General features: G+C 43.0%; 3 protein-coding genes across 6 annotated transcripts; 2 read left to right on the forward strand and 1 right to left on the reverse strand.

Annotated features, from left to right (window-relative positions):
- The first annotated feature begins 1585 nt into the window (after positions 1-1585).
- On the forward strand, positions 1586-59345 carry CSNK2A1 (casein kinase 2 alpha 1). Of its 2 annotated transcripts, XM_070381522.1 has the most exons (13): positions 1586-1729; positions 34187-34398; positions 36656-36767; positions 40908-41009; positions 41524-41574; positions 42759-42818; positions 44281-44364; positions 48965-49075; positions 49813-49914; positions 53667-53767; positions 54505-54653; positions 55849-55935; positions 57956-59345. In XM_070381522.1, the coding sequence occupies exons 2-13, from the start codon at positions 34298-34300 to the stop codon at positions 58069-58071; spliced, it is 1176 nt and encodes a 391-aa protein (XP_070237623.1). In that variant the 5' UTR covers positions 1586-1729; positions 34187-34297; the 3' UTR covers positions 58072-59345. The 2 variants fall into 2 exon arrangements, with proteins under 2 accessions (XP_070237623.1, XP_070237624.1); XM_070381523.1 differs by lacking the exon at positions 34187-34398 and having other exon boundaries at positions 1594-1729.
- Positions 59346-75088: 15743 nt separating this feature from the next.
- TBC1D20 (TBC1 domain family member 20) lies at positions 75089-94129 on the forward strand. Of its 2 annotated transcripts, none has more exons than XM_070381526.1 (8): positions 75089-75309; positions 83082-83267; positions 85421-85501; positions 89076-89262; positions 89421-89522; positions 90452-90593; positions 91399-91586; positions 91846-94129. In XM_070381526.1, exons 1-8 carry the CDS (start codon positions 75240-75242, stop codon positions 92099-92101), a joined length of 1212 nt encoding a protein of 403 aa, XP_070237627.1. In that variant the 5' UTR covers positions 75089-75239; the 3' UTR covers positions 92102-94129. The 2 variants fall into 2 exon arrangements, with proteins under 2 accessions (XP_070237627.1, XP_070237628.1); XM_070381527.1 differs by lacking the exon at positions 75089-75309 and adding an exon at positions 75561-75763.
- A 4790-nt stretch (positions 94130-98919) lies between these two features.
- On the reverse strand, positions 98920-116094 carry RBCK1 (RANBP2-type and C3HC4-type zinc finger containing 1). 2 transcript variants are annotated; one of them, XM_070381525.1, is made up of 13 exons: positions 116044-116094; positions 115369-115601; positions 113819-113963; positions 107214-107307; positions 106912-107110; positions 105641-105762; positions 105379-105552; positions 104050-104210; positions 102930-103041; positions 102101-102280; positions 101242-101421; positions 100749-100892; positions 98920-99591 (listed from the first exon to the last, which is right to left on the reverse strand). In XM_070381525.1, the coding sequence occupies exons 2-13, from the start codon at positions 115388-115390 to the stop codon at positions 99511-99513; spliced, it is 1614 nt and encodes a 537-aa protein (XP_070237626.1). In that variant the 5' UTR covers positions 115391-115601; positions 116044-116094; the 3' UTR covers positions 98920-99510. The 2 variants fall into 2 exon arrangements, with proteins under 2 accessions (XP_070237626.1, XP_005887988.1); XM_005887926.2 differs by lacking the exon at positions 116044-116094 and having other exon boundaries at positions 101242-101340; positions 115369-115988.
- Positions 116095-121369: the final 5275 nt, after the last annotated feature.

Raw genomic sequence — 121369 nt, forward strand, 5'->3', positions numbered from 1 at the left:
GGACTTTCAGTCCACTGAGGTCAAATGCCACAGACCTCTCTGACAGACAGAAAAGGCCCAGAAAAGGTCACAGCCACCTCCCTGAGGCCACCACTGTATGTCTGAAGCTGCCACCACTCCATCCCTGGAGGGGAGGAGACTGTCTCTTTGACAGTAGAGGTGCCAGTCAGCTGAAGAGCTGTGAAAGGAGAACTGGAGAAGGTGGGGAGGCCCATCCCCTGGGTCAAGCAGCTATTCTGAGGCAGCTCAGGGATAAAAACAGGTACCAAAATAACCCAGCCTTCTCACCCTTGTTCCAGACCTCACACCTCTGCTCCACCAAAGGTGAGGCAAACACTTGAATTCCTCTCAGTAACACACACACCAGCTTTCAGCAGGGCCTGCAGGGAACAGAACAGGGTGACCATCAGACTCAGCCCTGTCCACTGGAAGGTCACAGTCTGATGGAAGAAGCAGGCCACAGACGGTGAAGGACAGGGAGGCCTGGTGGGCTGCAGTCCATAGGGTCGCAAAGAGTCGGACACAACTTAGCAACTGAACAACAAAGGGAGGGAAGAACCCCAGAGGAAATGATCCTTGGATTGGTTCAATGGACATACCGAAGTTAGCCGGTCAAGGAGGTGGTAGTACCAGAAGTAATTGCCAGTGCAAAGGGAGGGAGGCAACACAGAAGAAATCCAGGAACAGTCTGCAGTTTTAGTGAGTGGGAGCCTCAGGAAATTCTTAAGAGAGCAGCAGAAGTGGCTTGGGGCGGTGGGGGGAGAAAGGATGGCGGTAGTGTCCAAATTATGCAGGAACTCCGATGTTAAGAGAAGAGCTTGGGCTCTTTTTTGGTGCACAAAGGAAAGTCTTGGGAGATGTTCAACCAAGAGGACGTCATAATCAGTTCTGCACAATAGAAAGTGTCCTACACCTGCCTTGGGGCGGTTGCCCGGTAAAGTGGGGTGGAGAGGCAGATCGAAGAGAGAAAATATTTTATTCTGGCTAGGGCAGCTCTGGCTAGGACTCCTGTAAGAGCAGGAACTGGGTCTAAGTCTCCAGAGGGCTAGTACCGTCACTTCTCGACTCCTGCGCCACCCCACTCCTGGGGTCCAACTTTCGTTCACTTGTCCCGGAACTCGAAGTGTGAGCAGAAAAAAATGTGCTGCTGGAACCCCGAGCCTAGACGAGGGACCAGTGTAGGAGACTTCAACTCCCAAAATGCTTCGCTCTCCAGCTCTGCAGGTCGCGCATGCTTCTTTTCACGAAAGGCGGACCGGCTTGCAGACTGTAGGACTTGCCAACTGGATGAAATGCAGGAAACCTAGGGACCGCCATCTTACCTGAGGTCAAACCAATTGTACACTTAGGGGGAGGTTAGTGTTCTCTCTCTCATCAGCTCGTACAGTACTGCAATAAAGTTCGCTTAATTATTGCAAGTCTCCTTATTATGATTTACGATAAGAATGCCTTCCATTTTGCGCCGCAGTTCAGAACTGAACCCCTGGGGATTCAATGAGACATCCCAGCATGGCCGCACTCTGCGAGACTCCGCTGGGGGAGGAGTCGGAAGCGGTCCCTCCCCGCCTCCCGGTCGGAGGGGGGTTTCCGCTTCCGGCAGCGAAGGCTGCAGCCTCGCTCTGGTCCCTGCGGCTGGCGGCCGAGCCGTGTGTCTCCTCCTCCGCCGCCGCCATATTGTCTGTGTGAGGAGAGGGGAGAGCGGCCGCCGCCGCTGCCGCTTCCACCCCAGGTACCGTGGGAGCTGCCGGGCGAGGTCGTTGTGGGGTGCGGGTGGGCCCAGACGGGGCAGCGGGGCGCGGCCGCCTCTCACGCCTCCAGCAGACTCCGGAGCGGCCCTTCGCCTTCCCCTGCCCCCCACCCTCCCCCCCTCACCATCCGAGGCCCCTGCAGCTCATCGGAGAGGCCTGGGGCCACTCCCCAGGGCGGGGAGGGAAGCTTTGGGGGCAGAGGTTGATGTGAGGATGGGAGCTGGCTCTCGAGTCTAGCTTATGGCTGGGGAGAGGGTTGGACTGGGGCGGGGACTAGGGGGCAACTTGGAGAAGGGGGTCGCCAGAGGGGGAAGGGAGCTTGAGGGGTGGGGCCGCAGTGGGGGATGCTGGGGGAGGGTGTCTAGGGGACTGATGCCCTCAGTGTAGGCTCGGGTGGACCTTCCTGTGGAGCAGAGCTGCTGGAGTGGGGGCCTCCTAAGGTCCCTCTGGGCGAGGCAGGGCTTCCCACCTGCACACTGGGGTGCAAGGTGGAGGCGACCCGGGGCGAGGTCATTGAAGATAAAGGGGAAGGGTACCTAGAAGTGGGGCAGAACGGGTGGAGTTGGAGTTAAGGGTTAGTTGGGAGCTTGGGTGGAAGACGAGAGGTACATAGAATGAAAGATTGGCTGAGTTTACATGTTAGTTTGTGACCTTCTGAAGAGTAGGACTTTTATTTTTGTTTTTCGATTGTGTTTTTGTTTTTGCAGCATTGGAACATTTCTTGCCTTGGCAGGTGAAGGGTGGAGCTTATGTAGTTTGTTTTTGGGAAGCAAAGTCGAGGTCAGGAGAAGTTGCTTCTTGGCTCTTGCTATTGTGAGAAGCAAAGAGTTCTGGCAAGGAGGTGGCAAATTAATTGGGGAGGCCTGATTACCTTTTCAACTGCTAAATTCTATGAGAAGTGGGCGTGCAGAGAGGAAATGGAAAGAAAGCTAGAAAGGGAAGATTTTTCTAAGAGTCGGAAGAGTCCATTCCATCTAAGGAGTGGCAGTACATCTCTGGATTCCCAATTAGAAGTGCCACTGCTGTTTCCCTGTGTGACCTAACTTCTCTAAATCTCTGTTTTTCTGTCTGTAAAATGGGGATGATAATATTTCTTAGAGGATAAGTTTGTGGTGAGTGAATAAGATAATTTGTGTCAGGTGCTTACTACGGTGCCTGGCAGGTCATGAGTGCTCGATAGACCTTACGTGTCGCTTTTCTTAAAGGGCCTACTTGGTATATTTGAGGTTCCTCCAATCTAGGTAAAGTGTGTGGTCAATAATCTGACAGTAGGCAAGGCTTCAGAATATTATATTTGTAGCTGTTGTAGTGTTTTGTTCTAAGTCACTTGGCTTAACTGTCTAGGTGGACCTTGAGCTGAAACACCAGGACCAATGCTAGTTCTCCCTCGTGGTTTTTTAAAAGTTCACCTGCAGTTTTACCTAGACAGGTTTGTCCTTCTGTGACTTTGAAATACTTGACTTTCGTTTGCTGTTGGAGGAGGGGGTGTGCCTTGAAGAATGAAAATATTTCAGGTTTGCTTAGATAAGTTTATCAACTGATTACAAAATTAGGTCACCCCGGGGTAACTTTTTTTAAAAAGCAAAACCCAAATATGTCTAGTTATATCCTTTTATATGGAATACAGTAGAGAAGAGAAGCACACGTTTAAGGGAGAGCAAAGGGTGAGTTTCTACCTAGTGTGTTAATTGCATAACTGTTTAGGGATGAAACAAGTATATTTTTAATCTCTTTTGCTTAGCCAGTCTCTTCCAGGATGAGTCCTTGGTTTTACTGTTGTCTCTGTCTCTGAACATATACCTTTACTTCACACACTGTTGGAGAAAGAAATTTTCTTTGGGAACTGAGTTTAAAGCTTTACTTAGGGTTTGGAGTTGTAGTGGGCAGAATGACCACCACTACCACCCTTAAGATGTCCAAACTCTTAATTCCCGGATCTGTAAATATGTTACATGGCAAAAGGCCTTTGCAGATGCTATTAGGGTTAAACATCTTACAACAGGGAGATTATCCTGGATTTGTGGGTAGGCCCAATCTAATCACATGCGCCCTTAAAAGCAGAGAACTTTCTCCAGCTGGGAGTCAAGAGAGATGGGGCAGAAGGGGAAATCAGAGAGAATTGAATCATGAGAGGGACTCCATTTGCAGTTGCTAGAGGGAGTTACATGGAAAGCATGAGAAGGAATGCAGGGAGCCTCTAGTAACAAAGACCAGCCCCGGCTGATAGCCAAGAAGGAAATGGAGACCACAGTCCTACAACCACAAGGAACTGAAGTTGGCCAACAACCTGAATGAGCTTGAAAGTGGATTCTTCCCAATTTCCAACAAGGATAACACCTTGATTTTGACCATATGAAACCCTGAGCAGAAGACCTAGCCAAGCCCACCTAACTTCTGACCTACAGAAACTATGAGATAATAAATTTCTGTTGGTTTAAGCCACCATGTTTGTGGTTTTGTTACGGCAGCAGTAGAACACTAGTATACATTTTTGTACCAGAAATAGGGTACTTTTACCTAAAAACGTTGGAAGTGGCAGTAGAAGAGGCCAGCAGTGTTTTGAGGAGCGTGAGATAGAAAAGGCCTAGAAACAGATTATTAGAGTAATGACTCAAGTGGAAGTGAGGTATACATTGGAAACTGGAGAAAAGAGGATCTTATTACATAGTGGCAAATGAACTTAGAATTGTGTTCTGAGGTCATGTGGAAAAGAAAACTTACAAGTGATGAACTTGGATGTTTAGCTGAGGAGATTTCCAAGCGAAGTATTGGTTTATTTGTAGATGTAGGTCTAATGGTGAGCTCCTGTGAAATTCACGTGAAGCCCTCTAAGTTCTTGAGCATTTTGTTACTAACAGAATGTCCGCTTGATTGAAAAACATAGAGTAGGAAATTAAAGGGGGGCTCTCAACCACTCCCCTCCCCCAGATTTTTTTTAACTAGTAAGAAGCAGGCTGGTAAAACTAGAGATATGAACGTGTTTCTTTTCTTTTAAAAAAGGGTGACTTAGAGGCTGGAACCAAGAGCCCAAAGAGGTAGAACTGAAGGTTACAGAAGAGATTTCCCTGGGTTTGAAATGTAATGGAGTTTGCCCACATTTTGGAACTGCTTTGGACCGATGGATCCACTTTCCCTTATGTTTTGCCTGCTTTCTTTAATAGTTATATTCCCTGTTTGAACTGGAATGTTTTTGACTATTGCCTTATGCTTGTCTCACCATTACAGATTGGGAGCAGATAACTAGTTGTCTTTTTTGGTGTTTTTTTTAGAAATTGTGCTCCAGGGTGTTGCACTTAATGTTTTATACCCAGAGCTTCATCCATACCTGCTTTACATGGTGAGATTTGGGAGTTTTGAATTGATGAACTTTAGATGAAATTTATGGACTTTGAGTTGATGCTTTAATGAAATGAGACCTTATGATGAATTGGATGGTTTTTGCATTTGGGAGAGGTATGAGTCTTTGGAGGCCATTAGGGTGGACTCTATTCCAAAGATCCTCTGGAATCTGAGTTTGTTACTGTTTTGTGGCAAAAGGGACTTTTCGGATATAACTGTGGTTTAAGAATTCTAACAAAATGGTTATCCTGGATTTTCTGGGTAGGTAGGTCCAATCTGTTCACATGAAAGCAGACAGCTTTGTCCAGCTAGAGTTAGATTTGAAGCATGAGAGGGACTCAACCTGCCATTCCTGGAGGGGGCCACGTAGTAAGCACAAGAAGGAATGCCATCAACACCAGCTGACAACCAGCAAGGAAATAGGGACCTTAGTCCTGTGCTCAAAAGGAACCTCTTTCAGCCAGCAGTCTGAATGAGCTTGAAAGCAGATTCCCTACCCCAGAATTTCCACCAAGGAACATAGCCCTACAGACACCATGATTTTTGGCCTTGCAGGACCCTAAATAGAGAATCCAGCCAACCCTACTTCACTTCTAGTCTATAGAAACTGTGAGATAATAAATTGTGTTGTTTTATGACGCTTACTCCTTGGAAGGAAAGTTATGACAACTTAGCATATTCAAAAGCAGAGACATTACTTTGCCAACAAAGGTCCGTCTAGTCAAGGCTATGGTTTTTCCAGTGGTCATGTATGGATGTGAGAGTTGGACTGTGAAGAAAGCTGAGCAGCGAAGAATTGATGCTTTTGAACTGTGGTGTTGAAGAAGACTCTTCAGAGTCCCTTGGACTGCAATGAGAGCCAACCAGTCTATTCTAAAGGAGATCAGTCCTGGGTGTTCATTGGAAGGACTGATGCTAAAGCTGAAACTCCAATACTTTGGAGTTGACTCATTGGAAAAGACTGATGCTGGGAGGAATTGGGGGCAGGAGGAGAAGGGGACAACAGAGGGTGACATGGCTGGGTGGCATCACCAACTCGATGGACATGAGTTTGAGTGAACTCCGGGAGTTGGTGATGCACAGGGAGGCCTGGGGTGCTGTGATTCATGGGGTCACAAAGAGTTGGACACGACTGAGCGACTGAACTGAACTGATGTTTGTGGTAGTTTGTTGCAGTGACAATAGGAAACTAATTAGGAATTTTGAAAGAAAACTAATTAGAGGGGTTTTGCTTACTTTATTTAAGAATCTTTCAGGGATTATTTTCTGGAGAACAAAGACAGCAGAGATTATTCTGTAAAGTGGAGATTTGGTCCTGGAAGACCTCACAGAATAATGGTGTTAAGTGGAACCTAGGCTTCTTCCTGGAGAAGGCAATGGCACCCCACTCCAGTACTCTTGCCTGGAAAATCCCATGGATGGAGGAGCCTGGTGGGCTACAGTCCATGGGGTCACTAAGAGTTGGACACGACTGAGCGACTTCACTTTCACTTTTCACTTTCCTGCATTGGAGAAGGAAATGGCAACCCACTCCAGTGTTCTTGCCTGGAGAATCCCAGGGACGGGGGAGCCTTGTGGGCTGCTGTCTATGGGGTCGCACAGAGTCGGACACGACTGAGGCAGCTTAGCAGCAGCAGGCTTCTTCCTCGATGTGTAAGCATCTTTACACATCCTTACACACTTCCTAGATGTCATGTGTCATTAGATGAAGTTTGAAGGGGCTAGATGAACAGCTTGGTAAAACATAGATTCTAGAGTTCTAGGCCATTTTGGTAGAATTTCTATAAATTGATGATTCTTCCATGCCTATAATAAGCATCCTGGATAATTCCTTCATCTTTATTAGCTGAATAAAGCATCGAGTTTATTTGACAATCCTTTAAAGACTTTCTGTTTTTTTCGAAGAGCTGAAAATGGGTGATTATTTTTTAGGAATTGATAACCACCTATGTACAGTAATCTGTTCTTTCACACTTCCTACCCCAACCCGAAATTGTTACAAGGTCTTTTCTCCCTGTCATTGCCCCCCCCCTTTTTTTTTGGCTGAGCTGGACTTTTGTTGCTGCATGGACTTTCTCTAGTTGCAATACACAGGCTTTTCATTGAGGTAGCTTCTCCTGTAGCAGAGGACAGGCTCTAGGGCACAGGCTAGGTTGCCCCACAGCATGTGGAAACTTCCTGGACCAGGGATCGAACCCGTGTCCGCTGCATTGGCAGACAGATTCTCAACCATTGGACCACCAGGGAAGTCCAGTCATTGTCACTGGCCACTTGGGGTTAAGAATAAGATTTGGGGACTTGCCTGGTTGTACAGTATATAGGAATATGCCTGCCAGTAAAGGGGACACGGGTTCCATCCCTGGTCTAGATAGATTCCACATGCCACAGAGCAACTAAGTCTATGCACCATGACTGCTGAGCCTGCATGCTGCAACTACTGGAGTGAGTGCGCCTAGATCCTCTGCTCCCCAACGAGAAAAGACCGCAATGAATAGCCTGCTCTCACGTCTACTAGAGGAAGCCCATGCACAGCAGTGAAGACCTGTAGCAGCCATAAATAAGACTTGGGTATGTGTGTATAACTAAATCACCTTGCTGTACACCTGCAACTACTGTAACACCGTAAATCAACTATTAATTTCTAAAAAAGCCAAAACAGTTTAAAAAAAATACGATTTTGGAATCATAATTGCAGAAAAGACTTCTGACTTTTAAGAAAGGCTTTATTGTTGTTTATCCGTATGTTACTGATTAGATACATAAAATGTGGACTCTCAACTTTAGTGAAGGGAACTTCAGAGGATGGAGGAAATAAGACAGTTTCTCTTTGAGTTAGTTACCTGAATAGAAACATGATTACAAAATTAGAGCATTTCAGGATATGAAGGACTTTTGTGATTATCTGTGTGACTTTTAGGTTTAGAGTAAAGGAAATTGGGCCACCTGAAGGTTAAGTGACTAAACCAAGCATCTCAGTCCTTCAGCTGGCCTAGAATCCTGGTCCAGGCAGTGGGGATTTGTGGCTTTAAGAATATATTCTCTGTGTACCTCCATCCTGTCCTTTTTCTATATTTTACCTTACATAGGTTATCTCTCTCTGCCTCATTTTCTTCATGCAGTCATTGTGAGGATTGATTGAGGTAACACATAACACATTTAGCATGGCACCTAACACAGTAAGTGCCCAAAAGATGTTAACTGTTATGTTTATGATAATTGTTTTGACAATTGTTTGACATCTTTTGCATAAATATTACAGTACAATTTGTACAAGTTCAGAAACAATTACGTGATTTGGCATTGGATTAGGTAAGGACTTACTGTTTTAAGTAATGCTTGTGATCCTTAATTTAAAATGAGAATTGGATTTGATCCTTGGTCTGTCACAATTAATTCGTTGGGTGACCTGGACCAAGTTTGTTTCATAAGAATGTTAGTGTCTTCATACACCCAAATTTCTTTGAACTCCTAAAATGGATAATTTAAAATGGTACTGTATCATTTAGTTGTTCCTTAATAGAGATCTAAGCCATCTAGCTTTTCAAAGGAAACAATTCCTCTAGAATTATTAAGAAAAAGGAACTGCTGTCATCGTAACAAATATTTACATTGGGTTATAGGCAATTGGTAGTTTCTCCAAGGCAGAGTTCAGCTGACCTACTTGTTGACCAAACTTTTTCTCCTTCACATTATAGAAATCAAGTATTATCTTTTTAAAAGTTTAAGGTGAGAGAATTAATAGTATCATACTAGGAGTGACTTTTCACTGGTTTCTACAAGCATGTGTCTTTCAGCCTTAGACATAAGAAATGTACTTAGCAACAGTTACTATGGTGGGCAAGCTTTTATTACATTAGTGATGATAGTGTTTTCTTGCATAGAAAGTATGTGTTACCTGAAGTGAGGGTTTTAGGGTTAAATACCGGGGTATACTTAGAATACTGTTTTATAATTTTATATGTGTCATGTCTTAAATGCCTTTATATTGGCCATTTTTTTCTTTTCACACTTTCTGGTCTTGTGGATTTTTTGACAGATTTTTATTAGCTGAAACTTTTTAATCTACTTGGAAAAGTGAACACTTGCAATTTTTTGAAGTTATGACTAATGCCCTAGTGGGCATTTCTCAATTTAGCTACCTCATTAATGTTCTATAGTTTTTAAGAAAGCAACCTTGTTAAAATGAATGGATAAATTATTTTCCTAAAAATTTAATCATGTCATATCAGAAAGTACAAAATAGCCGTTTGACCTTATTGGATTTATAACCGGTGAAACGATGTTAATTCTTTCAACAAGCCGTGAGTGCCTGGTGTATTTCAGGTAGGTGCTGTGCCTACCTGATCTCTAGATGGTCCTTGACCTCAAACTTAAAATTGAGTGTCATTTTGTCGTAACTTGGCAGCTTTCTGCACTTGATCTTAGCCAAAAGGCAGAGAAGCCATAGCAGCAGCTTTCTGGAGTGTTTTCTTATGAAAACTCATATTGGCTTTGTATTTAGGTATAGTTTCTGAAACAGCTGCAGAAATTTGGTGGGCAGTGGATTCAGGATTTCTGATTCTTAATGAAATTCTTTAAGATTACTGGGGCTCAGCCATAAAAAGGAACACATTTGAGTCAGTTCTGATGAGGTGGATAAACCTAGAACCTATTATACAGAGCGAAGTGAGTCAGAAAGAGAAAGATAAGTATCATATTCTAATGCACATATATGGAGTCTAGAAAAATGGTACTGAAGAATTTATTTACAGGGCAGCAGTGGAGAAACAGACATAGAGAATAGACTTCTGGACATGGGGAGAGGGGAGGAGAGGGTGAGATATATGGAAAGAATAATATGGAAACTTAACATTACCATATGTAAAATAGATAGCTAACAGGAGTTTGCTGTATGGCTCAGGAAACTCAAACAGGGTATCTGTGTCAACCTGGAGGGGTGGGATGGGGAGGGAGGTTCAGGAGGGGGAGGGGTATATGTATACCTGTGTCTGATTCATGTTGAGATTTGACAGAAAACAACAAAATTCTGTAAAGAGATTGTCCTTCAATAAAAAAAGAAAAAAAGATTACTGGGGGAACTAAGGGAGGGAGCCAGCAGGAGAGTTGGAAAAAGCTTCAGCTTTGGAATGAGACCAAGTTTGGGTTTAGTGACCAAGTTTACTTAACTGTTAAGCCTGGATTTTGTCATCTCTGCAATTGGGATAGCAACTACCTTGGGCAACTTATTTATTAGCCTTTTGTTCCTTCATCTATAAAATGGGCATCAGTACTTACCTCAGAATATTCTTGTGAGGATTAATAACTAAAGCACCAGCTGGTTATCATAGCCCAGTTGGTAAAGAATCCAGCGTGCAATGCAGGAGACCCTGTTTTGATTCCTGGGTCTGGAAGATCTGCTGAAGAAAGGATGGGCTACCCACTCCAGTATTTTTGGCTTCCCTGTGGCTCAAGCTGGTAAAGAATCTGCCTGCAATGCAGGAGACCTGAGTTCGATCCCTGGGTTGGGAAGATCCCCTGGAGAAGGGAATGGCTACCCACTCCAGTATTCTGCCCTGGAGAATTTAGGTCACAAAGAGTCGGACACAACTGAGCGACTTTCACTTCACAACTGAAAATTAAAGGAGATAATTTATAAAATGCCAGGTACCTTTTCCTTCCCTGTCAGTGACAACTGTGTGTTCATTGCCAGTGCCTATACTCTTGATTCTCATTTTCTGCTGCCAGGAGTCCTTATTTTTCAGTGAGGCCTTTCAACCTGTACTTCCTGTTTCCGACGTGGCCTGTTGGATGGGTGAGGTACTGAATTGCTGCTTAGGGGTGGGTCAGTATGTAACTCATGCCCAGTGTAGATTGCCTCAGTTACTCATCTACAGTGAACACGGTCAGGGTGTTATCCAGTCTTGGTGAATCCAGGGTTCTGTTGCTTCTAGATAGAAAAGTGACTTTCCATCTCAGACTTGGGGAAAGTTCAAAGTTTACTCACCTATGGACTTGTGAACCTGAGATCAGAGATCTTATTCCTGATGGTTCTTTGATCACAGTTTGGGAATTAACTTGTGTATTGTGTGTTGGGCATATGTTTGGAGGAGAACTTTTTCCTGCATTAACATCTTCTCTGTGTCTTGCTCACTCAGGTAATCCACTAACTTGCTTTCTTTGCTCTGTGTTCTTAAATCATACACACACACCTTTAGGCATAGCAGAAACCTGTCTTCATCAGTACTTACAGTCCTCTGTATATTCATGACTCTGTATAGAATGAATACAAATAGCCATCTGCCTTGGGAGTTGTCCCATCTTTTCAAATCTGATTTTTTATACCACTGTGACATTGTGGCCCGTTCAGGTAAGAGAATAACAAAGACTCCAGATTGTCGAAACTCAAATCTCTCACCCCTCACCTTGCCTCCAAATTTAAAGAAATCCATTTCATTTTAATATTACAAATGATAGGTTGTTGTTGAATCAGTGTGAAGAATTGGGGAAATAGTGTTAAATTAGTAAAACTAATTTCCTGTTTAGGCTTTGAAACATATTTGACTTGGGTTCAAATCTGGCCTCAGTTACTTAGTAGTCCTGTGATATTTGACAGGTTATTTATCCTCTGAATCCGTGTTTATTTCTAAAATGGGAATCTACATCTAATACCATGTCTGGCTTATAAGAGACACTCAAATGATAGTTATTACGTACATATATGGGTTATACTTTAGATTACTGTAGGTCACAACAAATCTTTTGGTTCCAGAGGGTGGTGGCAAGTGGAATAGAGTAGCAGATTGTGACTTTATTTCACTGTGTTGCCTGGTAAAAAGACGCAGGTAATAGCTTCTTTGCCCACCATTTATTGTATTTTATATTACTGGAAACAGTATTGTACTTCATGCTTATGTCAAGTGTTTGAGGTAGAACTGTGTTAATTCAGATCAAACTGCTTGGGGATGTTTGATTTAGGTATTATTAAAGTGTGGTTGACTTATAATGTTTCAGATATACAGCAGAATGATTCAGAAATATTTGTATGTGCTAGAGTAGTATAGTGTTAGTCGCTCAGTCATGTCCGATTCTGCGATCTCATGGACTGTAGCCCGCCATATTCCTCTGCCCATTCTCCAGGGATTCTCCAGGCCAGAATACTGGAGTGGGTAGCCTTTCCCTTCCCCAGGAGATCTTCCCAACCCAGGGATCAAACCCAGGTCTCCCACATTGCAGGCAGATTCTTTACCAGCTGAGCCACAGGAAAGCCCAAGAACACTGGCATGGGTAGCCCATCCCTTCTCCAGTGGATCTTTCCGACCAAGGAATCAAACTGAGGTCTCCTGCATTACAGGCAGATACTTTACCAACTGAGCTATCAGGGAAGCCCTTGTTAGGATTATATCAGGTGTTATTGTGAAATTTATATTCCAAATTCAGACCCTTAACAGATCTAAAAAAATTTACAGTTAGCTTTGAACCAGGTAGTTTTCTTGCTTTTCAGTGTGCTCTTGGGATCTTGGAATTTGAGGGTTGGAGTGGGTATGGTGAACTGTCAAGGAGCTAAATTGTTAACTTTTTTACCTCTATATTTTTCCCCAGTTGAAAAAATAAAACACCATTACTATGGCATTAGTTTGACAGATGAGGGAGAATCATTTTAAAATAGAGGAAAGAAGATCGCTTCATTTAATCTTCATTTATTTCCCCCATTGACCTGTTTTCTTTTGGCTTATTCTTTCAAGCCATAGGGTTAGGAGGTTTAGGTTGTGTTTATTGTTTTGGTTTTCTTGTGCCAGTGACCTCCGAATGGATGACCTCCCAGAAGAAATGGTAGTATATTCGTGAACTGCACTTGAAAGCTGCGAAAGATGAATTGTGTATCTCTTAAAGGAGCACTATGAAAATAGTTTTCTCAGCCAACTGCGTGGATTTTGACAATTCAGCTCATGATCTCTTTAGTTAATCAGAATTTTTCAGCCAATGGACTATGTCAGGGAGAGTAACAGATATGCTGAGATTCTGGTCCCCTCAGACTTCAGGCCATTTGGGCAGAGTACAGGGCCTCCAAACCAGTGACCTTAAGTCCAAAAGTCTTGATCATTTATCCATTATTACAAATACTATTTTCTCCTTGTGTTTTGAGTTTTTAAAAGGCTACGTGTAAGCACTAGTTGAGAAAGTTCAGTAATTGAGTGTCTTAACAGTTTTAAGGTTCGAGGGGATGCCGATCTGAAAATAGTCTTGATTTTAAGTTTAGAAAAGACCATTTTAAAGTGTATCTTTCTGATCCTCAAGCAGTTTCCTTTCCACATGTAATTCAGGGGTTATACTTTAAAATGTGGGACCGAACGATTAGAGTTTGGGCACTTGTGAAGAAATTTGAGTTCTTAAATTTGTTTAAGCAATAATGTGAAGCAAAACAAGTTCCCTTGTATAAAATTGGTGTCCTCATCTGACTCTGAATGCCACTGTATCTTTTCTGGGAACTGACACTTTGTTAATCATTCATCAGGCATGGGTCTCCTGCTTTAACATAAATTGAAACCGAGGATACATTGTCTTCCCCTCTTCCTTTCGGAAATAATGGGATATACTTAAAATTTTTAATTGTTTAATATTTATGTAAATTATGAAGTTAGCTCCCCCGCCCCTTTTTGACCATGCTGTGCAGCCTGCAGCCTCTTCCCAACCAGGGATCAAACCTGTACCCTCTGCAGTAGAAGCATGGAGTCCTAACCACTGGACCACCAGGGAGTTCCCATCAAGTTAACTTTTAAAAATTGATATTTTGCAGTGTTAAAAATACACCTCTCCTTTTGTCTAACTTAGCAATTCTTAATTCTGCTGGGGTTTACAGATTTATCTGAGCCTGTAGTGAAAGCTACAGATCTTTATTTCAAAAAATGTACTGTACATGCTACTTTGTATTACTTTAGGGAACTCATGGACTTCCAATCTCATTGATGAATTCCAGTTTGAAATAATTTGTTTACTCCAAATAACAGTTTCCCCTTTTATTATTTTTAATACAGTAACATTTGTATGATTTATCGTTTTTCACAATTTTTTAAATTGAAATATAGTTAATGTACAGTGTTGTGCCAATCTCTGCTGCACAGCAGAGTGACTCAGTTTTACATATGTGTGCATTCTTTTTTTTTTTAAATATTCTTTTCCATTATGGTTTATCCCAGGAGATTGGATATGGTTGCCTGTGCTATATAGTAGGATCTTGTTTATGCATTCTAAATGTTGTAGGTTGCATCTACCAACCCCAGATTCCCAGCCCACCCCTCTTCTTTCCCCCCTCCTCCTTGGCAACCACAAGTCTGATCTCTGTGTCTATGAGGCTTTCTCTGTTTTGTAGATAGGTTCAGTTGTGCCATATTTTGGGTTCCACATACAGCTGATGTCATACGATATTTGTTTTTCTGACTTACTTCATGTAGTTTTAATAATCTTGCATCCATGTGGCTGCATATGTCATTTTTATGGCTGAATAGTATTCCATTGTGTATACACTACATCTTCTTTATCCCTTCATCTGTTGATCAACATTTAGGTGGTTTCCATGTTTTGGCTATTGTGAATAGTGCTGCTATGAATGTAGGGTTGCATATATCTTTTTGAATTACAGTTTTGTCCAGGTATATGCCAAGGAGTAGGATTGCTAGATCATTCTATTTTTAGTTCTCTGAGAAACCTCCATACAGTTTTCCATAATAACTGTATCAAACTTACCTTTGATACTTATGTTTCCACCTATAGGGTAGGAGAGTTCTCTTTTCTTCACACCCTCTCCAGCATTTGTTATTTGTAGACTTTTTAATGATGGCCATTCTGACTAGTGTGAGGTGGTACCTCATTGTAGTTTTGATTTGCATTTCTCTAGTAATTAATGATGTTGAGCATCTTTTCATGTATCTACTGGCCATCTGTAGGGCTTCCCAGATGGTACTAGTGGTAAAGAACCCACCTGCTAATGCAGGAGACATAGAGATGTAAGTGTGATCCCTGGGTTGAGAAAATTCCTTGGAGGAGGGCATGACAACCCACTCCAGTATTCTTTTCTGGAGAATCCCATGGACAGAGGATCCTGGTGGATTACAGTCCATAGGGTCGCAAAGAGTCAGACACAACTAAAGCAACTTAGCATGCACGTACGCTCTAGCCATTAGTATGTCTTCTTTGGAGAAATGTCTGTTAAGGTCTGTTTGTTTTTGCTGTTGTTGAGTTGTATGAACTGTTTGTATATTTTGGAGATTAAGCCCATGTCAATTTGCAAATATTTGCAGATATTTTCTCCCATTCCTTAAATTGTCTTTTCATGTTTTGTTTTGGTTTGGTTTTTCAGTTTCTTTAGTTGTTGTTTTCCTTTGCTGTGCAAAGTCATGTGTTTGATTAGATCCCATTTTTGTTTTTATTTCTTTTGCCTTGGGAGACTGACCTAAGAAAATACTGGTACAATTTATGTCAGAGTATATTTTGCCTTTATTTTCTTCTAGGAGTTTTATAGAGTTGTGTCCTATGTTTAAGTCTATAAAGCATTTTGAATTTATTTTTGTGCATAGTGTGAGGGTGTGGTCTAACTTCATTGATTTACTTTCCCAGCACCATTTGCTGAGAAAGAATATTTTATATTCTTGCCAGCTTTGTCAAGGATTAATTGCCTCTAGGTGTGTGGCTTTATCTCTGGGCCCTATTCTGTTACATTGATCCATATGGCTGGTTTTGTATCAGTACCACACTGTTTTGATTATTGTAGCTTTGTAGTATTGTCTGCTTTCCTGTGGCTCAGACTGCGAAGAATCTGCCTACAGAGCAGGAGACCCGAGTTCAGTCTCTGGGTTGGGAAGATCCCCTAGAGAAGGGAATGGCAAGCCACTCCAGCATTCTTGCCTGGAGAATCCAATGAACAGAGGCAGGCTACAGTCCATGAGGTCACAAAGAGCTGGACACAACTGAGCGACTAACACATACACACATATATACATACATAGTATTGTCTGCGGTCTGGGAGAATTATACCTCTTGCTTTGTTTTTTATTGCTTAGGTGTCACAGTATCCAACAAATGTTTTCTGCATGGTATTCTGTGTGTCAGCTTCAGTGGTAGACTCCTGAGGATGCAAAGGCAATATTCTCTGCCTTTGAAGCTTTGTTTGGCTAGGGCGACAGATGTGTAAACAGTACAGTGACAGTGCTAAATGGAAGAGATACGCAATATATGCTGTTGGAGTAGAGGGAGGAGGGTCTTGATCACTGAAAATTTTCTATAAATTTAGTCAGTTCTATATTTTCTAATTGGCTGAAAACATACTGCGAACTACTCCATGATTTTTGTTTTTTAAGCTCTAATTGAACTAGTAATGGAAACTAAATCAAGGAGCAAATGGTCTTAAATTGAGAGCTTAAATGGGCTTATTACTGTTGCATCTGATTATGCTGAACATTTTCTTTGCCTGTTTTTCCCTAGTTATCTTTTTTAAATAGTTTTATTTATATATTTATAAATTTATATGTTTAGTGAAGGTCAGGGATTGCTAACTGAAATACCTGCAGGAGTCAGGCCAGTAAGATAAATGTGTAGAATTGTCCAGGTTTACCTATGGCATCTTTGACTGCATAATCAGTCAGCAGATCCAAAGTGATGTGGTCAGTGCCGGAATGCAGAATCATTGTTAGCAAAAAGACAGACCTACCTATCTTTTCTCATTTCTTCTTATAAGAAACTGAACATTAATTTGGTTTTTAGTGTTGGCAATCAAATCACACTTAAAAATACTAATTATTTATCATGAAAATCTTTAACACATAATTCAATTTAATAGCTGATTGACTTTTTAAAAACACTGTGGAAAATTTGCATAGAATGTTCATAGCAGCATTAGTCATAATGTCCGTAAAGTGAAAACAAATGTCCATCAACTGATGAATGGATGAACAAAATGTGGTATATTCTTACAGTGGATTCAGCTGTAAAAAGGGATGAACTATTATAAAGCTACATCATGAATGAACCTTGAAAACATGCTAAATGGAAGAAGCCAGACACTTAGAGTTATGTATTGTGTGATTCTGCTTTTATGAAATGTCCAGAATAGGCAAATCTATAAAGACAGAAAGCGGATGAATAGTTGTTAAGACGTGGAGGGGGGAGTGGAGAGTTATTAGGAGTGACTACTGTGGGATGTTTGTTTTCTTTGGAAGTGAAGGTAATCATATGGTAGTGATGGTTGCATGTTAAAAACATTAGAAAAACCACTGAATTGTGCACTTTAAAATGATAGATGTGATGTTGTGTGGATTTTATCTCAGCTTTAAAAACTGGATGAAAAGAGACTGCATGAGCTAAATAGAGTATATATGTTTGCTGTAAAGCAGAATGAATAGGTTTTGAATCTAGACAGAATATTTTAAAGTCACTTGCCCTCTGTGACATTGTAAAAGTTGTTCAGATTCACCTGTTGTAACATGGGAAAGGTATTACATAGGTCTGGGCTTCCCTGGTGGCCCAGCTGGTAAAGAATCTGTCTGCAGTGCAGGAGACCTGGGTTCGATCCCTGGGTTGGGAAGAACTCCTGGAGGAGGGAATGGCTACCCACTGCAGTATCCTTGCCTGGAGAATTCCATGGACAGGAGCTTAGTAGGCTACAGCCCATGGGGTCACAAAGAGTTGGACACGACTGAGTGACTTTCACTTTCACTGGGCTTGTTATGTTCAGAAGTGATCATTTTAAATCCCAAGAAACAGTATAGGTATAGACATTCACATTTCTTTAGATTTGGAAGCTGGATAGATGATGTTTGCTGTCCTGTTTCCAACCTATTTGTTTTTGGCAAGTCTCCGAAGAATTGATGCTTTTGAACTGTAGTGTTGGAGAAGACTCTTGAGAGTCCCTTGGACTGCAAGGAGATCCATCCAGTCCATTCTAAAGGAGATCAGTCCTGGGTGTTCTTTGGAAGGAATGTTGCTAAAGCTGAAACTCCAGTACTTGGCCACCTCATGCGAAAGAGTTGACTCATTGGAAAAGACTCTGATGCTGGGAAGGATTGGGGGCAGGAGGAGAAGGGGACGACAGAGGATCAGATGGCTGGGTGGCATCACCAACTCGATGGACGTGAGTTTGAGTGAACTCCGTGAGTTGGTGATGGACAGGGAGGCCTGGCGTGCTGCAATTCATGGGGTCACAAAGAGTCAGACACAACTGAGCGACTGAACTGAACTGAATTGAGGACAACCCACCCTATTTTTTATTGATTATTGATCATCTGCAAGAAGTATGATTGTCTCCTAGGTAACCTGCCTCCATGATAATAAAGGAGGGAGAGGGAGAGACTGTTACTCCTTATATCCTGCAGTTTCCTCAGTGGAATCAGATAGGTTAAATGACAGTCCCAGAGCCATATTTGGTCTTCATGGCTCAAGTGTTCCTGTTCTTTCTACCACCTCATGAGGCCTTAAAATTCAAGGTTCATGTTTTTCAGTAACAGAGCACTATATTGTTTCTGTAGTTCTATCAAGGATGCTCATCACATGGGTAAATTACATGGCCTCATAAAAGCTCATGGCTCTAAAGAAGCATCTCCCACACATATTGACTAAATTCATATCTCATTGGGAAGTGATAGTATGACTGTTTTACTTCTGGTGTTAGTGATGTGTGTGATAAAATTTACATGTAAGACCGAAGAGCAACTTTAAAATCAGCTACAGATCAAATACCCACTGTACAGCCAAACTGCTTTTCTCATTGTTGAAGAGGAGCGGATCCATATGCAGACAGGTTTGATTTTTGCCAGTATATTGTCTGTTGCTGTCTTAATATCAGTTCATCAAATATTCATGAAACATATTCAGCATGGCTTAGGCACAGTGATAAAAAGTGTTATAGAAATATTAAGCTAACTGCATAGCTTAGGATGGAAAGGAGGAGAAGGCAATGGCAACCCACTCCAGTACTCTTGCCTGGAAAATCCCATGGACGGAGGGGCCTGGTGGGCTGCAGTCCATGGGGTCGCTAGGAGTCGGACACGACTGAGCGACTTCACTTTATTTTTTCACTTTCATGCTTTGGAGAAAGAAATGGCAGCCCACTCCAGTGTTCTTGCCTGGAGAATCCCAGGGACGGGAGAGCCTGGTGGGCTGCCGTCTATGGGGTCGCACAGAGTCGGACATGACTGAGGCGACTTAGCAGCAGCAGCAGCAGCAGGATGGAAAGGAGGTTGAAAAGTGATAGCCAATTATCATAGTGATTGAAATGGAAATGGCTAGATATTCAGGATTTTCATTTCTTCTTGTATCAGCTTTGCTAAGTCTTTTTCCTTTCAATATTTCAAATTTGTCCCTCATGTTATCCTATGTTTTAGGATACGGCATATGATAGAATTTTCCCCCTTTTTTAAATTTTATTTTTTTAATTAATATACAGTAAAACTGATTTCCTTTCTGTGTGTTAGTCACTCAGTCGTGTCCAACTCTGCAACTCCATGGGCTGTAGCCTGCCAGGCTCCTCTGTCCATGGAATTCTCCAGGCAAGAATACTGTAGTGGGTGGCCATTCCCTTCTCCAGGAATCTTCCCAACCCAAGGAGCAAACCCAGTCTCCTGCCTTGCAGGCAGATTCTTTACTGTGTGAGCCACCAGGGAAGTAGCCACCATCACAACCAAGACATAGAACAATTCTATCACCTCCCAATATTACCCAGCCTCCCACCCCTATTCTCTGGCAACCACTCTTCTATTCTCAGTTATTATAGTTTTATCTTTTTGAGAATGTTACATAAATTGAATCAGGCAATATATAATATTTTGAAAACTGGCTTATTTATTGCTTTTGAGATTCATTGAAATTATGTATACCAGTGGTCAGTTCCTTTTTATCGTTAAGTAGAATGGCACTGTATGGATGGACAACAGTTTGCTTATCCATTTAAGATTTTTTTGGTGATTATTAGTTGAGCTGCTGTAAATGCACTTGTATAGGCTTTATGAACATGGTAGGGTTGCCAGGTTATATGAAAATTTGTAACTTTCTAAGAAACTGCCAAACTGTTTCCAGAAGGGCTTTGCTATACTAGTTTGCATTCCCACTAGCAGTGTAAGAGAGTGTTCAATTGTTCCATATCTCTCTAGCACGTAGTATTGTCTGTATTTAACTTTTAATTGGAAATAATTTTAAACTTACAAGAGTTGCAAAGATAGAATCCTCACATACCCTTCACCCAACTTCCCCTAAAGTTAACATATCACATAACCATGACACTTTATTGAACTAAGAAATTAGCACTGATACACTGTTAATTAGCACTGTTAATTAAATTGTGGGCTGTATTTCGATTTTTACCAGTTATGTCCTTTTCTTATATTTTCCCTGACTCAATCCTAGAATCAGCCATTTCTCTGAAGAGCCCTCATTCCTTTTTATTGGAGAAAGGTATTGAGAAACCAAGGTTTGGACGCTACTGATTCCTGTTGCTATTCATTAGCACAGCTTCTAGGTGCTCTCATTGGACGGAGTTAGGAATTTGCAACCAGTAATGTCCACTCTTTGTCGTGGACAGTTCTGTGGGTTTTGAGAATACTTAGAGTAGCAAATTAATAGTAAACAGAACAGTAGCATTTCCATGTGTCAGTCATTCTTGTTCTGTCTTTTTCGGTACGTCTTACTGGAAACATAAAATATCTAGCTTTTTGGATCTGGCTCCTTAACAAATACATATTTATTCATCCATGTTGTACAAATAAATAACTTATTTTCCATTGTGTAATTATACATATACCATTTGTTTATCCATTCACCTAGACATCTTGGTTGTTTCCCCTTTTTTTTTTTTGGCAATCATGAATAAAGCTTCTGTCTACATTTGTATGCCGGTTTTTGTGTGAACATACATTCACTAGAGTAAATACCTGGGGGGGAGTGCTGAGTTTATGGTAAGTGTTTATGTAACATTGTAATCAGTGACCAAATTTTTCCAAGGTTCCTGTACCATGTTATAGTCTCATCAGAAGTCAGTCAGTTTCTGTTGTTCTAATTTAGTTTCTGTTACATCCTCACCAGCTTTTGGTGCTGTCTTTTTTTTTTTTTATTTGGCTATTTTAATATATAGTGTATCTCACTTCTTTGTGTGGTTGCACTGGCTTTTCATTGCTACACGCGGGCTTTCTCTAGTTGTGTCAGGTGGGGGCTGCTCCTTATTGCCGTGCATAGGCTTCTCATTGCACGGGCTGCTCTTGTTGCAGCGCACAGGCTCCAGGTGCATGGGCTTCAATAGTTGCAGCACGCGAGCTCAGTAGTGGCATTTGGGCTTAGGTGTTCCACAGCATGTGGGATTTTCCCGGAGCAGAGATCGAACCCGTGTCCCCTGCATTGGCAGGTGGATTCTTAACCATCAGGGAAGCCCTGAAATGGGCTCTTTTTAAAATATTCTGTTCCCTGCAGATAGTCTGAAGTTTATTTCATTTCTGTAAGGGTGGTCAACGTAGTTGTTTCCTTGAGTTTGAGATCAGAAGTCTGTAGGGTTTTTTTTTGTTGTTGTTAAATGTTCTTTTTCTGCTAGTTCTTACTCTGTTACAAGCTGGATGTTGTATTTGAAAAATTATTTATTTATAAGATTCATTTGAAGCCCATAGCAAGGTTGTTTTCTCCACAGAGAACTTGCTCGTGTCAGGTTATCTGTGGACACAGGTGATCTAGAGGTCACCTTAAAACAGGCTTCACTGAAGATACTCCCTCTGTAGTAGGACTGTAACTCTTCCCTGAATCTTTTACTTTCTGTTCACTTCCACCCTAAGATTGTGACTCTGAAGTCTCAGCTTATTGTGACAAATCGCCTTTCTCCTCCCTCCTTCCCTCCTCCCTTCCATTTATTTACCTGTTTACTAATTATGAATAAATTTTTAATAATAAATATGTATTCATTATTTATTATGACTCCTTACCTTGTCAGAACCCTGGGGCTTTGCTTTCTGTCAGAACAACGTTCTAATTTTAGGGGATCAAACAAAGACCCTTTGTGCTTCCTTGTTTGCTTTCTTCTCTGAGTTCTCATTTTCTCTTCACTTTTGGCTGTATGCTTGTTTGTCAGATGTAAAGAACAGACTTGTGGACTCGGGGAAAGAAGGAGTGGAATGAATTGTGAGAATAGCATGGAAACACGCACATTACCCTATGTAAAATAGATAACAAGTGGGAATTTGCTGTTTGACACAGGGAGCTCAACCCAGTGCTCTATGACAACCTTGAAGATGGAATGGGGAGGGAGATGAGGGCGTTGTTCAGGAGGGAGGGGATACATGTATACCTATGGCTGATTCATGATGATGTATGGCAGAAACCAACACATTATTATAAAGCAATTATTCTCTAATTAAAAAAAAAAATTTTTTTAAGTGAGACAGATGAGCAGAGGAAGAGGGAAGTGGCGGGGAGGGGGGGTGTTAAAGCCATTATCTTCGTTCCTCAGTAGGAAACTTCACCTAGTCTGCCATTACTGAAAACAGGAGTTACCTGCAAAAACCTTGATTTCTTATTTTTAAAACTGAGAAGGAATCACACTTTTAAGGATCATCTACATACTCTAGCTACTTGCCCTTTCTAGGCATTTTCCTTTGTGACCTCGGCATCTCTACAGTAGAACTGATTTGTTTGAGGAGTAGAAAAGGAAAGAATGAGATCTCGAGTGCAGTGGTTGTGAATTAATCATTATTTCAGGACAGAGGAGAGAGGCACACACAGTAGCAGTGGAGTAGAGTGCACTAAATCAGATATTAAAAGATTGTTGATCTGATATGCTTCTTATAGAGGACTACAGGGTATGCCAGCTTTTGGTCATTTGTCTTTAAAATTCCTAACTTGCTTAAAGAAGGGCTTTGTGATTTCTTGTTTTGGTGTTTTTCACCTGATAATTCCTGTGCATCCTTCAAAACTGAGTATAGGTGTTATTTCTTCCTTGACTGCCTTTCCCAAACATTGAGGTACTCCACAGATATTTATTGAATGCACGGTAATGGGTTGGTGGGTGACTTGACTTCCCTTCAATTCCTGCAAGAGTACCCTGACTTTATTCTTTCAAGTACTGATTGCTTGTGATTGTAATGGTCTGTTCTCTTTGTTGGAGGGCAGAGTTACTTTCTCTTTATTCTCTAGGGCCTAGAGAAAAGATCCCTTCCTGGCAATCAAGCATGTTTCCTGGTACATAGTAAGTATTAGATAAATGCTTAATGAGTGAACATCTGCTCTTGATGTGAAAGGAGTAGATAATTAGAAATTAAAAGCAACTGTGGACATTTGAAACAAGTAATTTTGTGTAGTGTTAACTACTTAGGCTCTTTTGGTATTCATTTGGCCTTCTAAACAGTGCTGCTTTGAAAGAGGAAAGGACAAGTTTGTATGACTAAATGTTTGCTTTTGCTTGTACAACAAGGCAAAAACATATACATAGTTTGTTCCACAAATCCTCTCACTAATTTATGCTGCTTGGTTGCTGAGAAGAGGTCATTGTCTGCCACTGCTTCAAAGGTGTTTTTTCCTCATACAACTGCTTTTCCTCTAAACGAGAAGACCTAAATCATGTAGTCAATGCAGTATAAGCACATTTCTCATTCTTTACAGTAGAATTCATCTTTGTCCTGTCTGGATGATTATGAGCTGTTGTTTGTTCACCATGGTTGATAGAGGGATGGAAGGGGTAATTTTAATTTTTTTTAAGATGGAGACCATCAGTAAATTTTAGGCTTAAAAGACCTAGAACTGTTTCACGGCTTGGAAATTGTTGAAAGTTTCAGAATAATCTTTTCCAGTTCTCATACTAGAAAATTGATCCATAAAAATATATTTAACACAAATAACTGATTAGACTTATGCAGTTTTCTGATTTTGGACCATTTACTAAGCCTATAATTTTCTTTTTTAGTTACCAGATTGAAAAACGGAAATCAAATGGAGTAGAAGAGATTAGAGGGAGAGACTGGCTGAAGAGGGCAAAAGGAATTATTATTGAAATTAATTAGTTCTGTTACATTTATGTCAATAAACTTATGATTTTGACAGTATATATTTTAGCCTGATGATTTAATAAGTTTTCCTTGCATTTTATTAAAGAATAGGTCAATCAGAGCCATGTAATTGGCTTTGGTTGCAGTTGTAGTCTGACTTTAGTTGGGAAACTTTTGTTAACAAGATAACTTTTCATAGTTGATTAATTGGCTTTTATTAGGCTAAACTTAACGGACAAAACTTAGCCATGTCTTCATTTAGTCTGAGGGCTTTTGAAATAGAAGTGATCTGAAATTGTTAACCACAAAAGTTGCATCTATTATGCATTACATGGGGACAGGAAAGACTAAGTAAGGTCATTTAAAATAGAAATTAAAAGAAAAGGTGATGCTTGTTCTATAAGTTATATATTTTTTAAGGTACACTTGATTGTGAATGGTAGATAGGAGAATTGACCTTCAGAACTCAAGCAGTTTCCCTGACTTTTCAGATAAGCCATTGTAAAAATTGCTAAACTAGATTTCTTAGTATTCTCTTAATTCTAATTGTTGTGTGAAAAAAAGACAAATTTTAACTGTGGCCCTGTTATTTGATAGAAAAAGCTGTATTGGGAAGGGGGAGAGAGTGGAAGGAAGAATTACTCAAGAGCCCTTGAGTTAATCTTTTAGTTTTCCTAGCTCTGTACCAGATGACCTGAAGTGTTTAGGGGTACACTGCCTTTTGGAGGCAACTTCATTTATGTTTCAGTTTTTGGATAAAAAACCAACATTGATTTAATTGATGAATAATATTTACTGAACATCGTACAAAATGCAATGCCTTGGGCTGGGTACTGTAATGTAAAAAGATGGATTAGATAGTGAATCTTGACTTCAAGGAGTTAAAGGCATAATAAGGAAATTAAAGTTTGAAGACTACCATGTGATGTAGGAAGTGGTAGGTTCGATAGGAATGTAAAGACACCTTGAAGGCCAGTCATCTGGGATTTGAATCCCAGCTCCATCTCTACTGGATGGTCTTGGTAAAGCTGCTGAATTTACTTAGGCTGTTTTCTTACCTGTAGATTAGGAAAAGAAATGCTGCCACATAGAATACTAGGGGAGAGGTGGGGGGTAGATATTTTAAAGCTGGAAAACTTTTAGCTCCAGACTTGTAATACCTAATTGCCTGTTCAGTTCTCTTTTTAACATGTCAAAGAACCATTCTAACCTTACGTTCAAAAGCTGACTTGTGAGCTGTCTTCCAGAATGTTTTCTATCTCCCTGAACGGCATCAACAGTCTCTTTAGCCAGACATCTGAAAGTCACTTCCACTCCTTACACCATTAATCCAGTCCACCCAGAGCTGTTGATTTTACACGATAAATTTTGTTCATCTTAATTAGTTCTTTTATCTCCATTGCTACCACCATAGATCAGGCTTTCATCATCTCTGTCACATAGGCTACTGTTGATAACTTTCCTGTTTCCCCAAATGTATTCTCTCTGCCTGTCTCACACCAGCCAGAATAAACTTACTCAAAATGTACATACAGGTCACTTGTCTGTGTAAAACTCTTCAATGAATTTCCATTGTCCTTAATCTATAGGTAAAATCTTAAAGGCATGTTCATCTCACCCTTTTCTGCCTTGCTCATTATTATATTCCCACAGCCTAGCACAGTACTTCTTCATAGAAGATGCTCATATAGTTAAAGGGATGAACAAAGGAAGGAATGTCTGAAAGAACCAAATCTGTAGTTGAGAGATTTAGCTCATCCCTGTATTTCCTTCTTGTTAGGCTGCATGTAAATGTAGTTCAGTTGCTAAGTCGTGTCCAATTCTTTGCAACCTCATGAACTGGAGCATGCCAGGCATCCCTGTCCTTCACTGTCTCCTAGAGTTTGCTCATACTCATGTCCATAGAGTTAGTGATGCCATCCAACCATCTTATCCTTTGTTGCCTCTTCTCCTTTTGCCCTCAATTTTTCCCAGTATCAAGGTCTTTTCAATGAGTCCCAGCATCAGGTGGTCAAGGTATTGGAGCTTCAGCATCAGTCCTCCCAGTGAATAATCAAGAGTTGATGTCCTTTAGGATTGACTGGTGGTTTTGTTTGTTTGTTTTAACCCTAAATTAGTTATTTTTATTTATTTTATTTTTGGCTCTGCTGGATCTGTGGTATGGCACACAGGGTTAGTTCCCCACAGAATGTGGGATCTTCCCAGACCAGGGATGGAACCTACATCCACTGCATTGGAAGGCAAATTCTTAACTCCTGTATCACCAGGGAAGTCTTAGGATTGACTGGTTGGATCTCCTTGCTGTACAGGGGACTCTCAGGAGTCTTCTCCACCACCACAGTTCAAAAGCATCAGTTCTTCAGCGCTCATGCTTCTCTGTGGCCCAACTCTCACATCCATACATGACTACGGGAAAAACCATAGCGTTGACTAGACAGACCTTTGTCAGCAAAGTGATATCTCTGCTTTTTGCTATCTAGGTTTGTCAGAGCTTTTCTTCCAGGGAACAAGGGTCTTTTAATTTCATGACTGCAGTCACCATCCCAAGTGATTTTGGAGCCCAAGAAAATAAAATCTGTAAACAGTTCCTAGTTGTTCCCCATCTATTTGCTGTAAAGCGTTAGGACTAGATGCCATAATCTTAGTTTTTTGTATGTTAAGCCAGCTTTTTCACTCTCTTCTTTCACCTTCATTAAGAGGCTATTTAGTTCTTCTTCACTTTCTGCCATTAGAGTGATATTTTCTGCATATCTGAGGATGCTATTTCTCCTGGCAGTTTTGATTCCAGCTTGGAATTAATTGAGCCCAGCATTTTGCATGATGTACTCTGCATAGAAATTAAATAAGCAGTGTGACAGTATACAGTCTTGACATACTCCTTTCCCAGTTTTCAACCAGTCCGTGGTTCCATGTCTGGTTCTAACCATTGCTTCCTGACCTACATACAGGTTTCTCAGGAGACAAGTAAGGTGGTCTGGTATTCCCATCTCTTGAAGAATTTTTCACACAATCAAAGGCCTTATCGTAGTCAATGAAGCAGAAGTAGATGTTTATCTGGAATTCCCTTGCTTTTTCTGTGATCCAACAGATATTGGCAGTTTGATCTCTTGTTTCTCTGCCCTTTCTAAATCTAGGTTCTACATCTGGAAGTTTTCGGTTCATGTACTGCTGAAGCCTAGCGTGAAGGATTTTGACCATTACCTTACTAGCATGTGAAATGACCACAGTTGTACAGTAGTTTGAACATTCTTTGGCATTGCCTTTTTTTGGGATTGGAATAAACACTAACCGTTTGCAGTCCTGTGGCCACTACTGAGTTTTCCAAGTTTGCTGACATATAGAGTGCAGTTCTTTAACAGTATAATCTTTTAGGGTTTGAAATAGCTCAGCTGGAATTCCATCACTTCCACTAGCTTTATTCATAATAATGCTTTTTAAGGCTCACTTGACTTCACTCTCCAAGATGCTCGGTTCTGATGAGTGACCACATCATTGTGGTTATCCAGGTCATTAAGACCTTTTTTGTGTAGTTCTTCTGTGTATTTTTGCATGAAATGTTCCCTTGGTATCTCTAAGTTTCTTGAAGAGATCTCTAGTCTTTCCCATTCTGTGTTTTCCTCTAATTCTTTGCACTGTTCACTTAAGAAGGCTCTCTTATCTCTCCTTGCTCTTCTTTGAAACTCTGCATTCAGTTGAATTTATCTTTCCATTTCTCCTTTGCCTTTCACTTCTTTTCTCAGCTATTTGTAAGGCCTCCTCAGACAACCATTTTGCCTTTTTACCTTTCTTTTTCTTTGGGATGGTTTTGGCCACCACCCCCTGTATAGTAATATGGATCTCTGTCCATAGGTCTCCAGGCACTCTGTCTACCAGTTCTAATCTCTTGAATCTGTTCATCCCCTCCACTGTATAATCATAAGAGATTTGACTTAAGTCATAGCTGAATGACTTAGTGGTTTTCCCTGCTTTCTTGAATTTACACCTGAATTTTGCGATAAGGAGTTCATGATATGAGCTACGTCAGCTCCAGGTCTTGTTTTGCTGACTGTATAGAGCATGTGAATATCCATACATATTTATAGAGATGCAAGTGAAGTAGTATTTCTGAGTTAGAATAATTTTTATCATCTTTTTTCCATCTTCACATCCCCTCTTTACTCCGTTCCATCACCCTCCCTCACCCCTCCTTGTACCATTTTACTTATCTGAAGTTGCTGGGCTATGTAGTTCAGAAATATACACATGCACACACACCCATTTTCTTCTCCCCACATAATTAACGAAGGCCAGCTATTTGAAATTCATGTGAATGACTCTTATTCTAAGCAGATGACTTGGTATGCATGACAATAAAGTAAAGTACTGCTTTGAGTTGCTGCAAAACAACCATTTGTCCTCCCAGTGGAGGATCAAATCCCCCTGTTCATAAATTAGGTCCCTGTTGATGAGGCACAAAGCTGCAAATGTCAGTTAAGCAGGTATTTGAGGATCTCAGGAGTTTCGTTAGTGAATAGTCTTGCTCTGCTCTTCTCAGAGAATACCAAGGCTGTATGAGAGCCGAAGACTTGGTGGTTAGAGTGTGATTGATATTTGGTCTATTAAAGGAGTTCGGGAATATTTTCCACTTGAGTCAGATGATTTCCATGGAGAAATGAGTCTCATTTTGTAATGGCGTGTCCACCCATAAGTTGGCTCTCAGAGGCTGGGAGTTAACCTCAACTCCTATAATTTTTGTGAATGAAGTGAAGAAAACTAAAATTGAAGAGCACAGCCTTTAAAGGCCAGGCTTCTGCTTATTAGTTTTCACAACAATGGTATAGTAAGCATTTAATGTTAATTTACATTGTATTTGGTGTTTCTGAGCCCTTTTTAGAAGAATATCTCACTTGAGTAAGTGCAATTAGACAAGTTTTATAAGTGATGAATCAAAGCTGGAAGAAGCCCAGTAGAGGTCCTGCAGTCAATTAGGGATTTGAACCTAGGACTTGACTGCTCATTTCATCACCCTATTGCATCTAATCCCAGTTATTAAATTTGTGCTGATTTTGTAAACTTGTTAAGTTCATAGGGGAAGAGCTTTGAGACCCACAGTTAAAGGTCGTGTTATAGGTATAGAATATCAACAGAAAGAATAAATTTTAAAGCAGTATAGAAACTGAAGAGGAAGATACTGTTGCAGAGAAGAAGGTAAGAATTTAAAAGTATCTAATATCATTATAATTTATAAATTCCCAGGACAGTATTTCTTCTGGCTTAATGCTGTTGTCTCTACTGTTTTGGCTGTTTGTGCATACACACACCTTTACTCATCTCCCTAGTGTCTTTTGCTGTTTTTAGTGAAGGGATAATAATCACCAAGAAACCAACAGCCCTAAAGCACAAATGACCTTGTTTCTTTGGGAAAAAGGAAAGTTAAAAGTGTCTGCTTTCTGGTTTTTTGCTTGTTTGGGGTATATGTGTCTGTTTATAATTAATCGATATTAGATAAAGATAAATTAGGTTATTATCACTCAGGTTGTTTTATAAAACCAAAGAAATAATTTGGAAATATTTTAAAGGCAGTTTTGGTCCACTTCTTAATAACTATCTGAACCATGTTGTTGTAATTTCTGGCCATATAAATTGTATACTTAAGGGACAGCAGAGGTCAGCAGAGGTGGTTATATTGGGTTTTATGAATGGGGGAATCCATAAGTAGACAAATGGATCTTTTGGCCTCAGGTATTGTGAGGGGAGTGGGAGTATCACTGTTTGCTACACTTCTGGAGTATATCGTTAACCCTTGCTCTGGTCTCTTATGCTCTTCCTCTAAAGCCTTAAGCCACTGAAACTAGGTATAAGGAGACAACACTGGTTTCTCTTTTGGTGTAATAGCTAAGCTCCAACTTAAATACAAAGTGGAGAGAACGTGCAGATTGCTGTAAATGAGTTCTCAAGTAGGCAGAATTCTACACACTTTATTAACTTACTGAATCATCACCACAAACCTGAGAGGTAAATAGTTATCTCTTGATGTGTAGTCTGGTTGAACATTGTCAGCTCCTTCTAACTGTGTGTCCTTTGGCAAGTTACTTTAATCTTTTCTTCACTATTTTCCTCATCCTGTAAATTGGAAATAATAGTAACCTTTCCTTACCATTTCCTCATGTGGTAAGGATTATGAAATATTCACACAAAGCACATAATGAATGCCTGTAGATGTTAGTTTTTGTTATCTAACTAGTTTATGATTACTTGGCAAAAACAAGTTACTGTCACAAGAAACAGAAGTTCGGTTTCTGGTCCTTATTCTGCTATTAAGTAGCTATGTGATTGTAGGCAAATTTTCCTCTGAGGTAAATGAGCCTCAGCTTTCTAATACTCGTTTTTTAAAAACTTTTTATTTGGAAGTAACTTCAAATTTACATGAGACCAAAATAAAAATAGTACGGATAGGACATCAAAAGCACAGACAAGACAGAAGAGACAGATTAGACTTCATCAAAATTTGAAAGTTTTGTGCATCAAAGAATACAATCAGCAGCTTACAAACACAAACCGCAGGGCTTCTTTGATGGCTCAGTGGTAAAGAACCCACCTGCAACCCAGGAGATGCAGGTTCGATCCGTGGTCTGGGAAGATCCCACTTGCCACGGAGCTACTAAGCCCATAAGCCACAACCACTGAGCCTGTGCTCTAGAGCCGATGCTCCGCAACAGGAGAAGCCACTGCACTGAGAAACCCGTGGACTGAACTAGAGAGTAGCCCCTGCTCTCCGCAACTAGAGAAAAGCCCACACAGCAACCGGGACCATCACGGCCAAAAAACAAGTAAATAAAATTATTTTTTTTAAAAAGAGACAAATCACAGAACGTGAGAAAATATTTGCAAATAATATATCTGATAAGGGATTAATGTCCAAAATATATAAGGAACTTCTGCAGCTTCAGTTCAGTTCAGTCGCTCAGTCATGTCCGACTCTTTACGACCCCATGAATCGCAGCACGCCAGGCCTCCCTGTCTATCACCAACTCCCGGAGTTCACTCAGACTCACATCCATCGAGTCAGTGATGCCATCGAGCCACCTCATCCTCTGTCGTCCCCTTCTCCTCCTGCCCCCAATCCCTCCCAGCATCAGAGTCTTCTCCAATGAGTCAGCTCTTCACATGAGGTGGCCAAAGTACTGGAGTTTCAGCTTTAGCATCATTCCTTCCAAAGAAATCCCAGGGCTGATCTCCTTCAGAATGGACTGGTTGGATCTCCTTGGAGTCCAAGGGACTCTCAAGAGTCTTCTCCAACACCACAGTTCAAAAGCATCAATTCTTCGGCACTCAGCTTTCTTCACAGTCCAACTCTCACATCCATACATGACCACAGGAAAAACCATAGCCTTGACTAGACGGACCTTTGTTGGCAAAGTAATGTCTCTGCTTTTCAATATGCTATCTAGGTTGGTCATAACTTTTCTTCCAGGGAGTAAGCATCTTTTAATTTCATGGCTGCAGTCACCATCTGCAGCTTAACCCCCCCCCCCAACCGCCAAAGAAAAAACAGTTAAAATACTTGCATAGTCATCTCTGAATAAGATAAATGGCCGATAAACACTTGAAAAAGTGCTCAGTATCACTAATCGTTAGGAAAGTACCAGTCAAAATTACAATGAGATACTACTTTATACCTGTTAAGATGGCTGCTATTTTTTTTAAAAAGCTATTACTTGGAGAGGATGTGGAGAAATTGGAATCTTTGTGCATTGCTGTTGGGAATATAAAATGATGCAGCCACTGTGGAAAAGAGTGTGCTGGTTCCTCAAGAAATTAAAGGTAGCGTTGCCATATGATCCACAATTCCACCCGGAAGAATTGAAAGCAGAAACTCCAGAAGATATTTGTACATCACTTTTTCTAGCAGCATTATTCACAATAGCCTAAAGGTAGAAACAACTCAGGTGTCTATTGATGAATCAATGGATAGACAAAAATATACGTACAATGGAGATATTCAGCCTTAAAGAGGAAGGAAATTCTGGCATATGCTACAACATGGATGAACTTGCTAAATGAAAAAAATGAGCCAAATGTAAAAGGACAAGTAGTCTACAATTCCAGTTGTATAAGTTACCTAGAGTAGTCAGACTGAGAATAGAATGGTGGTTATTAGGAGCGCGGGGACGAGGGAGTCGGTGTTTAATGAGTATGGAATTTCAGTTTGGCATGGTGAAAATTTCTGAGGATGGATGGATGTGATGATTGGACAAGAATTTGAAAGTACTTAATGCCTTTTAACTGTATGCTTAAAAATGTTTAAGTTGGTAAATTTTATATATATTTTACAATAGTTTTAAAAATAACGTTTCAGCAAAATAAAAATAGTACAAAGAACATGTTACCCCATTTGCTTTATCATGTGTAAGTATACTCTTGTACATACCTACTGTCTAAATTCCAGTTTTGTCATTTGACCTGATAGTATTGTTTTTTATAGCATTTCTCCCCCTCTAGTACAGGACACAGTCTAGTCTAGGGTAGGACATTGTATATAGTTGCCATGTCTCTTTCAGTTCAGTTCAGTTCAATTCAATCTCTCAGTCGTGTCCGACTATTTGTGATCCCATGAATCGCCATGAATCGCAGCACGCCAGGCCTCACCAACTCCTGGAGTTCACTCAAACTCACGTACATTGAGTCAGTGAGTCCAGCCATCTCATCCTCTCTCTTCCCCTTCTCCTCCTGCCCCCAATCCCTCCCAGCATCAGAGTCTTTTCCAGTGAGTCAACTCTTCACATGAGGTGGCCAAAGTACTGGAGCTTCAGCCCCAGCATCATTCCTTCCAAAGAACACCCAGGACCGATCTCCTTTAGAATGGATTGGTTGGATCTCCTTGCAGTCCAAGGGACTCTCAAGAGTCTTCTCCAACACCACAGTTCAAAAGCATCAATTCGACACTCAGCTTTCTTCACAGTCCAACTCTCACATCCATACATGACCACAGGAAAAACCATAGCCTTGACTAGACGGACCTTTGTTGGCAAAGTAATGTCTCTGCTTTTCAATATGCTATCTAGGTTCCTTTATCTTTTATAATATTTACATTTTTGGAGAGCACAGTATATTATTCCCCACTCCTGACTATTTTCTTAATAGAAGCTTCCTCATTTTCTGTTTGTGTTTTCCTTGTAATTAGATTGAGGTTACACAGTCTAGGCCAAAATATGCACGGCCTAGAGACTCATTACATTTTTTAAAAATATGATTGTGTTTATTCAGATTTATGCATTGGACAGTGTCCCATCAAACAAACAGAGGGGAGTTCCCTCAATACATTTGTAGTTAAATGCAGAGTTAAGGGAATCAAGAAACACTATAGGACTCTTAGAGAATGGAGAGAACTGGATTGGAGTGGTTGGTGATGAAGGAGACTTCATTTTTTACTGGTTTGGTAGAAAGCACGTTTCTGAAATTTTACCAGCTTTTCCTGGGTATAAAATTTTGCATTAGTTCAGCCAATATATATTACCAATTTGTATTAAGCTTGCTCATATATTAAATAAATCAGGAGAAAATTAATGTTTTTTTAATGAAGTGTATTTCTCAAATGATGATCACCAGCCTATCGATTATTACATAAGGTTCCCCAAATAATAAAATAACATTGAACTTTGATGTATGAGAGCAAGTGTTTATTCCCTTCCTGGTTTCATCAAATATTAGAGTAAGACTAAGGTTTATACTCAACTTTGCCACCATTCTAGAGCCGTTTAGCACCCCTCTTTGAGCTGTAGAAAACTGCTGAAAGCTTTTTGTAGAATGTGTAAATAGTAGCAATGGTGATGGGTGTAACCTCAATGCCATTCTTCGCTTTCAGACTGCAAGAGCATCCAAGCTTTTGATGAGGAGGTAACAGGCTACTTTGTAGGATAGGATCAGGGCCAGTATAGGCTTAGATATGTTTCTTAGAGTTCTGTTGTTTTACTTTTTCCCCATGTTTTAGGAAATACTGATTGGCACAGTTGGGATACATTCATTGGTTAACCAGTAGAGAGTCTGAGGTATACTTGAGACCATTACTGTAAGATGACTTTTTTTCTTCCCATATGCTTTTCAAAAATGGTTCCTTGGCATTTATGTGTTTTGTTTCTGCAGTTTTGAAGAAAACAGGTCTGAAACAAGGTCTTACTCCCCAGCTGCCTCTCAACACAGTGACTACCAGCTCTCCAGATACCAAGTCCAGCTTTGTCCGCCAACCTGTCTGACATGTCGGGACCCGTGCCAAGCAGAGCCAGAGTTTACACAGATGTTAATACACACAGACCCCGAGAGTACTGGGATTACGAGTCACATGTGGTGGAATGGGGGTAATAATTTCCATTCACTTCACTGTACTCATCCAAAGGGCTGACTGTGGTGAATTTGTTGAGTAATTTACGTCAGAAATTCCCTGACTGCATTTATAAACCTCAAGATTGAACCCAGTTTTTGGTTTCTTCTGCAATAAAGAAACAGGTTATTGGCTTTGGCAAATTAACAGTTTTGATGGGTTATTATTTAAAAATCATTTCAATCTTTTATTATTTTTTTCTCTGATATATATATAAAGCTGGTAACAAAGTTACCTATTAGCTTGCTCAGCTAAAGGCTTTGCAGTTAGATGAGAATTAATACTTGAGAGAGTTTGAAAATACTAGACTCTTACATAAAAGAATTTTTGAGGTCAGAGAATGTTGTCCCATGATGATACTGATGGATAAAACAGTTCTCCAGAAAGGTGTCCTCTTTCTGATGAGAAGCAAAATTAAAATCTTAAAACATTTGCCCTTATCATGAGACTAGCCATGTGTAACATGGAATTCAGCCCCTTTTCCATTCTGAACAGTTTCAGTCTGCCTGAACAGCTATATTTGCCCTTCTAATCCTCTGTGCAGTCTCATCTGGATTTTTGCATATCTTGTCCCAGCAGAGTATGTATTTACTAAAACTGATCGGGTTGTATGTTTTGTGATAAAATTATTTTGATATTCAAATACAAAAGATAGCAATTTGAAAACTCAGTAAAGCTGCAGCTCCTATATGTTATATTTTATATTTGTCCACATGTGATTTTCATAGCATGTGAGTGTTTACAGACAGTCTTCAAAAATTATCATAGGTCATTAAAATTATCATTTTAATCCTGATGATGAATATGATGATGGCCATAATTCTTAACAGTAGGTATATTGCCTCTGCACAAGGAAGCACAGTGTGCTTCAAAGATGCCATCAAGAACTGTGGTACAGTGCCAATAAGTGTTACTGATAATCTTAATTTTCCTTTATATCACATGCTTTGGACTCTAGGAATATCTGAGTTTTACTGCAGAAATTTTAGTCACTGTCTTCAAATTAAGTGCATTGTGCTTAGTTCTGCTTAAATGACACTAAACAACCCTTTGAGTTTTTGGCTTAGTGCTGTTTGCTTGGTTGCATTGATCTAGGGCCCTCCCACAGGAAAAGAACTCAACCAGAACTAAGCTTCCTTCCTTAGACCTGTAATGATTATTATATTGTCCATTGTCCGTAGTACCTTTTGCCTTCTCTGTTCATTCCTTTCTTTATAGTTGCTTGAGGAAAATGAACGGTGGATTTTTTACATGTTGGATTTTCAAGGGTCCGCAGCAGGAGTAAATAGCATTTAGGCCTTATTGAAAAGGCTGTCATTCTTTAGAGCAAACTCCTCTAAGTTGTAAGCAGAGACAAAGAAAAAGTGTTGGCATTTTCCCTTATTCCTTTTCACCTCAGATGTTGCTTTGTGGTCTTGGAATGTGGGTGAAGGTAGCGGGAGGAGCACCAGACTCTGACTCGTGTTCTGTAATGTGGTTTGCAAACTCCAGTACATGCACTGTCCTCAGAGCCTTGGAGAACAAGTTGGCGGTCAGACCTATATGTTTGAAAGCCGCTTATCTGCAAAGAGACCCATTAAAAATCAGCAACTCCCAAAGTGTGGCTGAACTTACAGCACATGTTGACTTCTTGCTAGATGCCACCAGTGGGCAAGGCTGTGGGGGGCAGGAATATAATAAAAATTATTTTCCAAGGGGAAAGCTGTCTGTTGTTGGAGATAAACATACATAACAAACCCCAATACGAGCTATCTATGTGTGGTATGTCAGTAGAAATATAAACAGCTTGGGATTTGAAAGAATAACTGAAAGACTTTAATTTTTTAATTCTGGGATTTGGAAGACATTTTTAATTGGCCAACGTACAAAATACAAAGAAACAATTAAGGAATTATTTGAAATAGTCTTATTTCTTTTACTCTACTGGGTATAGTTTTGTATGGACTTCTCTGGTGGCTCAGATGATAAAGAATCTGCCTGCAACGTGGGAGGCTGGGGTTTGATCCCTGGGTGGAGAAGATCCCCTGGAGAAGGGAAGGGCTACCCACTTCAGTATTCTTGTCTGGGAAATCCCATGGAAAGAGGAGCCTATAATCCATGCAGCTGTAATCCATGGGGTCGAAAAGAGTCGTACTCAACTGAGCGACTGACACTTGACAGTTTTGTAAATTGAATTAGTACTTGATAATTTGAACTTTGTAAATCACTGTAACTTTGATTCTTTTTGTTCCCAGAAATCAAGATGACTACCAGCTGGTTAGAAAATTAGGTCGGGGTAAATACAGTGAAGTATTTGAAGCCATCAACATCACAAATAATGAAAAAGTTGTTGTTAAAATTCTCAAGGTAAGTACAAAAAGATTGTAATTCAGAGGTTTTAAGTAGCATTTGAAGGTATTTTTCTAGTGCTTTTAATGCCTTTATTTTACTGTTCCTTTGAAGTTGATAGAAGAGATTATCTTCATTTGACAAATCAGGAAACTGAAGCAAGAGCAGTTTTTTGACTCAAGTCAGATAGAAGAACACTCTACAGGCCACATTGGCCTGTGGGCTACTGGCGTGCAGATTGCTTTAGTTATAACTGTGCTGTGCACTGCCACATACCAGGAACTCAGCATACAGTCCCTTACCACAGAAGCTCCTCCATAATTGACACGAGAAGCAGAGGGCCCCAGACGTTCTCACATGCCAGGAACCCAGCATACAGTCCCTTACCACAGAAGCGCCTCCATAATTGACACGAGAAGCAGAGGGCCCCAGACGTTCTCAATTTATAGCACCCATATTGCTTCAGTAACTTTGATGATGCCCCTAAGCCAAATGAAACAGGTTTGTTTCTTAAGTGAAGTTCAAATAACTAAAAATAGTATTTCTGTTTCAACTTGGCAGCCTTTTAAAAAACTATACATAAGAAGTTAAAGAGAAAAGTAATTTTGTTGTATTCTTCTGTCACCATAATTAATTACTATTGGGATATGTATACCTATTCGTTGCTACACAGCTTCTCATATGGTGGAATCACACTGGACATCGGTAGCCTCATTTCCTGTTCCACACTGGTTTTTGCATAATACTTTTTGTCACAGCAGCTGCTGAAAACCCAGCTTCACAAAGATATGCCATCAAAGAGAATGTAGTGCAGTGTAATTTTGAAGCTGAACTACCTCAAGCTGTGGTAGTGTGCTCAGTGACTGGCAGACCACAAGTAGTAACTGGTGCTTCCCTCAAAAATTAAAAAGCCCACAGAGCACCTATGAATTTTCTGGGGTGTTTTGGTATACCTTTCTGGAACCAGAGAGTTTAAGTATTTATATCTTATTGTGTGTACAAAGAGAACTAGGCTGAAATCCGGACTTCTAGATTCTAATCCCACTTTAAAAGTGATTAGCCACGGTACTTGTTTTTTTAAGACATGTTTATCTGTGAAAATGAGATAGTCTGGCTTTACCTGTTTTTCTCAGAGTTATTAGGATCAAGCACAAAATTGTATATAGATATATACTTTGGAGACCGAAGTTTTATGTAATTATAAAATTATATTCCTACAGAAAAGTATATGATAGACTGAGGTGATAGATCATTTAGAGTCATATGAAAGGCACAAATAGTGAGTCTTACGGTGTAGAAGACAGCGGTGGTGCTTGGGAAAAGGTCTCTGAAACTGTTTTCAGGGCCTGAGTGAGGAAGATTTGGATTGGTGTGCATGGGAGGGTGGGAGGGAAGCATAATCTAGAATGCACAAGATAAGAGAGGAAGAAATAAGTGAGAGAAATGTTTCATATGGAAGTTTACATAGGAAGTAAACTTGGAAAGGGAGAATAGTGATGACCTGGAAAAGATAACCTCTGCATTCCCTTCCAGCCTAAAAATTACAATTTTTGTCTCTTCTAGGTTGTTGGGAGCCATTAATGGCCTTTAGTGATGGGTGGTTTGGAAAGATTTTTGTATTTAAATCTCCTTCCATTTATTAAGACAAAATTTGCATTGATCACATTAAATTAGGGTTTAAGTGACTTGCCTGGTTTGTCACAAACTAGCTTTTGTAAGTTTATAGATTTTAAAGGATTCTATAGGAAAAACGTTTGTAAACCAGGAGCTATTTGCCATCAACCAGCAGTAGGGATATAGCAAGTAGTAGAAAACAGAAAAATTAATGGATTAGTGTCTGGAGAGAGGGATTCCCTGGTGGCTCAGATGGTACACATTCTGCCTGCAATGCAGCAGACCCGGATTCAGTCCCTGAGTCAGGAAGATCCCCTGGAGAAGGGAATGGCAACCCACTCTATAGTTTTCTTGCCTGGAAAATGCCATGGATGGAGGAGCCTGGCAGGCTACACTCTATGGGGTTGCAAAGAGTCAGATACAACTGAGCAACTAACACTTTGACTTTCCTGGAGAGGAGAAACATCTCCTAGATACTCTAGCAGATGAGAAAGATATAGTTGAAGCAAAAAGAAAACTTAAAATTAGCTAAGCTTCCCACCCAGTGTACTGAATTCTAATAGAAGCAAGGCTGAGGCCATGGATTGAATTAAAAATGGAATTCACGGTTAGTCTAATAAAATAGCTTTCATTTATTGAATGCCCACTTTGCATTGGACTTTTTTCTTTACTTTTTGTCCACCCAAGGTCCTCATTGGTGTGCATGGACTTTGTCTAATTATGGCAACCGGGGTTACTCTCTAGTTGTGGTGCAATGGCTTATCTTGCTGCAGAGCACGGGCTCTAGGGCACACGGGCTTCAGGAGTTGTGACATGCATGCTCAGTAGCTCTGCAGCATGTGGAATCTCCCCAGGCAAGGGATTGAACCTGTGTCCCCTGCATTGGCAGGCGACTTCTCTGCCATTGAACTACCAGAGAAGTCCCCGAATTGGGCCCTTTTCTAGCTGTGGTATTGACATCACAATTCTGCAAGACTGGTGTAAAGTTCAGAAATACTTAAGTATCTTTCCCAAAGCTGCACAGCTACAAAGCCAGGTTTTGAGGACAGTCTGTTTCTAAAACTTTCTCCTTTCTGCTGTACCATGTGATTAGGACTCAAGGTTTAAAAAGTCTGCAGTATTGTTTAGTAGTCCCTAGACCTAAATCAGTCAACCTGGGAAATGTCTAAAAATAGCTCTCCAGCTCTGTTCTCAAGATTCTGATTAAGTGGGTCTGTACAGTTTGTATGTTAAAAACTCCAGGTTGATCATCAAAGTTTAGTAACCAGTAGTCTTGTTAAAGAAGAGATATTACATGTTTACAATAATTTCTAAGAAGTGTATACTGTGTGTCAGTAGTCTTAGGTGACCAAAACTGATGGGAAAGACTCACATGGTCCATTGTGGCAGACACAGGTCACACTGAGCATTTGAAATATGGCTGATCCAAATTGAGATATGCTGTAAGGATAAAATACAGCAATTTTAAAGGCTTAGTACCAAAAAAGAATATAAAATGGTTCATTAGTAATTTTTTATATTGATTTAAATATTGAAATAAGATTTTGGATATTTTTTTTGTTAGCCCTAAAATATTAAATGTGGGTGCTAGAATATTTTAAATACACATGTGGGAAAATCCCTAGCAGTCCAGTGGTTCAGACTTTGTCCTTTCACTGCCATGACCTCTGAGTTCATTCCCTGGTCAGGAAACTAAGATCCTACAAGTCTCATGGCATGGCCAAAATAGATTGAAAAATAAAAATAAAATACACATGTGGCTTGCATTGTATTTCTTTGGACCAGTACTGTTTTAACTGTTTAGAAAAAAGGCTTTGTAGAGGAGGTGCATTTGGACCACAGCCCTTCTCAGAAAAATGAAAGCAATTTCTGTACTAAAACAGATGTGGAAATGATGGGTGAAGACAAAGAAATATGAAAGATACATTGATTATAAAGCTAAACAGATATTATGTCTCAGCCATATTCTGAGATCTTTTTAGATGTCTCATTTGAGTCTTGCAATAATTTTATAAGTATTCTTATTGATTGTTTTACCTGTAATTGAAAGGTTTAGAAAGGTTATATAACTTGCTCATAAGCACACAGCTAGCAAGTAATGAAAGTAGGAGTCACATTAGGCAATCTGACTCCCAGGCCCACATTTAACCGAAAAGGTTATACTACACAAAGATAGTTTGACCATCTTTGCTACTGGTCCTGATTTCCTTCATTTCTGTAGGGTGTTTAATAAGACTTAAGAGGAAGGAATGGAAAGAGCCCTGTGTTTCATTCTAATGTTAACACATAAAGAATGATCATCAGAATTAAATGCTAATTCTGCAGAGTTCAGGTGTTTGGAGTACAAATCTTTATTTTCTTTCAATTCAGTATTGCTAAGTAGCTGCAGAGTACCTGGCACAGGACTAGGAGAGGGGGATTCAGAGGTGAGTCTGAGACATTTCCTTCCTTCAAGGAGTTCATAAGCAAGCCATTTGTGTATTATACTACCCGTTGAAATATCCTGAAATAATTGTTTTTAATGATGTACTTTTACCCTTTCAGCCAGTAAAGAAGAAGAAAATCAAGCGTGAAATAAAGATTTTGGAGAATTTGCGAGGCGGTCCCAACATCATCACACTGGCAGACATTGTAAAAGACCCTGTGGTGAGTATAGTAGGCACTAGTAAGGCCCACAAGGGCTGAGGTGGTGTTTGACCTTGAGCACAGCTGGCCTCTTTCTGTTCTTCCCTCTGCCATTAAGTCCTGCTTTAAAAGTGCTTAATCAGTTATACCATTTGACTAGTTTGGGTCTTTCTTTCAAAGAGACCTCCACCCACAGACTATTTCTTATTCTTCTAGGCTAAGAGACTGATAGCACTGGAAACTGAAATGTGTTAATCCATTTTGCAAACTCAGGTCCGATGCCGATGGGCGATGGGCGCATTGTCGGGCTGCCTAGAGCCTGGTGAGACTTCAGCTCCATATCTTCTGTTTGAAATCCATCCCCAAAGTGACCTAAGTGTGGTGATAATCAGAGTGGGGAGGGCTTGTAGCAATAGAGGGTTTCCTACTACTGAGGCGAGGACTGCCAAATTCACCACGTAGTGTCCACAACCATTGTGCCCACTAAAGCTGCCAGGTCTATTGCTAATGTGTGTTTTCTTTTTCTTTCCCCTAGTCACGAACTCCCGCCTTGGTTTTTGAACACGTAAACAACACAGACTTCAAGGTATAATGTATAACCAACCATTTCAAGCTGGGTTTTAGGCCACATAAAAAACCTTTTAGGGATGTTACTGTTAGAAGAGCATCCTTCTAACTTACTTTAAAAGAGCTTTTCATCCTGATACTATTAATTTAAAGATAGACATACTCTTGTACAGTGCCCACTTTGCACATCTTGTATTTTGCTCTTTTATTTGTTTAATGCTCTTTAATGACCAGTGTGTAGGTTTGTCACCATTTGACAGTTTACCATTCATTTGACAGGTCCCACTGATGTCAAACTTAATGAAAGCAACAGCTCATGTTTAATCAGGATCTGGCCTTACAGCATTTTGCTTTAAAAATGACAAAGTTCCAGAAGGAATATATTGTATATATGAAAGCCAGGACTGCTTGCTTATAGCTTAGAATTCCTCAGAAACTTTAGGCTCTTGATCTTAAAAAGAGATGGATGGGAAAGAAAGGGTGGTAGTAAATTCTGCTAAAACACAAACTCCTGCAATAGGTATCTCTGACTTTTAGCCAGTTTCAAATAATTCTCAATTCCAGTACAGTAGAAGAATGTGGGCACTCTCTTGGATTTTAACTTGCAGAAATATTTGATTTGCCTTTGCACAAGTCCAGTATCAAGAATGTTGGATGTCAATAAATGATTGAATTCTTATGCTGAGAGGACAAAAACAAGGAAGAAAAGTTTACTTTCAAATTGGGACAGAAATATTCTGTTAAATTGTCCTGATGTGTTTGGCAACAAGCCATCTGCGTACCCACTGGTGATCTGCAGTGGCTATGACTGTGTAGACCAAAGGTGGGTTAATTCCCTACTAAGGAGGTTATGTATTTGCCCACATTCCTTTTATGAGAAGATCTGGAAGTAAATGAAAAACAAAACTAAGCTGAAAATGTGTATCAGCGCATGTTGCAAATATCAATTGGTATGCTTCCAAAAGTAGATTATAGTTTGAACAATATGAGCTTAAGTAGTTCTTCACTTTTACATATAGAGTTGAAACCCCAAAGTATATCTTTAAAGTTAATGTTATGTTGGAGAAGTAGAGACTGGTAAACAAGTCTTAGAACAGTGGTACATGAGCCAAGTCTTGATTTGAATTACTACAAATGAGGATGAGAAGTTGCCTTCCTTTCAGTACTATTTCATGGCTCAAATGTTGCATTTGTCTTTAACAGCAATTGTACCAGACGTTAACAGACTATGATATTCGATTTTACATGTATGAGATTCTAAAGGTAAGGAATTCTTGAATATTAAATATCTTTGGATTGATCTCCCCTTTGTTAAATAATCCAGATGACTGTAGAAAAGCCAGTGGGTTGACTTTGTAAAATATGTTGGGATGGGGGAGTCTGTTTCTGTAACTACTTAATAAACTAATAGCATCAGAACTCACGCTGACTGAAAGATAGGGTCTAGTAGGAATATAATTTATAATGCTTTGGAAAGGGTATTTAGAAGAGAGATTAAAAGACTCCTTAACAAATATTTGTAATCTCTATCAAAAATAATTCCTGATGTACTGGCTTCTGGTATACTTTATTTCACTTAAAATTGGTCAAATAAAACAGTAAACTTTGACTTAACCCTTAAAGAGCCATTGTCCTAAGGATTGTGTGAATCTCTGCTTAGAAGTTGCTGATTTAGAATGAGCTTTGATTTCTAAAGTGGGATCACCAAATATGTTGCTTCCAGTACTCAAAAGATCAGCTTTATAGGTAAGAAAATTGCTAAGAGTTGACTAGTGCCTTACTAAATGAGGGTTGACGTAAAGCCTACATTTGAACTATAGAAGTACCCCAGAGAAACTATGTCAGCAGAAGTATTTTATCTTTCATTGGCTCATGCAGTCTTGTGCCACACAGGACTTCACAAAGTTAAGGATATGCTTGTCTAACCCTTGGTATCATAGGAACCCAAATTGCCCTTGAGAAAGGACAAAAACTTGGCCAGTGACTTCAGCTGGCTTAAAGGCCTGGATTAGCAAACTCCAGAAGTTATGCCACTCACTAGCTTGAAGTTGGACTTGGTTTTCAAATCGTATTTGGTGTCATAAATCAGGAGTTTGCAAACTTCTTTACAAGGCCAAATGGTTTAAAAATTTTTGGCTTTGTGGGTCACAGGGTCTTGGTCACACTACTCAGCTCTGCTGCTGTAGCATGAAAGCAGCCACAGGCAACATGCAAGCAAATAGTTATGGCCATTAAACAATAAAACCATTTATAAAAACCTTCCAATAAAACATTCACAAAAATAAACAGCAGGTCATATTTGGCCCATGGGAGCGTCGTGGTTTGCCGACCTCTGTTGTAGACTCTTAATGCCAGAGATTTACTATTCTTTGAATAAGAGGTTTGTAGTACAGGTCAGGTTTCTTCCTTTGAGGGGCTCATATTTATTAAAATAATCCAGGCTCTCGGTAAGAGGGAGAAATTAGAAGTGATGTAGTTGGTATACACTTTGAGTCTTTAACAAAAAAGATGTTGAAATACCTCTGCAGAAACAGGTCTTTGGAATTTAAGAGTCTGTGGGTTTGCACAAGTCTCTGAAAAATACCTGTGGAACTGATTGTCCTAACCTTGACTCTCAGGAGTGTTGTGAGGCTTGAAGGAAAGCTGAAAGAGAAAGTAAAAGACTTCAACTAAAAAATCTCTTATACAAGCTAACTCTTCCCTTTTTTACATGTTCCTCCCACAGGCCCTTGATTACTGCCATAGCATGGGGATTATGCACAGAGATGTCAAGCCCCATAATGTCATGATTGATCATGAGCACAGAAAGGTAAAGTGATAGAAGGCCAAGTCTTCTTTATCAGCACAAGAGAGTTAGCAGCCCATTTTTCAACATTTTATCCCTAGCATCTGTCATAGTCTGTGGTACCTATTAGGCACTTGATAAATGTTTGACAACTGAATGAATGAACAAATCAGTGTGGAATCTAAAATACGGCACAAATGAACTTGTCTGTGAAACAGACTCACAGCCTGGATGCCAGAGTGAAGTTGGGTGGGGAGGGGTGGGCTGGGAGTATGGAATTAGCAGATGCAAAACTATTATATATAGAATGGATGAGCAACAGGGCCCTATTTTAGAGCACAGGGAACTATATTCAATATCCTGTGATAAACCATATGGAGAAGAATATGGAAAAGAATGTATATAAATGTATAACTGAATCACTTTTCTGTACAGCAGAAATTAACACAACATTGTAAATCAACTAGAATAAAACAAATTTTTTAAAAATCACAATGTTTAAAACTTCATTCATATTCCTATCAAAAATAAAAGAGATTAGTGTTGTGGGTAAAACATTAGTTTGAGTTTTAGTCTTATTTATTGAAAAACTACTCTGTTGGGAAATGGTGTTTCTCATCTGCCTCTTTTTTTCTTATAGGGGTATACAAGTAATATTTGTTGTATGTGCCACTAGGCTATTAGGAGGATTAGGTGTGTACAGTTGTAAAATGGATGAAATATTCAGAAACTGCTGATGCAGGTGTCATGAGTATTAGTTGCAGTATAACATTTCTGTTTTTTAAGGTGACCCAAGCCCACCTTTTGTATGCAGTGATGGCTCTCTGTTGCAGGCTTTGGAGATAATAGGTGATTTATTCATTCAGTTAATATCCTGTTACACATTTACACACTGTGTGTAATGGGTACTATTCTAGAGGTTGGGGTGTATGTGTAAAACAAAAAATTCTTGTCCATAGAAGCTTGCGTTTGAGGGAGACTGGTGGGATACAGAGTTAAAAGTGGTATGGAAGAAAAATAAAACAGGAATGGGGAGTGTCAGAGGGTGTTGCAATTTTAAACAGGCTGACAAGGAAAAGATTTTGTTAGGAAGGTGACATTTTGTAGAACACTTGAAGGGAATTAGCTGTGCAGTTTTGAGAAGAGGGTATAGCAGACGCTAAAACCCTGAGACAAGAATGTGCCTGGCATATTGAAACAGAACAAGGGTAGAGCTGGGGTAGAATGAACTCGGGGAAGAGAAGAAGGAAATGAGATTGAGAGAGATAAATAGAACCATATCTTGTAAAACCTTGAAGATCACTGTCAGACCTTTTCTCTGAAGATACAGAGGTTTTTGCAGGGTTTGAGCAGAGGGTTGATAAGTTCTCCGTTCTGTATTTAAAAGTTCACTGCACATCTATTAGTACAAAGGATTCCAAATATAGACAGGAATGCAGAGTAACTCAATCTCTCATACATTGCCGGTGGGGATGTTAGGTGGCACACTCATTTTGGAGAATGTCAGTCTGTATTGTTTTATAGTTTGTCAGTTTCTTTAAAAGCTAAACATACGCTTACCAGACAACCCAGTAGTGACATTTATCCCAGAAAAACAGACTGAGATCTATACAGAAACTTTCAGTTGGGTAAATGATTCATTAAACTCTGATGTATCTATACCATTGTAGTATTATTACTGATTAGTAAGAACTCTTGGATAAGTCTCATGCTGAGTGAAAAAAGCAATCTCAAAAATTTAAACTGATGGTTCCATTTCTATAATTCTCACGATGACAGAGTTAGAGAACGGAAGGGTTGCCAGGGGTTAGAAAGCAAGAGGAAGGAGTAGCATAAAGGATAACTGTTGTGATGCTCTTTTTATAATCATGGACTAGATAGGAATCTAGCTGTATGAATCTGCATATGTGATAAAATTGTGTGGAACTATACACACGTGTAAAACTGTTGAAAAGAAAGGTCTCTGAATTGTGTCAGTTTCCTGGCTTTAATATTATACTGTAGTGACGTAAGATGTTACCATCGGGGAAACTGGTTGAAGGGTACACAGAACATCTCCAGATTCCTATGAATTTATAACCATTTTAAAATATTTTTTAAGAGGATCATTTTGGTTCCTGTGTGGAGAATCGAGGGTAAAAGTGAAAGGTAGACCAGTTAAGAAAAGCAGCTATTGCAGTGAATCAGAGATTGGTGAAAGCATGGACCAGGGCGGTAGCAGTGGATGTGATGATAGGCTCAAAATCTGATAGAGCCATCAGGATATATTGACAGATTAGATGTGGGATAGAAGGGAGAGAAGAGTCCAGGGTGAAAAGTTTTTAACCTGAATGACAGGATAAATGGAATTACATTTAAGGTAACAGGAGGAGGGGAGGATTCCATGGGAAAACAGGTTTTGCAGTGAATAATCAGAGTTTTAGTTCTGAGATGTCTTTCAGATGATCAAAGAGAGATGGCTGTTGAGAGGTGTGGGCTAAATATAGGTGGGAATATCAGAGATGGTGTGTGTGAAGCCACAGACCAGAAATAGTCACCTGGGAATACTTCCTGATAAGACAGGAAGCTCAGGAATAGCTCTGATATTAAGATGTTGAAGAGAAAGACTATAAAAAAGCTACATTTTCATATTTTTTGTTATATTTCCCTTTGTTTACTAAAAGAAGACACTGAACCTAATAAACTGAAGTTTTGGAGACAGTGCTGGAACAGTCAGGCGTTACTCAGGCCCTTCTGCTCACACTACAAGTTATGGTCGTGCTTTGCATGAAGGTCAAGTAAGGTGGCCTCTTGTCCTTGCTACTATTGGGGTGGCCAAAAAGTTTGTTTATTTCTCCATACGATGACTGTAGTAGCACTTAGCTGTCTTTAACTTCATTGGAAATAATTTTGTTGGATTATATTATTATCAGTGTGCATTTTTTTAAAAAACTTAGCCAAATTGCTGAATTTTTGTGAAGCCATTTTAATGTTGAAGATGGAAGAAAAAAAGCGACATTTTCAGCATATAATGTTTTATTGTTTCAAGAGAGGTGAAAATGCAACTGAAATGCAAAAAAAGATTTGTGCAGTGTGTGGAGAAGGTACTGTGACTGATTGTGTCAGAAGTGGTTTGCAAACTTTTGTACTGGAGACTTCCCACTGGATGATGCTGTTTGGTCAGGTAGACCAATTGAAGTTAATAGCGATCAAATCGAGACATTGATTGAAAAAAATCAATGTTATATACCACGCAAGAGATAGTCAACATACTCAAAATATCCAGATCAAGCGTTGAAAATCCTTTGCACCAGCTTGGTTATGTTAACCACTTTGATGTTTGGGTTCCACATAAGTTAAGTGTTAAAAAACCTTCTTGACCGTATTTCCGCATGTGATTCTCTATACTTAAACGTAACAAAATTGTTCACTTTTAAAACGAATTGTGATGGATGATGAAAGTGGATACTGTACAGTAATGTGGAATGGAAGAGATCTTGGGACAAGTGAAATGAACCACCCATCAACCACCCCAAAAGCCGATCTTCATCCAAAGCTGGTGATGTTGTATGTGTGGTGGGGTTGAAAGAGAGTCCTCTATAGTGAGTTCCTTCTGGAAAACTAAACGATGAATCCCAACAAGTACAGCTCCCGGTTGGACCAACTGAAAGCAGCGCTCCAGAGTTAGTCAACAGAAAATGGGGATAATCCTCCACCAGGATAACACAAGACCGGATGTTTCTTTGATGACCAGGCAAAAACTGTTTAACACCTTGGCTGAAAAGTTCTGATTCATCTGCCAAATTCACCAGACATTGTACCTTTGGATGTCTGTTTATTTTGATCTTTATGAAATTATCTTAGTGGAAAAAACTTCAGTTTCCTGTAAGACTGTAAAGGCACCTGGAACAGTTCTTTACTCAGAAAGAAAAAGTGTTGGGAAAATGGAATTGTGAAATTGCCTGGAAAATGGCAGGATGTAGTAGAACAAAACAGTAATACGTTGTTCAATAAAGATCTTGGTGAAAATGAAAAATGTGTCTTTTATTTTTACTTAAAAAACAGAAGGAACTTTTTGACCAACCCAATACTATTTTGGTAAGAGCTGTATTTTTATTTTTCTCCTGTGTACTGAGCATTGCATTGAATTCTAAAAATTAGCAAAGGTGAATAAAACAGTCCCTATTCTCAAGGACCTTACAGTCCATATTTTGTAAAAAAAAAAAAAAAGTAGAAAGCAAATATTCAGTAAAGAGTTGTAGGTTCTATTAAAGAAATTTATCTAAGGTTGGTGGGTGAGGCAGTTCAAAGACAGTAGTTGCTTCTATTTACATAATTAGAAAAGATTTCGTTGAAGGAGTTAACTCAGAAGAGATGTTCACCAGAATAGGAGTCAAGATTGAGTAGTAGAGACATTTTAGTCAAGAGGAGGAGTATAAATTTGGAGAAACACAAAATAATTGTATGTTAAAAAGAGTAGTTTTGGGAATTCTTAACTGCCAAGGGCCCAGGTTCAATCCCTGGTTGGGGAACTAAAAGTCCCACAGACCACACAATGTGGCCAAAAAAAAAAAAAAAAGTACTCTAATGGCATTGTGGAGGGTATCTTGAAAGACACATTTATTATCTTTTTTTCTCCCTTCAGCTACGGCTAATAGACTGGGGTTTGGCTGAGTTTTACCATCCTGGCCAAGAATATAATGTCCGAGTTGCTTCCCGATATTTCAAAGGTCCTGAGCTACTTGTAGACTATCAGGTGAGAAGAGAAGGGCAGATAAAATTTTTGTCCTATGTTTGTTTTGCATGTAATTTTCTAAGTGTTATTTTGCGTTTTGAATGGGCCATTTTTGCACATCCGTGACTGTCCCTTTTATAGGAGTGTCAGATATGAATCTCTTCAGTTCGTCTACCACAACTTTTGTGTATATTGTCAAAATGTCTGTAGAATATAAATAAATCTGCATTTGATCCTAACTGAAGAGAAAGACACTTCTAATCAGAAATTCCAGAGCTTGTTTTAGAATTGAAAGAAGTTCAGGCTCTGTCCTAGAAATTTATTTTCTGGTATAGCACTGAATTCAAAGAATTTTTATACATAAAAATATTCTTTAGAGCATTATTTATAATGGTGAAAAACACTGTCCTACTATAGGGTACACTAAAGATTAAATTCTGAAACAGTCATGCTATAAAATATGGTACACATTAAAAGGTTTCCATAAACTTTTTGTTTATGGGTGTTCTTATGTAAGTGAAGAAAGTATCTCAAAATAGTATGTACGGGTTTCAGATGAGAGGGTTAGGGAGTATAAGTGGAAATGCATAGAAGAAAAGACTGAAAAGAAATATATAAAGATACTGGTATTTGGAGCTTAAAGTCAATGGAGTAGGATTTATTTGTTTTTCTATTTTTAAAAAATAGCTTTTTAAATTTGAAGTGACAAGATTCATCTTGTCATTTCACATGTGATGACAACATTTTCTTTAATGCAGATGTACGATTATAGTTTGGATATGTGGAGCTTGGGTTGTATGCTGGCAAGTATGATCTTCCGGAAGGAGCCATTTTTCCACGGACATGACAATTATGATCAGGTAATATATGTTGTTCCTATTGAGAAATTTATTGATGTACCCTAGCAATGGCCAGATCTGCTTACTCCTTAGAAACTGCAGTGGATCTTGCTAAAATACAAATGCCTAACCCCTACCTGAGAGCTATTTAGAATCTCTGAGTGTAAGCCCCCAGAATAATTTTCAATTAATGGCTTGTTCAGTTAATGATTCTAGGGCCTTGTGGGAGGTACCGTTGCCTTGTTTGAGCACAGTGATTTAATTTTGAGATAATGTAAATTGTTGTGAAAGTCACTCAGTTGTGTCCGACTCTTTGTGACCACCTGGACTATACAGTCCATGCAATTCTCCAGGCCAGAATACTGCAGCAGGTAGTCTTTCCCTTCTCCAGGGGATCTTCCCAACCCAGGTCTTCCACGTTGCAGGCGGATTCTTTACCAGCTGAGCCACCAGGGAAGCAAATTCACGTGAAGATACCATAATTAATACAGAGAGATATAGTATCTTTTACCCAATTTCCCCCAAATAGAACTTTTTGCCAGCTATGTACAGGATCACAACCAGGATATTAATATCAGTACAACCAGAATACCAGAACATCTCTGTCACCTCAGGAATCCTTTATATGCCCTTTTGTAGTCCACACCAGCTTCCCCCTGGCCTTCACGCTACTATGTTGTATCTCATTTCTGCAGTTTTATCATTCCAAGAATGTTATGTAAATATGACTTTATGAAGTCATATTTACCTATGACTAACATATTACAACTCATATGAAAATGACTACTCTTCATATGAGTTGAAGAATATCAGGTAAATTCAGTTAAAAATCAGCAGCTTTTTGTTAGATGTCACGCAGGTTTGAGGAATATAGGAAAAAAATAGCCCTCTGCCCTGCATAAGGTTTTTCACAGTCTTACCTAGTAAGAGAACCAAATGTATAAGAAAATAAGTCATGGTCATAAATGTCGGTAAAAGTGTAGATAAGATATAGAAAGGCAGTTATAATGCGAGTGAGTGGTCTGATGAAGTGGAGAACTTTCCAAAGGAAGTAATATCTTCAGCTAGGCTGTTGCAGTGTGGGGCGGAGGGGTGGGGGATGAGATTTCAGAGGGAAGTTCAGTTTAGTTTAGTCACTCAGTCGTGTCCGACTCTTTGCCACCCCATGAATTGCAGCACGCCAGGCCTCCCTGTCCATCACCAACTCCCGGACTCCACCCAAACCCATGTCCATTGAGTCGGTGATGCCATCCAACCATCTCATCCTCTGTCGTCCGCTTCTCCTCCTGCCCTCAATCTTTCCCAGCATCAGAATCTTATCCAGTGAGTCAGCTCTTCGCATCAGGTGGCCAAAGTATTGAGTTTCAGCTTCAACATCAGTCCTTCCAATGAACACCCAGGACTGATCTCCTTTAGGATGGACTGGTTGGATCTCCTTGGAGTCCAAGGGACTCTCAAGAGTCTTCTCCAACACCACAGTTCAAAAGCATCAATTCTTCTGCGCTCAGCTTTCTTTATAGTCCAACTCTCACATCCATACATGACTACTGGAAAAACCATAGCCTTGACTAGATGGACCTTTGTTGGCAGAGTAATGTCTTTGCTTTTTAATATGCTGTCTAGGTTGGTCACAACTTTCCTTCCAAGGAGTAAGCGTCTTTCAATTTCATGGCTGCAGTCACCATCTGCAGTGATATTGGAGCCCAGAAAAATAAAGTCAGCCACTGTTTCCACTGTTTCCCCATCTATTTGCCATGAAGTGATGGGACCAGATGCCATGATCTTAATTTTCTGAATGTTGAGCTTTAAGCCAACTTTTTCACTCTCTTCTTTTACTTTCATCAAGAGGCTCTTTAGTTCTTCTTCACTTTCTGCCATAAGGGTGGTGTCATCTGCATATCTGAGTTTATGGATATTTTTCCTGGCAATCTTGATTCCAGCTTGTGCTTCCTCCAGCCCAGCATTTCTCATGATGTACTCTGCATATAAGTTAAATAAGTAGGGTGACAATATACAGCCTTGACATAACTCCTTTTCCTATTTGGAACCAGTCTGTTCCATGTCCAGTTCTAACTGTTGCTTCCTGGCCTGCATACAGATTTCTCAAGAGGCAGGTCAGGTGGTCTGGTATTCCCATCTCTTTCAGAATTTTCCACAGTTTATTATGATCCACACAGTCAAAGGCTTTGGCATAGTCGATAAAGCAGAAATAGATGTTTTTCTGGAACTCTCTTGCTTTTTTGATGATCCAGCAGATGTTGGCAATTTGATCTCTGGTTCCTCTGCCTTTTCTAAATTCAGCTTGAACATCTGGAAGTTCACGGTTCACGTATTGCTGAAGCCTGGCTTGGAGAATTTTAAGCATTACTTTACTAGCGTGTGAGATGAGTGCAATTGTGTGGTAGTTTGAGCATTCTTTGGCATTGCCTTTCTTTGGGATTGGAATGAAAATTGACCTTTTCCAGTCCTGTGGCCACTGCTGAGTTTTCCAAAGTTGCTGGCATATTGAGTGCAGCACTTTCACAGCATCATCTTTCAGGATTTGAAAGAGCTCAACTGGAATTCCATCACCTCCACTAGCTTTGTTCATAGTGATGCTTTCTAAGGCCCACTTGACTTCACATTCCAGGATGTCTGGCTCTAGGTGAGTGATCACACCATTGTGATTATCTGGGTCTTGAAAATCTTTTCTGTATAATTCTTCTGTGTATTCTTGCCACCTCTTCTTAATATCTTCTGCTTCTGTTAGGTCCCTACTATTTCTGTCCTTTATTAAGCCCATCTTTACATAAAATTTATGTTCCCTTGGTATCTCTAATTTTCTTGAAGAGATCTCTAGTCTTTGCCATTGTATTGTTTTCATCTGTTTCTTTGCACTGATCTCTGAGGAAGGCTTTCTTATCTCTCCTTGCTATTCTTTGGAACTCTGTGTTCAAATGGGTATATCTTTCCTTTTTCCCTTTGCTTTTCGCTTCCCTTTTTTTCACAGCTATTTGTAAGGCCTCCTCAGACAGCCATTTTGCTTTTTTGCATTTCTTTTTCTTGGGGACTGTCTTAATTCCTGTCTCCTGTACAGTGTCACGAACCTCATTCCATAGTTCATCAGGCACTCTGTCTATCAGATCTAGTCCCTTAAATCTATTTCTCACTTCCACTGTGTAGTCATAAGGGATTTGATTTAGGTTATACCTGAATGGTCTAGTGGTTTTCTCCACTTTCTTCAATTTAAGTCTGAACTTGGCAATAAGGAGTTCATGATCTGAGCCACAGTCAGCTCCTGGTCTTGTTTTTGCTAACTGTTTAGAGCTTCTCCATCTTTGGCGGCAAATATAATCAGTTTGATTTTGGTGTTGACCATCTGGTGATGTTCTTGTGTAGAGTCTTCTCTTGTGTTGTTGGAAGAGGGTGTTTGCTATGACCAGTGCATTCTCTTGGCAGCACTCTGTTAGCCTTTGCCCTGCTTCATTCTGTACTCCAAGGCCAAATTTGCCTATTACTCCAGGTGTTTCTTGACTTCCTACTTTTGCATTCCAGAGGGAAGGAACCAGGTTATAAAACCGTTTGTTTTTTCTTATTGATATGTTCACACTGGTAGTAATTAGGGAATGTTGTATGGAAATCCATTCATGCTATGCAAAGAGATTTGAAGTAAATGGGTGTAGCGTTCGTACCTGTAGCCATGATGGTCCCATATTGTTAACTTGATCATGGTTAATTGTTGATTTAATCATGTAATAGCTTTTGGTATGGGTTTTGTCTTCTTTCAATCCTAGTTGGTGAGGATAGCCAAGGTTCTGGGGACAGAAGATTTATACGACTATATTGACAAATACAACATTGAATTAGATCCACGTTTCAATGATATCTTGGGCAGGTAAGTCATAAAACAAAATACGTATCTGCACCATAAGCACTTTGGGTGTAAAATGATACTTTGGATTCCCAAAATAGTTAATGTTCTCTTTGCCTGCATAGTGTCTGTGGTCCACTACTGCAGGATGCTGCATAGGCAAGCCTGTGATGAAAGCTTTGGATTTGAATGGCCATTTTCCCAGATTCACTAATAGGAGTCTGAGTGTGGAGGTTGTAGGCAGAGAATCCCTGACCTTGTAGTCTAATAGAAGGGTTGTAGTTGAGTCAGAAATCAAAATCTAGATTTATCTTGCTTTTGTAGATGACAAAACCCCATCTAAGAGAAAAAAGTAATCATAAAAAGTGCATGTTTCAGACTAATTTACAGACAATAGACTCTAAAAGTAGTGACTAGACCCAATACTAATTCATTCACCACTTAATGGGAAGAGGTAGGCTTTCTTGTTACAAAGGCTTTTGGGGGCCAAGCAGTAGAGATGCCAGGAATATGGGTGGGAGTTGGGAGGAGGCTAACCAGCCCAGCCTTCTGTAACCTGAATTATGTTTGTTTCACAAAATTGTTGGGATCCAGATTTCACTTCTGCAACACTGCCATTTCCAGTCTCTCCAGTTAGCTCTTGAGTTTTGACCTCTCTTTATGATTGGCTGGAATGCTAGACACTAAGGAAAATGTAGGACTGAAATGTTGGGCTTCTCTCCCCCTGGGTCCATTTCTCATTCTCCCTTTTGGCTCTGCAGACATTCCCGTAAGCGATGGGAACGCTTTGTCCACAGTGAAAACCAGCACCTTGTCAGTCCTGAGGCCTTGGATTTCCTGGACAAGCTGCTGCGATACGACCACCAATCACGGCTCACTGCAAGAGAGGCCATGGAGCACCCTTATTTCTGTGAGTCCAGCTGTTTAGTCCACAGAGCTTTGCAGGCCTGCCCAGCAGACTGTACAGAGCAAGGGAGAATATATGCTGTGAAGAAAGCTCTGGACCCACAGAACACAATTGGAATCCCAGCCTCCCTTACTTAGCTTGCTGCAAAGTTACTTCTCCCACAGTGAGCCTTGGTCTCTTCAGTGTGGATAGTGATGGCAGTTGTCTTGCAGAATTGTTGAGAGGATTCTTGTCTAACAGAGTACCTGACACATGATCATCCCTAAATAAACTTCTTTTCTTACTGTGTGGGTGACAGTTCTCATGGCTAGTTTGGAGTGGTTGGATTAGAACATACAGCCTTATGTCTGTCCTATTAATCATTCATTGGAGAGAGCCAGAGAGGCTTAAAAATCTAATTATATGAACACCTTGATCTAGGTTTGTGAATATAGCTAACTACTGTCTTGAGTGAAAATGCCACTTAGCTAGCTCCACTGCATCCTCACTGTGATGTTAGCTTTAGTATCGGGTTGTTCCTTGGGGAGTGGTGGGATGATATTTTAGTGAATCAATTATATTATTGCTCAGTCTCCTGTACTTGAAGCAGACTGACAGGCTGTTTGAGATGGAGAGTGAAGTCTGTGGTCATAGTAGTAATTTGATCAAACCTGTGGTTTTGGCCCATTTGGCACCATGCTTGACCAGCTGCAGTAAAACTCATTTCATTCTCATAATATAATACTGATAGGTAGGGTAGATTGTATTGTCTTGTTAAACTATAACAGGATTGTTTTTGTTTTAAATTAGCTGTACTGGGATTTCCCTGGCAATCCAGTGGTTAAGACTCTGTACTTCCACCACAGGGGGCATAGGTTCAATCCTTGGTTGGGGAACTAAGATCTCACATGCCATGCAGCATGGCCAAAAGTAAATACATTTTTGTTGTTGTTGTTTAGAAATTAGCTCTACTATGCTTACTTCATTTTCCTACCGTTTAATAGTTGGCCTTTGTCACAGTTTTAAGCAAAAATAGTTCTATTTTATATTACTTGTTGATTTCATAGTGAAGGTAGTTGACACCTCAATTCTGTTATTAGGGGAATAATACAGAATCTAAATAAAATGTGAAGAATCAGGATGGCTGCTATAAGACCCTAGACCATTAGTTCAGTTCTTCAAGCATAACAGAACCTAACATTTTTGTCTCTTTTTCTAGACACTGTTGTGAAGGACCAGGCTCGAATGGGCTCATCTAGCATGCCAGGGGGCAGTACGCCAGTCAGCAGCGCCAATATGATGTCAGGTCAGTGTCATTGGTAAATTTCTTTTTTTTTTTTTTTTTTTAAATGTATATATAGAAGTCAGTTGTCATTCTTAATTTTGCTCCTTCTTTGTGGCCTGATTTCTGTGGCTCTCCTCTATAATGATGACTTGTGTGGCTCTCTCCACCAGGTTTCAGGATGCTTTTGAAACCTGTTTTCCCTTAGTAGTTAGAGCAGGGGTCCCCCAACCCCTGGGCCACAGAACAGTACCTCCTGTCAAATCAGCAGTGGCATTAGGTTAGAAATAAAGCACACGATAAATGTAATGTGTTTGAATCATCGCAAAACCATTCTCCACAACCCCAGTCCGTGGAAAAATTAGCTTCCTTGAAATCAGTTCCGGGTGCCAGAAAGGTTGGGCATCACTGAGTTAGAGTATCAACAGTCTCTTTGAGGCCAGAATCACAAAAGTTGTTTGGGACTTGAAAGTCTCAACAAGCCATTAAGAATGAAAAGAGATTCTTTCATCTAACAAGTTAGAGTGGCAGTAGGTGATGTGGTCCTCATCACATGAGAAAATGAGGGAGAGTAGAGATGGGGTTTGTACATGGGCACAGATGTGTATAAGCATGGCTCTTTTTTCCAGAGCAGCTACAGGGTACCTAGTAAATTACAGTGGTTTGTGTGCAATTACTTTTTATTGTTGTTGAGTCATTACAATTTAGAGTGAGTTTTTACCGGGGAGAAACCACAGTTACCCAAAAGAAACCATAGGCCTATCCCCTAAGAATTATATACATGGGCAGCATCCACGTGGGTGCTCTTGTGAGAATACTTTTGTGAGAGTACCTACTCCAACACCCTCAACAAATTGCTGTTGTCTCAATTTTTTTTTTTTTTTTTTTAGGAACTAGCTGCCTTCTAGAGTTCAACCTCTGGGTATCATGCAAGTGTGCAAAATGATACATACACAAGGTTACTCATTCTAGCCATATTTGTAATCAGAGACCATTAAAAACAGCTCCTTGTAGAATAAGGAATTGATAAGATGAATTATGGGGCATCCTTTCAGCAGAGTACTGTATACTCAGAAAAGCTTGAGTGTTTCTGTTCTTTTGTAGCCTCAACTCAAAGGTAGTAATGTGAGGTGAAAAGAAGCAAGATGCAGAACCATGCTCAAGACTAGAAATGGGCAAAAACATAGAATCAAGTTCTTATATGTGATTCTTATATGCATGTTTTTATAAAATTCAAGTATACCCATAAAATATTTCTGAAAGGATACACTGCCAAAAATAGTGCTGTAAGTTGGCCAAGTTATAGGATAAGGGAGAATTCTCACTGTATCCTCTTTGCAGTTATTTGAGTCATGGTACCATATTACCTATTCAGGAAATACATGTAATATTTTGAAAATTTAAAGAACTAGCTGACTGAAGGCAATGTAACAGGTAATATGATCAAGAAAGTAAATGGAAATAAATCCTAAAACACTGTTTTAACTTAGAGATGAGAGATGATCCTCTGCACCGGCTGACTCTAGGCACAGTGGCCACGAGCACATGAACTTTGACTCCAGCCTTCTGCTGTTCCATTTGTAGTGACTAGCCACATGTGGTTATTTAAATCCACTGAAGTCAAATAAAATTGTAAAATCAGTTGCTTAGTTTAGTTACACATTGCAAATGCTCAGTAGTCACATGTGGCTAGTGACTGTCATGTTAATACAGGTTACAGAGCAGGTTTGGTTGGACAGTGTTATCTTAGACAGTCTTGGGTTGGAATCCAAGCATACGTAGCTGTACATGCTTAGCTGTGCACCTTGGACAAACTGCTCAGACTCTCCAAACTTAGATTTCCGTCTCTGTCTTCTAAATTTATTGGAACTTAAATTTTAATTTGTGAGGATTTAATTTGAAATTAATTTGTAAAAATTAAGATGAGGCCTTCAATAAAGAGAGTATTTATTATGTCACTTTTGAGATAGGTGCTTTGAAAAACTGGTGACTTAAGAGTTCCGTGATTGGTGCTTCTAGCTCACTGTCAGCTGTTTTCTTTCAGGGATTTCTTCAGTGCCAACCCCTTCACCCCTTGGACCTCTGGCGGGCTCACCAGTGATTGCTGCTGCCAACCCCCTTGGGATGCCTGTTCCAGCTGCCGCCGGCGCTCAGCAGTAATGGCCCCTTCTGTCTCCTGATGCCTGAGCAGAGGTTGGGGAGTCCACTCTCTCCCTTGATGCAGCTTGCGCCTGGTGGGGAGGGGTGAAATACTTCAGAAGCACCGTGTCTGAACCGTTGCTTGTGGATTTATAGTAGTTCAGTCATAAAAAAAAAAATTATAATAGGCTGATTTTCTTTTTTTTTCTTTTTTCTTTCTTTCTTTTTTTTTTTTAACTCGAACTTTTCATAACTCAGGGGATTCCCTGAAAAATTATCTGCAGGTGGACTATTTCATGGACAAATTTTTTTTCTCCCCTTCCAAATTCAGTTTCTCATCACTAAAGATCAAAGATAAACCAGCCTCAATTCCAGCTGCTGTGTTTGGGTGGAGATTTCTTCCCATGCTCACCATTGCTCCCCTACCATCCCACACTCTGGGGGGGTTGTACTTCACGCTCTTCTCCAGAGATTACAAAAATGTAGCTTCTTCAAGGGAGGTGGGAAGGAAGGAGGAAGGGAGGACCCAACCTATAAGAGCAGTACACTGTTAGTCACTTACATCACTTTACTCCAAAAGTGCTTCAGTGGGGTTATCCTGGTGAATCTAGTGGAAATATGTCTTAGTTACATTGAGATGCTGAAAATCTACCCAAAATGCAGACAGGTCCTGAAAACTTCTGTGCAGTTTGAATCATGTCTTATTGACCTAACCTAAATCCAGCTCATTTATAATTTAGTTTCAGTTTAGTTTAAAACTTTAATATCATCCCTCCCAGATTCCTTACCTTGGTCCTCTGCCTTTCATCTCCCAACATGCTCTATAGCTGGTAGGAGGGGGAAGGTAAAATCTTTTTCAGTTTTCTTTGACTTGGCCCTTTTGAATTCAGTTAGTTATTGGGCATAACTTATTGCTTTTTACAAAAGGAAAAAAAAAACATTGTCTATGTAGGTTTCATGCTAGCAACTCTTTAAGAGCTAATGAGAGATGTGGCCACTGAAGTTTATTTTCAGCTTTCTACCTTCATTTCCTCCTACCTTCCCCTTCCCTCATATGCCATCCAATGAGAAGACCTGCCCCTCAGGTTTATAAACGTATCTGAGTGGTAGGAGCAGAGCCACTATCTCCAGTGAAACTGAAATGGTAGACCTGTAATTGTGGGAAAACTAAACTCTCTTGTTACAGCCCTGCCACCCCTTGCTGTGTGTATATATATAATACTTTGTCCTTCATATGTGAAAGATCCAGTGTTGGAATTCTTTGGTGTAAATAAACGTTTGGTTTTATTTATCAAGGTTAGATTTAAGTTCCCTGTGTAAAGGTCTCGCTGGGTGGGTGTCTCACGTTCACATCTGAAGGGCCTGCAGCCCTGTACCATGGAGGCTTCCCAAGGCCCCCATTTTTATACACCCCTCGTTCAACCCATGGTACCGGGCAGGGCAGAGAGGCCTTAAAAAAGCACCACAAGCCAAAGTGTCTCTGGGGATTAAGGATCCTTTGCCATAAAATCATTTTGTGTCTCAGCAGTGCAGGGATTGGGGATGGGAGAAGTCGCCAGTTTTTGTGTGTGTGTTTGTGTGTAAAGTGGATTTTCCACTGTAATCCAACCACCTAAGTTTATCAGGTGCTTCACTGAGGAAGCCTAGTTTTTTAAGCACAATAGCAAAATCATCAGCTCTGTATTTTCTCCTGTTATTCCATTACAGTAGCTGCTTGTGGGGACTAGGAAAAATTCTTCCAACATATTTTAAGACCTGAAGTCTTAGTTCCCCATTCTCCTACCTTTATAGATTTACAAGTCTTTCTCACCCGGGCGGCAGAGATAAACATAATTGTTTGAGGAGTTGAATTTAATGAACTTATCTAACTTTGTAACCCATCTTGGCTTTAGTAACTTTATCAAGGTGGTGGCTTTAGTGACTATAATGGTAAACTTTAGAGAAAGCTAAAGCCTTCTTTTATAATGTTTCTCCACCATAGGGAAAACATTCTGACTGTGTGGCAGGGTGATTTTCTTCTTTGTGGCCACGTACAGTGGATATTTATTGTTCTTGATCCTTTTTTGCCCTAGAATGCTGTAGGGGGTTACCATGTTGAATCTGTGCAGAAGCTCAAAGTGCCGAATGTGCCAGAGATGCAGTCTGTGATTTCATTTGCACTGGATTATGATTTGAACAGGACTAATGAATTCTTTCTTCTGAGGTGGGGAGGAGGGTTGTAAATCAAGATTTTACATCACGTCCTTGTAGCTCAGAGAACAACCTAGGTGTAGCTGAGGCTGATGTGGGAAGCTGCAAATAGCTGGACCTCCTAACATGCATCAGACCTTGAAGGAAGCTGAAGGTGAATGCAGAGGACTCTGAAATGCTACGCAGGAGCCTTTTAAAAGAAATAGAAGTTTTTAAAATGCTACTTAAGGAGTCACTGCAGAAGCATGAAAAATTTAAAAAAGACCCAATTGGGTGGGTGGGAGGGACAAGGGTTTACAGAGTAACAACTTATGTGTTGTTGTAAATTACCTCATCTGTATACCTTGTATTGGGACACTTCATTTCTCAGCACTACCTGTTTGCATTGATTAGATGGCAGGATCTGGAATGCCAATCTCAGACAGTTGTGTTGGCAGTTACTCTGAAAGTTTTTTTTTTTTTTTAAGTATTTTTTTTAACATTGTTTGAAGTGCCCCTCCCCCCACTTTTAAGTTTGAAGTCATAAGTTCCCCCTCCCCACCTTGATGATTTATTGGTTGTAATTGTATTGTTATTGGTATAACGAAAACATAAATTGTGCTGGGAAGAAGTTGTGCCATGAAGGTCTTTAATTTTTTTTTTTTTTAAATAAAAAACATTTAAACAAATGAAATGTCCCTGCAGCCTGAGCAGTATGCTTCTCCTGCCGACACCGTGTGTTATAAATGCCTTAGTTCTCATGTGCTTTGAATTTAATACTGGGTTGATGGCAGTGTGAAGCGGGATGGATTAAGGTTGGTGGAGGAGCACTGAAGTCTAGGAATTTTTAACATGGAGATAATAATGAAGAAAGCATGATGTTGCTAAACAGGATTGGTTTCATTCCTGCCCTTGTTACATACTTGGCTACTGGGCAAGTTACTTCTGGATCTGTTTCATCATCCATAAAATGGAGCCACTGCTTCTTTGGATTGAATGAGAGTAAATGTCAAGTGTCTGCCACCTGTTAAACCTAACTCCCCTGGCCCCTTGTATAGAGTATTAGTCCTTGGCCCTGACTTTGCAAGTAATTCACAGTATGACCTCTCTCTCCTCTGGCTCTCTCGGGACCTCTGTGTATTCAGTCAGGGGGAGACTGGATGAGATTTCTTCTGAGCTTCTTTTCAGCTCTGACACTGAGTTTAGAAAGTTTGAGTTGGTGCATAAAGGCCCGTAGAGACAGTGTGTTAGCAGAAAAGACCAGTGTTAGTTAATGGCAGTAAGCCCTGTGGAAGATCAGTCTTGGAGATACCTCCCAGTGGGAGGCAATTTGCAGTCTTGGGGCCTGGAATGAGCTTATGGTGAGCTTATGAGAACATACTTGGCAGCTTAAATAGAAACTATGAAAAGGCCAGTAAAAGAAGTGAAACAGAGTTGGTTTTTGTTGTTCATTTGGTAAGTCGTGTCCGACTCTTTGTGACCCCATGGACTGCATGCAGCACACTAGGCGTCCGTGTCCCTTGCCATCTCTTGGAGTTTGCCCAAGTTCATGTCCATTGAATTGGTGATGCCATCCAACCATCTCACTCTCTGTCGCCCCCTTTTTCTGCCCTCAGTCTTTCTCAGCATCAGGGTCTTTTCCACCGTGTCGGCTCTTTGCATCAGGTGACCAAAGTAGTGGAGCTTCAGCATCAGTCCTTCCAATAAGTATTCAGCGTTGATTTTCCTTTGGATTAACTGGTTTGATCTCCTTGCTGTCCAGGAGACTCTCTTAAGAGTCTTCTCCAGCACCACGATTTGAAAGCATCAGTTCATTGGTGCGCTGCCTTCTTTATGGTCCAGCTGTGACATCTGTACATGACTACTGGAAAGACCATAGCCTTGGCTATATGAACCTTTGTCAGTAAAGTGATGTCTTTGCTTTTAATACACTGTCTAGGTGTGTCATAGCTTTCCTGCCAAGAAGCAAGCGTCTTCTAACTTCATGGCTGCAATCACCATCCAGGTGATTTTAGACGTCACTGCTTCCACCTTTTCCCCTTATATTTGCCATGAAGTGATGGAACCAGATGCTGTGATCTTAGTTTAATACTGAGTTTTGAGCCAGCTTTTCACCCTCCTCTCTCACCCTCATCAAGAGGCTCTTTATAGTTCCTCTTTGCTTTCTGCAATTAAAGTGTTATCATCTGCATATCTGAGATTTGATACTTCTCCTGGCAATCTTGAGTCCAGCTTGTAACTCATCCAGCCTGGCATTTTGCATGATGTGCTCTGCATCATAAGGTAAATAAACAAGGTGACAATAAACAGCTGTGCCGTACTCCTTTCTCAATTTTGAACCAGTGAGCTGTTCCATATAAAGTTCTAACTGTTGATTCTTGACCTGCGTACAGGTTTCTTAGGAGACAGACAAGATGGTCTGGTATTCCCATCTCTTGAAGAGTTTTCCACAGTTTGTTATGATCCACATAGTTGCTTACTGATGTCAAATGAGTATATTCTACAACATTATGTACTTGAATTGCCATTTATTCTTTCTCATTTAAAGAAATAAAGTTGAAATCAGGAGATGCTGTTATCCCAGATTCCTAGTTTTCTTTAAATGTTCAGTGCATCCATATATTATTAATATTGGGAGTTGAGAAACATGGTTTAGATAAAAGGAGCCATTGCATATCATGTATCTGAAATGCCTAGGTTAAACAGATGTTAATTTCTGACATTATCTCTTTCTTATTTTATCCATGAGACAGATAGGAAGATTAAATTGTTAGAGTGGGCCTATTAGAGACAGAGGAATATACTTTGTAAAATTAGAACTTCAGGGTGTGGCTAATGACTGTAATCCTAACATAGTAGAGAATATTGTGGATTGGTTGACAGATTTCAAATTTTTTTTATTTCCTCTCAGTCTTTAAATTTCATCATGTTTCACCTGTTGTCAAGTGTGTTACAAGTATCTCTTGAAAAAATACCTAGTTCTGTCACCATTCCCACTAGCAATTTCTCCCCTGAGTTTAGAATTGGGTTTGAGTAATTGTTTCATCTTTTCAGCCCTTGCCTACTTCTCTGCTGGTAATTTCACCCTCCCTTGTGCTTCAGGTTTGAGAACTGTGGCTGATCGTTAGTGGTGTGCATGCTAGGGAGGCTTCCTTCCTGGGACTTTTTCCTGCTTGACAAATGTTCACCAGATGTCTTTGAAGTAAAGCAGTCCCCAGTTCTGTCTTCAAAGAAATGGGTCTAAAAACTGTAATCTCCACCATATTTAAAGTCACCTTTGTCTGCTTCCCCCACTGCCATCTCTACCCCTGTGCCCTTTTTCCTAGTAATACCTGAACTTGTTATTTTTGTCTCTCTCCCAACCTGCATGTAAACTCCCTGATGACCTTGTATGTTTTACTAATCTGTGAATCCGTGCATCCTCATTATGAGGCTGTAGTAATATCCCTCAGAATTGAAGATCAGTGGAGTGTCACAGGGAAAATGCTTGGCACCGTGTGTGTGTATACTTAGTGCTGTCCAACTCTTTGTGACCCCATGGACTGTATAGCCTGCAAGGCTCCTTTGTCCATAGAATTTTCCAGGCAAGAATGCTGGATTGGGTTGCTGTTTTCTTCTCCAGGGGATCTTCCTGACCTAGGGATTGAACTTGCATCTCTTGCATTGGCAGTCTCCTGCATTGACAGGCAGATTCTTCACCACTAGCACCCCCTGGGAAGCCCTACCAGGTTCCTAGTAGGTGCTCAATAAATAGTAATTCCATCCTACACTCTCAGTTCACCTTCCTCCTCCCTCACATACAATAAGTTAATTGGGAGTATTGTTGAATAAGATCTTAAGATCAGAAGAACCTTGTTCTTAGGTTTGCAGCTGTAATTATAAGCTATAGGCCAGACTGGATTAACATGACAAAATTTTTATTTAATGTTTGCTTCTTTATTTAGTAATATAATGAGCCTTTGGTGAAATCTTAAGTGGCTGAAGGCTGAGCAATGATCCTGACCAATTTAGAAGACTTAGATGCCACAATATCCCTGCTTTCCACCATTTGTATATAATAATGTGAAATTCAGGCTGTTCTCCAAGTAGAACAGACATACAGAGGGTGTCACAGGGTAGTCTGATTCTGGAGTCACACTTAATGTAGACAAGTGCTTTCTAGATTTTATAACCTTACTATGATTCTGTGGTAAATTTTAACTACTGCAAAGAAGTAACTTAGTTGGACTTCACATGCTCTGGTTCTGCTGAGAGTTAAGTACTACACTACACAAGAGTATAGTTTTAGATCAGTAGTTTAACTTCTTGAATCCTCAGAGATGACTTAAATTATCATTGTAAAACTTTTTAGATGTACCAAGTTGTAAAGAAGGTGTAACATACCCATGAACGCACCCAAGTCTGTATTACCAATACGAATGAAGCCCCTTTGCCCCTCTTCTCTTCCTCCCTGCCCCAGAGGTTCTAATATTGTTTTCATATGTAAAATTGGAGTCTTAGTATCTATTTTGGAAAATGGTTATTCAGGTTAGATACACATGCTTGCTACAGTGTCTGGCACATAGTAAAGTTAGGCTGAAGATTCATTTCCACTCTGAATTGTGTGTAATTGTGTAGGTCATGTGCATGTGCAGAAAAAGATGCCGCATAAGCTGTGCAGTGCTGTAGACTTGTGCATTTATTTCTATAATTTTACAGCAGATGGCTGTAAGTATCTGGTTGCAGAAGGAAAAACACCCACGCGCCAAATACGACAGGATTTCAACAGATGCAGGTTGTTTCTATATTGCATGAAGGCCAGCATTGGCCTGTTCTCACCCCCATCACTCTTTCCCTCTAAGATCCTACCACTCTTGTCTCTGAATTTTTCTCTACTGAAAGCCAAATATTTTTGCACTACAGCAAATTACAGTCTGGATTTGTCTCCCTGTGGTCATAATCACCAGGGATTCTTAGTGACCTCGATGTAAGAAGCTCTTCCCCAGACACCTCCAGATGGATGACTACAGAATGGCCAATCCCTTTCTTAGAGAAGTTCTTGAGGGGATTGGGTATTTCTGAATCAGCTTCAGTCTTGCATCACCTGCTTTGACAGAATTTTCTTGGCTCCTCTAATGATAAAAAAGGAAAAGTAGCAGCAGCTGGCAAGTGGTCTCCTGATTTCACCCTATGAGTCAGTCTCAGCTATAGATAAACATTTGTAGACTTATCTAGAAAGGTAGCACTTTGTTTCTCTGTTGAACAGTTTTTGAGAATTCTATGGTAAACTTCATGTGAAGAAACCTAAATTCTCATAGCTGTTTATTCATTCTGTTCCTTGCTTACCCACTCAACTTCATCCCCTCAGCCCAGAATCAGGGTTACTTATCTACTTATCTTGACTGGTCTTTGCAGAATTCATTTTTTAAATAAAATATGTCCCTCAATAAACATGTGCTGATGTCCATGAGCCTGGTCCCATGCTAAACACTGGAGATTGGGAGAGATGAGATGCACAACCATGGGGAAATGTGTTATTGTCAAATAGAAAAGCAGAAAACAAATTGTTCCCTAGAGGGGAAAAAAATCATACTGCTAGTCAGCATAGTGGATTGCTCTAAAGATAGATACCTACCTCTAAATATGTGAGGGTGCTGATATAACTTAATTTACTTTAAAATAAATAGCCAGTTTCAAAGAAAGAAATGGGAATTTCAAGATAGCAGAAAGGAAGACAGAATTCATCCTGAAGGTAAGTGGGTGTTGAAGTCACATTGGGCCCCAGGACATGTGACTTGGCTACAGGTGGGCCTCAGAGGCTAGGGGATAGAGTTTGGATGCCCCAAGGGAGAGAGAAGACAACCTCAGTGTCTTTGAAAATAAAAACAAAGAATCCTCTGGCACTTGAAAAGGCTGCCTCCGGGAAAAGAGTTTAGAAGAAAACGAAGTTCAGCTGTAGTTGTTTCTGAAGGGTGAGTTTGTGATACGATGTAGAAAAACTCCTTAGGAAGAAAGAAGTCCAGAACTCTCGGAGAGGAGAGAATGATCAAGAAAGCCTTTGCATAAGAGGGGATACTTGGAGCTGAGTTGAGAGAGGCCCTGCCTTAGTGAGTTCGAGCTGCCAGGGCCCACACTTGGCATCAGAATTCATGTGTCTTGTTTGGTTCTGCTTCCCAGAGTGCCTTTGTATAGCTGTGGTTCCAGGATTGCTGTCCAGGTTTCTAACCAGTCATTAAAGATAAATTTTCTCTTGCTTTTTTTTTGCTCTCTGGTCCTTTCATTATCCTCACACAGATCTCTAGGTCAGCTATAGTTCAACTGATCTAAAGTGGGTTCAGCCAAGCAGCTCAGCTTCAGGTTGAGGATTGATGGGACTGGACTGAGCTCCTGTGTTTGGTTTCAGGCTCCATGTAGTTCCTTCTGGGTCCCATGCAGAAGTGGCAGCAGCTACCCAGGGGATGTTCTTATGGTAGATGGCTTGGGGCACAAGAGGCCAAAGGACAGACACCAAGCCACAGAGAGATCCAAGAAGCTCTAAGAACATGAAACAAATTTATACACACAAAACTAGGCATACCATATTCAAAATGCTAAAAGGACTTCCCTGGTGGTCCAGTGGTTAAGAATCAGCCTGCCAATGGCAGAGGACACAGGTTTGATGCCTGATCTGGGAACTAAGATTCCACATGCCAACTAAGCTGGTGTGCCACAACTATTGAAGTCTGCATGCTCTAGAGCCCTTGCTCTGCAACAAGAGAAACCACGGCACTGAGAAGCCCATGCACCGCAGCTAGAGATTAGCTCCCCACTGGCCACAACAAGAGAAAGCCTACCTACAGCAATGAAGAGGCAGTGCAGCCAAAAATAAAATATTCTTTAAATTTTGTTTTAAATATTAAGAAAAAATCTTAAAGGCAGCCCAGAGGGCAAAAAAAAAATGGGACATGGCATGTAAAGGAAGCTTAAGAATTATCGGAAACCATACAAGCTAGAAGACAATGGAGTGACTTTAGTACTGAAAGAAAAAACTGTCAATCTAGAATCCTATGCCCACTGAAAATATCTTTCAAAATGAGGGGGGAAATAAAGCCTTTTCTCAGACAAAGAAAAACTGAGGAAATATGTTACTGGAAGAAATATTAAAGGAAGTTCTTCAGACAGAAGGAATAGGATACCAGACAGAAACTTGGACCTACACAATGAAAGAGTACTGTAAATGGAATAGATGAAAGTAAATTTTTAAAAGATTTAATTGCCTTAAATCTAAAGTAGGAGGTCAGCAAACTTTCTGTAAAGGAGCAAATAAATAACTTAGGTTTTGCTGATTACATGATCCCTATTGCAACCACTCTGCTGTGGCATGAAAGCAGTCTTAGACAGTAAAACTTTATTTATGGATTTAGATTTGCATTTCATATAAGTTTTATGTGCCACAAATTATCCTTTTTTTTTCTTTTGCCAATATAAAATTGTAAAAGCCATTCTTAGCTCATGGACTGTACAAAATCAGTCAGTGAGCTGGTTTTGGCATGTATGAGTTACCCTTTGCTAACCCCTAATCTAAAGCAAAAATAACAATGAATTGTGTATTTATAGCATGTTAAAGTTTTTAAATGTGAATAAATGAACCGCAATATATGATGAACTACTAAGCAATATAAAGTAATAAATGATATATGCAACAACATGGATCAATCTTAGAATATTATGCTGAGTGAATACTAGACCAAAAAGACTACATACTATATAGTTCCATCCATATAATATTCCAGAAAACGCCAAGCTAATTTAGTGACAGAATGTGCTTAAGCAGTTGTCTGCAAGTGTAGGTTGAGGCAGGGTTGGGGTAGAAGGGAGAGGAAGGAATTTAATAAGCAAAGCAAAGCATATGATAGCAGCATGAAGAACAAAAGGGAGGAAATGGGAATCTTCTGTTGTGAGGTCTTTATACTTTCCATTAAAGTGGGATATTATTTGAAGGCAAATTGGGTAATTAAAGATATGTATTGTAAATCCTATGGCAATCATAAAGTAATCTCCACCTCTTTCCCACTCTCAGCACCAGGGTTTGGGGACTTTCTTGGAAATGCAGAAACAAAGACAATTCAGCTGTATTTCACAGAGTCAGATGTAGGAAGTATGTGAAATCTGGAGCTGCCAGAGTCATGTTATGAACCCAGGGCCTGTGGAAGAATGCAATCAACATGAAGAGATGGGCAGCTGAGAGATAGGAGATGTAGAAGCACAACAACTTTTCATTTACTGTGAACTATTGTATCTTTTTGCCTGAGCTTTTTTTTTGGAGGGGGGGGGCAGTGAAATTGTCCATCCCTTGCTCTGTAAGAAAATACCACAAATTGATAAAAGGCCTACAGAAAAATATCCCCTGCTTTGAATGTCTCTAGGGAAGGCCTGCATTTTCTTTTAAATGACTTGCTTGATTACCCAGGTCAATCTTTCAGTTGACTACCGGATCAACTGATCTGAGACCTTCATTACCTCTGCAGAATGCCTTCGTCTTTGCCATATAACATCACTGAATCATGAGACTGAGATCCTATTGTGGTCACAAGTCCTGCCTACACTCAAAGGGAGGGAATTAATCAGGCATGTACACCACAGAGTGGGGATCTTGGGGACCATCTTATAATCCTGCCTACCACACAGACCTAACGGATGCTCCTGTGCCCTTTACTCAATTAGGAGTCTCTTGGTTTCTGGGATTTTCTGTGTTCTCCCGGATTTCTAGGTTGCCCTCTTCTGACCTCTATTCACTTGGCTTTTCAATTGCCTGGTTACTTGTCTCTTTCCCATTAGAAGTTGAACTCAACTCATTCTATGGCCTAGCACTGGGTTCATCCATAAACGTGATTCTTATTGGAGATAAAGATTAAATTAGATGACATCAAAGAACTTATTCAATGCTAAAAAAAAAAAAAAAAAATCTTTAATTCACCCTGCTGACTCCATCCAGTCCAAACTCTGAATATGGTTGAAGAGATTCTGTCTGGCTTGTCCCTGCACACTTCTCTGCCCTCACTAGTGTCAAAGTTCATTTTGTCTTTCCTGCTGTGCTGTAAGAAAACTAAACCTCTTGTAGTTTCTAGACTACAATTTGCTTCCTCATAGCTTCAAGATAATGCCTGTGCTATTTTCTCCAACTAGAATGCTCTTCCCTACATCAACTGACTTACTGCTACCCTTCACTCTATATAAGTTTAGAAATCACTACCCCAGGAAACTTCCCTTCATCACCCTCTTCTGCCCTTGTGTGTGGTTGATCCCCTTCTTTGGGCTTGCATAACCCTCTAAGTTTCTCCCTTTCCTAAAACTTGTCACACCTTGATAAATCCATCTCCCTTACTAATCTGAGCTTCCTAGAGCACAGAGTAAAGCTTCATTATTTTGACTCCTAGCATGAGCCGGGGGAGGATCATGAATGTTTGTTGGGCAAACAGTAATCTCCATGTTTGTTACTGGGGGTCTTCCAAGATATTGTTTCCCAGGGTCAGTGGCAGACCAACCCAGTGGGTTCTACACCCCGGCCACAGGACAGTGGGCATGACCAGTGTTCAGATCATAGGCTAGTTTCTATTGACTCAGGAAGGTTTCTTAAAAATTTTCACTTGCCACCTAAATCTCTAAACAAGAGTGGACATGGGAAATTATGAGGCAAAATCACTAGCATCTTGGCTCACCCTCTCATTTAGAACTCCATGGTGATGAACTGCAACTGTAAGTGCTGCTCAGAGCCCATTTTTCCCACATCTCCACCAGCGTTTGACAAATTTTTGCCAGTCAGAGGAGCAAATTATATTTAATCATTTCTTTTTTGTATCTATTATTTACTGCTCTCTGTCAACCTGCTAGGGCAGGGGCTGTCATAAACGAAGACTCAGTAGATACTGATTGAATGAGTGGAAGAATGAAAAAAAAAAAAATTCCCTGGCAGTCCATTGGTTAGGACTCCATGATTTCACCGCTGAGGGCCTAGAGTTCAGTCCCTGCTCGGGAAATTAAGATTCTGCTAGCTTCATGGAGCTGCAAAAAAAAAAAAAAAGTGCTGTTCAGAAGATGGGGTACCAGTCTGGGACAGACAGTACTTGGTCCTCTCCCCCTTTTCCTCGTGAGCCAGCCACTTCGTTGTTTTACAGAGGATGTGAGCTGGCCCAAACCTCACAATAACCACACACTATTTAGCCCTAGCTTATTTAACTTCTATGCAGAGTAGTACATCATGAGAAACGCTGGGCTGGAAGAAGCAAAAGCTGGAATCAAGATTGCCGGGAGAAATATCAATAACCTCAGATATGCAGATGACACCACCCTTATGGCAGAAAGTGAAGAGGAACTAAAAAGCCTCTTGATGAAAGCAAAAGTGGAGAGTGAAAAAGTTGGCTTAAAGCTCAACATTCAGAAACGAAGATCATGGCATCTAGTCCCATCACTTCATGGGAAATAGATGGGGAAACAGTGGAAACAGTGTCAGACTTTATTTTTCTGGGCTCCAAAATCACTGCAGATGGTGATTGCAGCCATGAAATTAAAAGACGCTTACTCCTTGGAAGGAAAGTTATGACCAACCTAGATAGCATATTGAAAAGCAGAGACATTACTTTGCCCACAAAGGTCCGTCTAGTCAAGGCTATGGTTTTTCCTGTGGTCATGTATGGATGTGAGAGTTGGACTGTGAAGAAAGCTGAGCACCGAAGTATTGATGCTTTTGAACTGTGGTGTTGGAGAAGACTCTTGAGAGTCCCTTGGACTCCAAGGAGATCCAACCAGTCCATTCTGAAGGAGATCTGCCCTGGGATTTCTTTGGAAGGAATGATGCTAAAGCTGAAACTCCAGTACTTTGGCCACCTCATGCGAAGAGTTGACTCATTGGAAAAGACTCTGATGCTGGGAGGGATTGGGGGCAGGAGGAGAAGGGGACGACAGAGGATGAGATGGCTGGATGGCATCACTGACTCGATGGACGTGAGTCTGAGTGAACTCCGGGTGTTGGTGATGGACAGGGAGGCCTCGCGTGCTGTGATTCATGGGGTCGCAAAGAATCGGACATGACTGAGCGACTGAACTGAACTGATTGAGCCCTAGAGTTGTGATGGTGGAGAGGGGAGCCAGTAACGTCTCACCACTATTGCAAGCAAGAATCCAGCTGGCTCACTGGCCAGCACAGTAACTGAGAAGGGAAGAAATACCCCAAATTGCTCTAGCATGTTACTCCCAAATTGGGTTGACCTGATTTTTTCTTCAAAGCAATAAACATCTTTTAATCTCAACTATGATTTAAAGATCAGAAATGTTTTAAACTCTCACTGTTAATATTTTTGTGGTACTTTAAAAAGAAAAGTGAATTATTACATTTATAAATGCAGTTTCAAATGTTCAAAGGCAATTAATTGATGAAGTTTTATTAATGGTACCATTACCAAACCAAGCTTGGTTCTGCTGGCCCTTGCACAATAAAGCCAACCTACTGACCCAGGGTTGTGGCGAAGAAAAGTGCAGCATTTATTGCAGGGTGTCAACACAGAGTCCACACAGCTGGTGCTTAAAAGACCCAGGTTCCCTGATGGCTTTCAGGGAAAGGTTTTTAAAGACTTGCTGAGGGAAAGGGGTTGTATGGTATGCAATCAGCTCTTGGACATTTTTCTTATTGGTTGGTGGTGAAGTAATCAGGAGTCAACATCACCAACCTTCCGGTTTCAACTGGACTGGGGTCTGCATGCTTGTGGGCAGTATATAGTTAACTTTTTTCTCCTGGTGGGGGTTTCAGGATCTGCAAAACAAGTCAAAGGATATGGTTCCCAGTATATCTACAGCCCTTGAGGAGGAACTAAGGGGCCTTGGCTAAACTATTATTTTTGTCTTGTTTGACTGTTTTCCTTCCTTTCCTTTCCTTCCTTCTGTATTTTTTTCCCCTCACTTCTCTAATTAAATTTATTCTTTGGAACTTGAGGAAGGCCTAGGAAGCTACAGTTTTTCTACAACAAGACACACACAGAGTACATGGAGGAGGGGTGCAGGGAAGGGCAGCGCAGAGGAGGGGGGCGGGTCTATCCTCCGAGGGCTCCATAGGGTTTTACAGTACCAAAGAAGCGATTGATAAACTTACTAGATTAATGAATGGAATTGTAAAATGTCAGTTGAAATCAAGGAAAAGCAAGGTTTGAGGATTTCTAATTTTAGTAAATTGAATATTAGTTTAAAAAAATCAGATTAACTTCAGTCTTTCAGTTCAGTTCAGTTCACTTCAGTTGCTCAGTCATGTCTGACTCTTTGCAACCCCATGAATCACAGCACGCCAGGCCTCCCTGTCCATCACCAACTCCCGGAGTTCACTCAAACTCATGCGCATCGAGTCAGTGATGTCATCCAGCCATCTCATCCTCTGTCATCCCCTTCTCCTCCTGTCTCCAATTCCTCCCAGCATCAGGGTCTTTTCCAATGAGTTAACTCTTCACATGAGGTGGCCAAAGTATTGGAGTTTCAGCTTCAGCATCAGTCCTTCCAATGAACACCCAGGACTGGTCTCCTTTAGGATGGACTGGTTGGATCTCCTTGGAGTCCAAGGGACTCTCAAGAGTCTTCTCCAACACCACAGTTCAAAAGCATCAATTCTTCGGCGCTCAGCTTTCTTCACAGTCCAACTCTCACATCCATACATGACCACAGGAAAAACCATAGCCTTGACTAGACGGACCTTTGTTGGCAAAGTAATATCTCTGCTTTTCAATATGCTATCTAGGTTGGTCATAACTTTCCTTCCAAGGAGTAAGCGTCTTTTAATTTCATGGCTGCAGTGATTTTGGAGCCCAGAAAAATAAAGTCTGACACTGTTTCCACTGTTTCCCCATCTATTTCCCATGAAGTGATGGGACCAGATGCCATGATCTTCGTTTCTGAATGTTGAGCTTTAAGCCAACTTTTTCACTCTCCACTTTTGCTTTCATCAAGAGGCTTTTTAGTTCCTCTTCACTTTCTGCCATAAGGGTGGTGTCATCTGCATATCTGAGGTTATTGATATTTCTCCCGGCAATCTTGCTTCCAGCTTGTGCTTCTTCCAGCCCAGCGTTTCTTATGATGTACTCTGCATATAAGTTAAATAAGCAGGGTGACAACATACAGCCTTGACGTACTCCTTTTCCTATTTGGAACCAGTCTGTTGTTCCATGTCCAGTTCTAACTGTTGCTTCCTGACCTGCATATAGGTTTCTCAAGAGGCAGGTCAGGTGGTCTGGTATTCCCATCTATCAGAATTTTCCACAGTTTATTGTGATCCACACAATCAAAGCCTTTGGCATAGTCAATAAAGCAGAAATAGGTGTTTTTCTGGAACTCTCTTGTTTTTCCATGATCCAGCAAATGTTGGCAATTTGGTCTCTGGTTCCTCTGCCTTTTCTAAAACCAGCTTGAACATCTGGAAGTTCGCAGTTCACGTATTGCTGAAGCCTGGCTTGGAGAATTTTGAGCATTACTTTACTAGCGTGTGAGATGAGTGCAATTGTGCGGTAGTTTGCGCATTCTTTGGCATTGCCTTTCTCTGGGATTGGAATGAAAACTGACCTTTTCCAGTCTTGTGGCCACTGCTGAGTATTTAAAAATTTCTGGCATATTGAGTGCAGCACTTTCACAGCATCTTTCAGGATTTGGAATAGCTCAACTGGAATTCCATCACCTCCACTAGCTTTGTTCATAGTGATACTTTCTAAGGCCCACTTGACTTCACATTCCAGGATGTCTGGCTATAGGTGAGTGATCCCACCATCGTGATTATCTTGGTCGTGAAGCTCTTTTTTGTACAGTTCCTCTGTGTATTCTTGCCACCTCTTCCTAATATCTTCTGCTTCTGTTAGGTCCATACCATTCCTGTCCTTTATCAAGCCCATTTTTGCAGGAAATGTTCCTTGGTATCAATAATTTTCTTGAAGAGATCTCTAGTCTTTCCCATTCTGTTGTTTTCCTCTATTTCTTTGCATTGATCTCTGAGGGAGGCTTTATCTCTCCTTGCTCTTCTTTGGAACTCTGCATTCAGATGCTTATATCTTTCCTTTTCTCCTTTGCTTTTTGCTTCTCTTCTTTTCACAGCTATTTGTAAGGCCTCCTCAGACAGCCATTTTGCTTTTTTACATTTCTTTTCCATGGGGAAAAACTTCAGTCTTTACTGCTCCTGAAACCTACTCAGAGGACCTTTTTAAAAAGGACTTAAAATATGATTGGTGGACCGTGATGCTGGATTGCACAGGATGGACATGACACCCAGGGATCCAACCCGGCTCCTACGTCTCCTGCATTGGCAGGCAGGTTCTTTTACCACTAGCGCCACCAGTGAAAGAAAGTAAAGTGAAGTCGCTGAAAGAAAGTAAAGTGAAGTCGCTCAGTCGTGTCCGAATCTTTGCGACCCCTTGTACTGTAGCCCACCAGGCTCCTCCGTCCATGGGATTCTCCAGGCAAGAATACTGGAGTGGGTTGCTATTTCCTTCTCCAGGGGATCTTCCCGACCCAGGGATCCAACCCAAGTCTCCTGCATTGCGGGTAGCACTTTAACCTCTGAGCCACCAGGGAAGAGACTAGTGCCACCAGTAGTCTCTATGTTCTTGATGGTGTTTTAAACACTTTCCCAAGAACTATTCTGAGTGCAGTACTTCTATAATCATCCATATCATTTTACAGATAAAGAAAACCGAAAGAAATGATAAAAATCTGCTCCTGAACACATCGCTTCAAGACTGCTACGCTCTATAAGTTCAGTTGGAACAAACTCTCCGGGGCAGAGTCCCCGCACTCTTCTCTCGCCGTTCAGGGCGCCTGCGCACCAGCGCGGGTGACAGCCGCGGCTCCGCCGCCGCCCGCGCGGCGTAGCGGGTGGTCACGTGACGGCGCGGGGCGGGGCGGCGCGGGGAGGCCTGCGCGCCGCGGGCTGACCAAGCCGAGTTCGCTCCACGGAGCAGGCGCTGGAACCTGCGGCCGAAGCCGCGTCTTCTGTCGGCTCCGCCACCATCCGGGGCTCGGGCTCGAGCCCGGGCCCCCGGGACATGGCCCTCCGGAGTGCCCGGGGTGACGGCCCCACCTCCGGCCGCTGGGACGGCGGCGCGGAAAAGGGAGGTACGGAAGCCGGCCAGGGCGCCGAGGAGCGGCCTGCGAGGACGGCCTGAGGGATAGGGGCGGCCCGGGGGGCAGGGGGCAGCTGCCGGAGGCGGGGGCCGCAGGCAGGGGGGCCCGGGACGACCGCGCGGGGTGTGCCCAGGGCCGCCGGCCAGGGTCGGGACAGCGAAAAAGGAAGAGACTGAAGGCCTGGGTCACGTCTGAAGGGGAAGAGAGCCTGCAGTTTGGGCGGAGGGGGCGGTCAGCGGATGCTGAGGGAACCGGAGGAACACTGGCGGCAGACCCGAGCCCCCTAGTGGGAAGGACGGCGGGGGCCCCACGTCCCATCTCTTCCTTGAGACCCGAGGCCAAGCTTCGCTCCCGGCCGAGACTGTCCGGCCACGTCCGCAGGCTCCCGGGGCCGCCTCCCTAGTGGTCAGGCCAGTTTTCCAAACTTCATTCATCGGTCGTCGAGGTCTGGATTGACGCGCTGGACACGTATTTCTTTTAATTACCGTGAAATTAACCCTTTAAAGTGTACAGTTCTGTGATTGTTAGTAATTTTTGCAAGGTGGGGCAACCATCGCACTGTCTCTAATTCCACAGCATTTTTAATGCCAGAAAGAGAGACCATCCCTCTGCAGGCCCCATTCTCCACAGCTCCTGGCAACTGCCAATCTATTCTCTGTCCCCGTCCTATTCCGCCTATTTTAATATTATTGAATTGTGTAAAAAGAAAGTTATTTTTTATACTGCCTTAAACTCATTTCCATGAAACAGTTTCATCGTGCACTATGTTTTCAAATATGTTTTATCTACTGGTAAATACATGACAGTTAAAATTATTAACGTTTACTCTGTACCAGGTGAAATAATCTCTTTGCCCTCTGGGAAAGAGTAAGGTAACTTTCCCAGTTTTCCATCCTCTGATGGATGATTCGCATAGCAGACCCAACCACCAGTGCAACCCAAGTTTTGTTTCTCTGAGTTCATTTTGTTATTGCCTTTTTCTCCTCTTCTAATCCTCTATGGAAATGAAGCTCACGCCTCATATTACTCCTCTGGGCCCTTTGGCCTTGTAACCCTCTCCTGGTGTTTGTATGACATCTGTTCTCATGGCATAATGGTCATTGCCCCAAGTGGTATGTGGGTCTTGTGACCTGTTGGAGTGCAACTGTGCCTAGGTTGCGAGACTTTATCCTCTAGTGTCCTGAATTTTGCTTCTCTGGATAAATGGAGGAATTTAGAAATGAGAGGAGTTTTATTTATTTTTTTTTTGGTGTTTTGATTTTCTTGTTTTGATTTTCATCATATTGGAAAATTGGAGAGGTTACTAATACTGTTAACTCTCCTTTGTAGACGTTATGATGGGATTGGTTTACTCTGTTTTTCTCCATTTGGGGGAGTGGGTAGAGCAGTCATTCTTCATATGTACTTGTCTTTATTTTTCAGGTAGTTGCTGAATCAACGCTAATTTGGGTACTGTTTGTTGAAACTAATTGGGACCTCCAAAAACAGTTTCTTTTTTGTTTATTTTTGATGGGAACCTTATTCAGAATAGGGCTTTCCTGGTGGCTCAAATGGTAAAAAAATACACTTGTAATGCGGGAGACTCAAGTTGGATCCCTAGGTTGGGAAGATCCCCTGGAGAAGGGGATGGCAACCCACTCCAGTATTCTTGCCTGGAGAATTCCATGGACAGAAGACCCTGGAGGGTCTGTGGGGTTACAAAGAGTTGGACATGACTGAGCAACTAACACTTAAACTTTATCAGAATAAGGTTAGGTTTTCCTCTCCCACTGTAATTCTCTCTTTTTGTTAGCATAAAATTTTAAGTTAATTTCTAGCATCAACATTAGGAGTTCAAGGAGTGGAGCTGGGCGTGTCTGTCTATCTGGGAGGCTCTCTATCTGACTAGCTCTTCCATCGTTTTGATTAAGCCCTAAGGGAGCTTCCCTGGTGGCTCAGTGGTATAGAATATATACCTGGAATGCCAGAGACAAGGTTCGATCCCTGGGTGGGGAAGATTCCCTGGAGAAAGAAATGTCAACCGACTCCAGTATTCTTGCCTGGGAAATCCCACGGACCGTGGAGCCTAGGGAGCTACAGTCCACAGGTCGCGGAAGACTCAGACATGACTGAAGCAACTAAACAACAGCAACAATGCATTGCTAATTTTAACTTCTGTTTAAAGTCTGTAAAGCTTTCTTGATATGCAAGCTTAAACCAAATAATCAGTATGGAATTTCATTCTTGCACATAAGATGCATATTAAGTGTGTAGCTCATTTACCTGATCTAAATCACTGATACGTATTTTGCTGGCGTGGAAAAACTTTTGGAGGAAGCGTAGCTAGTGCTCATTTTTTGCCATTGTCCTTAACTGTATATTGTTTCCCAAGCCAGATGCTTTTGAAGATACGTGTTGCTCTGAGGAAACAGAAATCTTTACTTGAGTTCCATAGCCAGAGTAGGGAGAGATTTGAGACAATAACAGACTCAGTCATCCTTATCAGAATTGTTAAGAACTTCTTTTTCAGTGCCCCTTACTTAAATGATCATTTTAATGGAGAGCTGGTCAGGTAGTGCCAATATCATTCCTTTTTCCTCAGTTGAATGAATTACTTTTCAGACAGCAGGGATTTATTTATAGCAGTGTCTTATATATTTTGCAGCCAGTTGTAGGATAGTCATTTCATTCTGTTGTGGTTGTGAAAGCCAAGACCTTTTACTATAAAGGAGTTTGGAAGATACCAGCTTTGGAATATATAGTACATCTCATATAAGCAGAGCAAAACTGGAGATGAAAGGATTCAAGGGGATTTAAATTACATGTATACAATCAGCAGATGAAATGTAGGCTTTTATCCCAAAGCCAAATAAAGCATTCTCAAGTCCAGAAATGTGTCCTACCCCAAAATCCATATGTAAAATTTATCTTAAAATAGATAGTTAGACATTGGGTTTCCCAGGTGGCACAGTTGGTGAAGAATCCACCTGCCAATGTAGGAGACACAGGAGATTCAGATTCAGTCCCTGGATTGGGAAGATCCCCTGGAGGAAGAAAGTTATTTTAACCTTTTTCCATGCTTTTTCTTCTTCTGCAGCAAAGAGGGTATGTGTAGATTAATTGGTTAAGACTCCGCTTAACTTTTTCTCCCTCATTGTGTAGTCTCACAGTTGACCTTACCACTATGTAATTTATACTTCTCCAGATCATTTAAGTTTTTTTCTGTTTTCTCCTACCTTTTTAATGTCACAATCAAAACCTGTACATTAAGTGCAATGAAATATTTGTTTGTGTGTGTGGCACACACAGGAGTGCCTTCTTCATCTTCCACTAACATTTGATCACTTAAATATGGGATTGAGAAAGGTGATGTTGGGGTCTGAACAGACAACAGCTAAAATCTGCAGTTGAGCAGCTTTCTACCCTGGGAATCACCAGTAGATTTAGAAAAAGGCCAAAGTGCCTATAAATCTATTTAGAGTTATATAATGAGTATTGTCTTTTATTTTTTTAATTTTAAATTTTATTTATTTATTTGACAGCCTCACGTCTTAATTGCAGCACAAGTTCTTCATTGTGGCATGCAGGCTTCTCTGGTTGCCCACACAGGCTTAGTTGCCCCATGACATGTGGGATCATAGTTCCCTGACCAGGGGTCAAACCCGTGTCCCCTCATTGGAAGATGGATTCTTAGCCACTGGACCACCAGGGAAGTCCCTATAATGAGGATATTCTTAATATTAATAGTAATATGGGGAAATAATGCCATTTACTAAAAGCCAGTTTTTCCAGAGGAACAGTAGCAAAGTTAAATTATTTATTCTATTCTGCCCATGTGTATTGAATTTCCACAGGGCATCAGGATCAGGATGACAGCAGTAAATTTTGAAATGCAGGATTTAAATAGAATCCAAACAGAGTTTTGAGAGAAATAAGTATTGGAGCAATGATTTGGGTTCAGAAATAGTTAAAATTGACGGTGAAGAACCTGCCTGCAATGCAGGAGATGCAGGTTTGATCCCTAGTCAGGAAGATCAGAGAAGGGACTGGCTACCCACTCCAGTATTCTTGCCTGGAGAATCCCATGGGCAGAGGGACCTGTTGGGCTACAATCCATGGGGTTGCAAAAAGTTGGACACAACTGAACGACTAACACACACTGCAAATCCACTTGATTGCAAACAGTGTTAACTCCCCTAAGACCTAAGCAGTGGTTTTCCTTTCCCCCTGGAGAAGGAAATGGCAATTCACTGCTGTATTCTTGCTTGGAAAATCCTGTGAACAGAGGAGGCTGGCAGGCTACAGCCCGTGGGGTTGTGAAGACTTGAACACAACTGAGAGACTGACAGTTTCGGTTTTCCTTTCCTCCAGATTGCTGAATAAATAGCTTAAGTGGAAAGATGGGCAAGGTGGATATATGTCAAAAAAATGTTGAGGGAAAATTTCCAAACTCTTACCAAATAGATTAATAAGGTTTCTAAATATCAGATACCTCAAAAAATATTTAGTATTACCATTTAAGTGTTCTTAATTTGTGATGTGTAGAAAGTACAAAGTACAAGAACACTCTAAGTTTTAAAAAACTTTTTTAATCTTATTTTCTTCTTTGCTAGAAATTCAATTCCTGCTCGTATTTTGTCTCAGCCTGTGTTGTTATATGGACTTCCCAGGTGGCTCAGCAGTAAAGAATCTACCTGCAATGCAGGGAATCCCAGTTCAATTCCTGGGTCGAGGAGATCCCCTAGAGAAGGGATAGGCTATCCACTCCAGTATTCATGATCTTCCCTGGTGGCTCAGACGGTAAAGAAACCGCCTGCAATGCGGGAGACCTGAATTCGATCCCTGGGTTAGGAAGATCCCCTGGAGGAGGGCGTGGCAACCCACTGCAGTATTCCTGCCTGGAGAATCCCCACGGACTGAGGAGCCTGGCAAGCTACAGTCTGTAGGGTCACAAAGAGTCGGACACTACTGAGGGACTAAGCACAACACAGCACAGCCTGGTGCTTTACTATGAGTAGTTGCTCATTAAATGACAGGTTGATAAATGAATGGATACATTAATGCACAGGTAGGTGCATGGATGGATGGTATGACATGTCCAAGCCAAGAGCTTGAAGCACCTTGTAAGTAAATAAACATTTTATTATAGTTGGTGCTGTGCTGATTGATTGGGAATTGGGACTTGGTTTTTCCTGATTTCTAGATAGAGTAACCATTGAATTTAGCATCAACCTGGAACATTTCTGGGAGTGCAGATGGGAGGAGGGGTTTGCTATGAACAATTAGTTATGCCGGAACTATAGATGTAAACTAGAAATCTCTCAGACTGCCTGGAGCAGATTCACCTACTAGGTCACCAGGGAAAACAACAGTCTAGCCAGGAGAACAGGTTTACCTGGGTGAAAAAGCATCCTGTCCTATCTGCATCTCCAATTGCATGGAACTTCAAAACAGTCGGTGCCTGAGTTTATAAAGTTTATGTCACAGCTCATAGATAGGTAACCAGGGTTACTGGATTAATGAAAGGTTACACCTTTCATTTGTGTTAACAATATGCAGCTTTGTCGTGGAAACAGTTTGTATACTGTTGCCTCAGAATAGAACATAACTGAGGAAAGCTGCTTAGTGTCTGTCCTAAAAACCTCACTTACATTCTGATGTTAGTCCTTTCTAAGGCCTGACCTACCTTCCAGTGTTATCTTCTACTTTATATTAACATTAATGCCCTGCCCCTCGTATATGCTACATAAATACTTCCTAATGACTTCATTTACTGTTAAGTGAAAGGGCTTGTGTTTCTGTCTCCAAGCCTTTCTGGTCATCTCCTCGCCTCTCTGAATCCTCCCCTTTCTTTTTAAATTTCACTTTTCCATAATGCTTTCTCAGATTTGCCTGACCCACAGCTGTCTGAGCTGTTGGTGTCTGCACATACCTTTTTTCGGACGATTACAGTGCACTGCTATGTGACATCTCTTCAGTGGGTTGAAGAGTTTTAACTTTTCTTGTGTTTGCTGTTCCTAGAAGTAAACATTCTGCATGAAAATTCTGAGAGCCTGTTACCCCATTATTTTAAACAGAGCCAATTATAATATGATGCACATTAACCACAAACTCTCAGTCTCCTAAAAAAGTAATTTAAACACAGCAAAATGCCTGTGTATAAATAACAAACTACCACATGAGGATGTAAGATGCGTAATACATTCCTTTTTTATTACCAGTGATTAGTGTGGCTCTTGAGACCCAGTAGCATGCCCCTTTTACCACTAGCCACACTGGAGTCCCAAGTATGCCCTTTGACATTCTGCTTTTGAAAATACCTCCATGGGATTCTGATGTTTTCCAATTGTATTAGCATGTAACCAGAGGCTTTTTTCACATGTGGTTTTGTTTAAAAATGTAATACTGAATTTTGGTGACATGCATGTACATTTTTCCTCAGTAAATAACAGAGAAAATGTATTATATTAAGAGAGATGTGGTCATGTATGGATGTGAGAGTTGAACCATAGAGAAGACTGAGTACTGAAGAATTGATGCTTTCTCTAATGGTGCTAGAGAAGACTCTTGAGCTCCCAGGTACAGCAAGGAGATCAAACCAGTCAATCCAAAGGAAAATCAACCCTGCATACTCATTGGAAGTACTGATGCTGAAGCTGAAGCTCCAATACTTTGGCCACCTGATGCAAACAGCTGACTCATTGGAAAAGACTCTGCTGTTGGGAAAGTTTGAAGGCAAAAGAAGAGGGCGGCAGAGGATGAGATGGTTGGATTGCATCATTGATTCAATGGATATGAACTTAGGCAAACTCTAGGAGATAGTGAGGAACAGGGAGGCCTGGCGTGTTGCAGTCCATAGGGTCGCAGAGTTGACTTAACAACAATGCTCTGTGAAGTTTAGCATTAATGAAGCACAGCATTCTTTAGGAAAACATCAGATCAGATCAGTCGATCAGTCGTGTCTGACTCTTTGTGACCCCATGAATCGCAGCATGCCAGGCCTCCCTGTCCATCACCAACTCCCGGAGTTCACTCAGACTCACGTCCATCAAGTCAGTGATGCCATCCAGCCATCTCATCCTCTGTCGTCCCCTTCTCCTCCTGCCCCCAGTCTCTCCCAGCATCAGGGTCTTTTCCAATGAGTTAACTCTTCGCATGAGGTGGCCAAAGTACTGGAGTTTCAGCTTTAGCATCATTCCTTCCAAAGAAATCCCAGGGCTGATCTCCTTCAGAATGGACTGGTTGGATCTCCTTGGAGTCCAGGGGTCTCAAGAGTCTTCTCCAACACCACAGTAGGAAAACATAAATGGTGGCTATTAGATATGCCTAAATGTACTGAGCATTTACTATAATTCCTTTTTCTTTGTTACTTATATGGTATGTCTCCTTAGTGTTTCACACACTATATATACTAATCAGTGTGTGTGTGTACATACTAAGTTGCTTCAGTCGTGTCTTTGAGATCCTGTGGACTGTAGCCCTCTAGACTGTGAACTGTAGGCTCTGTCCATGGGATTTTTCAGAAAAGAGTGCTAGAGTGGGTTGCCATTTCCTTCTGCAGGGGATCTTCCCAACCCACAGATCAAACCCATGTCTCCTACGTCTCTTGCTTTGGCAAGCAGGTTCTTTACCACTGGCACCACTTGGGAACCCCGTGCTCATCAGTAAATTGATTTTAAATATACCTACCTTACTTCAGACCAAGTTAAGGAGATTGAGCCCTGAACAGAAAATGTACACACGGTAAATATGTGCCTAATGCCCTTTTCCATTCTGTTTTGCAGACTTTAATGCCAAAAGGAAAAAGAAAGTGGCAGAGATCTACCAGGCTCTGAACAGTGAGCCCACTGATGTGGCTGCCCTTAGACGCATGGCTATCAGTGAAGGAGGGCTCCTGACTGATGAGATCAGGCGGAAAGTGTGGCCCAAGCTCCTCAATGTCAACACCAATGATCCACCTCCTATATCAGGTAGTTAGGGGAAGAAGTGCTGTGATGGGAGTTTGTCTAGGAGGCAGGGAAAAAAGAATTTCAGGGTCTTTAATTTTTATGCTGATTTCAAACCAAGAGTAGACATGTAAACACCTGAAACGTTTTAGGATATGCTTGGGCCTACTGTGAAAATAAGACCAAACTGCGAAATAAAATTTCAATTAAAAATGGAATGAGCTTTTATTAGGTAAGGAGGGAGCGATTATTGGCTAGTTAGGGGAGTTTATTAAAAATACATATTCTGGGAATTCCCTGATGGTAAAGTGGTTAGGACTCCATGCTTTCACTGCCAAGGGCCGAGGTTCCATTCCTGATCCAGGAACTAATATCCCGCAAGCCACACAGTGCAGCCACAACACAAAATGCATGTTCCAGTTTATATTCACCTAGAAGTAAGTTTGCAGGAATCTATTTTAGCAAGAATCCTACATAATTTTGATACAGATGGACATTTGAGAAACATGGGGTTCTACAGAGATATAATGCCTCTTATAGTCCTTAAAAACAACAACAAAAAAGACTTTTTATAGGGAAATACTAAGACTATTTTGAATTCTAAAATTCTGTAATTCTGTGAAAAGCTGTTACAGTCAGCCCTCCAAGTTCAAGGATTCAACCAGCCATGTATCAGAAGTACTCTGGAAGGACTTTGCAGAGGTCCTGTGGTTAAGACTCCACACACCCAGTGCCAGCAGCATGGGTTCAGTCCCTGGTCAGGAAACTAGGATCCTACATTCCACCTGGCACATATATTCTGGCAGGCGGGAACCTCCAGAAATTTCCAAAAAGCAAAACTTGAATTTGTTGTGCTCTGGCAGCTATTTACATAGCATTTACATTCTATCAGGTTTGAAAGTAATCTAGAGGTGATTGAAGTATACTAGAGGATGTGCAAATGTTAAACTGTTTAATATTTGGGACTTGAGCATCAGTGGATTTTGCTATCCTTGGGGGTCCTGGAACCAATCCCCCTCAAATACCAAGGGACAACTAACTGTACTTAACTTTATCTACAAGGCCTATGTAGTGAAAAAAAGAATTTTTTAGACTGCAGTGCAGAATACAAAAGAAAGTACAGAAAACAGTGAATCCACTTTGTCATTCGTTGAGTCTACATTTATTGCTTTCCTACTATGTTTGGCAAAAGTCCAGGTGTTGGGGATTCTTTCTTTCATTTGGCGATGTAAGGAGCAGGACACGACTTAGTGACTGAGCATGCACACACAGTTGTGCTCCTAATGTGCGCTAGGTACCAGAGATGATTAAAACAGCCACTGCCAATAAAAAGTTTACAGTGTCATGGTGTGGCCAAGTAGATGTTTTAAGTTGCCACTTGTTATTGTCTTTGGAACTGGGCGGCCTCAGAGCAGTGATCTTTTGTTGGAAGGAATAGGCATTGCCATATTCACACTCTAAATCCTGAGATGGTGTTCTGTCAAATTCCAAATTTCTCATATCTTTTTAAGATGAAGTCTGTATTCTACAGGCTCCTCTGGTAAGTTTTGATTTCCATTATGAAGGAGATGTATACTTGTTATATATATAACAGCTGGAGTCTGCCTCCTTGCTTTCAGTTGGGCTTAGCAACTGAACACAAGTACTATCTCCTGTTACCAGTGTCTTAGTTTTAGAATTTCAGGGCTAAGAGAGCTTAGGTTCTTCTCCATGTACATTTATCTTAATACTCCTTTCTGAACCGCTCAATCTTCCTACACTTTATAGATGTTAGAGTTTTTCCAGCGGTCTGTGGTTTCCACATTCATGATCTTACTTGATGCTTAACAGTAATCTGAGAGGTACACATGGAAGGGAATAATCCCCATTTTACAGATGTGAACTTTGAAATTCAGAGTGATTCCCAGTAACGCATAATGGGTGCTGGCCTCCTAACTTTTCCGCTGCTCTTGGATAGTGTATCTTCCCTCCTCTCATGGTCATCATGACTTGCATAAAACAGCATGTTTGGAACTAAACCAGGGATTCCTCTCCAAATGTTGTATCTTGAGTCATGTCCACTTCAGGAAAAAGCCTTGAGTATGTCTTCCAGGCCTTTTGTGTCATGCCAGGATGTCTTGCTCCTGCTGTTGGTTCCCAGACATTCCTACAATAACATGTTTCTTCTCCTCCAATAGGGAAAAACCTACGACAGATGAGCAAGGACTACCAACAAGTGCTCCTGGACGTCCGGCGGTCTTTACGGCGGTTCCCGCCTGGTGAGACACACTGGTGGTCTTTGGGGCGGGAGGGGGAGGTTTGGTAGGTTTGGCTTCAGTCCGTTTGCAGATACATTACTCTGTTGGGCTTGCTTGTCCCGAGACCTTTACATCCTAGCACAGAACATGGCCACATCCAGGACCCTTCCTCCTTAGGGATCCGTCATGCTCCCAGTCTGCTGAGTCATTCTCTCATTGACTCAGTCCATTCAGAACCCCCACTGTGAAGGCCTGCTGCTGCTGCTGCTAAGTCACTTCAGTCGTGTCTGACTGTCTGCGACCCCATAGGCGGCAGCCCACCAGGCTCTGCCGTCCCTGGGATTCTCCAGGCAAGAACACTGAGCCCAAAATAATTTCTCTTGGCTTAGAGGTGGTAAATGAGAGAAGAGGGTTTTCCCCCTGCCCGTTAGAGCTACAGAAGAGACTTTATAGGGATTTCTAGAGCTATCAGTCTGACTTTAAAGAGCAGATTGGTTTGGAAGTGGTCACTAACAGGAACTGTTAATACCTTCATTTATAAGTAGCGGTATGTTGCCTGTGGGCTTCCCTGGTGGCTCAGTGGTAAAGAATCCCCCTGCCATTGCAAGAGACTCAGGTTCAGTAGATCCAGAAGATCCCTTAGAGGAGGAAATGGTAGCCCACTCCAGTATTCTTGCCTGGGAAATCCCATGGAGAGAGGAGCCTGGAGGGCTACAGGCCATGGAGTCACAAAAGAGTTGGGCATGACTTAGAGACTAAACAACAACAGACAATCTTGCATATACATATACCGGGGCCTTGGACTAGAATGAAGGCCAATCACCACATTTTTAAAGAGTCTGTTACTAAAATTGTCTGTCCATTCCCAGAAATACTAAGAATGACAATTGTCTCCACTTTCACAATGAAGGGAACTGGGTAGCAGACCTCATCTGTTTCCCTTCCTTTCGCAACTCCACCTCTAAGTCCTTGAATTGAAGAGAGGAGAGTTGCTAGAGGGAACAAGAGTCTCAAAACCCATTGCCTCACTCTTCTGAGCCCATGCTCTGGCATTGGATTTTGTCTGTTAGAGGGCATCCCTCCTGTTTACAATCATGGTTCCCAGAAAGGCTCTTGTAATTCTTGTGTAGCCAGTAGCTTGCCATCTGGGTTTTGATAAACACACATACCTGTGATCCAGTCCCCTTTTCCTGTTCCTCTGGTCTTGAGGAGACTACATAGGACAGACGCATCTCACATTTTTCTCTGGGTGTAACCTGTTTTCCTTCTGAGCCCTTTATCCCTCTTCCGTTTATGTGATACCAGTCCAGGATATTCTTCTTCCAGACAGAACTGTCCATGTGGTTTCATATTCTTTTTACATTCATGTTCTTCTGAACTTAGCTGACCACTTTTATACTGAAAATTTAAAGAAGGCTTACTTTTTTCTCTCACTGCTTCGTTACTTTACCTGACCACAGTACTTGGTTTACTCCCATTTTCTTCTTTATCTTCTACCGTATGTTTTTAGAGAAGGGATGGGTAAAAGTGCATGAGAGATGAGCGTCACTGTCGCCTAAAAACCTGTATTTAAGTTCAGTCTGGGCCCTTGCATTAGCTGTTTTCTCTCACAAGATCTGCTTTTGACTGGAAAACCTAATGGTGTAGGAAAGCTGTGTTGTGTGCCATCCTCCTAAAACAGGTCATGAGGCCAAGGGTTGACTTTTTTTTTTTTTTTTTAATTGGAGGCTAATTACTTTACAATATTGTATTGGTTTTGCCATACATCAACATGAATCCGCCATGGGTGCACACGTGTGTCAAGGGTTGACATTTTTATAGTAAGAGCCAGAAGAGCTGAGGGACCACGCTGACCGCTGCCAGACTAGGTGCCTGCACTGAAAGAGCTCCTGAGACCAGCTCCTCTGTTTCCACCTGCATCTTTGGGTCAAGATTAGTACTTCCTATGATATTTAGTTTGATTCTGAGGGGAGCACACATCTCATACATTTTTTGTTTTGGCACCACCCTTATGGCAGAAAGTGAAGAGGAACTAAAAAGCCTCTTGATGAAAGTGAAAGTGGAGAGTAAAAAAGTTGGCTTAAAGCTCAACATTCAGAAAACGAAGATCATGGCATCCGGTCCCATCACTTCATGGGAAATAGATGCAGAAATAGTGGAAACAGCGTCAGACTTTATTTTTTCGGGCTCCAAAATCACTGCAGATGGTGACTGCAGCCGTGAAATTAAAAGACGCTTACTCCTAGGAAGGAAAGTTATGACCAACCTAGATAGCATATTCAAAAGCAGAGACATTACCTTGCCAACAAAGGTTCGTCTAGTCAAGGCTATGGTTTTTCCTGTGGTCATGTATGGATGTGAGAGTTGGACTGTGAAGAAGGCTGAGCACCGAAGAATTGGTGCTTTTGAACTGTGGTGTTGGAGAAGACTCTTGAGAGTCCCTTGGACTGCAAGGAGATCCAGCCAGTCCATTCTGAAGGAAATCAGCCCTGGGATTTCTTTGGAAGGAATGATGCTGAAGCTGAAACTCCAGTACTTTGGCCACCTCATGCGAAGAGTTGACTCATTGGAAAAGACCCTGATGCTGGGAGGGATTGGGGGCAGGAGGAGAAGGGGACGACAGAGGATGAGATGGCTGGATGGCATCACTGACTCGATGGACGTGAGTCTGGGTGAACTCCAGGAGTTGGTGATGGACAGGGAGGCCTGGCATGCTGCGATTCATGGGGTCGCAAAGAGTTGGACATGACTGAGCGACTGAACTGAACTGAACTGAACACCTACAAAAAGGCTGCAAAAATAGGACACAGAATTCCCCAGGTAGCTTTTTCCCAGATTTCTTTATACATCAACCTTTGACTAGATTTGCTTTAGTTTTGTTTTCTCTCTCTCCTTCACCATACATACACACATTTTTTTCCTCTGAGCTATTAAGAATAAATTACATATATGGTACCCCCTTATCCCTAAATATTTCACTGTGTGTTTTTTAAAAACACAATTCTTTTTTACATAGTCACACTTAAAATCAGTAACAAAAAATACTACTGTCTAATCTACAGATTTTATTCAGATATTGCCATTTATTCCAATAATGTTCCTTATAGAGAAAAGTGCATTTTCCATTCATTCTTCATATCTCTTCAGCTTCCTTTAGTCTGGACTTGTTCTTTTGTATTTTATGACAGGCCTGTTACTTTATAACAGGCCTCAGTTTTTATTTTCTCCTTGCAAGATTCAGGTGATGCACTCTTGATAGGAATTCCACTGAAGCAATATTGAGTTCTTTTCCCCCCAGCACATCAAGAGGCACATGCTGTCCAGTGGTTCCCCTGCTGGCATCACTCCCTGTGCTGACTTGGTTAAGATGGTGTTGTTGGCTGGGTTCCCCAACTGGAAGGTTTCCAAGTCTGTGGTTCTTTCCTACATGGCCAGGTGGCTATCAACAGTATATGGATCATGAATGTGTTGCCAAGTTGTTTTACTTTATTAAACAGTTTGTCTGCATATCCACAGCTTACCGTCTTCCTTACCTCCATGTTACTAGACTGCTTGCCTTGTTCAAGTGCGTCTCCCCCCCACTACCCTCTCCCAGGCATGCCAGAAGAACAGAGAGAAGGGCTGCAGGAAGAGCTGATCGACATCATCCTCCTCATCCTGGAGCGCAACCCGCAGCTGCACTACTACCAGGGCTACCACGACATCGTGGTCACGTTTCTGCTGGTGCTCGGCGAGAGGCTGGCAACATCCCTAGTAGAGAAGCTGTCTACCCACCATCTCAGGTACCTGCGCAAAAGGGCAGAAGACAGTTCCCCCCCAGCGATAACTCCTCAGCCCGCTTTCTAGTTGGTGTTTTCAGTGGGTTGAACCCCAATCCCAACTGCCCCCCAACCCTGATCCAAATGTTTGGTCTGACCAAGCTCATTGAAATGTCTTCTAGGGATTTCATGGACCCAACAATGGACAACACCAAGCATATATTAAACTATCTGATGCCCATCATTGACCAGGTGAATCCAGAACTCCATGACTTCATGCAGAGGTATATATGTGTCTACATTTACGTGTACACGTGCACGCGCACACACAGACACCCCTCTTCAGCTTGCTGCTTTGTTTATTCCTCACAAGTCTAGCTCAGTTGCATCATCATCTTATGTTGATTAGTGTTAGGTTCTTCTGAGTTGTCCTTTCCAGTCACCAGCAATCTAGATAATTCAGTTCTGTGCACAGTCTTAGAACACTTTTGTGTGCTGTGCTCTTCCAGGAATGCAGGAGATGTCACAGCCCATGCCCTTAAAGAGTTTACATTTAGTGGAGAGAGGTGGGCGAGCTAAGCATACCAACTTTGAGGTTATTGCTACAACGGAAGTACAGAGTCCTATAGGACCCTACCCCATCTGTAGCTTGTTTTATTTACCATACACCAAGGAAAAGAAATATTTCTTTGCAATTCTTGTATGATTTTTCTCTTCTGTTTAGTTGGAAGTGTGTCCTTGGCCAATACCTGCCTCTCTTAAAAAAAAAAAAAAAAAAACACCTGTGTCTTAAGGTATTTCAGTCATCTCATGTTAACTATACAATTAATACAGTTATGTTTTCAAGCCTAAGAATAGTTGCCTGTGCCCCCCAAAAGGGTGTGACTTTCCCAGAAGGAAAATGGTGTAGTTCTCTGAAAACAGCCGATTCTTGTTCCTGGAGTTGACATTTCTTGGCCATGATGAGAGCACCCAAGGAGATAAGGCCAACCAGGACCCTACTGTGGTATTAGTGCCATGATGTGGAGTATGTTGCAAGGACTTTCTGTAATATTTTGTGAGGAGAAGATACTGAATTTATCAGCAGCTGAATTTTCCAGAAAGCATGTTCCCCAGTTACTTTCTTCATACAGCACTGAGGACAAAGAAGGCCCAGGGAGAGGGACAGGATGACTCAGCAGGGAACCTAACATCTGGACTCCCTTGCTCCTAGTGCCGAGGTGGGGACCATCTTTGCGCTCAGCTGGCTTATCACCTGGTTCGGGCACGTCCTGTCTGACTTCAGGCACGTCGTGCGGTTATACGACTTCTTCCTGGCCTGCCACCCGCTGATGCCCATTTACTTTGCAGCTGTGGTAGGTACAGACCATGAGCCAGCAGTTTGGCGTGTGTCTCCCAGTCCAGCTTGATCATCTTCCCTAAAAGGAAACCTGGTGATTATGGAAAGATACAAAAGACCGCACTTCCTGGGCTGGTGTCCTGGACACTGTTCTTGGAATGTTACTGGGAGAGTCATGGGAGTCAAAAATATTATGTATAAAAATAAGTTTGGGAAATGCTGGTTAAACAAAGTTGTTAGTTTTTTTTTACTGTTCGATTCTTCTGAACCTTTAAAATGCTCATGTGCATTGTGAATTATCAGGGTTTGTGTTGACAGCTCCTGGAGCTAGTGCAAATGGCCAAGTGGGTTTAAGAAGAGGCATGATATTATGATGGAAAGTTGAAATGGCTTTTAGTCAGGGATGAGGGCTTCCAGTTATTAGAGGGGCCTGAACTATCAGACGTGAGGGTGGAGGGGGTGTTCTTCATTGTGTTTTAAAGGGAGCAAGACCATTCTTTCTACTGTTTTGAACCATTTCTTCTGTGCTAGAGCTGTAGGTATCTCCAGTAATCTCTCCTTTCCTTCCTCCTAAAAAACCTCCTTCCTTTGTCAGCCTTTCCTGTCATGGTGTGGAAGTTTGCCTCTAGCAGGAAGTGCTAGCCCATTGGGAAAAGCACTCAGATAAGTATAGCATCACTTCCCAGATAGTACAGGAATTTGCTGAACATTTTGGGTGAGCCCTGTTTGGTACCAATTTATATTACCTCTAAGGAGAATGAAATGAAGTGGCCAAGCTGCTGTATGTTCTGGTCTCTGACGCAAGGCCTTGCTCCCCACAGATCGTGTTGTATCGAGAGCAGGAAGTCCTGGATTGTGACTGCGACATGGCCTCGGTCCACCACCTGTTGTCCCAGATCCCTCAGGACCTGCCCTATGAGACACTGATCAGTAGAGCAGGAGACCTCTTTGTTCAGTTTCCCCCGTCCGAACTTGCTCGAGAGGCAGCTGCCCAGCCGCAAGCCGAGAAGTGAGTGGTGCTGAGGCACTGGTTGTGCAGGGGTGTTTGTTAGCAAAAGTGATGGAAGATTGTGTCTGGTAGGGACAGGGCTGGGAGTGGTTTTTCCAGAGATCCGCTTATGCCAACAGAATCCCCACTTGGGACTTCATGGGTCTTGATCAAGAAGAGTTTTCTGAGCAGTGGGTGGCTCTGCCCTCAGACTATTTAGTCCATTTTTTTCCCCCTTCTTCTTTCATCCCATTCCCTTCTGTCTCCTTCCCCTCTGCAGAACGGCTGCCTCTACGTTCAAAGACTTTGAGCTGGCGTCAGCACAGCAGAGGCCTGACATGGTACTGCGGCAGCGGTTTCGGGGACTTCTGCGGCCTGATGAGCGAACAAAAGATGTCCTGACCAAACCAAGGACCAACCGCTTTGTGAAGCTGGCGGTGATGGGGCTGACAGTGGCGCTTGGAGCGGCCGCCCTAGCCGTGGTGAAAAGTGCCTTGGAGTGGGCCCCAAAGTTTCAGCTGCAGCTGTTTCCCTAAATGCCAGAGAAGATACTTCCTCTTACATGACGTCACAGTCTCACCCTTCCATGGACAGATGGGAGGGGGTGGAATTTCCTTTATTAAAAGGGTTTCAGTCAAGGGTTTTCTATTCCTGCACCCTTTCCCTCCTGTCCATGGATGCCTTTGCTTCAGAGGCCAATAGCAGAGCCTGCGTGACGCTGGGCACTCGGGGGCCTGAGCACAGAACTCTTCTCCCTTGTGGCCTGAGTGAGCTCCCCGCTGTCTCCTCTTTTGCTGAAGGAAATGGGTCTCTGCAGCTCCTGGGTGCCGTTGGAACCCTCTGGGCCTGGTCACTGGGGAGTGTCTTGGCTGCTCATAGTAAGTAAACTGGACCACTGAATGCCCTCCTGGCGGCTCCTCCAGTCTGTCTGCTTCAGCTTAACAAAGAAGGATGTAGCTGCTGCTTTAGTCAGACCTTGAAATGAAGGGGAAGGGGCAGAGGAGGCTGGCCTGGGAGCAAGATTGGCCCCTTTTAAGAATAGCTCCAAGCTGGTCAGAAATCTTAGAGAAACATGTGAACTAGGTTAGTAGGTAAATCCTACCTATTTTCAGCCTAGAAATCACTTGGGCATTGCCAGTCAGACAGGAAGGAATGTTAAGTATTAGGACCCCTCACATAGGCCGGTTTTTGCCTGCCCCCCCCTTTTTTTTCTTGTTACTCTTCCACAAGGCACATAGTGGTTATAAAAATGTACATTTACTACTATTTTTAGAATTACACACATCCAATATGTAAAGTACCATCACTTTTAAAATAATAGTTCCTTCATGGAAAAAAAAATAGTTCTCATCCGAACGATGAGCTTCTAAAACCCTGAGGTTTCCTTTCTACTTAAGCGTTTAACATTTCACTTCCGCCAGAGTTGCTGTTTGTAAACAGCCCCACACTTTCACAGTGCCCACTTCCTGTCTAGCTTCCCTAGCTTCCCTTCCTTCCTTCATGTTTTCCTTCAGTCCCCCTTCTACCCCCAGATCAGCATCCAGTCATCACCTTGGCTTTGTTTTTTGCATTTGACCTATCTCTTCAGCTGCTGGTCTCTCCTTTCTGGTTGGAAATGTCACTGGGAACTTGTCAGCACCCAGAAAGGGACGAACTGCAGCCTGAAGCATGTGGTGGGAGCCTAGGACAGCCAGCCCCGCTGCTCCAGGCTTCCTAGGGACTCTCCAGGCCTTAGGGAACACGATGCATATTCAGTTCTTCTGATACAGCTTTTCGTGTAAGCAAACCTAGGTTTGTTTTAGATTAACTGTGGCTTGGAAAAAAGTGCCTTTTGCTGCTTTGAAGAACTGGGGTGTATGGTAAGAAGCAGCCATGTACTTTTCTTTTCCTGGTCTGTCTGGGGCACTGTTCTCTCTTGGCAAGTATTTTCTTAAACGTGCCAGAAGCACTTCCTCCCACCACACCAGACCTCCACATCCTCCCCATGTTCTCACGGTGTGCAGAGTGGTTAGGAGAGGCATCTACTTACATGAGTTACACTAAGCACTTTACAACCAAAAACAACAGATCGTTCTCCATAGCAGGAGTCCCATCTGGGGTTAGCATGATATGGATGGGTTAATCTAGAAAGAGGTAGATTTATCAAGACAGCGGGAATTTTTCCAAGATCTAGATGATGTGACAGGTGTTCCCAGTCTTCTATAGCAGGTTTGTCTTATCACCTTTGCAAGTGGACAGCATCGGCCCCTCCTGCCACAAACTCTCGGGTCTGTCTGTAAATACTGAAGGGAAGTGATGGGGAAGAGGTAGCGGGGAGGTGCATGTGATCAGAGTCCCAAGGCCACGGTTTTTTGGATTCCAGGAAAGCAGGTGGCATTTGCTTCTGTTGTGGCCTAGAAAGGAGAAAGTTCTTAGGATTTATAGCTTTGCTGACATGAGGATTAGCCCCTGCCAATGAGAAGAAAGTGTTTTTACCTTCAGGTGGTTTACTATTCTGTAAAGAATATGTGTAAATATTTTGTACAGAGCCCTGTATGAAATAAACAGCCGTATGTGGTTACTGACCCCTCTTGTCATTCTTCGTTGTTGGAGCGGCTCTGGGTTTGGACATCTGGATGCTCCGTCCTTCCACCCCTGACCTGGAGCTGTGCCTTAGGCCGTGGACTCTTGGTTGGCTTTGACTTACCTGGAGAACTTGAAACAGTTTCTCTTTCACCTGAGGCAAGAACTCACTTGTCTGGGTTTACTGTTTCCTTAGCCCCAGAGGGAGACGAGGGGCTGAAGGCTGAGCAGGCATCACTTGGCTCTCTGACTGTGTCCTGCCACCATAGGCCAGCTACCCATGCTGTCCTTTGATTTGACTCATGGAGGATACAGGGCTGGCCAGGACACCGCCCTGCCTCTGGGAGCTCCCCAGAGAGCTGCATTGAAGGAGCAATGCATTTTCAGTGGCAGTTTCATAGTTGATTAAATGTAAAGAGAAATTTGATAAATGGAAAACTGAAGGAAAGGTATGTGTGGTGAAATAAATATTTGGGTTTTGTCACCAGTTCCCCTAAAAGCCTTAGAATTTTCTGAGTGATAGGGGTGTCTTTTGTTGTTCATAATGATTTCCTTTTGATTCCAACTGGGTTGATATTGAGGTGAGTTAAGGTTGGACCCCTCAATAGCCTCAGGATGGGACAGAACACCAGAAAGATTATATGGTGGGGAATTATTTTAACTTTATTTTGTATTGGAGTATAGCTGATTAGCAAACAACGTGGTAGTTTCAGGTGAAGAATGAAGGGACTCATCCATACATATACATGTACCCATTCTCCCCTAAACACTCCTCCCATCCAGCCTGCCACAAAACATTGAGCAGAATTCTATGTGCTATACAGTAGGGCCTTGGTTATCCATTTTAAATACAGCAGTGTGTACCTGTTCACCCCAAACTCAGTATCTATCCCTTCTGCCCTCCCCACCCCTCCACCCTGGCAACCATAAACTGGTTCATGAAGTCTGTATGTTTCTGTTTTCTAAGTAAGTTTATTCATATCATTTTTTTAAGATTCTACATATGAGGAATGTCATATTTCTCCTCCTTTGTGTGAATTGCTTCACTCAGTGTGACTAGGTCCATCCATGTTTTTGCAAATGGCATTATTTCATTTATTTTAATGAGAAATATTCCACTGTGTACATGTACCACGTCTTCTTTATCCATTCCTGTCGATGGGCATTCAGGTAGCATCCATGTCTAGGCTGTTGTAAACAGTGCTGCAATGAATGCTGGGGTGTGTATTTCCTTTCAGATCCTGTTTTTCCCCTGGTCATATACACAGGTGGGATTGCAGGATCATTTTAGTTTTTTAGTAACCTCCATACTGTTCTCCATAGTGGCTGTACCAATTTACATAGTGGGAATTTTGAGCCTCACCAGTGACCTCCTGGGAGGGGAGGGGAGGCTGGACATTGAGTGCTGCAGAAACTCTTGGTTCAGAGATTCAGAGAGCTGCTGGGTTGCTGAATACATCAAAGTGCTGGGAGGATCACATGGCCCGAGACGGCTTGGGAATACTGCAGCCCTCCCGCCATTCCTTGCCCTATGCATCTCTTTTACTTGGCTGTTACTGAGTTGTGTCCTTTACAGGAAATCAGTACATGTAAGTGAAGTGTTTTCTTGAGTTCTGTGAACGCTTCCAGCGAATTACTGAACCTGAGAGGGTTTTGTGGAAACTAGTGAACTTGTAGTTGACCAGGCAGAAGTGTAGGTGGTCTGGGCACCACATTTGCTACTGGATCTGAAATGGGACAGCCTTGTGGGACTGAGCCCTTTAACTTGTGGCATCTGATGCTAACTTCCCAGGTAGTTAGTGTCAGAACTGGATTGAATTACTGGACACCTAGTTGATATTGGAGAATTGGGGAAGCGTGATATCAGAAAGTACTGCACAACACACAAGGCTGAAGGGAAAACTAAAAATAACAGCTGAATAAAAGGTGTGGGTGTTTTGTACAGAGATGGGAGTGTGCATTGTCAGTGGAAGTGTACTTGGGGCTCAGGCGGAGGAGAGTTTTGAGATCTGTGGAAAGCAACTGGGACTCCCTCTGTAGGCAATTTGTAGGGTGAGGATGGGCCATGACCAAAACTCAGTTTGGAGAGAGCGACTGGTGACACGATGGCAAATGTGTCTCTCGTTGGCAATGTGAGCTTCTCCGAGGCACTACATCTCTCGAACTCATTGTCAGTGACAGTAAAATAGAGATAGTCTCATCCCACCATGGCTGGTTTAATGAACTGACGTTTGTGAAAACGTCTTACAAACTGAAGTTGTACAAGTATTTTTATTTCATTTCCGTGAACATAAATGGGTCAATAAACACCTTAATTCAGCCTTGCGCTTGGGCCCCGGGAGCTCATCCCTAGATTAAGTGGTGATTGGAAGGAAGAACAGGCCAGAAGCTTCTGCCAAATACAACTACCAGATGATGGCACCTGAGGCCCAGCCTGGCTTGCGTTCTTCCTTTTGCCCTACCGTCCCCTCCGTGTTTGCTGCTGGTGTATCCTGCTGCTTTTTTTCCAGTTCTCAAAGGCCCTTTTCTCCAGACTTAACATACGGTTGGAATTTGTCAAGCAGCCTTTGTGAGCTGGCAAGGCTGTGGGCTTGCCTCCAGCTTCCTGCTTTTTAAGTGAGTGGCCTTCATGGCAGGCCCAGACACTAGAAGAAGACATGTGTTACTCTGACACAGGCTGTGGGGCCCATTCACCACTTCCTGCCCACATCAGCAGCTGGTCTTTATCTGAGCAGTGTGCTTCCACTGGCCCTGAAGAGAAAAACTGCGTCACACAAGTACATCTGGGACCTCCTGCTGCTTCCTCAGGTAGATGGCTTGAGTCCAAAGCCTGTGGGTTTGGTTTCAAGTCTGCCCCAGAGAGTTCATGCCAGGGCCCTATTTGCGGTGACTCCTTGGGAGAGGGTGGTGCCTCCATTTGACAGCAGTGGGGAGCACTTGTGAGCCTGCCCATCTTAGGTTCTTCACCCTCTGGCATGTGATGTATGGTGCTGGAAGGTAGAACCCGAGGACAGCCCTGCACCATCTCATTTGCCCTCCTGACCGCCCCCGCCCCCAATTTGGCTGCAGCAGACATAAACCCGCTGCCCGCCTTGGTGCAGATGGAGTGGGCCAAGTGAAAGATGCGGCCCATGCAGTTCCCACTTCCCTCTTGTCCTCACTTTTTTGATACAGCCATGGGGAAAGAAACGTTTCATTAACATTTCTTAGTACTCAATGCCAAAAGAATGGTGCGAGGGCACTGGGAGTGTGGTGCGACAAGCGCTAGGGGTGAAGGACTGCGGAGAGCTGGATCGGGAACATCATGTGATCTGGACCTGCCACGTGGAAATGAGGACCCAGATTACCAAGCTTCAGTGTTTTTCAAGAGAAGTTGGACATCTAGATTTTAATGTAGCATCTTCAATTTAAAAATACTGGCGACCAATTCAAGTTTATAAAACAAGACTAGGTAGACTGGTTATAGCCTGGGGCTTAGTAGTTCGTACCTGTGCACCAAGAGAGTGGTCTGCTTTGCTCCACAACAGGCCTCTACGGTTCACCAAGGTCAAGACAGGCCCTGGCAAGAGAGGGAGGTTGGAGGAGCTGGTGAGAGCAAGCACTTGGTCCTGGTCTGGGTGGGCCCCGCGCTCTCCTGGGGTCCAGCTCAGCTCAGCTTGCTGTTTCCTCTGGTCAGTGGCTCTGCCTGACTCCTTCTTACTCCCAGGGAGGGAAAGCCTTCATGATTCATGAGCTGATGCAGAGCAGGAAAGCACTCACATTATCTCACCTCTCTGCTCACAGAGGCTGGGGTCAACTCTTGAGCCTTGGCACCCAGGAACAGAATGGCTGTTCCTTTCTAGGGTCTAGAATAAGCCCTTCCCCTCTGTCTCCCTCCAAATGACATCCCCCAACTCTTGGTGGCTGAGACAGTAAAGAATATTCCTATAATATGGGAGACCCGGGTTTGATCCCTAGGTTGGGAAGATTCCTGGAGGAGGAAATGACAACCCACTCCAGTATTCTTGCCTGGAGAATCCCATGGACAGAGGACAGAAAGGGCTACAGTCTATGGGGTCCCAAAGAGTTGGACATGACTGAGTGACTAACACTTTCAAAAATCCTGGAGCCTGGAGTCTAGACTGTGAGCTGCAAAGATGCCCTCCACCTGTTGTAATGATGTCCACATCCTGGCTCAGACAGTGTGCTGGCCTTCACTGGGGGCAGGGGGGAGTAGGAGGGGTCTGAGTAGGAGGTAAAAACTTCTAGAATGAACACCCAGAACCGTATTTTATTCATCTGACCAGCACAGAATAGGTCTAGTAAACAGCACTGGACCAATAATAATATGCCATCTTATCTCAGATGTTAAAAGTGCTCACAGCATTACCCTGCAGCAGCGGCACGTTCACCTCTTCCTGAAATATCTCTGTTCCCTGACAGTGGATGCCCACTGAGAGGCTAGAAATTCAGAGCAAGAATTCCTGCCAGCCTGTAGCTGCTGCCCCAGCCCCTCCCTCCCCGCCTGAAGCCCACACACACCTGCAAACACCAGCTGGCAGACTCTCAACACAGTGCAAGCTGCCTGTCCAGGTCAAGGTTGACCCAGAGCATGCTGCCCTCAAGTGGGTGCAGGGGTGCCAAGTCCAGAGCAAGGATCCCTGTGCTCTGTTCACACCCTCGTTCTACACTGACAGGGGCGACACATCAACTTTTGACTGCAATTCCCAGAGAGCTTGGGCCCCTGCCTGTCTCTGTGCAGAGTCCCAGCCCATGACCCCTCCGCTCTCTCTCATGACATCACACTCAGGCCTTCCTGGAAAACCATTTTAATCAGTGTACACAGGCAGCGAAGAGGGAGCGCAGAAGCACAACTGGCTGGGCTTCAGGATGCCAGGTCTCCCTCCTGGCTCTAAGTGGAATTAGCAGCAATTCTAAGAGGCCCTCAGGCCTCCAACAGCAAAGCCAGAGAAAAGTCACCCCCAGAAAGCCAATGGAAGAGGCTGCAGGCTGAGTGCTCAGCAGACGAGCGTGGTGGATGAGGGATGTATGGACTCATCCAGGGCTCTCAGAGGCTCCATCCAGCAAGGCCTCTGGCTGGGGCTCTATTTAAGGCTGGGTCAGACAGATGGGAGCCGCAGAGAGATGAAAGGTCTGGTTGGTGAGCCCCAGGGGAAGGACAAAGGCACCGGGGCAGATGCAGCCATGGACAACGGCCAGCTCAGGCAGGGCCCTTGCAATGCCCACAGTAAACAAGGCCATCCACGCAGCTCAGAGGCCTTGGCCACTTCAGGGCCCCTGTCTCGGCCGAGCGCAAAGAAATCAGAGCCAAAGCACCAGGCCTGTCCCACAGAAGCTTGTAGATGTGGGGCTGGGTCAGCAGGGGGACCAGACCATCCTCAGCTTAGTGGCAATTCTGACAGCTGGGGTGGCATGGAATCCCATTCACCCGGCAGCGGCAGCCCCCGCTGGTGTCTCCCGGGCCCTAGGAGATGAGAGGGGAGAGGAGAGAAGGTCAGGACAGAGAAGAGAGCAATGCCCCACCCCGGCCCCAGGCACCCCATCACACCCACGAAGTGCACTCGCCCACCATGGGTCTTGGCCTGGGCACATTCTGCTGCTAAGAATGATCCTCACAGCCTCAGCTACCAGATGGAGGCAGCTCTCAAGGCCTTTCTGGTCTCTCGTAGCACCCTCAATTATGTGGTCTCTATCTACCCAACCTGAGACCCAGAGCCGCAAAGGACCTGATGAATTTTTGCATATTTGGAGGGGGTCAGCAGGCTGGTGGCAGGAGGGAGCGCTCTACCTGTCTCACTGTCTGCCTGGACATGAACAACACCAGCCCCAACTCCAGGAACACTCCTCACGATGACAGATACCACTGCTCTCGCCTGTTTTCCATTTGATTCTGACAAGAAGCCTGAGATGGGCTCTGCTATCATCTCCATTTTACAGAAGAAGAAACAGGCTCAGAGAAGGGAGTAACGGAATAACCACACAGTCAGTGTGTGCCAGAGCCAGGGACCCACTCCTCCACTTCAGACTCCCACATGCACCCTCTAGGGCAGGGATGGGCAAATATTTCTGTAAAAGGTCAGACAGTTATCTGAGGCTTTGCCAGCCAGACGGGCTCTATCCTTGCAACGCAAAAGCAGCCACAGACAGAATGCCAACGAATGTGCGGGGCTCCCACAAAACTTTACTTACGGACACTAAAATTCAGGTTTCAGTATAATTTTTACATGTCACAAAATATGTTCCTTTTAATACGTTCAACCATTTTTCAAATTGTATTTCTCTTTTATTATTCTCATTTAATCAAGAATAGACAGTTTGGGGAAAAGTTAGAACCCAGGCTTTCTAGCTTCAAGCCCCCCTCTTTTCTTTTTTAATTAATTTATTTTTAATTGAAGGATAACTGCTTTACAGTATTGTGTTGGTTTCTGCCAAACATCAACATGAATCAGCCACAGGTATTGATATGTTCAACCAATTTAAAAAACGCAAAAAGCTTTCTTAGTTCATGAACTTCACAAATGTAGGCGCTGGGGTGACTTGGCCCATGGGCTGACTTGTATGAACTCTACTCTCGGGCACCTCCCGCAGTACTCCTGAGCCCTCTGCTGTCAGGGCACTCACCCCGGGGCCCCAGCGGGGGCCCTTGGTGACCCAGCAGATCTCAGTGTGGCAGACAGTGCACCGGATCCAGTCGCAACCATCCTTCTTCTGCACCACGATCTGGCACTGTGGGCAGTGCATGGCCTCACCCTGCTGCAGCATGGTCTGGAGCAGAGAAGGTGCTGACCTCAGAGCCAGCCCGCTCCCTGGCCCACGCCCCACTGCAGAGAGAAATCGGCCACCTCCAGAGTCTCAGATTCATTCTCCCATGCTGCTCTACCCAGGCCCAGCTGCAATGCAGCCTCCTCTCCTGTGTCTGCAGTTGCCTCCCTTCACCCTGACACTCCCTGCTGCCCGCCACCTGACCACGTGTCCTGAGTCCCGTCTCTGGACGGCAGAAATGCCAGCAGGAGCTCAGAGCCTCCAGGGCTGCATGAACCACAGCTCTGGCTAAGAAGCCCCCACTGCTCCCCAAAACTCAGATCCTCGGCCTTCAGCCCTGACCCAGCCTTACTCTCAGCATCTCTGTTGTCTGCCGGGCAGCCATATCATTCTGAGCTCGCAGGGCCAGGTCATCTTGATACTCCTTGCAGTTCATCTGCTCATGGACGGCCTGGAGCGGATGAGGCGCTCGAGATGAGAAAGCTCCCAGAGAGTTAGGGCCAGAGCAGGCATCCGCACAAGCACTTAATGCCTAGATGGTGTCAGTGACAGAGCCTTCCTTTGTAAACTACAACCCATTTTATAGAAGAGGACACTGAGGCCAGGGTGGTGAAGCCAGGGTCATCACATACGATAATAATCATATATACCTATTTAAGTCCTGATAGGCACAGAAATCCCTAAAGTACCTCTCACCCAGGGCACAGCCCCTTGTCCCCAGCTGAGTTCTGCCCTGGTTGCCGGTGTAATGCTCTAAGAGTGAGCTTACTGGACTGTGACCAGGCTCGGCCCTGTCTACCAGCTCAAGACCAGTCTCTATAGTGGTCACCTGTTAAGAGAATGATGACGGGATGGCCTGAAGTGAGGGTCAGGTAGGGCTCAGTCTGGGTTTGAGGTCAGGGCTCATTCAGGACAGAGGTTGACAGCCTGAGGCCAGGGCTGGGGTTGGTCTGTGACTAGGCTCAGGGTTAGTCAGAGGGCAGAACTGGGGCTCAGTCTTAGGCCAGGGTCAGTCCAGGCTCAGGGCTCACTCTAAGAGTTAGGCTCAGGTCAGGACTCAAGCCACACCCGGCCACTGACACGCAGCTCTAAGCCATGGGAACTGGGTCAGTATACTGGCTCCCTTCTCTTATTCCTATGAATAAGCTTGGACTTGCAATGAGCTCCTAGCAGGATCAGAGTGACTGGGCAGGGTGGGTCCCTGTCCCCACCTTGCAAAGCAGGCAGTTGACATGGAAGCACACGGGGCAGGGGAACTCATTGACATCATCCTCAAAGAAGCACCATCCCTTGCAGTCCGGGGTCTTGCAGTGGTAGCTGAAGGCACTGCGGTTTTCCGCAATGGAGATGCCCAGGTCCAGAAACCGCTGGTATTCCTCAGGGCTCAGGAGCTGCCAGCAGACCACAACCTTGGTGCCCGAGACTCAGAAACCTTGGTGCATGCCCTCCTGGTCACCTTCAGGAAGCCCCCAACACATGAAGTCCAACACAGCAGTGTTTACAAACTCTATCCAAAGAACGGGTTAGTGCCTTCCCTGGCGGTCCAGTGGTTAAGAATGTGCTGCCAATGGAGGGGGTAAGGGTTTGATCCCTGGTTGGGAACTGTGAGGTGTGGCCAAAAGGAATGCCATGGACAGAGGAGCCTGGCGGACTACAGCCCATGGGGTCGCAAAGAGTCGGACACGACTGAGCCACGAACACTTCTGCTATCACTTCAAGATGAGCAAACCAAAGCACTGAGGGGCTGTGTATCTGCCCTTGAGGTCACCTGGGCCATCTGGCCCCAGAAGTCCTGTCCCCACTGTTGTTAACTTCTCTGCTGTCTTTTCCTCACAAGGGTGATTTCTTTACTAGCTATTTCCCCCAATTTCTATCCTGCCCACTACTTGGGCCGCCAGCATCCCACACAGAGAAGGCTCTTGACAAATGTCCGGAACCCAAGACTGGGACTCTCAAACCCATTCCCACCAGCCAGCTCCCAGCCCAGTTCCCTGGGATGGAGGGTGGGGGGCAGGGGGGTGCCCCTCCCCCAGGCCTTACCGCTCGGATCTCCCTCTCCAGCAGCTTGCCCGAGCATGAGTAGGTGTTGTCGATGAAGGGGCAGGACACCTCGGCCTCCTGGCTGTTGCGGATGGTGCCCTGCAGACACTCCCTGGGGGAGGGGTGAGGAGTGGGGGGTAGGGGTCATCTGAACCCCACCCCCAAGGACTCTGGCCCTCACATGGTGAGGCCTGACCTTGGGCTGGCTCCTCCCCAGTTTCTTCCTTTCTTCTGGTTCCTCCCATCAACCCACCTTGTCTGTCCACCTCACTGCTAACCATATTGCTCCAGCCAAGGTTGCCTCACCCCTCACCTGAGAACTGTAGAAGCCTCTTCACTGGACTTCCTGGATCAGCCATGTCCTTCCTCATAACCTCCCATCCGACCCCACCCAGAGCAAACCTGAGAGCCCTGGTGACTCACCCTCTCTAATACCTCTCTGTCCCTATGCCTTACCTGCTCCATCCCTCTGCTCCAGACACACTGACCCCTTACTGCTGCAGGCAGGCCAGGCACGTACCCACGATGGATCCCCTGGTCTGCTCAAACATAGCTTGCCTAGGGGTTTCCCTGACCTGTTCTAGGGCAGGGCCTCCGTTGCTTATAAAAAGCCACTGACACTTATGACACAATTTACAATTATATCAGTGATTATCTGATTAACATCAGCCTGACCATGGGAAGGTAAGCTTCAGGACGCAGAAACTGAGCTTTTGTGGGCATTTGGGGATTCCCAGGCCTAGTCCACAGTCCCTGGCACCCAAAGCAGCTCATCAAATGTGTGCTGTGAAGGAGGACATGCTCTCCACATTCAGGGCCAGGAGGAGAGCCTCAGAGGGCAGACTGTCCACCAGCAAGCGGCAGGGCCGGGTTGGCCCAGGCTGTAGGCAAGGGACTCACTGCCCTTGCATGGGCCCAGCGGTGGTGCGGAAAGGTGCGGGCTCTGGCGCCAGAATGTCTGAGCTGTGCAGCCTCTCTGTACCTCACATCCCTCCTCTGCAAGATGAGGAAATGGTGCCTACCTCCCAAGTTTGTGAGGATGCCCAAACAGCTGAGTCCTGGGCCCCAGCCCCTTCCAGCCCAGGGTACTACATAGCCAGGGCCGGGAGTCGGGCCGCACCTGCAGAAGGTGTGCAGACACTCGCGCAGCACCACGGCCTCGCCAGGAGCCAGGACCGAGTAGCACACGGGGCACTCGGCGGGCTCTGTGTTCAGAACCAGGCTCCGCTGATCCAGCTGCACGTGCTTCCGGTAGTTGCCTTCCTGCTGCTGCTGCTTCCGCTGGGCACACGGGGGTGGGGCCGCGGGGCGGGTCAGGGTCTCAGGGGCGGGCAGACCAGGAAGGGGGCAGGACCGGGTCAGGGTTGGCGGGGGAGGGCAGGACCGGGTGAGGGGGTAGGATGGGTCAGACCACCTAACGAGAGGCAAAGGGGGCTCATGGAAGGATCCTGGGGTTAGGGTGGGGCTGCGTATGGGGCAGGCAGTGGGCAAGCGGCGTAAATGATAAGGGTAGGACCAGGAGCGAGGCGACCAAACACGGGGGTGGGGCAGGAGGTGGGCCAGGCAGGGGCTGTTTAAGGCTACAATGTAGGGTCAAGTCAGGGGGAGATGGGGCCCGGATCTGAGCAGGGAGTCAGGGGTAGCAGGACTCCCATCTCTGCCAAGAAGCACGGCAGGGGTAGCTCCAGGGGGAAAGGCAGGGGGTTGGGGGGTGGTGATAAAGCGAGGGAGCAGAGCAAGTCGGGAGAGAGGGCCGGGGTCTGGGCCAGGGTTGTAGATGGGACCAGCAATGAGGTCATGGCCAGCACTGGGTCCAAGGGCGGGACGGGGACATTGGATCAGAATGGGAAACCGCTCAGGGTTATGTATCTACATAATCTGTGAGTGTGTAACAGTGGGATGGGGGACAGTGGGATGGGGCAGAACAGGGGGCGGGTCAGCCTCCAAGTGGGCAGCAAGGAGCTGGGTCCAGGCTCTCAGGAAGTCTAGGAGGGCTACAGCCAGGAAGGAAGGGGTGGGGGGTGGGGGTCAGGAATAGTAGGATTCAGGATGAGGTCAGGGCTAATGGAGCAAGACCTAGGTCACAGCTGGATGAAGCAGGGGTGTGGTCTGGGTCTTGTCTAGGATGCTGGGGTCAGAGCCAGGTACCCTTGAGTGCATGATGGGAAAGTAAGTCAAAGCCAGGGGTGGCGCCACAGCTCATGGGGAAGGGGGAAGGGGGAGCACAAATAAGCCTGGACGTGCGTCACAGCTGGGGAGTAGGGTCTCAGAGGTAGTATGAATGACCTCAGGAAGAGGCCGGTCACAGTCAAGTGTAGGGTCACCACCACCGGTGTGACCACAAGGGGGCAGCAACAGGGGGCAGGAGCAATGTGGATGTGTCTCCCTTTCTGGCCTATGCCTCCCCTGTCCAGGCTGCAGGTGTCTTTCCGGGGACTTTGGCGCCCACCTGCTGGTACTGGCGCAGCGCCTCCTCCTCACCGGCCAGGCGCGCTCGCTCCTCCTCGTCTGGCTGGTAAGAGGCGGGTACCTGGTAGGCCTCGGGCCGCGCCCGGCAGCACATCTCGCAGCCAGGCCTAGTGGGCTTGTTGATGAAGGTGCAGCCAGGGCACGTCCAGCCCACCTGGGGGTAGAGGGGCAGTGATGGCAGGGAGACTAAATGGCGGGGGGCGCAGGGGGCAGGGCACAGGGGCGCACTTGGGGCAGCTTACCGGCGGGGGCTCTGGCGCTGCATCAGGCTGCCCCCGACCCGGCTCCTGAGCGGCCCCAGGCTTTGGGGGAACTGGGTCCAGGGGGCCCCGTGGCTGCAGCGTGAGGTCCTTGAAGCCCAGATCTGGGGAAAAGGGTTCAAAGGGTGGTGGATCCATGTAGCCAATATCATCCACACCCTGAGCCAGCCAGGAAACCCCCCTTCTATCCTCTCCCTCTGCTCCAAGGAGTTTCCAGCTCCATCTTGCCAGGTGGGCCCAGCCATGGCTGAGTGTCCTGGCTCTCACAGGGTCACAGTCTCTCCTTCTACCCACCACTGCTCCTAGGTCCACCCGGCTTAAGAACCCTGCTTGAAAACAGATCTCCTGTGTGCCTAAGTGTCCACACAAGTGCACCAAGAGGGACAAACAACACTTCTGAAGTGGCCCTGCCAAAATACTGAAACTGAATCCATTCCCGAGGGTACATAGGACGGAAAAGCTAAAAACAAAACTGGCCTGGACAGTCAAGGGAAGACCAGAGATCAAAGACTGAAAAAGACTGAGAAACACCAAGGCCAAGAGCCAGGTCTTTCACTATAAAGGACATGAGTGAGACAACTGGTAAAATTTGAGCAAGATCTGCACATTAGGTAGCGGTACTGTATCAAAGTTAATTTCCTAAATTTGCTAACTGTACAATAAATGTAAGAAAATGACCTTTTTTGTTAAGGAAATACAAACTGAACTATTTAGGGAAAAGGGACATCATGTCTGCAACCTACTCTCAAAACATCTCCAAAAATTATTTATGCATAAATAAATAATTTTACATGGAGACAATGATAAACCAAATACAGTCAAAATATTAGTATTTGGGAATCCACATGAAAGGTACATGGGAATTCCTTACACAATTCTTTGTACAATTTTGCAACTTTTCTGTAGGTCTGAAATATTTCAGAATAAGAAGTAAAAAATTTAAAAACTAGCTATAACATCCAATTTACAGATTTAGAAAACTGAGGAGGAGAGATAGGAAGGAACTTGCCTGAGGTCAAGGAGTTGATAAATGCCAGGGTGGGGACTGAACTCAGCCCTTCTCCCCTAGACTGGCTGTTCTCCAAAGGGTTCCCCAGATGGCTCCCTCCTGGGGTGTCCTTTGTCCTCTCTTCCCCACTAGGGATAAGGTCCTTCAGGCAAGTCCCTGATGGAAAGCCCCTGGGCTCTGCGCCTCACTCCCTCCTGCCCTACGACCACAGGTGAGCCCACATCACCAGGAAGCAGAGCCTTACCTTCCAGCATCCGCAACTGCCTCTCCCGCTGCAGCTCCTGAGGGTTGAGCGAGGTGTTGCAGGCGGACAGCAGATAGAGGTAGGCGCTGTCCCCGTCCCGCCTCACGCCGTGGGAGTGCAGAGTCTCCTGGTCCCGGGCCAGCCGCTGCCCGATCACCCACTGCTGCAGGGTTGGCGGGAAGCCATAGTCTAGGAACACCTGTCAGGGAGGATGGACAGGAGGCGTGGGGAGGGAGGAGCAGAGCAGAGACAGGCGGGGGCAAAAGGGGAAGCTCCGCCCTCCCTCTCACCCCCTCACTCACCATGTCCTTGAGGGAGGCCACCGTCATGTCAGGCCGCACCGTGAGCCAGATAGTGACCGTGTGCATCTGTGCATCCTCCACGCTCACCCACAGCCTGCGGGGAGGGCAAGGGCTCTGGGTGAAGGTCCAACCTCAACCACCAGCTAGCTCCTGGATTCCCACTCCCCTGTGCTTCCTCCTGGATCAGAACTCACTGCTTAGGCCCTGCAGTGGCTCCACAAGGCTCTCAGAATAAAATCCAAACTCACCGTGGCATCAGGGCCTTAATGCGCTGCCTCCTTCAGTCTCTTGTATTACTGGCTATTATTGGCTCCTTAACCAAACCACAGCAGCTATTATTAACTGTATGCTAAGACTCTTTAAAGCACTTAACATGTATTAACTCAGTTCTCTCAATGAACCCATGAGACACGTACTGTCATCTCCCCTATATTACAGATAAAAACAGGAGGCACAGAGAGGTTATAGTGACTCTGCTGAGTAAACAATAACTGTTAGAGGCAGGATTTAAATCCAAACAGGAGTATTTCGGAGAAAGTGGTTTTAAACACCAATCTTCTAAAAGATGTGAAAACTTTTTGGGAAGACCAATGGCACGAAAATGGATGGCTGAGACGAAAAAACAGAACTGATTTCAGGACACAGAAAAAAGCCCACTTAGAACCTCCAGAGCAACTTGGGAAAACGCTGCATCCTTAAAGCAAGAACAGCAAGAAACAATCAGAAAATGAAGAAGAGTTGCTGGGAATCTAACAGTAACTCCTGACTCATCTAACCTTCAGATCCATCTACAGGTTCACAAGGAAAATGAGAGACACCAAATGACATTCCAAGGAGGCAATTCGTAAACTCAGAATGTGGGAGAATTCTGGAGATCAAAAACCAGATTTCTAAAAAATTAATGGCACTAAAAATAGAGAAAGTGGTTAAAGAGACTCAGACAACATTAAGAAATGCTATGTGTCGATTCTCGTTTGGCTCCTGATTAGAACAAACCAACTATAAAAAATACTAATGAGATAATCAAGGAAAGTTTAATACAAATAGAGTATTAGAGGATTTTAAGGAGTTGTTAATGTTTCAGGTGTAATAATGGTACTGAGGTTATTTTTCAAGTCATTAGTTTTATAGACATATCAAGTTACTTATGAATGAGCTAAAATCTGAGACTTGCTTTAAAATACTCCAGAAAATACCCTCAAAATTTCTCAGGATAAAGATTTTCAACATCTAGCCGACTATCAATGAAATGAGCAAGTTTTAGACACATAAAGACAACAAACATTTACCATCCACTTCTCCACGTGAAAAGTCTTTGAATACAAGAAACAAGAATAGCTGAGTCTGATGCAGAATAGAAAACTAAAAGGGAATTTAAAGAAGGAAAGGAAATTTAAAGATCTTAACCTTCAAGACACTCTTCTTCAAGCAGCAGGGGTCTTGAAACATGAAAGATACAGTGTCAACTGCACTACTTATTTTACACTGAGTAATATTTCCATAATCAAAATACTATAAATGCTATTTTACTGGGTTTACATTTTTAGTATCAACCTAGAGGCAAAGCATAGAAGCCTTAATTTTACTTAGAAAAGAAAATCTAAAAGCTATAACCAAGACTTCCCTGGTGGTCCAGTGGCTAAGGCTCTGAGCTCCCAGTGCAGAGGGCCCAGGTTCGATCCCTGGTCAGGGAACTAGACCCCACATGCCACAACTAAGAGTTCACATGCCACAACTAAAAAAAAAATTCTGCACGCCACAATGAAGATCAAAGATCCTACAACTAAGACTCAAAAAATAAATAAAATTTAAAAAATAAAAGCTATAGCCTTAACACCAATAACAGAGAAGCACAGTTGGAGCCCTCATTTCTGCCGTCACCAGGTCAGCAGTGATCAGTCAGAAAATTCATTACAGCAGAGAAATGCAGACACAGTTGCAGACTCTAACACTTAATTTTACCTTACAGGATACACATGTGCATTCAACGGCGGATCTCTAGGTAAAAAGGCCACTGGTTTTGTTTTCCATTTAGTACAAATCTGCTGGAGTTTCCCATGATTTTTTTTTTCTTTTTGTACGAACTATTCCCTGGTGGCTCAGACGGTAAAGGGTCTGTCTACAATGCGGGAGACCTGGGTTCCATCCCTGGGTCGGGAAGATCCCCTGGAGAAGGAAATGGCAATCCACTCCAGTACTATTGCCTGGAAAATCCCATGGACAGAGGAGCCTGGTAGGCTACAGTCCATGGGGTTGCAAAGAGTCGGACACGACTGAGAGACTTCACTTTCCGACTTCACTTTCCATACCCATTATACATGGTTTCTGATCTCTAGTATCAGCTTCTTTAAAGTGGAGCAAGAACTTAAGACTCTCGAAGCATCTGAGTACAGAGAGCCCTTTTGGATTTTTACCATTTTTTTTTTTTTTTTTACAATTCACTCACCCTAAAATGAACGGCTTTTTTGTGTGTGTGCCTCATCTCTATTTTGTCTTTCTAAAGCAATCAATTTAAGTTTTCATAGACAAAATTCTCTTTTAGCATTCGTGTTTTATTGCTTGATACAACAGCTATTAAATTATGCTACGGAAATAACAAGTACAACTGATATAAACAAGCTGTGTGCGGTGGTATGTTTCACAGCAGCAACTACGGTGTCATTTAATTGGGGGAATAAAGTGGAGTTCAACTGGGAGCACTTCTACTTCAGTACTAACAAAACCCAGGAAGTTAGGAAAAGGGATCAGTGAGACGAGTATGTTAAATTCCTCATTTTTCATAACAAGGAGTGTACACAGATACCATCTTAAGTGGATGTATCAAGAAATGGATATACAAGTATTTTATTTGAAATCAAATGGCCAATTGATCAACAGATGTAAATGCAATCCCTGTCAAAATTCCAGCTCACATTTTTTTTGCAGAAACTGGCACACTAACCCTAAGATTCATATGGAGATTCAAGGGACCCAGAATAGCCAAAAAAAATCTTGAAAGAGAAGAACAAAGTTGGAGTACTTATGCTTCTGTTTTAAAAACTTACTACAAAGCTATAGTAATCAAAACTGTCTTACTGGTATAAGGACAGACATATAGAGCAACAGACTAGAAATTAGGTTTCAGAAAAAACTTCAGACTTATGGTCAAATAATTTTCAACAAAGGTGCCAAGATATTAAACAGGGACAAAACAGTCTTTTTATTTTTAACAAACAGTGCTGTGACAACTAGATATTCACAAGCAAAAGAATGAAGTCGGATCTCTGCCTCTCACCTAACTCAAAAGGGATCAAAGATGTAAATATAAGAGCTAAAACTATAAAACTCTTTAAAAATAAAGGTATACCTTTATGACCATGGATGAGGCAGTGGTTTCTTAGATGACATCAAAAGCACAAATAAGAGAAAACAGATAAACAGTATTTCATCAAAATTGAAAACACGTGCTTCAGAGGACACTATCAATACGGTGAAAAGACAACCCATAGAATGGGAAATGAAAATAGGTGTCCATTGTACACATACACGCCACAGTTTCTTTATTCATTCGTGGTTACTTAGGTTGTTTCCATATACATACACAATGAAATATTATTCAGCCATAAAAAGAAGGAAATCCTGGCATCTGCAACAACATGGACATTGTGCTAAGTGAAATAAATCAGACAGAGAAAGACAAATTCTGCATTATACCACTTATATATGGAATTAAAAAAAAATCAATGTCAGAGAAACAGAACAGACTGATTGGGCGGTTGTGGGGGTGAAGGTGATCAAAAGCTACAAACTTCCTGTTTTAAGATAAGTAAGTTCTGGAGAAGAGATGTACAACATGGTTAACAATATCGTATATTTGAGAACTGCTCAGAGAGTAAGTCTTAAAAGTTGTCACAAGAAAAAATAATTTGTTACTACGTCAGGCAATGGATGTTAACTAAACTTACTGTGGTAATCATTGTGCAATATATACATATATTAAAGCATATGTCATACATCTAAAATGGTTCTGAGGCTCAATTTCCAACACATGGAAGAGGAAAGAGAGGGAAGGCTTCCCACACAACACCAAGCAATTTTCAGACACCAGCAGGGCATCCTACAATTCAACTTGATTCTGGCCCTCTCTACCCAGAGACAGCGTCAGCTTCCACAGGTTGTGGGCTCAGTCCTACCAGGCTGCTCCCACCACTTCACATACCAATCGAAACCCCAAGTTGTCACCTGTTCTCTGACTGACTGGATATAGATTAGGGATTCCAACGACCTCCTCCATGGGTTGACTATTTTGCTAGAACAGCTCACAGAACTCAGAGAAATATTTACTTACTATATTATGAAAGGATATAATAGCCAAATGGAAGAGATGTATGGAGCAAGGTATGTGAGAAGGGGCATCATTCTCTCCAAAATCCAAACCCTGTCTTTTTGAGTGTTTATGGAGGCCTCATTACATAGGCATGACTGATTAATCCATGGGCAACTGATGATTCAACCTTCAGCCCTCTTCCCCTCCCCGGAGATGAGGGTGATGAGACTGAAAGTTCAATGTCTCTAACCACAGGGCTGGCTCCTTTTATGACCAGCCTCCAACCTTAGGCAATTTAGGGGCAGTCCAAGAGTCACCTCACTAACATAACAAAATGCACCTTTATCATTCTCATCACTTAAGAAATTCCAAGGGTTTTAGGAGCTCAGTGCCAAGAACAGGAAGAATATACATTTCTTATTGTAAGTCACAATACCGTCAACTAACTCTGTTTTGTATGTCAATGATATCTCAATAAAACTGGGGGAAAAATTATGTCCATATAAAAACTTGGACTCAAATGTTCATAGCAGCATTGTGTATGTTAGTCAAAAAAGTGGGAACAACCCAAATGTCCATCGACTGATTAATAAAGAAAATACGGTATAACAATACAATAGATTATTATTCTATTAGTCTATTATTATTCTATTAGTCATAAAAAGGAATGAAGTTTTGATACATGCTACAACATGGATGAATCTAGAAAACATGCTGCTAAGTGACAGAAGCCCAGACACAAAAGGCCACATAGTATATAATTCCATTTGATTTATATGAAATTCCCAGAGTAGGCAAATTTCAAGAGATAGAAAGTAAATTAGTTGTTGCCTAAGGTTGAGGGGTTGAGGCAAGAAAACTCGGGAGATAGGGAGTGTCTATTAATGGGTATGGGGTTTCTTAATGGGATGATGAAAAGTTTCTGTAATTGGTTATGGTGATGGTTACACAACTGTGAATATACTAAAAGCCTCGAACTATGCACTTTAAATTGCTGAATAGAGTCTGTCAATTATATCTCAATAAAAAATCAAATGGGATCCAATATTGAAAATTAGAAACTGCAAAAGTGTCTTACTGCACAGCAGGAAAAAAACATTTGAGTGTTTAATATGTGGGCACTGTGCTGAGCATTTCAGCATCAAGTTTAAGTCTCCTGGGGCAGACAGCCTCCCTTCAAGCTGCGTGTGGCTGTGCGAGACAGTTCTGGCCATGCGAGTTAAGTGGAAGAAGAGTGTGCAATTTTGTGAGCTGTGTTCTTAAGAGTGGGAGGGTGTGCCCTTCTTCCTTCCTATTGACAAGAATGGTGATGCAATGGCTGGAACGGGAAGAGCCATTTTGGATCATAAGGTGAACCTGAGAAAGGAGGTCATGAGTGGCATAATAATAAGACAAAAGAAGCAGGAGCTCTGAGAACTACAGAGAGCAGAGCTTCCACACCTGGAGTGCCTACCATCAAAGTTGTTTACGCCACTGTTAATATGTGTTCTCTGTTCTACGAGACCTATCATTCTAATACACCTCCTGAGAAGGCGATGGCACCCCACTCCAGTACTCTTGCCTGGAAAATCCCATGGAGGGAGGAGCCTGGTGGGCTGCAGTCCATGGGGTCGCTAGCAGTCGGACACGACTGAGCGACTTCACTTTCACTTTTCACTTTCATGCATTGGAGAAGGAAATGGCAAGCCACTCCAGTGTTCATGCCTGGAGAATCCCAGGGACGGGGGAGCCTGGTGGGCTGCCGTCTATGGGGTCGCACAGAGACGAACATGACTGAAGCGACTTAGCAGCAAGCAGTAGCAGCAACGACCCTATTAACAGCTCTACTACTATGTTCCATTTTTAAAATTAAAAACAAAACAAAACTCTGAGAGGTGAAATGACCTCCCTTAGATCGCAGAGCTGATTTGTGACAGAGCTGGGGTTTGAAGCTTGGGCTCTTGACCCCAGAATCTGCCATTAAGAATAACTTAACTGTTCTATGTACTCAGTTGTTCAGTCATGTCTGACTCTTTGTGACTCCATGGACTGCAGCCCACCAGGTTCCTCTGTCCACGGGGATTCTCCAGTCAAGAATACTGGAGTGGGTTGCCATGCCCTCCTCCAGGGGATCTTTCCAACCCGCGGATCTTTCCAACCCAGGTATCAAACCCAGGTCTCCCAGATTGCAGGCAGATTCTTTACCGACTGAGCCACCAGGGAAGCTCTAACTATTCTACAGGCCAACACTATATTGCAGCCCACTGGGGTTCAGGAAGCTCTGAACCCTGGGCTTCCTGGTCAGCCACGCACTTCTCACCTTATGTCCTGTGTTGGAGAGACCTCAGGCTTCAGTTGCACATTCAGGGGCACCCGTTGCTCTGCCAGCCAGATGGCACACTGCATAGCCACCTGTTCATCCCCACCAGCCACTGCTCGGGTGAGTCTCTGGGCCACCTCCTCAGCTGAAATCCACAGTGGAAGCAGGTTAGCACAGGGTTTATTTTTCTTTATGGGTAAGAAGGGTGAGGAAGGAGGTGATTCTTTATACATGCTGCTTCCTCTCTGTCTTCTTGGTAAACTCCTACACATCCTTCAGCACCCAGCTTAAAAGTCCCTTTTCTCTGAGAGGCCTTCTCTGACACTCCCCACCCCTGCTCATTTGGTTCTGTTTTCCCTTCATATTCCCACGTCCCCCATACTTGCACTTGTTTATCCAACAAACATTTATTGAGCTCTTGCTGTTCAGTCACTAAGTTGTATCCAGCTCTTTGTGACCCCCCATGGACTGCAGCACACCAGGCTCCCCTGTCCTTGCCTATCTCCCGGAGTTTGCTCAAACTCATATCCGTTGATACCATCCAACCATCTCATCCTCTGTTGCCCCCTTCTCCTTCTGCCCTCAATCTTTCCTAGGATCAGGGTCTTTTCCAATGAATTGGTTCTTTGCATCAGGTGACCAAAGTATTGGAGCTTCAGCTTCAGACCTTCCAATGAATATTCAGGGTCGATTTCCTTTAGGATTGACCTCTTACTGTGTGCCAATCACTGTCACAAAAACTGGGCTTCAGCAGTGAATAAGATAAACGGGGGCCCTCTTCTCATGGACTTCCCAGCCCAGTAAGAAGACAACTAACAAGTTTAACAAAAGAAAAAGATTCAGACTGTGATCCATGCTGGCAAGGAAATGAACAGGATAAGGAGATCAGGAAAGAGAAGAGGAGGTGACATTGAAGCTAAGACCTGAAGCAGGAGGTGTTGAATAATGTCAAGACGTGGTTGGGGAAAAGTGCTTCAAGTGGAGGGAAAATGAAAGGCCTTGGTCAAGAGATGGTTGGGTTAGAACAGAGAAGCTAATGAAGCTCCAGCAGAATGAGCAAGGGGGCAGATGGGGGAAGGCAGAGATGAGCAAAAGCAGAAGTGAGCAAAGTCAGCAGGCATGTAGGCTACCCAACTGCTCTAGGCTTCTGTTCTAAGAACAAACACAGGGGTATGTGAGCAGGTTGGTGACATGCCCTAACTTAATTCTCCAACCTGAGTGGAAGGCGCGAGGTGGAAGGCAAAGACCCTGGTATTCAGGTCAATTGAAGTCTGGTCCCCCACTAGCATGGGTGGTCTCTTGCCCTCTGGGAGCTCCCCACCCTCTTCTCAGCAGAGCTGGCCCATGGGAGGCCTTAGGGACATCAAATAAAAGAATGACAAGATGCCCTTGGGAGCAACCTGCCTGCAAGGGAGGAATCTGAGGGGCAAGTAGGCAGAAGGAGGACAGGTTAACAGACCTCTCCCAGGCCCTTCTGGGAGGAGAGGCCGCGTTCTGGCAAGGCCCACCTCCCACCCGAAGCTTCTCAGCCGCCCCCAGGCTGTGCCCACCTTTCTTGATCTTCTCGTCCATCTGGCGTGGTTGTGCCCATTCCCCCGCGGACGGGGGGCGGGCTGCAGCTCCGGGGAAATGCTATCTCCCAGTCACCTGCTAGAGGACGGGCAGACCACGAGAAACTCAGCCCCAGCCGGTGGCCAGTGGCGCGGCCCGAGCCTTCTTGGTGCCTCAGGGTTCCGGGTGGCAATCGGGTAGCATCATATTACCCGAGGACCGGGGATGGGGCCTGGGAGGAGGAACGGGTGGGAGGTGAGGGAGCGCCAAGCCGAGCCGGCTCTGTACCACAGAGAAAACTGGACAGGCCTGGCTGCGGGGAAGGGAGGAGGGGCGCCGCACAGCCCGGGCGCTGGGCCGGAGCCCTTCTCCCTCTGGGAGCTGGAGCGCCCTCCGGGGTGCGGGATTTCAGCCCAACTCCCTCGCGCCCGCGGCGGCCCCTGTCAGTCATGAGAAGGAGGGCAGCAGTTTCAGCGGAAAAGAAAGTGAAAGTGGCGGCTCCGGAAGTGGGGCGGAAGATTGTCGCCGGATCCGGGTCTCCCCGCCACACCCGCCCGACCACCCGGCGGGGGCCCCCGCCCCGGGTCACGGGAATCCAGGGCGTTCTTGTCCCGCCGTCCAGGGCGTTCCCTCGCCACCCCCGGCCAGACCCGGACTCTGTGACCCTCACTCACCCGCTGGGTCCAGCCTGCAGCGCCGTGGGAGGGGCGGGGCCATGAGGGGCGGGGACTGGGCCGGGAGGGCGGGGCGCGGCGCGGAGACCGCCCTTGCTCAGTTCAGCAGCCCCAGTACTGGTGGGCATGCCGGTCCTTACTCCTTTGGTGGAAGAAACCGAGGCTCTGTTTCTGATCTACCCTAGGCCAAGCAGCCGGATTTAAATGCAGGTCGGGCGGCCTCAGGAGCCCACCCTTAGCCAGCCCGACGCTGCCTCTCGGCGGTTAACTCTCCACCTTTTAACTGGGCCACTAATGAAGTTTTCTTCATTATTCTTGCCACTTCAGTATTCTTGCCTTGAGAACCCCATGAACAGTATGAAAAGGCAAAATGATAGGATACTGAAAGAGGAACTCCCCAGGTCGGTAGGTGCCCAATATGCTACAGGAGATCAGTGGAGAAATAACTCCAGAAATAATGAAGGGATGGAGCGAAAACAAAAACAATACCCAGTTGTGGATGTGACTGGTGATAGAAGCAATGTCCAGTGCTGTAAAGAGCAATATTGCATAGAACCTGGAATGTTAGGTCAATGAATCAAGGCAAATTGGAAGTGGTCAAACAGGAGATGACAAGAGTTGAACATTCTAGGAATCAGCAAACTAAAATGAACTGGAACGGGTGAATTTAACTCAGATGACCATTTTATCTACTACTGCGGGCAGGAATCCCTTAGAAGAAATGAAGTGGCCATCATGGTCAACAGGAGTCTGAAATGCAGTACTTGGATGCAATCTCAAAAATGACAGAATGATCTCTGTTGGTTTCCAAGGCAAACCATTCAATATCATGGTAATCCAAGCCTATGCCCCAACCAGTAACACTGAAGACGCTGAAGTTGAACAGTTCTGTGAAGACCTACAAGACCTTTTAGAACTAACATCCAAAAGAGATGTCCTTTTCATTATAGGGGACTGGAATGCAAAAGTAGGAAGTCAAGAAACACCTGGAGTAACAGGCAAATTTGGCCTTGGAATATGGAATGAAGCAGGGCAAAGGCTAATAGAGTTTTGCCAAGAGAACGCACTGGTCATAGCAAACACCCTCTTCCAACAACACGAGAGAGGACTCTACACATGGACATCACCAAATGGTCAACACCGAAATCAGACTGATTATATTTTTTGCAGCCAAAGATGGAGAAGCTCTACACAGTCAGCAAAAACAAGACCCAGAGCTGACTGTGGCTCAGATCATGAACTCCGTATTGCCAAATTCAGACTTACATTGAAGAAAGTAGGGAAAACCACTAGACCATTCAGGTATGACCTAACTCAAATTCCTTATGACTATACAGTGGAAGTGAGAAATAGATTTAGGGGACTAGATCTGATAGACAGAGTACCTGATGAACTATGGACGGAGGTTTGTGACATTGTTCAGGAGACAGGGAATTCAAGACCATCCCATGGAAAAGAAATGGAAAAAAGCAAAATGGCTGTCTGAGGAGGCCTTACAAATAGCTGTGAAAAGAAGAGAAGTGAAAAGCAAAGGAGAAAAGGAAAGATATTCCCATTTGAATGCAGAGTTCCAGAGAATAGCAAGGAGAGATAAGAAAGCCTTCCTCAGCAATCAATGAAAAGAAATGGAAAACAACAGAAAGGGAAAGACTAGAGATCTCTTCAAGAAAATGAGAGATACCAAGGGAACATTTCATGCAAAGATGGGCTTGATAAAGGACAGAAATGGTATGGACCTAACAGAAGCAGAAGATATTAAGAAGAGGTGGCAAGAATATACAGAACTGTACAAAAAAGATCTTCACGACCCAGATAATCACAATGGTGTGATCACTCACCTAGAGCCAGACATCCTGGAATGTGAAGTCAAGTGGGCCTTAGAAAGCATCACTATGAACAAAGCTAGTGGAGGTGATGGAATTCCAGTTGAGCTATTTCAAATCCTAAAGGATGATGCTGTGAAAGTGCTGCACTCAATATGCCAGAAATTTTGGAAAACTCAGCAGTGGCCACAGGACTGGAAAAGGTCAGTTTTCATTCCAATCCCAAAGAAAGGCAATGCCAAAGAATGCTCAAACTGTTAGGGGAAGCACGCTGATGGAAACTGCCCACCCTGGCCAGGCCCTTTAGTAACCATTCGCACAAGTTGTTTTATGACAGGAGATCCTGGTAAGGAATACGGAACTAATAAGCCACCACCAACCGGAAGAGTTTGGAAAAGATCAGAAGGAGACACTGCATGTCCGTCCACTTCCCAGAATCCCTTTCACTAGCATCCACCTTGGCTGGGCGATGCGTGTGCCACCAGGAAACACTCTGAATTAGAATGACTGGCCAAAGACAACCCGGAAACTAGTCCCATCATCATAAAGCCAGAGACTGCAAGCCACGTGGCAGAGCAGTTCTCCTGGGTTCCCTTACCCTACTGCTCTCCACCCAGGTGCCCTTTCCCAGTAAAGTCTCTTGCTGCGTCACACATGTGTCTCCTCAGACAATTCATTTCCTAGTGTTAGACAAGAGCCCAGTTTCAGGCCCTGGAAGGGGTCTCCCTTCCTGCAACAAAACTACCGCACAATTGCACTCATCTCACACGCTAGTAAAGTAACGCTCAAAATTCTCCAAGCCAGGCTTCAGCGATATGTGAACCGCAAACTTCCAGATGTTCAAGCTGGTTTTAGAAAAGGCAGAGGAACCAGAGACCAAATTGCCAGCATTAGCTGGATCATCGAAAAAGCAAGAGAGTTCCAGAAAAACATCTACTTCTGCTTTATTGACTGTGCCAAAGCCTTTGACTGTGTGGATCACAACAGACTGTGGAAAATTCTGAAAGAGATGGGACTGCCAGACCACCTGATCTGCCTTTTGAGAAATCTGTATGTGTGTCAGGAAGCAACAGTTAGAACTGGACATGGAACAACAGACTGGTTCCAAATAGGAAAAGGAGTACGTCAAGGCTGTATATTGTCACCCTGCTTATTTAACTTATATGCAGAGTACATCATGAGAAACGCTGGGCTGGAAGAAGCACAAGCTGGAATCAAGATTGCCAGGAGAAATATCAGTAACCTCAGATATGCAGATGACACCACCCTTATGGCAGAAAGTGAAGAGGAACTAAAAAGCCTCTTGATGAAAGTGAAAGTGGAGAGTGAAAAAGTTGGCTTAATGCTCAACATTCAGAAAACGAAGATCATGGTATCTGGTCCCATCACTTCATGGGAAATAGATGGGGAAACAGTGGAAACAGTGTCAGACTATTTTTGGGGGGTCCAAAATCACTGCTGATGGTGATTGCAGCCATGAAATTAAAAGACACTTACTCCTTGGAAGGAAAGTTGTGACCAACCTAGATAGCGCATTAAAAAGCAGAAATTTTACTTTGCCAACAAAGGTCCGTCTAGTCAAGGCTATGGTTTTTCCAGTGGTCATGATGGATGTGAGAGTTGGACTGTGAAGAAAGCTGAGCGCCGAAGAATTGATGCTTTTGAACTGTGGTGTTGGAGAAGACTCTTGAGAGTCCCTTGGACTACAAGGGGATCCAACCAGTCCATCCTAAAGGAGACCAGTCCTGGGTGTTCATTGGAAGGACTGATGCTGAGGCTGAAACTCCAGTACTTTGGCCACCTCATGCAAAGAGTTGACTCATTGGAAAAGATCCTGATGCTGGGAGGAATTGGGGGCAGAAGGAGAAGGGGATGACAGAGGATGAGATGGCTAGATGGCATCACCGACTCGATGGACATGAGTTTGGGTAAACTCCGGGAGTTGGTGATGGACAGGGAGGCCTGGCGTGCTGCAATTCATGGGGTCGCCAAGAGTCGGACACGACTGAACGACTGAAATGAACTGAACTGAACTGAATGAAGTTTGCTTTCGCCGGACACAGGCTGGAAGCTCTTCACATTCTCCTGTCTTCCCACCCTTGAACTTTTCTCCCGCCCCTCATCCTGTAGATTGGCAGATCCTATGGGATGCACTTGCAGAATAGATCCAGAATCTGTCACCTCTCACCTCCTCCACCCACCATCCCAATCCACCTCCATCCTTTTTCCTCCAGCACCATGCTCCAGCCTCCTGACTAGGCTCTTTGCTTCCCCTTTTGGTTACTAAGGTCCACTTTCACCCAGATGCCGGAAAGCCCTGTTACTCCTCAGAATATTCCCCATAGGTTTCATCTCGCTCATAGTAAAAGCAAAGGTCCTCCCAAGACCTGCAGAGTGCTGTGGCTCCTTCTCTGACTTCTCTCCCCTTGGCTCAGTCCTCCCTCTGGCCTCCAGATCCTGGAACAAGGCAGACACCCTTCCATCTCAGGGCCTTTGCACTTCCCATAGCCCAAATATCTTCCTGGCTTGTTCCTGCTCTTTAAGTCTTTAGCCAAAAGTCTTTATATCATTTACCAAAAGTCTTTTCCTGTCCACTCTATCTTAAATTTCACACACATGCATATACATCCAGCATTTTATGTTTTCCTTCCTGGCTTCATTTTTTCCTAATTAGGTACTAATGTATCTAATAGCATATTTTACTTCTTTATCTTGTTTTTGTTCTTGTCTGTTTCCCTCTTTCAGAGGGTGAGGACCTTTGTCTATTTGCTCATTGCTGTGTTCCTGGTGTCTAGTCACAGTTCCCCAACACCTAATAGGTGTCCACAGATTTTATTAAATGAATGAAGGAATCTCAGACTTTCTTCTGGGATCACTTTCTTTTTGCCTGAAATAGATCCCAAAAAACAGAGGTTCTCAGCCTGAGCTATACCTTTGAATCACTTGGGGAACTTTGAAAAATCTTATGCCCAGATTAATATCTCGGATCAATTGATTCAGAATATCTGGGATGGGCCCAGACATCAGGAGCTTTTAATGTTCTCTGATGAGCCTAATGAAAAGCCAAGTTTGAGAACTGCTGTTTTAGAATTCCCTGTGGGGTTGGTCTTCTGGTGACAAACTTTTTTGGGTTTTGTTTGAAAAATCTTTATGTAGACCTCACTCTTTTTAAAAAAATAATTTTATTTATTTATTGTTTGGCTGTGCTGGGTTTTCATTGCCATGCGGGCTTTTCTCTTTTTGCAGTGAGTGGGGGTAACTCTTTAGTTGAGGTGTGCGGGCTTCTCACTGCAGTGGCTTGTCTTGTTATGGAGCACCGACTCTAGGGGGTGTGGGCTTAAGTAGTTGCAGCACAAAGACTCAGTAGTTGTGGTTCCCATGCTCTAGAGCACAGACTCAATATTGTGACCCATAGGCTTAGTTGCTCCTCGGCATGTGAGATCTTCCCATATCAGGGATTGAAACAATGTCACCTGCATTGGCAGGTTGATTCTTTACCACTG

The sequence above is a fragment of the Bos mutus genome, chromosome 13, assembly GCF_027580195.1.
Source record: "Bos mutus isolate GX-2022 chromosome 13, NWIPB_WYAK_1.1, whole genome shotgun sequence".
NCBI lineage: Eukaryota > Metazoa > Chordata > Mammalia > Artiodactyla > Bovidae > Bos > Bos mutus.

What these genes read in the sequence shown, in the direction of transcription:
- CSNK2A1 (XM_070381522.1), top strand. Translation starts at nt 34,298, where the DNA reads ATGTCGGGACCCGTGCCAAGCAGAGCCAGAGTTTACACAGATGTTAAT. An exon ending in TAAACAACACAGACTTCAAG is followed by an intron (nt 41,575 to 42,758) that starts GTATAATGTATA and finishes TGTCTTTAACAG; the next exon opens with CAATTGTACCAGACGTTAAC. An exon ending in AGCTACTTGTAGACTATCAG is followed by an intron (nt 49,076 to 49,812) that starts GTGAGAAGAGAA and finishes TCTTTAATGCAG; the next exon opens with ATGTACGATTATAGTTTGGA.
- RBCK1 (XM_070381525.1), bottom strand. Translation starts at nt 115,390, where the DNA reads ATGGACGAGAAGATCAAGAAAG. An exon ending in GGACGAGAAGATCAAGAAAG is followed by an intron (nt 113,964 to 115,368) that starts GTGGGCACAGCC and finishes TGTGGATTTCAG; the next exon opens with CTGAGGAGGTGGCCCAGAGA. An exon ending in TGGCCTCCCTCAAGGACATG is followed by an intron (nt 107,111 to 107,213) that starts GTGAGTGAGGGG and finishes CCTCCCTGACAG; the next exon opens with GTGTTCCTAGACTATGGCTT.
- TBC1D20 (XM_070381526.1), top strand. Translation starts at nt 75,240, where the DNA reads ATGGCCCTCCGGAGTGCCCGGGGTGACGGCCCCACCTCCGGCCGCTGG. An exon ending in CGGCGGCGCGGAAAAGGGAG is followed by an intron (nt 75,310 to 83,081) that starts GTACGGAAGCCG and finishes TCTGTTTTGCAG; the next exon opens with ACTTTAATGCCAAAAGGAAA. An exon ending in TGATCCACCTCCTATATCAG is followed by an intron (nt 83,268 to 85,420) that starts GTAGTTAGGGGA and finishes CTCCTCCAATAG; the next exon opens with GGAAAAACCTACGACAGATG.